Raw genomic sequence first — 123,161 nt, forward strand, 5'->3', positions numbered from 1 at the left:
GAGTATGTGGGACTGCGAACCAAAATATACTTGATTGTGGTTGAACCGCAGAGGTCTGGCAAAAGTATCAAAAAGTCAAAGGGGATTGTGCAGGAAGATCTTAAACACGAACTGTACCTGGAATGTATTCGGGACCGTCGTGAATTCACATACACCGCAAATATGGTCCGACCCAAGAACCATCACATAGGCGTATACCGATGCACTAAAATGAGTTTGTCATTGCTGGATACCATGCAATGGATACTACCAGATGGCATTAGCACTAACGCGTTTGGTCATTTTGCTATTGCAAGCTAACTTAGGATTAATATTTGAAGAAATAGCAAACTAGCTGGATGATCCTCATTTGGTTTTAGGACATCGAACCATCATTGTGAAATCATTTTTGGTACGGATATATAAATTTGCCACAGCGCTTGTTTGACCAACCATGTTCAAGCAATCCCATGAATTACCTGGGCGGAAGTGGCTAACTCTTCCACGGCAGGTTCACCTCTCCAGTATCCACGATGGGCTGTAGTATATTTTGGATAACGTCCGTTTTTTGCGTCCATTGTTTGTTTGTTTGCAATGAGTGCCACCAAGTGCAATCTTAGCTTTCGTACCTCCTTTAACGACCCATAATGCAATTTGTTCTCTCAGTGTTGGATTAGTCGCATTAAATCAGATCCATATCGGCACATTGACGTCCACGCTTATAAATGGATTCATTAAAATCATGGTCATGTCAACATGATTTACAGGTGATTCATCGTTCGGTACATATTCATGCTCTTCATCCACACTGTTCAGCCTCTAAACGCGAATTTGTAAGACTTCATCTAATTGGTTATTAAAATTAGTGAATATGGTAATAGCATATGCTACCAGAACATGACCCCTAAGCGGTCACTGTCAGATCTTCATGTATGACAGTGGATATCTGATTTTAATGAGATTGGCTCGTACGACAAACAATCGATCAATAAATAAATTCACGAAGAATTTCGGTGTTGTCAGGCAAAGACTCTAAAATTTCAGTTCGTGCTCATGAGCCCACACTCAGTTCTGTCATTGCCATATAATCTCAATCGTATGCTATCGACATTGCACTGTGGTATGTAAGATCAGGCTTAGGTTGATCTGGTAACATTTCAGATCATACATGATTTTACGTGTGAGATATCATATCCGCCTGACATTGTGATAATTACCAGAACGACCCAGGTTAATTTAACTTGTGACGCCATCAGTTGTTGTTTCGAATAGACATGATTAACTGTTCTGAGTTATATTCTGTTTGGGTTCTCGACAATCGTGGAGCGAGGTGATTTGATATCGATTACGCCCACAGTACCTTTGTATCTTCCATTCCATGATAATCGACTGACACATATTCTTTTATCCCTTGTTGTGATACATTGACGATACAACTTTACGTTAGAGATCGACCGGATATTTAATAATAAAAACAAAGACAGTCGTGCATGTCATTAACGCGAGAAATCTATGTACATGACATATTACATAACTGGGCTTGGTTATGTTATTCGTGGATTATTTGCGATTGCACCAAAAGCACTCACAGCCTTATCATTACGCGCTGCTCCAATCGCTAAACAAGTTACATGCGAGTCATGGATAGTGTTAAAAGTGCCGCTGTGGATCATTGGAAACATCTGGACTCTCGGGCAGCTCAGTCGTCTCGAAATCGAATACGGTGATTAATAACACGACCATCTTAAATGAAACCTCAGCTAGTAAAGTCTTTGACGAGGCCGCTCAGCAGGATTGCCAGATTCAGCAATTGCAAGTATGGCAATGGTGGATGGATTTGGATGGCAAAGTGTCACGCTCATTTCAAAGAGGCATTTGATCCGGCATTTGATATGGTAGCTGCCAGTGTTAGTGGATCGAAGCAAGAGAGATTTCCAGTATTGCTTATATCCAGCAAGGGATCCCAATCATTTAAGAATAGAACTGGAAGTGCAAACACATCTTCACTTTTTTTTATCTAGGTGAGGCACTTTTGGAAACGGAGGGAAAACGGGTGCAGAATGACGGTTCCGATATCCCGCCAATACCAAAGTGAGATTTGTTAACAATGACATCTTTGTGTTGTTTAACAGTGCAAATTGGTGGAGCCTCATTATGATTTTCGTGCGAATTTACCCTCAGTCACATATTTGGGTTTTGTAGAGATGTTCACAAGGTTAATTTTGGGGTCAAACATACAGTCACACTAACCATCAAAAATAACTCATACGAAGCAATTTGGCTTGGTACAACTGCTGCTGATGGTATAGTTGTATTTGACGCATTGTGGATGCCTGTATTACCTCCTTTACGTTTTACACGATTACGTTTGTTGCCATTTATGCTGTCGAGAACCACTGCAACGTTTTCATTTCTTGCGCCTACCATAGACGCACACCAATCAACTGCTATTGTGCGACAATTTACATGGCCCATAAGTACCCAGCATGGTCTTACCGCACCAAAATATGTGTTTCAACTTACAACTCTTGACAACGTCCAAACGCATAGCAAAATGATATTTGACGACTTAGAAGTGGCTGGGGTTTCTTTGCTTTTAAGCGGTCACCAAGAACCTTCTAAGGAAATTTGGCTTGACTTTACAACAGCAGCAGCTGTAGGTATTGGTGTGACTGGAATCACGTTCACAGCAACTATTGTTGGTACACCAATTGATATTATTATCGGAGCTATATCGATAGTAACCGGTGTTTCTGGAGGAGCCAGCTAATTATTCCCATGCGACTGCATTCTCGAAAACACGTATACTCCGAATTACTTGTGGCCACACAAAGCAGTCAGAATACGATAAGTAAACTATATTTGGTAGCAATCGATGATAAAACAATCATTGCGGATGAATTTCTAATTGTGCTAGCGGAAATGGAACAAATTACAGAGAACGAATAAGATACCGTGCGATTTGCCGATGTACAGACAACAAAAGTCGAGTTTAGAAATAAAAGAACAATCTTTATTCATTACTCTGAGGCTCGCATTGCGTATTTTGTATTGATCGCTACCATAGACTTGACTGTCTGAGTACAACACACTCTGCAAGTAGAGTAGCATGAATGCCTTTGGGGCACAGGCAGACGTATCTATCCTCTGCCCCCTCACATGACTAGCTACATGTGTGAGTTTTGTGGTTACTAAACATGCATGAGCCCCTGGGCTCGCATATGAGTAAAGTGAGTCATGGGGCAGAGGAAGAGGTAGAGGCAGAGACAGAGACGAATGGTAGATACCCTTTGGGGCCAGTGTGGTTAAAGGCCCAAATCCAAACAACTTGGTAGGTGATCACTAGTTGCTGATCTGTGTGAGAGAGGGAATGTGAGAGAGTTTATAAGTTTCTCTCTGGTAAAATGGATATGTTTGTAACAATGTAATAACGTAATATGCCTGGTTTGGCCGGATATGTACTCGTAAAAATTGGTCCATCGGTTGGATGCTTGTGTTTGTTTTTACATGGATGAATCTGTATGGTTCGAAATGGTAACAGCGGGTTCTGTTTTGGAGGGAAATGCGTGTTTGTCTTCACTCTTATTGTGATGAAAATAGGTTTAGCTTATATGGGGTTTCTCTGGCCTATACAACGAAATATATTACAGCATTAAATCATATTTCTTTTCATTCTTTGATATTGCTATTTATTGTGTATGGCTTCCTATAAAAATGTTTATCTGTCTATCTACATACATACATACATACGATTAAGAATTTTAAATTATATTAGTTCAACAAAGTTCTTGATCACATTAAATAATTGGCGACCAAATGAAGCGAACTTTGTATCAGTTAAATTAAGAGCAAAGACGCTTTGAATTTTACATTAAAACAACGCAGCAGGATTTCCTAGATTATAGCGGAGCAACGTCCGAAAACTTACAAGGTATTTAAATATTATATTTCCCTAAAAATGGTATCAGAGAATAAACGGTGTCCGAAAACATACGGTAAATACGGTAGCCTTCAGTAATTGTTTATAAACATAGTTATAGGGTATTTAATGAGAGTACAGAGATGAAAACTTTATGCTAGAACCTACTCAAGTACTCATTTTACTGTCAGAGAATGAAATACGGGTCAAGTGGATACAATATATTTTCCCCATGTATATTTACCTATGGATGTAAGAAAACAGCAAAGTTGAACACAAAATGCATTCGATTTTATTGCTCAGTTTGGTTAAGATATTGATTGATGTAGTGCGGCATTGTGGCCATTTGATGTTATGGGAATTCTAATGATTCATCATGCTTTATGCATTATTAATTACTAATAATATTTGTTAACTGACACTCTAAAGATTACATGAGAAATATTCAAACAGATTATTTGAACTTTGTACAACTGATCTTAACGTGGTTACATATTCCACATGAACAAATATCCATATAGTTTAGACTGTTTGGGATCAGAACATCATATACGGACAGACTGACATTGTACCTATAGTGAATCTGTAAGGCACATGCCTGGCTGTGTGCACTGAAGATATCTCAAAATGTTATTTTCATCATGTACATGTATATATCTATGTATGGTAACATTTTTCAGTTTAGTACATTAACAGAGTGAGGTGTTGTAGCATCAGCTGATCTCTGATTCCATTGAATCAATGAGCTTAATAATTGGTAACCAACACTCTTAAACATACATTATAAATGTTCGAACAGATCATTTGAATTATGTTTGCACTATTGATCTTAACAAGTACATTGTATATGTCCCACATATGCAAATTTCAATCCTTGTTAACAAGTTTTGGGGATCAGAATTTCACATTTAGTTGATGATGTAGATTTATTGGTACCTATAGTTGATCCGTGTGGTCACATTTGAACGTATTCACTTGCAATATCCAAAAGTGTTATTTCCCTCATGAATAAGATTGCTTATAGTAATATATTTGAATTTAGTACATTGTCGCTGGACGTTTCTGTATACTGGTATATACTAATGTTTGCACCAATCATCAAACCTCATCGCCCCAACATTGCCTTAAATTGTATGATACATAGTCTACCTGATTAGTTATTCAACCTGTAAATGGCTAAATATGCTTCTAGAAACCTAATATATTTTTACGATGAATTTCCAACCTTAATGTTATTTTGAAATCACCATATCTAACACATTTTAACATCATTTACCTATATCTTACTGTTTTCTAGAATTAAGTGAAACATGTTATTTCTTTTCAGGTCTAGCCTAGTATCTGGAACAAAGTCGTTAGAGTTGGATCATCTTGGAAGCTCTCCAGTAGTCCGGTGGTGATAGCAAGGTTTCATAATGGCATGTGCAGTGTACTGCCATAAGTGACCAAGATTAGTTCATATCACCACACTGATATATAGCACCTCAAAGACATGGCTTAGGTTTATATGAGAGAGATTAACACCATTGTTTAGTAAGGTAGAGCCTTCCCAGAAACTGTATTTTCCTGTCACATTGTCAACTTTTGTAATTAACGACACTGAATTGGAATGCATTTTTTTGCTATAAAACATGGTAGTGGTCCCATCAGAACTTTAAATTTGAGTGCGTTATTAGTTATACAAACAACTGCCTAAGTACCTGACACAATAAATATGGAATATAGCACCTGTCATTGTTTCTTTAGTGTATGCACTTATATGCATCTGGACAGGCATATTGTGGTTTGCTGCCAAAATCACTATGAGCTATGTTATTTCACCACCCCTGGGAAAAATGTTATCAGTTGTACAGTCCCGAACTATCATCTGTTTCAAATATCATTCTTTAGTCATTTTTAAGGTTTAAAATTTGTCAAACTGAATTTTAAAATTTGTATGAAAATTTACATTTTCAATAAAAATTTAGTTTTTAAAATTGAAATGTTTATTTAAATTTCCATTAAAATTTATTTATCAATATTTTTAAATTTCAAACATATTTGCAGACAGGCCTTATCTTGTGTTACAATTAGATTTTAACTGCGTTGAAAAATTCCTGTCATTAAGGAAGATATAGCAAATTTAGTTTGGGTTTCTTAAGAGCACGTGGACCAAAACTTGCACCCTGTGGAACACCAGCACTACACGCTTTCTGACAGGTTTCACATTTCTTGTTTGCAAGGAAATTCAAAAAGACTTCATGTATAAAGTTGAAATAGGTGTGGCATGCAAATATAAAAGTTATAAATAAAATTGTCCCAAAAAATTGGGCCTGAAAGGAATCAGGTCAAAATTAATAGTACCGGTTAATTACCCACACATGTAGTCCCAGTCTATTGGTGGTTATACAAGAGGTAGATTTAGACATTCTTGGTATGGATTTAAAGGCAACCGTTTATTCCTTAGAATATGAGCTTATTGTGTAGTTGTCTGTGTGTGTTTCGGTGACATTGTAGCGAGTTATAAGGTCTTGGTGATGATCCGAAAGTGAAATCTGTGTTCCATTGTATGCTGGTTTGTTTACAGTTCAGCCTTAAAAAATGCCGGTCAACCTCAAAGTGAAGCCATCTTTAAAAATATATTAGATTAAAATATGATTTGTATTGATTGTCACACAGCGGAAAGTTCAGTACTGAGAAACAAATGTAGAGAATATATAGTAAAATTTATTGTGTTCTATGTCCAAATCCTGATTTGACTGGCCTAAGGTGGCATAGTTAAAATAGTTCCCTGTATTCATAAACGGCGTATGGGGGCGGCAAGTGGGGAGACCGCCCCAGGCCTCGCTCTTGAGTGGGCCCCGCGCTTCAGGCCTAACGTCGTCCTTATGAGTTTGTCAAGCTATATTCTCCGGTAAATTGGAAACGCTGATACAGGCCGCACGTAATGCACGCAAAGTTGCGAAGTCAACTTAGTCACGCAACTAACAGGTGGCAGCACATATGCAGACAGATGCAGCTATCTTCTCAACGCCACTAGCTGGCAACGGCTCCGATAACTTGGATCTCAGTTTTTCAAATTTTGGCAGGGTTGCGCGGGAGCCGTTGGGCTAGGCGGGCGATGTTTCGTCTATCTCTAGTCTATGGTCATTCGCGAAAGTTGATCTAGTCTAGAAATAATCAGTGTTTGCAGTAGCATACCAATCGAGATACCGATAATCTGGCCCCGCGTACTCCTAACACCGCCTCTGCTTGTATTAGGTGGCAGAGTTATATAGTTCATGGAGGGAAATACTGGCGGTACGTTATGGAAATTTAATGAGAAACAATGCAGTTGCGAGGCTGACAGGCAATTGAGAAATTGTGAGATTTGTGGTCGTGTATTAGAGCAAGATTATTTATAGACTGGACGAGTTGGGCTTTCCAGTTTACAACAGTAGTTGTAAGGAAATCTTTGGAATCAGGGGAAACTTTTGAGTTCTAGCAGGATTCACGTTGGGTTTGAAATCGCCCTGTAAAGAAACCCCTTTGGTTTGTTACAATATGTATTGTACATACCATTGCTGTTATGTATATTTGTTTTAATTTTATCTGATTTAATTTATATTTCAATGTAATTTTGTGTCAGTTTAAAAAAAAAATTTCATTACATGACATTGTAATGTAAATTTATTCACTAGTTATGATACTTTTTTTTTTTAAAAGAAAATAGTTTTATCTTGAATGTTAGTTTATAAACACCAGGTGTTGATCTAAATCTTGACCTTGTTTCAGAATTTGTAGCAACCTTCGTAAACAAGTTCTATTTTCTTTTAAAATGATTGGTTGTTTCCAAGCTCATGATGGTACTTTGTCTTTAAGATATAAACAATTTTTTAAATTTTATTTCTTAGTGTAAAAATGATTGGTTTTCTTCAGGGTCACATTGGGTAAATGTGATCTTTAACAAATACTTGCTTCTATAAACTACCAGATGATCACGTTACCATTGTTTACGTTTTAGAAAGCCAACCCATGTTTTGGAGAATTAATCTCAGTATATGCTGGGTTGTTAAACTGTTGTATGTTGTGCTGTTCATTCAAATTACTTGGATTCAAAAGGATTAATTCTGTTATTTTTCTGGAAAATACGTGCTCATGTATAATTGTGGAACAAGAACAGTTTTTTTTTTTAAAATACAAATTTATTCAGCTATCAGAAACCGGAGTGCTAATTCTTATTTCTAAGAGGAAATGTAGACTTCAACACTACAGATTGTAGCATACGCCATTGTCTTCCATCTTGGATTCTTCGTCGAGGTTCGAACGTGAAATCAATAGAACATTTTGTTATTAGGACTACTAAAATTTTATTCTCTGATTATTTTTGGATTCGATTCTATAAAACTTAAGTCCATATTTTTTCATTTTTCCAGGGAAATAAAGTGTTGTATATTTTTCAAAGCTTGTTGTTTTCACTCTTTCTTGTGTTACTGTTTATTCGAACCTAAACAAGTGACATAAGAATTGCACTATTTCTTATCGTCATGGACAGAATCTCCAATTTCATAAAAAATACTATTCTTTGCATTACACATTAAGTCATCTCATAATACAGGCACTGTGTTAGGTTTTCTTTAACCTTCTCGCCAAGGAAGATGGAATGGAATATATTTTGCCCTTAGATTATTTTCTTTTGCTCGTCTGTATGTTCATTCGTTACATCCTTAAAATATTGAATCCATTTCTCCTACATTCATGAAAACTGGTATGAAAACAAACCTCCATGCATGCCATACCAAAACAAACTCAATGATTTACTTTTCACGCTTGAGTGATTATGGTCCTTCAGGCATTCGCTCGCAACTCTCTTAATTTCTTCGAGCCAATTTCACATGCTCTTAAAACTGAACGTGGATGCATATCGGAGAAGAGTGTGTTTCGAAGCTCATTTGCAATAATGTCTTATTCAAGGTTCAATGGCTCTATCCCTGCCCAGGCAAACTCTATGTGTGTCCTCGTCACTTAGATCCAATTCCTCCGAATGATGAAGTCATTAATGTGCTGAACATGCCGTTAAAAACAACCAATTTAAGAAAGAAACTTGGTCATACCAAAACTACGTTACTGTGACTAATTTTCATGCCTGGGTGACTTTTGTATTTTCACCCATTCTTTCTTTCCATCTTTATATCTTCGACCCTATTTATTCCGCACATATGAATATTTGTATGTGTATGCATCTGTTCGAGTGCAATTCGACCATAACGAGTAGGTAACTGTGACCTTATTATCACGCTTGAGAGTGACATTTATATCTTCAGCTACTCCTTCCTTACTTCCATATCTACTTCTTCATTTCACCTTAAGTTATCCTGAAAGCAGGTAGGCACATGCATCTCCGAGAGCGGCGCAACATAATCAAAACAAATGTAAATCATTGTAAAACTAATTTTCATGTTTGGTTGACCTTACATTTTCCGTTGTTCATTCCTATTTCAACTACACCCATAACGCCATTTTTCAGCACACGATAGGCTATGGTGGAGGAAGAACCCGGGAGTAGTGAAGTGGGGCACCCTACGGACAATGGAAATTCCACTCAAAACACCCCTGGGTCACTCTACGGACAATGGAAATTTAACATGGCGAAAAATCGTGGGTCAATCTACGGACAAGGGGAATTTAACATGGGAATAAATCGTGGGTCACTCTACGGACAAGGGGAATTTAACATGGGATTTTTTTTTTAAATTTTTAAAAAAAATTTTTTTAAAAAAAGGGGTAGGCAATGGAAAGGCTATCTCTTTTCGAGAAATATGGCTGGCCCTGAAAAGGGCCTTTGGGTTTTCTTCTTCTTCTAATTTCTTCTTTTCCTCCACCAAGTTCTTATTTTATCTCCTACACTCTTCTTCTCTTTCTTTTTTTTCTTCTCCTCTTCTTTCTTCTTCTCTTCCTCCTCTTCTTTCTTCCTCTTTTCATTTTCTTCTTCTTTTTCAATTTTTTCATTCCATTCTCTCATCCTTATCCTTTCCTCTTCATCCTCCTTTTCCTCCTTTATTTCTTTCAACAGATCACTAATGATTACCTTCATTTTTCGTAAATTGTTTATCTCCATCTTCACTCTATGGGGACTATATGAGTAGTGATCCTCGTTTAGGTTAACCAACATTTGCTCAAACATTCCTAAATTGTCCATGACGTTTTGCAATTTTTCCATTTTGTTAAGGTGGTTTGACGCCATCTTCTTTGTATTCTTTGCAGAATGGTTTGAACAACGAATACTGTGGGTTCTTATACGAAAAGCGCGAACGTGAAGGAAAACATCCCCCTAAAACATAAAATGGATCTTACCTAGATGATGACCCAACATCGCGCGTACGTGAAGGAAAACATCCCCTACTTTTTCATTTCATATAATATAACCCAAACTATACTCTCCACATTTGCTAATAAACAATAAAGAAACTCATAATCTACTATTCGCACAAACATACCTTTACTCTTACAAACACAAACACACCAACACATACCCTCACACATTAAAAAGAGTTAGTGTTTATATTCACACTACTCTACCTACACACATTGGCAAATCGATCGTTATTTCTTTTCTAGAGTATTGGGTAGCCCTGAAAAGGGCTGTTTTGTTTGGAACTTCATGGACACCTGGTTAATGGTGGCACCTTCCAGGCCTGGCACCACATACACATCTTATCCCCCAGTTACTTTTTACCTTTTGGGGGGAGAGAGCAGAGGCAGGATATGTTGCTTCAGAATCCCAATTTTCGCTCTCTGGGATTTTGAAATTTCTTCTCTCCTTTTCCTCCTCCTCTTCTTTGTTTCTTCTTTCCTCTTTATATCTTCTTTCTTCTTCTTCTTTATATCTTCTCTCCTCCTCTCTTATCCTTCCCTCCTCGACAATGGCTTCCGCGGCCAGTTCATTTAATATGCGCCTGGCATATTCCAGATGCACATGAAGCTCCAACAGTTTCTCCAGTCTCGTGTTCATTTTTGGTGTTGATCAATCAACAAGGGTAGCTGGACTGCCGAACGAGTTTCAATTTATACTGAAAGCGCGTACGTGAAGGAAAACATCCCCCTAAAAACATAAAATTCATCTTACCTAGATCATGACCAAAAAAAAAAAAAAAAAAAAACAACAACAACGCGCGGACCTAAAAGAAACACTCGCTCACTTTTTTATGCTACCCATCACTTCAATAGACTATCCACATACGCAAAGCAATCCAATCTAACCCCTAATATACACCTCAAACAACCCCAAAAACAAACATCATTTTAATCTACTATCCACACCAACCTACTTTATCACTTACAAACACAATCACACAAACTCATACGCTCACATTTTTAAAAGCTAGAGTTAGTGTTTATTTTCACACTACTCTACCTACATACATTGGCAAATCGATCGTTATTTCTTTTCTAGAGTATTGGGTAGCCCTGAAAAGGGCTGTTTTTTGTTTTGCTATGGCATTCTTTTTTAGTTTCTAAGAATGCGATGTCCTCTGAGGATAGACTTTCTGGCGATAGGTCTGCTTCTTCGGAAAGAGAAGAAGAATTCTTTGGTGTCGATACGACAATCCACAAAGCCTCTGTCAGCTTCAGGCTGTTGCTGCTGCTGTTGTTGTTGTTGCTGCTGCTGTTGTTGTTGTTGCTGCTGTCTCTGAAGTCTGTACTTCTCTGTCCATTCTTCTTTTTCCCTGTTCATTTCTTCTCTGAAGAGCTCTTCTATCAGGTCTTCAGTGATTTTTAACATTCTCACATTCTCTATTTCTTCTGGCTTCGGTATCAGACTGTGTCTGACCCTATGCAGATTCACGTAGGCTTCGTTGAGCTTAGCTAGTTTGGAGCACATCTTCTTAGGAGGATGAGTCGACAATGGATGGCTAGACTGGGAACAACCCGGTTCTTAAAGTGAAAGCGCGGACGTGAAGGAAAACATCCCCCACACGGTTTTCGAGCCGCAACGTTCATGAGAGGGATAGTAAGAAATGAAAGAGCATCAATCCAACATTCTTCTAGCTAAACAAACCACAAAGGCATTTTTTTCAAAACACAACATTTTTTATTCAAAAATCACTTAACACTAACTAACAACAACTCTAACAATAATCCAACATTATAACATCAAACAATTTTTTTTCAAATTACAAACATTTTTTTCTTCAAATACAATCTACTTTAAACAAGGCTGACAACGTTGTGAATGAAATTGTGATTTCCACTGTTGGAAATCATTAGGCCATTGATGGACACTACGTTTCCTAGCTTGAGACAAAAGATAAGCATAATGGTCACAAAACCATCGATCTACTTTCACATCGTTTCTAGCAGAAGAACGAGGATCAAAATGAGTCACTAAATGTTCTAAGGAATAGCCCAGGCTGCGATGATGCAGAAAATACACACAGTACTGTCCACACACCAAGGAATCTGTGCCTTGTAATTTCACGTTATTGAATCGGGTGGTTTGAGCATTTCTTCTCATAAAGTCGATGATATCGTCTTCCAAAGGGGGCAATCCGTACGAATCGAAATATTCCACACATCCTTCTTGAGGAAAGTAGACGGCTACCCAGTGGGTTCCTGGGAGATGACTTTCGTCTGTGTTGATCACGTAAGCTTGATGGTCTTTAGGTTTGCGATGAGGGAGTTCATCTTTAGCACAGACGACAGGATTCCAAGAAGCCGTATACGAACTATGGTTCAAAAGGTAATAAAGTTCCCAGGTATCCATTGATTTGTGTTTTTTTCTTCTTCACAGGTAATAATAAGTCGTCAATTCGATCCTGACTTTTTGCTTGAAAATGTCTGACGAATAAACGGTTATTCGTTCTGTTTCCTCACTCTGATTCAGGAGAGCTTCGATACGATGGATCTCTTGAGTGGTTAATGGTGGACAAGAATGTTCACGCAAGTCTTTATACCACTGGTGCAACACGTCTTTGTTTGAGATGAGACTCCAAGCTTCGTCCAGATACTCGTCCAATTTTTCTTCTTGACTCAACATCAGGCATTTATCGTGTTGAATTTGACTGGGATGATCGTTTTGACATCCATAACAATTTTTCTTGATCAATTCCGTCATTTTGTCGACCAAGTGTTTGGCAAAACAGGAGACTAAATGGGCTTCTTGTTCTGGCCATCTCGACTTCATCATGACAATTTCTTCGTCTTTGTCTTGGGATTCTCCTTCCACGGTCTCCTCACATTTCATGTCCAAAGTTTCTTCACTAGGTAAAGAGGGATAACAGTCTTCCATGGCTTCTAGTAATCTAGAATGACTTCTCTCAAACTGTTGATTTCTATCGTATTGTCAAATTCTGCATACAGGATCACGTTCAACGTTGGATCAGCAGGGTCTCGATTTGCAAACTGAATTTCCACACGAATCTGGCCAGATTTTATAGGGTGGAAATGTCCCTCGTCGCTGCCTTGGTCTGGAGTGAAATCGAAAGCCCACAAAGCGTAGCCTCCTGCATAATCTTCGTACGTAATACCGTGACTGGTATTGGTTCCTAACTGTCCGGTGGCTTCGTACAGGGACAAGTACGATCTCAAGTAATTGTTCTGGGCAAAGTTAGGCTCAAAGGGTCGTGTACACAAGGTCTTGCTGTCACGACTGACTTCGATTTTGGACACGCTAGAGTGTCGAAACTCAAAAGGATTTTCGTTGTGAAGTCCATTGAAAGCTGAATTCCTGACGATACCAACGATCAAACGCTTGGGTAACTGTCCTTGGAACAGATGATCTTCGATCATGGATCGCTGTCCAACAGGAATGGTGAACGTTTTCACTTCCACACGTCTTATGGGATACTTGGCGGTCGTTCTGCTCAACGTCTGACTGATGTCGTTTCCCACTTTAGGTAACACTTCCACACGGCGTACGTAAAGTCTGGCTTCTTGGATAACAGTTTTGTATTCGTTGGCATGGGCCATCAAATGGAAAGCGGCAGTGCTACGATTCAGTCTCAGGCGAATATCAACTCCGTTCAGTAAATACTTTTCTTGTAACCACATGTCCAAATGCAAACGATCCATCAGTTCTAAACTACGTCCTTGCAAAATTTTAGTTCTACGTGTGTTAAACCCCACATTGTGAGGATTGTCATCTTCTGTCAGGGCTGTGTCGCTAAACGTGCCTGCACCTGCCGTGTCAGGTTTCCATACCACGCAAGCATCCAGATGAGTATTCTTGGCTTCTTTTCCGTACGTCAAGAGATTTTCCAAGTAGGCACGATATGGGTAAGTATCCATGCTGCTGCTGACCAGTTTGTTATTCAAGTACAAGTCCACTTCGCTGAACAAGGAATGCATGAAATTGTTGACGGGCGCTACCCTATCATTGACTCCAGGATTGGTGTTTTCAGTTTTGATCACTTTGACTTTCAAATACAGGTAACTGCTATTCAGATCGATGTAATCTTCGGGTTGTCCTTTGATTTCGAACTCGATGGGAGCGGAATCCGTCAAAGAGGAGACGGGATGAAATTCCACCCACTGGGATTCTTGCATCGTCATCATCGTGGGGGGCATGGCAAACATATCCAGTTCCGTCTTGGAACAAGCACATGACTCTCGGTGCATCATTTTTTCTGTGTCTCAATAATCGAAAACGTCTAAGTCTCGAACGGTTCTTCTTTTCTTGGCTTTTCTAGCTTGAAGTCTGGTGAAAGGGTGTTTTCTTCGTCGTCTCTTTCTGCCTTGTCCTTGCTGAATGCCTGACTCGGTAGCGTGCAGGGCATTTATAGGTGTGTCTCGTCGGCCTAAAATGTCTTTACCCGTTTGCAGCAGGACATTTTTGCCTGCCCTCATGAAGGCTTCTTTAGGGTTTTGTTTGTCGATGATGACATTTTGGAGAAATTCTTTGCCTTGCGTCAGTGCCGCATCTTTCAAGGCGTGCAATCCGCGTGTCACCATCGGTTTCAACACCGGGGCCACCGAACGAAAGGCCGATTTTAACATGTCTCCTAAACCGTGTCCTCGCTGTCGTGCAACCCCTTGGTACACTGGATACATGACTTACTTACGAATCGTGAGAGAACCGTTTTCGAAAATGGAGTTTCACCGTGACTTTTCCTTTGGTAAATGGAATATTTTGTCCCAGATCTCCTTTTATAGTAATGTTGACCGTGTCCAAATACGACTTGCTGACTGGCAAATAGTGAGGATGGACAAATTCGCGGTGGACGTGGTAAGTGTTTCCACCTTCCTCGTCAGCGTTCGCGGCAGAATCCACTTTGAAAGGAATGACACGCAGTAACGGTACGGAGGTGTGTCCCACCACGTTATACTCCACCACATCGGAGTACACGAACATCAAATTCAGTCCTTGGTTCAGTTCTACTGGGGTACGAAATAACTTGCTAAAAGACTCGTTGTCGTAAACGATGGGTAATTCGTTGTTCTTGAGTATGCTCATTCTCAGGTTCATGTCTCCGCCCAACATGTCAAACAATTCAGGACAAAATAAAATGGACATGATTTTACTCCGCTCAAATTTCATCGAGAAGCGACGAGCTGTTTTGTGGTACTCCATGGTGACACTTTTGTTAACATGCTCCAAAGCTTTCCCAAACACGGCATTAAACCTGGAGGCTATGGTGCTGACCAAATGTTGACCACTAAAATAATAGCCTGGGGAAATGAAAAAGTGGTAGGTCCACTTTTGAGTTTTCTCATTATAGGTTTTATTGTCATATATGACTTTCTTATTCAACTCCTGTTGCAATGGCTCGTCATGAACTTCCACATGAAAAAAATTTTGATTGGGAAGGACATTGAGGACTTGGGTTGGGTGAATGATTTCCACTAAAGCCACTTCCCAATGGGCTTCGTGATCTAAGGGGATGGCCTGAGGTAATTTGGCCGTGTAACAGCACAACGTGTTGTGGGGAAACACCTCCATGGAACTGTCACTGGGTAAGGTTAAGTAAAATTGGTTTTGGTGACTCATAATTCCAGAGTTCTGTGGCTGTCCGAGGGGATATTACTGGACGTCAGAGGCGTGTCTCCGCCCAAAATGGGGTTCTGATTGTGATTGGAGTGGTGACTGACACTGGTACTGGACACGAGGTTCCCGTGGTTCCCGTTCGAGGAGAATTTCAGGGAGGGATTAGGAAGCAGGTAACCGATGCAGCTGCTCAATAAAATGGTCCACAATTGTTTGTCTCCTTGTTGCAAACTCAAATTGGCAATGGCTGCCCCGATGACACAATACACCACGAAGATTTGGCAGAAAAAGACGATTTGCGTTTTAGGCACACGTTCTCCACACCACACCCACAAGGGTTGTTTTTGTAAATCTTGCACAGAAGAACTAGGGGAAGAAGGAGTGGTCGACGTAGCTGCGTCTGCTGTGTGAAAGGGCATGATGGTCACTTCTTCTTTTTATAGTCGATGACTTGCGAAGCGTCGATCCAAGAATCAAAACTGGGTGGATATCCTTTCCAACGTACTTTGACTTCTTTGACACGTCGTTTGCCCACTTTACGGGTTCTGCGTTCGAGAATGCTTTCGATGTCGTACACGTCGTCTTCTTTTTTGGTGACACGTTGTAACTCGGGCAAATAAAACGTTCCTTTGAGTACTTCTCCGTTCATGTCTTCCAATTTATAGACGGTAGGATGACGGCCATGCACTCGTCCAGTGACGCGAAACAATTCGGTCGTCCAGTTAGGTAAGTAACCTTTGTCGAAAGTGCGTTTGGTTTTGCCAATGCGCACCCAATCTCCTACGGCCAACTCTCCACTTTTCTTGGGGACAGCCCTCGTCGGGGACGTACCAAACAGGCGCTCAAACACCAGCACTTCGTTGTCGGGAGTCACGTCTTGCGGGGCACGTCCGATGCTTCGATGGTAAGATTGGTTGTACGCTTGCACCAGGTGCGGTAAGATGTCGATGTACTTCAGAGTGTGGTGATGCGTAAAATATTTCCACATGCGTTCTTTCAAAGTGCGTTGAAAACGTTCCACGATGCTGGCTTTGGTTTCGGGATTCTCGGTGGTAAAAAAATGAATGTCACGTTTCTTTAATTCTTTTTGGAAAGCTTGGTTCAGAAATTCGGTGCCTTTGTCCGTTTGCCATCGAAGAGGGTGACGACCGCTTTGTTTCAGCACCCGTTGCAGGGCTCGCACTAACTCGCTGCTCGATTTGGAAGTCAAGGGCACGACCCAGGCAAATTTGGAAAAGACGTCGATGACACAAAACAAATATTTGTAGCCGCGATTGTAGCTGGCCAAATGAGAGACATCGGCTAAATCGGCTTGCCATTGATGATCGATGCCTTCCACTCGGGTGCGACTTCTGGCAAACTTACGTCGAATGGGTTTGTGTAAAGTGTAGGTAGCTTGTTCTTGTAACCATCGTTGCACTTGAGGTAAACGGAGACTTTTCAGTTGAGTTTTGGCAGCACGATACAATTTTTGAACTCCTGCGTAACCTGCAGGATGGGAGGGATCGTAGTAAATGCTGGCTAAGACTTTTTCCATTTTTTGTGTTGGTTGATGTGTTAATAAGGCACCCACTCTTGGAAGAGGCTACTCTTTTTCTCTTGGGGTATTTTCTCTTGGGGTATTTTCTTGGATTGCAAGGCTTTGCGTGTGCGACCGGCAATAGGTGTCGAAGAGGAGAAGGATGTCTGAGCGGGGGATATCGGTTCTTGTTTCACTTCTGTCTTCACTTCTCTCTTCACTTTCTTTTTCTCTTGTGAGGAAGAAGGGGTGGCCATCATCTTTTTAATCCATCCAATTCTGGAGGTAGGTGGTGTTGTTAACTTGCGTACTTTTTCTGGTGGAGTTTGAAACCCTTCCTCTTCTTCTCCTATTTCTGTCTTGGTCACGGGTACTGGTGGTACTGGTACTGGTACTGGTGATGGTGCTGGACTTTTCATCAAGGTCTTAAAATCTTTTAGAGTGGGTAAAGCTGTTTCGTCTAAAGCTTTCTGGTGAAAGAGTTGCAGTCGTTGCAAGAGTTGACCATACTTTTGCGATTTTTCTGTTTCGGACAAATCTTGGCGATCCATCAAGGATTGCAATTCGTGTTGTAACTGGGACATCTCGCTCAAATTGGGATTGGGAGGTAAATGCGGGGTGCGTTGTTCTTGCCACCGATGGTATTCCATCCATCGTTTGTAAGGCACTAAAGCTAGTTTTCGTCCTTCCATGGGGTTGTCAGGGATGAATTCTGAGATCTTGGGACTTCCGAAGGCCTTTTTATCTTGCTCCCATCAGTCCTCCCAACATGGTTCCCAAGACTCCTTTTAGTATGGGGCCTAACAAGAGAGGTAAAATGCCTCCACGTTGGACCAACATCTTCTTTTTTTGACGAATGGGAATTTTCTTTTGAACCATTTTCCGAAGAACGTGACGATGTTTGCCTAAGCATTGTTTCTGGTGTTTGGACAAAGGGATCGTGCCTTTCAAAACGTTCAAACAACATTCGCACACGGTATCGATGACCTCTTTGGAGGCCGTTTGAATGAGTTTTTTTCGTAGGGGTGGAGAAGCTTTGGACAGGACAGATAACAGGTCCCCATGTTTGGCTAAACGTGGTGGCAGTCCTTTCCTTTTTTTTCCTTGGGGTTTTCTGGAGGGTGACATTTTTGCTTGTGGGTTCCGGGACATTCACCGAACAGACACTAACGTCGATGACTTAACGCACACCCTTTTATCTTTTTTTCTGGGACTATCGCTTTGTCATAAAGGTGACAATGTTTTTCCGAAAATCGCCAAGGAATCCTCCCCTTTGTTGACGCCTCTTTTTCTTGGAACGACTGTGTCTTTTTTTAGGGTAACGTCGATGCTTGGCTAAGCGCTTTGTCGGATGACGCGTCTGCCTTTGTCTCTTTCTTTTGTGGCTTCTTGGAGGTGACATCTTTTACAAGTTCACTGATACCCCCGACTTGGTCACAGGTCTTTTTATACTGGAACTCGTCGCCACTGATTGTCTTTACGTTTTATCAGTTTGAGGACAGGCATGACACGTCGTGCAGGGGTACGTAACGGACTAAATCGAGCCAGTTCTTGCTTGGACAAATCCAGTAAACTTTGTAACATGCCCGATCTTTCATGGACTTTGATTTTGGGAGAAGGTACTTTGTGAGCAGCAGCCACTGCCGCTAAATTGGAAGGTCCTGCCACTGGGGAAGTTCTTTTGGGGGTCATCAACGGAGAAGTTCTTGGTGTGATCAACGTCTCCAAGTACTCTTCAGTTCCTGGTGACATCAACGGAGAAGTGGACAAACGTGAGGCTGCCGGAGACGCTGTGGCAGGTCGTGGCTTGCGAGTGTAAGGTTGCGTCCTGGCCGAAGTGCCTCTCTTCCGACTAGTTTTCTTCTTCTTCTGTGGACTTTTCTTTTTCTGGGGACTTTTTCTCTGTTTCTTTTTCTGGGGGCTTCTTTTCTTTTTCCGGGGTGATGGTGGTGGTGTCTGGTAAGAGGAGGGTCCTGCCACTGGAGAAGTTATTCTTCTTGGGGACCTGGTCTTTTTCTTTTTCTTCTTGGGGCTTCGTTGGACTTTTGTCTTGGGGATAACTTTGGGGGCATTAGGATCCCATCTTAAGAGTGAGCGAATGATGACCCCTCCTAGAGTACCGCTCCCTCCAGGTTTCAAAATGATTTGTTTTTTGGTTTGAGTGTCGATGCGGGGATCGGCCAGTTGGACCAAAGCGACTTTGTTTCGATCGAAAAAGCGTTGGGTTTGATGAGGAATCTGAATGATTCCTTGGAGTAATTGACGTGCCGTCACCGTGAACCATCGTAAGACTTCTTTGAGACTAGCTTCTAAGACACGAGCTCGTGTTTGTGGATCTTTTTCTCGACTGATGCCATACAAGGCACGAATCAATTTGACGGGAAGATGTGACTGAAGGGACGTCATGTTCACACTGTGTGAGACAGACGAAAAAGGGTCTGAGGTTTTTATAGATTTTTTTATGGGGAGTGAAATGAAGTCGAGGACGGAGACGTGTACAGGACAGGCCCTCCGTCTTGGCACCAGTGGTGAAACAAGTGGGTACGAAATCGCAAATCCTCGGGAGTCGTAGGTTTCAAATCGACGAGTAAATAGGCATGTGGCGTTTGAGTGGCATCGTCGTACGCCTGAGTCAGCCAAGGCGTTCCTAACTGTTTGGCTAAAACTTGCACTTGCGATTTATCTCGAGGGCTTTTAAACAAGACCACGTAATGCGCATTGAGACTGATGGTGCGATGGGCTTTACTTTGTTGAAACAAATTTTGGGTGATGTAAATGACACTGGCATTACGGTGATGCCCTTTGCGCGTGAACCACAGTTTAATTTCTTCTTCGTCTTCTCCTAACATGTCGTCGAAAATGACCAAATGGGTTAGACGGGAGTCAGAGACGATGCCATCGTCTTCTTTAGGAATGCCTTCCACAAACACGATGGAATCGCCTTGACTTTCTCGCAAGAGGTTGTACGCCGATTGCCACTCTTTGTAACACCACACGATCCGTTGAGGGGGTCGATCGATCAAATGATGTTTATGTTCGATCAAACGTTTGACGAATTCGGTTTTGCCTGAACCGCTAGGTCCAGCAATGAGCATGTTAAAGGGATGGCGAAGATACAAAGCCTCCCAACTGGCACGATCTAAGTGTTCGTCGATGACTTTGACAGTAGAGGAAGAGGGAGCAGAAACAGCAGAGGTAGCCATGGTATGAGAAATGTCACTTGTGACACGAAAAAACAAACAAGACAAGAGTTTATATACTTTTTCAGAACACGTTTATTGAATGTTTCAAATATGAACACGAAAGACAAAAATACATACAACCCAAATAGTGATGTACAGGAATATAAAACACAGCAAAGCGATCAAAGTGGAATATAAACAAGTGTCTGTACAACATGTTTTGGTTAACCAAGATGTCCTAGGGACAGTGTGTAATGTTCTTACAGTCTCTACATGAGGTATTGTCACACAAGTGTCCTCCCGGAATGACCTTTCAGGCATGTCCATGACAGTCCTGTCCTGAAGCGAGTGGTTGTTCTCGGTGACGGGTTCTTCTGGCACCGTCACTAACACGGGTTGAAAAGTAACTTTTTTCCTTGAACAACTCTTGTGCATACTGGGCCACTTCTTGGGTCCAAGCCTCAAAACCCCCCTTTTTCCAATCACGAACATCTGTCCAATGAGGGTGTAAGTCACAAGCTACACACACATCGTCATACACGTCTTGGGTTGCTAAAAGTTGACGAATCTTTTTTTCCTGTTGAGGTCGAGAAGTATCCAGATGAAAACGCAAGGCTTTGAACAAAAGGAGTTTTTCGTGACCATTTAAGGCCATGGAGGTGGTAAGTACTGATCGTAAAGAGTCCACAAAGAATCGGCTGGTAAACGAAATCCCAGAAAACAAGTCACTAAGACACACACCACTTGTCGTCCAAAATTGAATGGATATAGTTGTTGTAATAATTGATGGTAATGATCCACGGTTTGAATATGGTCATTGAGTTCCTTCCACGGAATCTGTTGGATGACATGTGACATAAACCGTGGCATGGCAGCCTGTTTTTATATTCTCTTTTTTTCGGATGCAATAGACGTACTTTCTAGCCAGAGATCTTCGTTCTCCAGTAGGGAATCTAAATCTTGCATACTGTAACCGAAACGTCAGAGTTCGTTTAGGTGTTTCCTCTTCCTCTAAGTAGATTCCACGTAAAATATGTTTGTAATCCTTTAACTTGTCTTCCTCAATGCGTTGCACTAGGTGAATCTCGAAGTAACCATAATTATGAACATGTCGATCATTAGCGACCTCAAAGTGTTGAACAATGTCTGACCATTGAAAGAATTTCTGACGAATCAGTTCTCTTATACCATTCAGGTACCAGTGGTTAAAGATCTGGTGACGTAACGGATGCAATTGTTCTTTACGTTTCACTTGTATTTTCACCAGCTCTCGGTAAATCCTTTCTCTCAACTCCTCAGGCAAAGCACGAATGTTCTCTAGCAAAGTATCCATGAATAGGTCATACTAAATCCTCTTTGGTCTGACACAAGAAATGTACTCTTTGCACAAACATGGTTTCACTTCAGTGTCGAATTTAAATCGTTGAGTCACTAATCTACACATTACAATTCGTTCAGAAGTTTCCTCTTTCACTAAGTTGACATTGTGTTTAAGATGTTGGTAATTCGTTAACTCTTCCTCTGGAATTCGATGCAGTACGTTTACAATGTAGTAGATAGAATCGTCAATACCAAACCATTCCTTTTTATAACCAGGAGGTCGTTGATCAATGTCTGTCCAATGGAACACTTTCAATTGAATCAGTCCTTGTATAGCCTTCAGGTACCAGTGGTTCAAACACCGGTGACGTATCGGATGCAATTGTTCTTTACGTTTCACTTGTATTTTGACCAGTTCTCGATAAATGCGTTCTCTCAACTCCACAGGCAAAGCACGAATGTTCTCTTGTAAAGTATCCATGAACAGATGATTATGGTAAAAAAAGTTACTTCAATGTCTCGGTCCCACTAAGGGTAAGTAATGACAATTCGGTGACCATCGAGCATGTTCTACGTAGGCCGAATCTTGCGGTTCCCAGTGGTGAAGTGACACACCGCAACTGAAACACTTGACTTTATCTCCTTCGCCCAAGTAGAAAAATCCGGCTCTGGCTAATTCTTCGGGGGTCGGTCCTCCCAGATACTTTGGCCATTTTCCTTTGAACGATTGAAGACGATTTTCAAAGTCGCAGTATTCCGACGAACGCACAGGAAACGAATATTCGTCTTTCACAGGTTCGTTTCGATGAGGGTTGAGTGACATAGGTAGGAGTTTGCTCAGGGCTGGATGACATCCGTAAGGGGGTAGACGTGAAGGTGGACATTCCCCTTTAAAACGAAACCCAGTAAAATGTCCAAGAGGACGAGCAGCATCACTTTCGCATCCCACAGGTCTGACACGCACAGCATCACTTTCCATGATAGGGGTAGGGGTACTAAAGTTCCCATGATGCTTTACGGCATCGCTCAGGTCACAAGGTACAGCATCGGTCCCATCGCAAGGCTCACAATCGCACTCGTCTGCAAACTCCGTTACGCAATTACAATGGTAACCACATGGACAATCGCAGTTTCCTTCCGGACATTTTCCGTCGCAATGCATGGGTCTTATCCATCCAATATTAGTCACACTAGAGGAAGATACAACTTTTTTACAATCCCCAAACTGAAACGATGTCTTTTTCAAAGTATTCATCTTGTTCGCTCGGTCTTGGTAGTCACAATGAACTATCGATCTTGACCATAGCCCCTTTTTTATACTAGTCGCAATGCAGTCTCCAGCTTGTACATCTTTCCTTTTTTACGTTTTTTATGTCCTGTTCTGGAAGGTACCGTCTCTAAGGTACCGTCAACATTGTACCGTAGTGTGATGGGTGGAAAGGCCATAGAAAGGTAAGGGCAGTGCGGAGACCATCGAGTATGTTCCAGAATAGCTGAATCTTTATAGATACATAGATCCATTCGTAACTTCAGTCCGCAAGCGAAACACTGTACCTCGTATCCCAATCCTGACTCAGGTCCCAAGTAGACAAATCCTGTTCTAGCTAAAACATGCGAAGAAGGTAATCCTTCCCTATCCGTAGACCATTTCTGAAACGTGTCCAATCGACGGGCACAATCACAATAGTCAGGTAAGAAGACTGGAAAATGGTAGGGTTTGAACTTGGAGTTCTCATCGGGTTTCTCACTCGATTCTTGCTGTGGCGAAGTCATCTTTCTGGTGGGGTAACTATCCTCTTACAACCAATGTTTTATACCAACGTGTCCATACGGTAAGGTGAAATGATTGGGAAGTCGAACTCGCTTCTGGTACACGATTTGATAGACTTTTTCCAAGGGCCGACTGACGATGTGGTGAGTGGGTAAACGTACAATCTTGTTCGGTTGAAAGGTGGTCACTTTAAAGTTTCCATCCTCTCCCGATTGCAAGGCTTCTTTCAATACCCCAAAGTTGACCACTCGACTGGTACGATAATTCAGAGTCAGTCCTTTCACTTTGTACGTCGTGTGCACTTCTCCTTGTTTGTCCCGGTATTCGTAGCCGTAATTTTTGGGACCGCCACTGACGAAACTTAGAATCTTGTCGTCGGGATGCTCGTCTGTCCAGGCTCCTAAACGGTCTCCTTCGATGTTAGGGTGATGTTGAATCGGGTGATGGATGTAAATGCAACTGTCCGTGTCAAAGTACAGGACGCGTTCTTCTAACAGTTCTAAAGCTTCGTACAATTTTAAGCGAGCATGGGCTGTCACGTAAGCCGCAATGATGACATTTCCAAAAGGGTCGTCTTGTACAAAGTCCAGATCTTCTTCGTAATTGACCAAGATCAAATTCTCTCGAACGACGTCCACGTGTTTCATGTATTTGGTTTTGTCGTGAATCATCTGGAAGTAGCGGGAAGGTTCTGTCAAATATTCCGTCTTGGGTAAACACGGTCGTTGTGCCATTTTACCCCACAAGCAATTTAACATCACTTTGGCAAACGATCGCCTGCCTTCGTTTTTCTCGATGTGGTCTAAAGTGATGCCTTCTTGTTCGTAGTATTTCTCTTTGAATTGTATTTGGTCTTCGGGAGTGTGACACCAGGAAGGATAGCCGCTGGCTTCTTGCTTCAGTTTCAAAAAGGCATCCACGTAGTCTGCGAAAATGCCTTTCTGCGTGGGGTCACCCTTGCGGTACTGTTGTGTCTTGGGAAAGTGGCAAATTTCGTACACTTCTAACAGTTGGTATCCCATATCCAGAGCTTTGAACAATTCCACGCTGACCCAGGTTCCCGTCAAGGTCCGTTCTTCCTGGCTGTGATGACAAGGTTGATCTTGGTTGCACGTTTCGGCACAAGTACGGCACAAGGGAAACATCAGTTTGCCTTGACAATGGTGAGGTAAGACGGGATGGTAGAGGTTCGTGGGAGGCAAAACTTTGCACTTGATCAAGCCTTCGTATTGTCGAATGTTTTTCAGGTCGATGTGTTCCGTCAGCAATTGCGGGTGCCCTACAGGAAAGCGACAATATTTGCACACGTAGGGATACAGCGAACACACGTCCAAGTATTTGATTTCTTCTCCTTTCTCTTCGTCGGCTTGGTACAGCAAACAGGTGGCATTGGTCCTTCCTCCGTACAAACTATCCCTCGGGTTCAGCGGGTCCATGAACTGGTAACTTTCCACGAGACGTTTAAACTCGGGATCGGTTTTCATACGGTGATCGTACTCGTGTTCCCACATTTCCACCACTTGGTATCCTTCCTGTTCTAACTTTAGGCGTCGCTGACAAGTGTCCTGGTACAAGTCTTCCATGGTTCGTTGCAAAAACTGATTTTTAGTACCACGGTCAGGGTAACAGACGGGACATCCGTGAAATAAGCAACCGTTAAACTCGTACACGATCTTGGGGTTTTCTAAGTCCCAGCCATCGACCGAATATGTTCCGATGGTCTTTTCACCCCCTCCGTTGCGGGCATGCTGAATCCACTTGTCTTCCTTGTCGCACAAGTAATGTAACCAACGTAGGGCTTTGACCGAGTATTGACGTTTGACAAAGTGGGTCGTTTGAGGACTGATGACAGCCACGGTGTTTTCAGGCATGAATCGTTGTCGATACACTAAGGAACACGCTTTGGCAATGGTGCAAGCTTCTTTCAAAGGATCGACCCCTCCGTGTTCCATGAACAGTTCTCGAAATTTTCCACAGCAACGCCGTAAAATGTCCACGTCGGAACGACAATACTTTAGCATTTCTTCCTGAAAGTCGAAAGGGTCCGAAGCGTGAGCCTGGTACCAAGCGTAGAAAGCTTCTCGTTGTTCGGTACGCATGTTGTCGGGGTCGTAATAGTGAGCCTCAGGCAAATGGGGTAGAACGGCGTGTTGATTGGCTTCCGTATTGAAAAAGTGTGGAAAGTACCCTTTAGCCATTTCTGTCATTCCAAACGTTTTAGGCATTCGACTCAAAGGCATGGCCAAATAGCTCATCGAATCTTTAAACTGTACTTGTCCCACTTGCATGAAAATGATTTTGGCTCCGTTCAAAGTCACTTTAGGACGCTCGGTGCCTTGTTCCGTATAGTACCTCAAAAGAAACTGTCCATCGTATCCGGAGAAATTGTGAGCCATCACCGTGGCATGACGATGACAATCTCCGTAACGTTCGATGTCCTCTTGGCTCCACGTCTTGTCGATGGGGTCTAAGACCCATTGTGCAAAATCGGCTAACGTGTTCGGTCCCCGAAAGATTTTTTCACGTCCTCCAGGAGTCTTGCTGCAGTGAGGGCAATGACTGAAGATAGGTTCTTGAATGCACTTCTCGCACGCTCGATGAGCCACGCAAAAATTAGGAATTTCTTCTTGTGACCGTCCTCTTTCTCTGGTGAGGGTTGGTATTTTTGCACGTAGCATTGGTGTTCCAAGTCCACGATGTGGTGACAAATGTGACATTTTTTCTTTCCTCGACATACGTGTGCCTTGGCATTATTGGTAAGTATGCCTTGTCCACACGTAGGGCACAATCTCAGCAGTTGACAAGCGCATTTCTTCTGTGAACCTTGCGTCTTCAAATGTTGTTGGTAACAGGTAGGGCTGACAAACGTGCGCAAACAAGTGGAACAAGGCACTGGTTCTTCGCTCAGACAGGGTGGAGAGGCCAAACATCCTGAGCATTTCCATCCACAATGTTTGTGTTGCTCTCGATTATTATAACCATAGTCACATTTCTCACAATAATAAACATATCCCAGGAATCCAGTGATACTGGTAATGGTATCGAAATGTTCATCGTGATGATAAAGGTGAATGTATTTTCCGTCCTTAAAGTCTTGGCCTCGAAACAATAGAGGCCCGCGCACTTCTTGAGGGTGCACTTTCAAGGTGTATCGTGGAGCTAGGGCATCTTGCAATTTTTGCATCTCAGGAATGCCACAGGGTGTGTCTTTGGACAGTCCAACTTGTTGTAACAGGAGTTCTGCTTCATTTCGTTGTTTGGCTCGGTCGGAACGTTGAATAGTGTCCCAGGTTCTTTTCCATTCTACCGTGTCGTTCTTGTTGGCATAGGTTCGTCCCACCACGATGGCACGGGCTAAACACATCTGGTCATGAGGGTTCTTAATTCGGACGAGACTTGTTTTGGTGTTGCGAAGGTCGTCCACCAATAACATCTTTTTGCGTCCAGTCCCTTGAGGAGGAGAGACGTGGGTCATGTCCAGTGTGGCTTTACCATCGGTGATGTCAAACTGATCATTAGATTGTTGTACGTGTTGAATCTTGTCCATGACTTTGGAAGCGGTCAATTCTGCAGGGGTGCTAAACTCGATCCAAACAGGGGATTTCAAACCGTCGTGTTGTATGGAAAGTCTCAAGCGGTCGTCTTCTTTGGGTTGACATTGTCGCTTGAGTGCAGTGAGCAGAGAATCCCACACTCCGGTGATGAACCCTTCTGCTTTCTCTAACGGTACTTCGGACTTGAAATCTTTAAACTTCACCGTGTATTTGTAAGCCGTGGTTCTAAATTTTCTAGAGGAGCGCTTTTCCGTCTCTCGAATGGAATAGTATTTTTCAGGGTTGACTAAGGGTGGTGAACTTGGTTTAGAGGTTTCAAATTCTGGTTCACTCATGTCCTCTTCAAAATCACTGGCATGAATTTGTGCCAAGATCTCAGCCCTGGTACGAGGCGATAGATCACGTTTCTGCCTCTTACTTTCTTCTTTCTTCTCGAATGAATGGGATCGTTTCATCTTGAAAGCAAAAAGTCAAATGACTCAAGTTCAAACACCATAAACTACTTTATAGTCATAGCAGACCAGCGTATATAAAAGGGTGTGTGTCTTGTCCTTTCACTATTCATTTCACTCTCGAACCGAGCACAACGATGGAAGAGACTGACCAGATGGAACGTTTCGTCAGAGCTTTGCGAGGGGTCATTAGAAAATTCTCTTCAGACCAGCCTACGGACTACTCTCCTTCCTTTAGAGATAAAAGTCAAGATACTTGCTATATCTGTCAGAAGAAAGGGCATTGGTCTTCAGAGTGTCCAGACCGTCAAAAAAGAAAAAAAGGGGTTAGAAGAGACAAAAGTCAAGATACCTGTTATCATTGTCAAGAAAAAGGACATTGGTCTCCAGATTGCCCCAAAAAGAAACAAGAGGAGTCAGAAGAAAAGAGGAATTCTTCAGAAGAAGAGAGGGATTCTTCAGAGGAAGAGAGGGATTCTTCTGAGGAAGAAAGAAGACAGGTGAAGAAAAAGAAACAGGAGAAAAAAAGAAGAAGGGAAGAAAGCGAGGAGGAAGAAGAGGAAAAGAGTGTGACGGTGAAGAAATTCAAAAAACAGAGAGACTAAAAAGGAGAAAAGAAGAAATTAATGAACTTTTCATTAAAGTGTTGTGTTATAAATTGTGAATTGGATTGTAAAAAATGGAGAAAAGAATAAATGAATGATATAAGGTAAGTGTCTTTGAGTTGTGATTTTAAAATAAGAAGCTACACTCACGCACTCATACACAGACACGTATTAAAAGGGTAACATGGGTGAGTTTTTTTTTTTGAGTTATTGGCAAATTGAAATTGTATTTCTTTTCGAGAAATGTGAGTGGCCCTGAAAAGGGCCTTTTTTCTTCATGGTGTAGGGGTGAGTTTAAGCAATCAATTTTAACTGCCTTAAGCCTTTGCCACGGCCAAGGCCTACTTCTGGACTGCGTAATGTTGATGATGATGATTGGGTTGAAATCACTAAGGGTGGTACGGTAGGCTTAGTCACAGGGTTGACATGTTTGGCTCGGGAAGGTCGTATTCTCTTCGGTCGTGATAAAGAAGTCTGATACATTTGTTTCAGACTTCTTAACTCCGCTAAAATGTCTAACAGTATCGTGACCGTTTGATTTTCACCCTCTTGTTTCTTTGCTGCTACTTCTTCTTGCTGTTGTTGCTGTTGTTTTTTTCTTACCTCTTCTTCTTGTTGCTGTTGCTGTAGGAGAAAAGTCTGTTCCGCTTCCTTTTGTCGTTGTATAAATTTCTCCAATTCTTCTTTCTGTCTCTGTCTAAAATTCTCCACTTGCGGTAATGAAGAAAGTAACGAAGGTTCCGGAACAAATTCTTGCGAGGAGAGAAAATCCACAAAATCCCAATTCACCTCTTCTGAAAGTAAGTCCGGGTTCCCTTGGGCAGTCTCCCCTGCTGGTGCACCCCACTGGATCGTTTTCTGAGTTTCCGTCATGTTGAATCACTGTCGCATAGATTGACTGCACACAAGCGCTAGCGAATCTATATTGACTACGTGACGTCACAGACTGCTCTCTTCGGATTGGATGCGAGCTGACTGAATTCTGTAACGCGTGTTCGGATTGGTAAATGAACTCAATCCGTTTCAATCCTTCCTCCGCCTATAAATAAGCGCCGTTCAATGCATTGATTCACCTGTTCTCGTCGCTTCAAGATGTGGACTACAGTTGAGTCATCCACCCTTGTGTCTTCCATGATGTTTCGGACAGACTTGCTCATGTATGTCCGATCGAAGTGGACCGTTGTCCACAGGACAAACACCAGCCTGTGGATACGTAGGATCTACGTCGAAAGACAAGGATGCCTGAAAAGAGTGCTGATGTACGGACCAACAGTAAGACGCAGCCTAAGGACAAGAAGAAGACCAATGCGGTGCCATTTATGTTAATGAATACATTAACATAAAACCCAAAGGCCCTTTTCAGGGCCAGCCATATTTCTCGAAAAGAGATAGCCTTTCCATTGCCTACCCCTTTTTTTAAAAAAATTTTTTTTAAAAATTTTAAAAAAAAATCCCATGTTAAATTCCCCTTGTCCGTAGAGTGACCCACGATTTATTCCCATGTTAAATTCCCCTTGTCCGTAGATTGACCCACGATTTTTCGCCATGTTAAATTTCCATTGTCCGTAGAGTGACCCAGGGGTGTTTTGAGTGGAATTTCCATTGTCCGTAGGGTGCCCCACTTCACTACTCCCGGGAAAACCCCGGGAATAACCACCGACCCACGAAAAGCTACTGGCAAGCTTTCTCACATACCCATATTGGTCGAATCCTAGACTCGAACCCACGCAGACAGAGGTGAGATGGCAGTGATCCGTAACGGAGAGCGCTTTAGACCACTCGGCCACTCGGGGCCCCGATTGACTGGTGTACTTCTGGCTGTTCTCTGCAATATCTTGGACCCCATTTTACGTAATGAAATCTGGTACATACATGCACTCAACCTTGCCCAAAGTAGGTCATTGTCCATGTCTGTATTTTCAACAAATTTGCCTATGCATCTTTAACAAGAGAGCAGAGAGCCTTAGTGTGAGCAGATAAACATAAATAAATAAATGAAACTTGATTTGCTGATACATTGTAACGAGTAGTATAATATGGCTTAGACATTAGCTTAGAATCTCAACAAGCGATTTAAAAACCTGTCCAGACCATCTGGATTCAGCTGTCATTGCATAAAATTGGCAAGGCTCTTAACATCAGCTGCCTTGTCATTAATCCTCCAAAACACTACAAAGACTAATGATGTTAGCTACGTGATTGCTGTTTATGAGTAAATGTTTCACTCTTGTGTTGACTTTTTTGACACAAGCAAATTTGCTTCTGCAACTTATAGATTCTGAATGTAACTGAAGTAGAATTGTGCAACTCTTCTGGAAAGCTGAATGCTTTAAAGTTTTAGTTTGCAATGTATGTGAATATTAATGAGTAGTAACACTAACTGAACAAGACATATTGTGTTCGTATTAACTTTAATGCTGTTAAATAAATTACCACTAAAACAATCATTCTATTTAATAAAAATTGAAGGAGACATATAAAGCAATTGATGGGGTTGTAATATACATCAAAACATTATTTTATCAGCCTGTCTGAATTGTGCATCTAGATTGTATCTCACTGACTAGCCAAGATATAGACAAGCCTGTAACAGCTAGTCACATGCAGCCAAGCTTATTTGTTGTAATCATTGTGGAAACACACACAAAAAACCCAACCAACTCATGAATTGGCTTAAATAAACATTACCAATATTAAATCTGCGCATATTCATTGTTTTTTAATTATCAGACCACAGTGACATACTTACTTCATGCAGCTGTAAGTATAGTATACATAAAGCTACAGGAAGAAATATAAATCAGTCAGTAAAAAAAAAAAATCTCATGTCATAGTCTAAACTTATAAAATGAATGTTAGTATTAAACAGTTTTTAAAAGAAGATGATTAATATTCAGTTATATCTGATTAACAAAAGATCCTCTATGGGATAGTCTAATGGCCCAAGAAGAATTTCCAGCAATCCACACTATGGCCACTTCTTTTTACCTGCTGATCTCGGATTTTTTTTCTGCAATAACAAAACTTTCAAGATGGCCAACATGGTGGCCATATTGTATGTAACATCATATTCATTTTTCATAAAGGACCAACTAGACATCATAAAGAGTTTTGGGGAAAAATAGATTTTAACATGACTATCCCTTTAGGGAGAGAGGAAACAAGGTTTTCAAGAAGGCTGCCATGGTGGCGAAATTGTATGTAAAATTGGCATCATTTTCACTTAAGACCAACTAAATACTGTAAGAAGTGTTTTTATCCCCTCTTTCAAAAACCCCATGTTATCATTCAGAAGTAGTGACAAGATTTTCAAGACAGTTGCTGTTAACCGATTTTTGAGTGGCACTATTCATTAGGGACCTACTAGGCCTTGAGTTTGAATGTGTGTGAAAATTTTCATGGCAAACCTTTAAAGAATTTATAAGCAGTAGTGATAACAAACTTCTGCTACTGGATGGAAAGATAAACAGCAAAAGGTGATCCGATATGACCAGTTGAGCTGAAATTTGTTTCTTCTTAATCAAATACATTTTCATTATGTAATTAATCTCTACTGATAACTGCATCAAAATAGGGTCTGTATGGACTGATTCACTAAGAATTATTGTCAAAGTAACACTCTTAAATTATTCAATGATGTTACTGGCTAGTTTATGATTGTCCAACATGTCAATTAGCTTTTCTTAAAATGGCAATTTCCTGTTTACTACCATATTTTCAAAGTGACAACAAAGCAATCAACAATGAAAACAATATATTAGGATAGATGAATCCACTTCACAGGATGTTTACTGTAAGTTTAAAAGGCGATAACTCCCAGCAAAAACATTACTGCTAAATACAAGATGGCTAGTTTTATGAAACAAAAAAATGATATACTTCTTTCAGTCTTAAAGACCTCTGCAATACTAACACGAGTAGTGATGCTGTGAAAGGCATATTACAAATCCACCCTGTTTAATAATCCTCTATGCAGATCACTAATTTTGTGTAGAAACCACTTTTCTTCTTTTATTCACAGTGAATTTGATCTTTGAAGCCCAAAATCGATATACATCTGTCTGACCCAAAGCATAAGCCATCCACAAAATTTGATACAGGTCTGTGACATGGAACTAGTGTTCTTGTACACGATCATTTTTCTTCTTTTCAGTCACAGTGAAGTTAGACTTTGACCTTTTGACCTCAAAATTCTAAGACTTCTTTCAAAGCCAATGTGCATACTATCCACAAAAGTTTGTCCAGGTTATTGCACGAAGAACTAATGTTATTCTACAGAAATCATCTTTCTTCTTTGAGTTAAAGTGACCATATTCTTGATCCCAAAATTGATAGGGTTCTTCCTTAGCCAAAGTGCAAACTGTCAAGAGTTTGGTAATTATAGACGCTAACTTGGGTTCTTTCAGTCAGTGAACCTGACCTATGACCTCTTTAATGATAGGCTTCTTCCATACACCAAGCGCAAGTCACCCACACAGTTTGGTAACTGTAAATGGTGGAGCATTCAAGTTATTTGTGGAAACTACTTTTCATTTTTCTAGTTAGAGACCGTGATCCCCAAATCATTAAGACTTATTCTTATCCCATGGCAACTATATATCGTGGACAACTCAAGTTATTGTGCAAAAATGAAACTGATAACAGAGATGGAGGGAAGACAACATTATACATAATAATCCACTGCCTCATGGCAGTTGTAAAAGAAAATTTAATATTTCTGCCTGGTAAGCATTACATAATGAACAAATGATGAATATATTCTGTATCCCAAATAAATAAGGAAACTGAGACAAAATTTAATAACGCCATGTCAAAACCTGGTATAACCAGTAGTTAAACCAAATTCAAATTGCACCATGAAAACAACATCATCACTAAATAACACAGTTACAGACATTTAGCATTCCAAAAGTGATCCATTAAACCATGAGTGTTAACCATTTTAATTCTTGATCATTTTAAATATGCAAATCCAATATTTAATCAATCTTTAAAGGAGATAAATTTGACAGTGAAGAATTATAGAGGCAATTAATGAAAAATTGTAATTTTGTATTATAATCTATCAATATATACTATCAATATATACATATAGGTCTACAAGTTCAAATACATACATATAATTGGAACACAAAAAAGATTTATCGCATGAACTCATTCAAATAAACTAATATATATTGTCTCTCTTCCTACTCATTGTGCATCCCACCACGGTACTCTGAATGGCATGTAGTAGTATAAATAAATGCAAGATTTCTTAACTGATCTATCACCAGCATGAAGTTAGCATCACTTACTTGTTAGCATTTTCTTTCAATCAGAATCAATATGATTGCATACAGATTACATCAAGATCTGTTGAAGTTATGATGATCTAAACTTGAATATACAGTAACACATCTTTGTGACTAAGCATCAGATCAAAAAGCTTGTGTTGTTGCAAGTACATAAGAACACATTATAAGTGTAGGACATTGATTGGGAGAGCAGTATTATCTCAAGTACTTACATGGTATCAGCAGATCTCACCTGATACAAAACATCTTAAGTAAATGTCATACTGTTCACGTAGATGCTTGGTACTGATTATTTCAGCAATGGCATAATTTTTATCACACATACATTTAAATAATATTATTCAGTTTATTTCATTCCTCATCAATAAACATTACTTGAAAGATCCTAAATGTGCTGAGAAATGCAAATGGCAAAAATCAATGTGAAAGTAAACATACATTTTTCAACATGGTCAAGCAAGAGCCATGCTCCAGTATAAACCAGATTGAATGTCATGTATTGTCATAATGAAATCACTGTTGTAAAACATTCATTGCATTGGTAATTGTTAGACCCAATGTCCTCTTATGTTGACCCAGTCAAGTACCTGACTGCCATTACTAAATTTCATAGCAGTCAATAATTTTCTTCCTGAAGTTCTGTGGTGACAACTAAGAGCAGAGCATTTCAACAATCAAGAATTAATTGATGTTGGTTAGTTTAATTATATTATTAAATTTTAGAATAATATTTATGATCTGTAAATGCACCTACATGAACAGTGAAATACACTACAGCATGATTCACTTATGTCAACATGAACAGAAAGGGACACCACTTTCCTGATCAATGTTTTATACTGATCATGCTTTTATTATATAAAGTTACAAAACTTTAAAATTGTTTTATAGTGCAAGATTTTTAATAGGTGAGTAGGCACTACATAACATGTGAAGACATAATGTCCTATATCTAGATAGACAACATGCATTATCCTGAATCTGTTTACATTGGAATTACTTATTGTCAGTAATCTGAATACTCCAGTTTCAAGAATTTATTATTTTACAAATGGTTGAAGATGATGTTGCAGCTTATCAATTTTGCACATCAAAGCATTGCATGAAATTTCACTCTTCAAACTGTTGTTGTAGGGTTTAACGCCATTTTTCAGCACATGATAGGCTATACATGGCGGCCAGTATTAATGGTGGAGGAAGAACCCGGGAAAACCCCGAAAAGAACCACCGACCCACGAGAAGCTACTGGTAAGCTTTCTCACATATCCACATTGGCTGAATCCGAGACTCGAACCCACCCAGACAGAGGTGAGATGGCAATGATCCGTAATGGAGAGCACTTTAGACCACTCGGGGCCCCCTCTTCAAACTGAATGAAGTGAATGTGAAACTCAACACTACTTTGCCATTTCCCATTAAAAATGGTTTCTAATACAGTGTACATACTTTGAATATAGATGAAATGACTGTTAGACTTGAGGTGTACAATGTTTTGATTCTGTAACTTGGTACATCAGCCCTCAGAGACCTTCTCTTCAAAGAGTTTTTAAAGGGCTTTCAAAAGTTTTCAAAAAGAATTTCGTTTTCTTAGTGAAAAATCTTTCATTATGTGTTTTTTTATCACTACATAAATAGGTACAACAATAGACTCTGTCTGCATGGGTTCGAGTCTAGGATTCAGCTAATGTGGGTATGTGAGAAAGCTTACCAGTAGCTTCTCGTGGGTCGATGGTTCTTCCTGGGGTTTTCCCAGGTTCTTCCTCCACTATTAATACTGGCCGCCATGCATAGTCTATTGTGTGCTGAAAAATGGTGTTAAACCCCACAACAACAACTACTACAACAGTAGAAGACCTCATCCAAAACTAATTATAACAAGACTAAAGCAAAGGTACACATACAAACTACCCATGTCATGTGTCAAGTGATCAACCCTTTTTAATCCCAATTTATTTATTCACTATTGTTGAAAATTATGTAAATAACAAAAGTGCTGAATTTAAAATGTGATATATTTTATTCAGGTTTAATGTCTGGTATTCCCTCTGAAAAATTAATGTTTGGGGCAAAATTCTAAGAATTTTTCAACAAATTCAAATCTCAAGTTTTTTTTAATTCAATGAGTATTCAAGGCAACTCCTCAAATTTATGGATTTTTCAAGGTTTCACAAACTATTACTAATGTTAACTCCAAAAGAAATATGGTTGGGCTCATTCATGTGATATCATAAGGTATTTCCAGCTTTAAAGAATGGTGATAAGGACTTAGAAAAAGTTAGTGGGTGATACAGCTGCCTTAAAGATTGTCAGAAAATGATTAGTTCCAGCTATGCATCAAGTACAGGTATACAACAATGACTGACATGTAGCAAATGATAATACTAGTCTGTGGTATATAAAAATTCGCTGTGTGTTAAAAACGGACACCATGGTAATTGGAGTCATTGGTTTGTCAATTATATCTCTCAACAACAAAAGTAGAGCCATGCATACTATTTGTTTTACAAATGTTGGTAACTACTTACTGGAGTTGATGAAGATGCAGCCTGGGAAGACACAACCAACAGAAAAACAATCCGTATTCTTTACATGCAATATTATACGTTAATTATACAAAGCAAATTTCGGAACCATTCATTAATATACATTTCCTGTCTTAGGGTGGGCATGTACATGGATATCATAAGTTGTAGAAACATAATATTTATAACGTACTGGATAAGGTGGTATACTATATAGCTCCCATGAATAGCCTTATAATGAGAAAGTGCTGTATTAGGAATTGTGATGACTTTGTACATTCTTTCCAAACAAAATCTGTGGGGTTGAGGTTGCGGACCATGTACTATTACTATATGAAGATAGAGTTGTTGTGAAAATGAGGTCTACTTTCATTTAGTATTCTATGTAACACATTGATATGTGGTAACAGACAAGGATATTGTCAGATTTAGGCCCATGGACATTTTTCTAATTTCAATATTGTGATTCATATTTTACTTATCTTTTACATGACAATAAACTGACTGCATTAAGCAGTTGGTATTTCTTTATACATTTCATCAATCAACTCAAAGTCAAAAAAGCTATACACATACCTTAATGCTCAAATGACTTATTTACTGAATCTTACATTTGTGGCAAGATAGCACATTTATTGTTGTAAAATGGTCATTGTCATTAAACTATCAATTTAATCTTCACACCTGTGATAAACCACCAGTAACAAACTCTGAAATCATTGCAAATAGTTGCAGGTAATCACAACTGATCGACCAATGAAACTGTGTGATTTGGATTTTCAATGTAGTTTAACAAATTTGTCAGCCATATCACTTTCATGTCTGCAGTGTGGCAGTTTATAGCAATATCTAGCACTGGGGCAGCAGGCCACAGACGTGAAGCAATATGCCACACCCAGTCACATTATCTTGACTTATGAGGTTAGTGTTAGGACTTTACATTGCAATAAACCCTGAAAAACAAAACATTACTGATCAAACATGCTTGAGTAAAATATATTTTGTAAATGAGACAAAAATTAGGATTGCTGAAATTGTCAGATGTGGTGAATTTGGATTCATAAAACCACATATCAACTATTTAAAGTAGACAGTCTGATTATTGTCAGATTCATGTTGCTTGGATATTTTGTTCTTGTTATTACTGTTTAACATTGCTAATTGTTTTCCAATAAAATTATATGCACTTTTTATTGAGCTCTAAAACAACTTCTCATATTGATTTATCTCTGTCTCTAATGACTGAATGTTAGCTTTCTTTGAACATGTTTAATTTCAAAGCCCTGACATTCTGTCATGTTGTTCGCAGTCTTTAAAGGAGACAAGCTGGAAGGAATCTAAAGCTCTTAATAATTTAAAAAAAAGATCTGCAAAATACGATCCAAGAATGCTTTACCACAACTAATTCTGCAAATTGGCTGAAACGCATGTGAGATCATGTCTTCACCACAGTTTGAGGATGCAGGGGCATTATTCATTAGAGGCCATCTAAGATATGAGGATTATGTTGATGATGTAACGAGAATGCATTATGGAGATCTTTTCTGTTTAATTGCATTATGATAAACATGACTGTTGGCATAATTCTAGCACATTTAGGATGCTAACATGTTGGGCAGATCAGTTTTAAAAAATCCAAGAATTTTGCCCCCATTATCTTGACTGATGTAAATTTTTGGCACATTTTGTTCTCCCTGTTACTTATCATCTTATGTGATTATCTCAGTTTACCTATAATATTGCCAGTGAATGGAGCATCAAGTGTTGAACAGAATAAAAACAACCCACAGGTAACTAAAATTTGACAATGGAAAAAGAAAAGTGTGAAAGAGTTCTGTATAACTAAATTTCCCAAAAATGTAAACAATTTCAAATTTCACCACTGACTGTTCTTAACTCATTTGGCCCTGGAGGTTTTTGGTGTTTTCGCATGAAATGTGAGTAGGAAAGACATTTTGGGGGCTATTTCTGAATACATCGTAATACATCGGCTTTCAACAGATTTTCCACGAGACTAATGCCTAGTTGTATTAGAAACATCGTTTTCCATTGGTTATTTTGCTCGCGCATGAGCAGAAGGGTAAAAGTTGGATTTTGTTGTTTTTTTGGCTTAATGGACCCATCATTTTCGTATGGAGACCACTCTTTATTCAAAATGCCCATCTTATCCTAGTTTTTTTCAAAGGTTTACCTGTCTGTGTGCAGTTCAGACCGGTCTGCCTTAGATCTGAGGCCAAAAGGTCTAAAATCCAGACACAAAACCGCAGAGCGAATTTGGGTGAAACAAAAACGGATCCAAAAAATTAGGTTTTTCCCTCTCTAATTTGTAGTGCAACTAGAACTTCCAGATTATTTGGTATCATTGTAGAGCTATGTCTGTCTGCTTTTTTGTAATACCACCCACTTTGGTGTATCTTAAATGACCTTGATGCTGCAGAGCTTGGAAATAGGGTACAGCCTCATCACATCTACAGGCAGGATTGGGGCTGAATGAGTTAAAGCTTGACCACACTGATTGTAAAACATACTGGACAGAATACCGGACTATGGCAAGTCAATCATGCAACATGCGCCATTCCTTTACAAACATTCTGCATTTCATGTAAAAGATGCAAATCAGTTGGACAGTGATATAATCACCCTAGACATTCTCAGGAAAGATAAAAGAAAGGATGTTGAAAGAATTCAAAGAAAAAAATTTTGATACAATTTTCCTGCCCATGGATGTTTCAGATATATAGTCAAAATTTTCCACCAATAATAGATATGAACTTAAATAGTTGTGAGAACATGTTTATAATTATTCATAGTTACTTTAACTGGTATTTACAGAAAGTTTTATCTCATTGATTCCATATTATGCATGCAAATTTTAATGCAAAAATTAATATATTTCAAAGTTAGTTACATCTATATTAATTTATATGTAATTATTTCTCAAATATGTGCTATTCCCCCTCAGAAAGGACTCATATAAGGACACTTTCCAGCTTTAAAAGAGATATTGGTCTTACAAGAGGGAAACTGTAACAACATTCCAAGGGTATATAATCTGTGGCTGATGCAAGTCTACTTCTCAATGTTAATTCAGAGTAACCCCATTTCGTCTCAAGTTGGAACAGACAACTATTTCTAAATGCGAACACAGTCCATCAAAATGGTCCTAACAAAGCTTCTGACGTCACACATATTTGCTTTGTATATATGTATATATGCATACATGAATATGAGTGTTAGAATAACAAGTAACATATTCAAGTAGTTGTTTCATACTTTTACTTGTACAGTGTAAGTGTATAGATGAATATTCATTTGAATGCATCAGTATACATGTACATAAATTTCAAAAACATCTAAACTGAATATGTATTTAATTGTACATTTATTTAAAAGAACGAGTGTACCGACTAATATTTAATGTTGATTACTTTTTTATAAAATCACTTTAAAGACAAGTCTTGTACTGCTGTGATGCTAACAATCAGGGATACATCATCTTAACTCCAACTGCAAAGACCCAGATATGCCATTGCATAATATTCTGGCAGATCTGGATCAGTGCAATTTGTTAGGACTAATAAAAAAAAACAAACAACATAGTCCCTGATCTTCTGACACATTATGCTACAGTAGAAAAGGATCTTTGTTGTTTGCAGTTCAACTCAACTTATAGGCAAACGCAGAGTTCAACTCACCAGTTAGGTAATGAATCAGAGGTTTATACACAACAAAAGTCAGAAGAAATAAAAACAGCTTAGTTATTCTACTTTTATATCCCATATCTTTCACATTTTATCGTAACTGATAAAACAACTATTTTCAAACCGCCTGAATTGTTATGCAGTCAATATGTAAACTGAAGTGCAACAAACAGGACCATATTGAAACTGAGCTCTACACCCCCACCCCCTACATGGACCAAATCTTTAAGACCAGTTTCTGCACAGAAAAAAACATTACTAATAGTGTATACATTAAGGAACAAATTAGTTCTAAGCCAAACCCATTCTTCATGAATTTTTTTAGGACTCACCAATGCATTAAGCAATTTTTTTCTCCAACAAATGACAAACCTTTCTTAAAGAAAAGAAATCTTCAAAATGCCATAACATAAAATTATATGAACACATATTTACAGCATGTAGCACAGGATTTACTGTATAAGCTTACACATCACTAATTTATCAGCCCTTTATTTTAAACAGTTCTGTGCATTCTATGTTCCATTTCTATAAAAATTGTACATGAAAACAGAAATAAAGTAATTTGATCAAAAGTACAGCAATACACAAATACTTAAAACATTTCAAAACACAGAATGAAACCTTCTACAAACAGCTGCTACAGTCCAACCAGCATTTAGAAAGTACTGCATGGAAAAAGACAAATCTGTCTCAACAGTATGATGGCTGCTAAATACAGGTTCCGATTCAATATTTCTAAATTACTGTTGCTTTACAAAATGGTTGGGCTGCTTAAAAGATATAATCTACATTTAACTGTGTGTGTGTCTATATATATATATATATATATATATATATATATATATATATATATATATATATATATATATATATATATATATATATATATATATATATAAAATGTAGAAAATATAAATGTTTGCATCACATACACATCAAAACCCTCTCTCCAGAGGCATTTTTATAACCTGTCTGTGTGTCTGTCTTGGGTAGTAAAACTTGACCTTTTACATTTACTGGGACCAGTGCAAGCTAAGTGAAAGCAGTGCACTGGCAAATGGAGCTGTTTTCAGAGGGGTGCCGAATTGGAGAAGAAATCGGGTGCACAAATCAGACAAGGGAGTTAAAATGAAATAAAATCTTTGTTTTTTCTTCATATGAAAATCTTTTTATTTGGTCAAATTACAGTTCTTTACATGTTCCCAAAGTCTGAATACAGAGTGGTAGGGAGGGAGCCAAATGTGTTTTGCACAGGGTGCCATATTGCCTTGCACTGGCCCTGATGTTTACAAAACCTTTACTCTTCAAAACTGATCTGTGAGGGTAACTAAAATTTAGACAACTTGTTTGGACTAAAATTAAATTTCCTCCATTCATACTGGAAAATTTTAAACTCGACACAAGTATCATGCCAAGATTGGACTGACAAACAAAAGAACTGAAAAATGTGACATGTTATCCAGTTCATCCTCAATACGATCCTTCTCTAGCAAATGAATAAATGTATACCACCCTCAATGTCAAAGTCATAATTTTTCTATTTATTTCCAAAGTTGCTTCATACTCTTCACAATCAGTTACCTATCTTGGGTAGGATAACACCACTGCCACATTGTTATAAAGCTGTGAAAACAGGTGAAGCAGGATCCACCAATGTCCTTAAGTGCTAACAGACAATGATGATGTACTAAAGTTTAGCTGACCTTGGGTCAAAATAGCCTTGCAGCAGTGATATATTCTGAAAGAGTATAAACTGTGAGAAATGTGAAGTCTCTTGGATTCCGAGCAGATGACTGGAACATCAAAAACTCATGTTAATGGTTGGTCTACTATCCTCCACAGCCTTTTACTAAAACTTTAAAAAGTACATATTGCTATTCAATTTTCACTAAACCTTCTGTGAAGAGTATATATCCATATTTTATTTTACAGATAAGGTGAATTTGGCAAATTATGAAAAGCATATTTGGTGCAGAAAAAAATGTTCAGGTACACAGAGTACAAAATAAAATAATGAGCTTATAACAAGGCCATTCAGAGGCAAAAGTCTAAAAATCTGAATGACTAACAACTGTTTGCAATTTATGAAATATTGTTAATTATTTCCTTAGATATAATTTTGCAATTAGATATTCTCTAATATTTAATGATCATTTTGTTTCACAATAAAAAGCAAAGATTCTGTAACATACCAAATTGCCATGTTCACTATCAAATCATTTCTTCTAATGAATCCTTCAAGATAAAGCACAGAAAATGTGTCACATAAAGTTACATGCAGTGAAAATATGGAGTAAGAGTATTCATATGACAAAATTAACTTGTGTTTGACATTAAAGTACAAGTACATTCCACTGGTCTTGCCATTCAATAAAACAAGGCATCTCCGTATTAATAATAAGAGTTTCCATAACATCACTGCCTTTTATAGCTCCAACCCACATAAAAGTGATCATATAAATTCTTTATTGCATTGTGGCTGGGCTAAATGAGAAATTCTCCAACAAGAAAACCCAAGATAAGTGCTATAAGCACGTATAGATAAACTGACATATTAGTGACAGGAAGGTCCAAGAGTGCTTTGTTTGGTGACGACTGGACTGGTGATGGGGTCGAAGACACAGTTTGTGACATTGCAACCTTTCGTAAGCGAGCACCTTCATTCTGCAAAACCAAAGAATGCACATTCAATTAATTTCAACATTTGCATATAACGGAAACACTAGAGTATAAACCAAAACAGCTGCAATCCTTTCTCTTTCAAAGTACAACAGAGAAAGTTTTCTTATATGTAAACAAGAATACCATGAAGAGATTATTATATGCCCATACCATGTTTAATAGTCCTTAATGTAGGCATTTAACAAATAAACTTCACATTCAGAAATCATTTTTGTTTTTATTACTAGACTTACAGTGATCATGAAATCCAGCCTTTAGACCGTAGCATCTGAAGGTTTCTTACCCTGAGTGCATATCTACAAAATTTAGTCACAGAAATTACTATAAAACAAAAGTTATTCTGCAAAAACTATTTTTCTTTGAGTCAAAGTAACCTTGATTTTGTCAGTTTGACCTGAAAATCAAAAGGCCCCTTCCATAACTTAAGAGTAAAATCCCTCAAGATACTTTGGTCAAGGTACCAAGTCTAAAAGAAGTTATTATGCAAAAACCAATGATTTGTTCAGATACAATGATCTTTAACTGTTTCCCCAAAATCAACAGACTGCATTCTTACTCAATGTTCAGGTCCGTTTCTCACTTTCATGACCAATAACTAACACTTCTGTTCTTCTTTTAAAGTGATTATTACCTAAGGCATGCAGAAATTTTGTAATTTTTTTTTTACTTACCCAGACAAAAGACCCACTTTTATTTTTGTAGTTAAAAATAATAGAAGACAGGACTATCAAAATATTTACTTTAAGCTGCACCATTTAAATACATTCCTTAAACCAAGAGCAAGCTATGCACACAGTTTAGTCCCTGTATCTAATACGGAACTTACAAAAATTTTCCAGAAACCATTCTTCATTCAGACATGGTGACCATGACCATGACCATGACCTTCTGATCCTAAACTGGAAGGCTTCTTTTTCACACCACAGTCTAGCCATCTACAAAGTTTGGTAGCTATGCAGAAACTGATTGTTGTTTAAAAAAAATAAGTTACCTTGACTTCAGGCCATTTGAATTCAGAATTGACAGGGTTCATCCTTACCTCAAGTGCAAGCAATCCACAATGTTTGGTAACTGTAGAACCGTAGATGGTGGAAAACTAGGAAGACAATGACCTTCTTTCTACCACAGTAGCCAAAACTTTACCTTTTGATCCCAAAATGGACAAGATTTTCCTTTCCCCAGGTGCAAGCCATTCATACAGTTTTATAACTGTTGATGCTGGACAACAAGAATCATTGTGTAGAAACTACTTTTCTTCATTCAGTCAGTGATCTTGACCTTTGGCATTTTTACCCAAAAAACAATAGGGTTCTCTTGTATCTTATAGTGAGAATAAAATTAAAAATCTTATTCCAGAAAGGATCTCATTGTTATCCCCAGACCAATAAACTGTACTGGTCCTCCTAAAGTTTCAAACCAACTCTTATAGGTTTGCCAATACAGCTTCATAGCTCCACTTACTGGGCACCAATACAACTGTCAAAACCTTAATTGATTTCCCAGAAATTCCACATTATCTACTATTTACACTGCCCTGTAACTACTGTGTACACAGTATGCCTGTGCCAGCTGTCTGTCATTACTGATACACATAGCTGCATTACTTGTCTGCCCAAGGCACGTGACTTCATGTTTAGATTCAAATATGACCATGGTTAAAACAGTTAAGTGGTATTTCTTGATCTACTTGCATATGTCCTAAACAGCATTATTTCCTTTCAAATTTCTCAAAATGCATGCATTTACTAAATCAACATGAAAAGAAACAATCAATACTTCTGTGTGTCTGGGGTCTATTTATCTTAGTTCCACCATGCATGTTCAGTCAATTACTTTCACATTCTCACATGACCAAAGAACAAGTAAGGTTTGGTTTGGTGTTTTACTGTACAGCAACACAAGCAGGTTATTTAGTGCCCATGCAATCTGAAATAAAGTGATTTGCCTTAGGTCATTCCACAGTCGCCAACCCTGGCTGATCAGATGTTATGATCTGAACATGTATAGGGTTCTTGTGTAGTTTCCAGTTTCCTAGAAGCAGGAAATTAAGATGGCCCAAGTAAAGTAGTAAAAAACCCTGGAGGGAACCAAGTCTGCAGCTGAGTTCAGAGTACTAAGTAGAGATAGTGTGTGTGTGTGATTAGGATTTTTAACATAGCTTTAACAAATTTTCAGTCATATCGCTACGATGTCTGCAGTGTGGCAGTTTATAGTGTTTAGCAATGGGGCATCATGGCGCAGACGTGTAGCATGATGTCCCACCCAGTCATATTATCCTGACACCAAGCCGACCAGTCCTAACACTAACCTCTTAATCCTGAGTGCCTAGCAAGGCAGCTGTTAGTACCATTTTTGAAGTCTTTCGTATGACTCAGTCGGGGTTTGAACCCATGACCTCCCACTTCCAAGGTGGGCGCTCTAACCAGTAGGCCACCGGAGAGGTAGTAGAGACAGTAAAGGCAAGCCAACAAGGTCATAGCCAGACATTGTTATGATGAGCAGACTTAAGTTGATTCTGTTTGGAGGAACAGGAACTCTCCCTAGACTGATGAGAAAATTCTTCTGTACATATACAAAGTCTTGAGAATGAACGAGATCAGATTCTCTATTGAGTTTGGGATAAAGTAAGACACAGGTCACCATCAACCAACAGAGGGATAAGTCATAGAGAAGAGAATCTCAGTAGATGTTGTACATCAACCAGCCATCAAAACAATGGAGAATGGGGATCCCTAAATGCCTCAAGTGAGCTGCAACTACCCCTATCACCCTGGCAAATGCTTTTGGGGTGGAGGCATGGCTCAAAATTAAAAAACTTCCTGGCTTAGATAAAACTGGAGGTATTTTCTGTGTATAAGGTAGATTGGAATGTAAAGGTATGAATCCTAAAAATTGATGGAGACCAGCTGCAGGGCCTAATGGCATTCCTAACCATGGTGGTAGTTTCCATGTTAAAAACTTCTTCCCGAGGTGGAAAGGTTGAATATGAGCTGAAACTTTCCATGTTTTCTGACATGAGAAAAATCCAGGAACAGATAGCCTCTGGTTGTTTCCACCATATTGACTGCTAATCTCAACATAAGCAGTTTGGACCGGTGGAAGATGATACAAGTCAGTGATAGGGGAGAATGTTCCTGGAAACCAAGCCTGTAGCCATCCTGTAAAGTGGTATGGACACACACATCATCACTGATGCTTGACCAAACCTTTTGTCTGAGGTCTTTCTCCCTGGGCATTTCTGATTGCCCTGTCCAATGAATGACAGGTGACAGACTTTGAACAACAGCTACTTGATAGACTGTTGAGGATGCATCTGCTTGAAGAACTTAGGAGACGGTTCCAAAGGGTTGTCAGGGTGGGTATACTTCTATCCCGTTTTGTTGGATTAAATACTAACACCTTCTGCTACCTGGTAAACTCATCCCCAGGCTGAAACTTCTGTTTAAGCTCCCAGACCATTAAAAGCAGATCTGGACATGATGCTGCCCATCTGAGAGTTTCTGGAGTCTGGAGATAATGTTTCTGTCATCAGCACCTGAAGGACACAAGCCTAGGGAAAGAAGATGGTAAACTTCATTCAGTCCCGTATCGAACATCCAAACTTCTTCCTCCTCCAACAACTTGACCTGTCAGAAGGGAAGGAGCTAAGGATCCTAAAAGAGGGAGAGGGACCATCACCATCAGTTCCTCTGAGAACTCAGTAGAATCCACCACGATGCAGATGACATAGTCCTGAACCCATTACAAATGCAAGATAGGACTACCCTCTTAGTAGATCTCTCTCTTTCTCTCTCTCTCGACATCAAAATAACGTTGCCCTCATCCAAATGTCACTCACTAGGGCGACTGGACTAACCCATGCCCCTCCTCCTTTCTTTGCCCAACCCAGATGGAACAGAGTAGGACAAGTGAAGGTGTGTCTATGGAACCAAGCACACCAAAATACTGATCCAAATTTGCAAAAGGCATTTTGTCTAAGTCTCAATGTGTTGTGATTTCGAGGTCGCATGTACTACTTATTTAGCTAAACTCAAAAACAAAATAAATAAGAAAGGTAAGTTGTTCATCTGATGTACCCTTATAACGATCAAATGTACATCTCTGGGTCTTTCTGCTCCTGAATTCAGTCATTGTAAATATCAGCAAATTTTCCAGTCAAAGTCTTTAAACTTGCCGCCCAGCTAATGCGTCATGTTCTTGTGATGTACTCTTATAATGACAACATGCACATCTTTTAGACACTGAATTCTGTCACTGAAATATCAGCATTTCTAGAATGATCAATTGATTAACACAATTTCCCATTCAGCAGGTGGCTGAAGCAGGACTAGCAAGCCTTTGAGTTTGTCGCCCAGCTATTGAGTGCATTTGAGGGACTCCTGAGTAAGTGATTTTCCTTGTCCAAGATAAAATTTGCATCCAAATACACATAATTAAGCATTTCCAAGACCTTTGAAAACTTTATCTTGATTAAGTTAGTTAGGTAACACACAGCTGCTGAAGCATCCAATAAGAAGTCTATTCAAAGATACTGTTCTAAATGTTGCCTCCTGAAAAACTGATAAGCCAGAAAAGGAAAATCCTGGAGAAATCAGTGTGAAAGAATTAGTATTAGTGCTCACCTAAAACAAAATTTATGAGTCTTGAAGAGCACTGGACTAAAAATTAGTCAATGTTTATCATAAACTTTCTCTGAAATGAGCAAAAAGTTAAGATTCTTATATTGCACATGACAAAAAATACTTATTCGATATATTAAATAAAATTGCACAATAAAGTAGTGAAATGAATGTAAGTCCACCTGGATGCCTTAGACACTGTCTCTACTTTGTATTAACCCTTAAAGTGCTAGTCACAACATTAGTCACGATGTCGGTCGATGTCTTTCAGTGCTTGTCGCGACTTAAGTCATTTTCCAGGTAAGCAATAATGTACGCATCCAATTACTTCAATCAGCTATGACTGCTTGTAAAACTATATTTTATTGGTTTACTTTACTATGCATTTCGTGAAGGAGTTTTACAAATACTTGCTTTTGAGCATGTGGTACCTGGAAAAAATATAAATGGCTGACTCTGAATATGATGGTGATTTCTTGCAACAAATAATGGCTTCTGATAGCGATGATAATGATTTTGAAGGATTTGCGGAGGATGAAATTATTGGAGTTGGCGAAGTGTTGATGGAAATGCCCATGAGTGATTTTGAGCCAGGAATTGATGTGGAACTGGAGTCTGATGTACATGCTGGCTGGACAAGAAAAGATGGCATGCCTGTCAACCCCGTATTCACTGGTAATTCAAAATTAAATGTCGAGATAGAGAATATGAACCTACTGACTATTTAAGACTCTTTTTTGATGATGAGTTATTGCATCTGATAGTAGATCAAACAAATCGTCATGCAGATCAGAGAGTTCATGGGGCAGACTTGAAGGAGAACAGTCGCATGAAAAAATGGCAGCCTGTCACATCTGAGCAGCTAAAACTCTTTCGCATTGATTATAGCAATGGGTTTGGTACATAAATCTGATCTCGCTTCCTACTGGGCTACTGATGATGTAATATCAACCCCATACTAAAGCAAAAGAAATGAGTATGGGATAGATTTCTAGCCATTCTAAGCAATTTACACCTGGCAGACAACGAGAACAATCAAAGTGACCCTTTACACAAGATCCGCCCAATGATTGAAAAAAATGAAGCATTTGCTGAGGTTTATTCACCAGATATGAACCTCAGTTTTGATATTAGAATAAATAACAAGTGAAAATATTTCATGAACATTTATTACTGACTGGGGGTCTAAACTTACCTCTGACATTCATAGAGTGGATTATAACAAAACTTTTACCCTTTTTTTTAAAATGTGATTTTCACAATTTAGATATAACAATGTGACAGACATTGTATGTACATGGATGAACTACTAAAGAATATAATAGTTCTTAGATATATTTGAAATTTTCCATTAAAAAACAAACAAAAATACAGATAAAATACAATCATAACTTGTCATTTTACCTGTATTTGCACCTGTACATGCAAATATGTTAAACTTACACATGTGCTTTGATGCTAATCTTAAAGTTTAGACATCCACCATCATTTTTCATTTGGGGTTTGTGTATCTATTGTGTATATTTATTGAAATACATGCAATTTAAAAACTGTGCAGTTTTCTTCTTTTTTTTCTATCAAACAATTCAGTGCTCAGGGATTTTATACTGCAAAACAATATAGCACTTTAAGGGATAAGTCATTTGTGATATCAAGGATAATACTGTGTCATGCAACATCGATTTGGTTTGGTCTGGTGCTTTATGTCACACCTACACAGGTATCGTATGTACTTGCGTATAAGCCCAAAAAATTAGGAAAAATTAAAGACCTGGAAGACACAGGGTTGGCTTGTTTACAGGCCAGTGTCTAAACTTGACAGTTTTTTAAAGTCATTTTGTTGACTACTGTAAAGGCTGTAATTCTCAGGATTTGAAAAAGTAATTTTTTTCTGTGTCCTAAGACAGATGCATCTAACAAAATCTTTATCAGTGACCTGACACTTATTGAACTGTTATCAAGTAATATGACTGATTTTGTTATTATTTTGCATGTGCATATTCTGTGAAATCTCCAACATGAAATTAAATAAAGGTAAATACAGACTTAAAAATTCTTGGGCTGGTTGAGTTTACCAGGCTGAACTCTAATGTACAGTACTTACACAGTGCAAAGCATGCATAGTGTCACTTAAATCCATCCCAAACATTCTATATGTAGAGTTTGCTTTAATCATGTTTTAATCAAACTGAAGTCTTCCAGATAACATTTCAGCAAGTCCTTAATAGCTGTTTCATTTATGTTGAATCACGTGCTCACAAGTTACTCATTTTCAATGATATAAGCGATCCTACAAACTCAGGTAATATTTATGAAATGGTATGCACGTTTAATTGTACAAGGCAAATAACCAGCATAACTTACATGTTCACAAGAGTGGTAATAATAAAGGCTAAAATTCTCATATAGATCAACTAAGATCATCATCAGTCTATGTTAGTTTTGTGTTTTGGCTGAACAACATCAAACTTTGTTGATAATTAGTGGATTTGTCGTTTGTTTTCCGACAGCAATACAGCCCAGTTAATCATTAAAACCCCGAAATTGGCTTGTGTTAAGAGGGAATTCTGACCAGCAGCTACACCAGTACACTGATGTGTAACTGCCTAAAATCGGGAGGTTTATCGTGGAAATTTTAAAGCCTTGTTTTCACTAAATGTTGATCCATCTTCCGAATCTAATATGGGCAAAATTCACACAGTTTCTCCTGGTGATGCGCCTTTTTTCCCCCAAGGATGTGCCCTATTTTCATATTCTGGTCAGCTGTGGCCATATTGCACAACAGCTAAAGCCAGCTCTACTAATTAAAAGTTAATTCATATTGATGCAACTATTTTGTGAAAATGACTGGCCCTCTGTAACGATTCAAAGAAATCATGTTCTACACTACTGTGTGTTACACAAACACCAACAAATGATTGGCAAATAAAGGATTACAAATTTTGTTGAACTAAAGGTACCTAAATAGGCAGCCTCATGGTAACATACATGTGGCAACTATTTTCCCCCTCATTGTATATCCAACCATATTCCCGTATTGTCAACTTGTAAGCCATTTAGTATTGTCTACTATAAAATATACGCATTTTGAATTAATTTTTTGAGCATACATATGCTGCATGGTATGTATTTTCAATCCTTCTTTTAATTTAACGATGGTAATTAACTTTTGTATATATGGTATAAAAATGCCAGGTGCTCATTCGTGTAAGTTTCATTGGTGGGAATGGAGCTACAGCATATGGAGCTACAGCATTCATGGTGATCATTCTTGGGATTGAAATTGATTGCAGACAATTTTACTGTTGTGGTTTATTTGTTGTTCTGGTTTATTTTCTGATTTTTGCATTGTTGTAGATGGAAAAAAAAAATCATAAATTTATGTGAATAATGTTTAAACCTAACATCCTATTTAGTGAAGAAGCGAATTCTTTCTAGAAAAGTAATTATTTTGTCACGATAATATTGACAGTAGTCCTACATGTAAGACCTTGATGCTGATATTTATGTTTTGGGCATCAGGGTCATGCACTAAAACATAAATAACATGTGATACATCTTACATGTAGGACTATATTCACAGGTGATACAAGAGAACATACCTTCCATGGACTGATTACGATATATCTATTTATGTAGGACTTTCCTTTTTTAGAAGAAATTAAAGTCGAAGACATAATGTAATAATCGGGAGTTCTCTGTAAAATTCAAGAGATATTATGAAATTGGGAGGTAGACATGGAGTGACAACAAAATTCAAGTTTTTTTCCTCTCCCAGCCTGAGAGTTGACAAGTCGCTTACATCAAAGCAAACTAAAACTCAGCTTTAACGGTATTATTTCTGAAACTTCATTATTGTATTTTGGAGATATCACTAAAGTTTAGTGCAGCAATGCCCATGATTCAGCTCTAAGGATGTACTTCATTCTGTGGTATGTACTCCATTCAGTGCATGTTCAAACCTATGCGGTGGCGCCATTATGTAAATACGTTCCGTAGCCTAATTGCGAGCATGGAATCAAACCGTATTGTTGTTCATTGTGTTGTCATACTTGGATAAAATTTTAATGAGTTAGGTATTTACAATTTCAAGGAAAAATAAAAACGTAATTACTGGTACATTGATATAAATTGTCCATTGCAATGATGCATAAACAAACAATAACTGAGTCAAAAGGGAAAGGTAGTGTTACAGCAACTCACGGTTGTTTAATTCTTGTCATCGTTCAATCAAATTATACACAAATCTAAATTAGGCAGAACCAATGAGAAAACTGAAAATTAAATAAATCACTTCTCAAACAAGTTTATATCATTTCTTTTTAATAATCATACATGCCGTGCCTGAGAAATAAGTATACATGTACTTTTTGTTAATATAAGTTTGCCTTAATAAATGCATTTCGAATTTACCGCGTGCATCTTGTGATGTCTTGGAGTTGTGGGTTGGCTTTTAAGCAGGTCATGTACTTTTTAGTGCTTATACCTGTTCAGTTGGGGTTGGGGATTGGCTTATATGCGAATGAGCTTATATGCGAGTATATACAGTAGGTTATTTAGTGCCGAGGCAATTAGAGTAAAGTGCCCTGCCCAAGGACACACTATGCTAGCTGACCCATGCTTGCCCAATGGCAGGCTTTGAACCTGCATCCTTTCGATCATCAGTCCAGCATGCTAACCACGAAGAATTGGTGCAAAATGGAAAAAAACACACATGCATACATTAACCTAAACAACAGTAGTCATCTGATGAATATTAGGACAACACTGGAAGGAAATGTGTAATGGACATTGTAATAATGGATATATACTGAATGATGTGATATTGTCATTAGCAGAGTATAGTATTACAATTCGTGGAGCCTCTTAAAAAATGTCTTGCACAACTCAACAGGGTCAAACAAATCCTGTACCCATAGCATAGTGGCTTCAAGAATGCAATATGAATTAAGGTAGCCCAGTGAGCTACTGCAGAATCTAGTGTCTCCACATTTTGTTAAGATCATATAAATATTTCAGTGAGGTGACTGGTTATTTCAGGACTCATAAAATGGGAAGTCTTCAAGCTTAGTTTCATACTCAAATCCATTTGTCTGGTATAAAGAAAGCTTTAACTCTGCTACCAGCTCTTTCTGATGGTATCCCTAATGGCCCCATGGCTACCATCTGATTTTAAAATTTATGAGAACATAACAGTATCTTTTTATACCTATTTCCTCTGAAGATCAAATTTAAACTGAAATATTGTTTGTGCTTTTTGGAGTCACTATCTACTACATTAAATAATATCAATAATAAAAAAAACGAGTTCATGGAACATGGATGTTCCACTACAGTATCCGAAACTGAACCAAATGAAAAACCTAAGCAAGATGTGATGGGCAAATGGAGTGATGAGCATAAAGACAAGTACACTATATGCCCCACCACGTCATAGTGGGGCACTTAAAAAGAAAGCTTACTCTCAATTCAATTATTTCCTTTTTAAGGGACTCATTTTCTTCCTTTATCCGCTTCATTTCTTCTATCAGTTTTTTGGAATCAGTCTCTGGTGTGGTATTTACTCCAACCTGAAAGATCAATCAAATTTTAATATCTCAATAACAGTTTAAGAATCCTATTCTAGCAGTTAATTTCTGACCAATCCAGAGGAAGTTTCTGAAATCTGCATCACAGACACTAAATATACTCCTGTGATATGCAAACAGAATGATGAATAGATGTAAAATGAATGGAAAACAAACAGAAAATGAATGAATGCAAATATATATTAAGTGTTATGTATAAAATATTGCAGAGTGAAAATTTAAATGCTAAATGGTTAACCATAAACGCTAAACTATGACCATCAATGATAAATGATCAACTATAAACTTAACATGATGAACCTAAATTCATAAATAATGAAATACCAGCAAGAGGGCATATCACATTTATAATGACAAAAAAAGACACCAAATTAAAACAGAAAACTGAAACAGGAATTTCACTTGAAAAGACTTCTTTTATTGGTATTTATGTCTCAAAGTGCTGCCACCAGTGGATATTACCAACATTTTTATTGATCAATAAATAGTTCATTTTATATAATGTATATATATGACTGCCTATTAAAAGTGCTGAATTTCATGATGTCGATTCCAGATATCCAGGCATATTTTTGGTGACAAAATAATCATTATATCAAGGTTTCTTACACCAATTTCAGGTGCAAATTTTTTCTTGTTCAGCAAACAGGAGCTGATTTTGGGAGATTCCAGCAGCCATCATAATGTTGGTCATGTTTGGTCTGATTTAAGATTGGCATAATTTGCTGACAAAACAGACATTACAAGAAGTATTTTGGTGAAAATATGATATGACCATTATTTCTGGAGGAGCGGTAAGAACAAGATTTTCATATTGGACGTCAGATCAGCATCACTTTCATTCAGACCAACTAAACACCATAAGAAGTCTTCTGATGAAAGCCTCGTGTTGTCAAAACTTTCCATTTAGGCGTAGCATAAGCCTGGCCCGATCAATGCCATTTTAGGACAAACTTGATAGTATAATCAGATGTCTGGTGAAAACCGCATGGCGAAATAACTTTTCGGAGGAATAGTAATAACAAGATTTAGAAAATGGCTGACTACCTTGGCAGTCATACTGGACTGGATTGGCACAATATTCATAAATGACCACCTAGGCACAAAAATAAGTCTCATGAAAACTCAGGTGGAGCAGAAAAAAGATTATCAAGATGGCTACCATGGTGGCCATATTGAATGTCATCTCAGCGCAATTTTCATTCTGGACCAACCAGACATTATAAAAAGTATTTTAGAGAAAACTCCATGTTGATATTATCAATCATTCAGAAGCAGTGACAAGATTTTCAAGATTGCTGCTACTGTGGCTATATTGGATGTCTTTCAGTGAAAACCCCATTTTGATATGTTCACCATTCAGACAGAGTAGTGATAACAAGATTTTCAAGATGGCTGGTGTACTGCCCATATTGTATGTCTGAGCAGCATGATTTTCATTCAGGATCAACTAGACCCTGGAATGAATGTGTGTAAAGTTTCATGGAAATCCTTCTAGTCATTTAGGAGGAACAGCAATAACATACTTGTGCTAATGGACAGACAGACAGACAGAGGACAAACAGGCCATTATACAAGCAATTTTGGTCAATGGCTAATAGAGTTCAAAACCAGAGATGATTATTTTTTTAAAATTTAAAATCATTGTTCTTAAAATCCTTTTTAGAATCTAGTATAATTGTCAATCCCTGTAAGCCAATATGACCAAGATCAGAAGAATAGTTCAAACATTCTTATCTACTTGTATTAGCTGATGCATCGCGTGAATTGCATGCAGTCCACTATTTAATTCCTAAATTCATTCACATGTATAAGTGGTTAACCTGTTGAGGATAACCTATTGCAGTATACAATGTATAGTAATTAATATAATGGGAGAAAGTGACGCAGATTTCACCTTTTCTCAAGTCATATTTTCCCCTCTCCCTTCTTGGAAATTTAATGGTGTTGAGTACAATATCATCTCTTGCGTCTTTATATGCTTCAAGAACAGTACACACAGTCTAAAGATAGTATTTTGATGCTTTTTGGTCTAATTTTCTTTCAATTTAATGATTAAATCTACAACTATATTTCAATCTACGAGATTCATGCCCAAAATTCAAACATGATGCCCAAAGTGAGTGAAATTTAATGCATCTGTAGCCCAGTCCCATACAAATTAATACTCTGCAGAGGTTAACGGAGTCAATGCTGGTAATGATTATTATATTCAATTTATATCTCATCCTGGAAAAGCAAGAACATGACTGTCAAGATGGTCACCATTGAACAGCACCATTTTAATTTATAACCAACTAGATGTCAATAGTTGAAATCACATGTATGTGGGATAACTTCATCAAAAGTTGCCATAACAAGATGTTCAGTAGTGGTACCATGATGGCCACAATGAATGTATGAATATCACTATTTTCATTCTGAACAAATACAAATACAAGTACAAATCACAAGAATTCTTTCAGTGCAAAGCCCAAGTCACCACGACTATCAATTCTGAAGTATTAGTGATAACAAGGTCATTAAGGTGGCCCACTTGACCATGAAACTGGAAACCTGATCAGCACCGTTTTCATTTATAACCAACTAGGCACTGTAGTAAGTCATACTGGCTGTCCAAACAAAAATATTTTAATTAGGACAAACCAGCCATCACACAAAAGTCTTGATGGAAAACCCATGCTGACATGATGGACCTATTAGAAGTAGTTTTAAAGTTTTTAAGATGCTAACTGTGATGGCCATATTTGATGTTAAATAGGCACCATCTAAATTTAGGACTAATTTAACATCATAACTGAAAACATTATCTTTCTATTACCAACTGTTCAGAAGGAGCACCAAAGAGAAGATTTTCTAACAGCCACCATGGTGGCCATACTTTCTAGAAACATACATTCATTTAGAACTAACTTGAAATCACAATTAGTCTTTCAATCAAAAATGTACATGAATATGACCATTAATACAGGTGGAGTAGCTTTACGAGTTTTAGGTTCACTGTTATAGTGGCCATATTTGATGCCCAAGCAAAACCATTCTCATTAAGCATTATAGCTTCTTTCAGCAAAACCACTATGCTGAAATCACAGACCTACCAACCCTCCAGACTCGCAATTAGTGAAAAGAGGGGTAAAAATTAGTGAATTTTGAACACAATTAGTGACAAATTATACTTTGACACTAGCTCCATCAACTTTGATAGCTAGTACTGCATTATATGAAAATCACAAAATAAAAGCACAACATTATTTGCACTGATTACATGTACAATTTGCAGCCAAATTTACTGATATACATAAACTTCATGCTATTTGTCATAATGTGATGCTGTGGCAGACTTCCTCAAGTGGTCTATGATAAATTTGCTTTCAAAACAGTTCAGGCTTGTTGCCTGTTGTTTAATCTTGGTGACTAAAATTGTTGCAAATATTCAGCACCTAAAGAGGCACCAAAGTCTGTCTTATTTTTCCAAACAAAAGGAAATACTGTCACTCTTACTGTGGCTGAACTCCACCTGAGAAAGGCAGGTTATGTTCAGCAAGAAAACTCACAAGCAATGCTTCAGCATTGGTAACTTACAGGACTTGAGTAGGTGGCTTAAAGTACTCCAGAACTTGTTGTTGTTGTATGGTTTAACGCCATTTTTCAGCACAAGATAGGCTATACATGGCGGCCAGTATAATTGGTGGAGGAAGAACCCTGGAAAACCCCGGGAAGAACCACTGACCCACGAGAAGCTACTGGCAGGCTTTCTCACGTACCCACGTCAGCCGAGCCTGAGACTCGAACTCACACAGACAGAGGTGAGATGGCAGTGATCCGTAACGGTGAGCGCTTTAGACCACTCGGCCACTCGGGGCCCCTACTCCAGAACTAAAATCTGCTGTGGGTGTTCTTAATTTTCCCAATATCTATAAGCTTTTTGCTAGCAGTGTGCTTTTCACATTGTTCTGCCACATGCCACACACATATATTATTATATAGTACATGTATGACAGGCAAATTGTAAGCAACGATATGAGCCCCTGTGTAAATTCCCAATTCTAAAATTTGCAGCAGACTACTGTGTGAAAAGCATGATGCCCATCGTTGTTTCATGGCTGAATGCAAGGCCAATTTTTGGTGTACTCCAATCTATATTTCACTTTTCATAGAATACATGTATTTTGCCTTGAAGGTGAAAACATTTTGACTAGTGTAGCTTAATTATGAAATGGTATTAATTCAGAAGATGAAACGCTGAACGATTAACAATTATAGTGCAAGTCACATGGGTCATGTATGCACATTTACTCATTTTAAATTAAATATAAACTGTTCTTTTAAAATTTAACATTAATTTTCTTTAACCAAAGTTCATTCAATCCTGATTATTGAATGCTCTGCACTTTAACTGTCACTAAGAAACTTTCAGACAAAAATTATCTATTGCTATGGCTTTTACAATGGTGGCCATGTACTCCACTTGGTTCAAAATAAGTGCACCTCTAGTGGAGTCATCATAATTGAGGGTAGTACAAATTTAATTATCAATACGCGTTGCTTTCATTGTGACATCACAGTGTGAGACATTCAATCCAGATTGTACTGGATCACACCTTTAGGTTCATTTCGTCCAAAAATATTTATGTACTTTAACATTGATTTTGCAGTATGCACCTCTCTGAGCATCTAAATATGGACCTTCCAAAGGAATATGGATGTATATGAATCCAAATTAAGTGAATACACCCATTACTGAAATAGCGTTGAATACCTACATGACCCATGTGACTTGTAATATAGTGGTGTTAATGCATGCATGGCAAAATATGAACTCAAAGCAAATTATGATATATGTTAATCTTTCAATATCTTTAGATTATACCACTTGAAAAAGCTGTCTTCATCTAGTGTTTGTTTTAAAAATTTTTTTACAGTGTCTACAAGTATGTATATGTGCCATTTTTATAAAAAAAATCAGTTTGGCCCTGTTTCTTTTCATGAGCATTTGTAAAAATGTCTGTTCTAAATACTGACTAAATATTTTACAATTCTTGCCACAGGGCAAACTGTAACAACTGGATATAGATTATTAACATCGTGACTAGCAATACAGGGCTGTTAATAGGATAAAGTCATTTTATTCCTGATTTAAGCTGATTGAGAATTTGTGATGTTTTTGCATGTGGCATGAATCCGTGAATCACTACCGAGAGTCGTGAAATTCATGCTAAAATCGTGATGGTTGGCAGGTCTGAAATCACCAACCATTAAGGAATAGTAATGTTAACAAAAATTCAAGATGGCCACCACAATGGTCATACTGGATGTCAAATCAGTACCATTATCATTTAAAATGAAATAAATATACAAAGTCTTTTAGTGAAAACTCCATGTCAGTTAGACCATGCTAATAGCAAGAGTAGTTATAATAAGATTTTCAAGATGCTGCCATGGTTAGTGAAAAGATGTTCAACAATGCGGTAGTCATATTCAATGTCGATCCAACACATTTACAACCAACAAGACAGTATAACAAGAAATTTTAGTGATAACCCCATTCAGGTAGGGTAATAGTAAGAAGATAAAATTGCTGCCATATTCAGTATCCAACCAGCATTATTTTCGTTTAGCACCAACCAGATCTTGGGATGAATGTATGTATGTTTCATGGCAATCTTTCAAATAGTTATAAAAGAGTGATAGCAGATGTGTGCTAATGGATGTACAGATGACAGACCATAGCAATGACTAGTCGAGCTTAAATCAATAAAAGTTAAATATGCGTTTTTTGATAAACTGACTGAGTATGCAAAAGCAAAGTTTGACAACTTACTCTGGGAGGAGTTGGGGGTTCTTTATTCTGTGTTTTGACCCTTTCTTCCTTAATCTTCTCCTGGACAACAAGGTGCTCCTGCAAGAAAAGCAAAACCTGATATAAAAACAATTCATTTTCTTCCATTTTCTTCATTCTCTTATTTGAATTATGCTCTCTATTTTCCATATGCATATGTGCATTTAACATTGGTTTTAAGCAATACTTTATTTTCAAGTAGAAACTTTTCTGTGTTCTATCTATATTATAAACACATTTGGTGTGTGTTTAAAAAATATATTCATATGCAGTGTATACTGGCAATATTACTTAAAAAGAGAACAACAGAAGCTATACATTATAATGAATTTTAACTGAGTAACTAGATTACAGTATTTAAATGCAAGTTAGTACAAATGCTTAATCAAATACCCTTGAAAATATTTCTAAATTTGTTTGAAACAGCCTTTGTACCACATACATAAGAGCAAATGCACACGTCTTTCAGATCATAGTGTTCATCCTCATTTCTTTGCTGCCAATAAAATTATACTGTAAACTGTTCACAGACAACACAATGAAAAAAGAAAATGTGAATGAACTAAACCCTCTTTTCAAACTAACTGATACGCCAACATGTAAGTGCATCTATTTTTAGAAAGAGTGGTTTTCTTAAAGTAACTATGAATCTTATAGCTTCGTTCCAAAAGTCCATTATTAAGATTGCAAATGTAAGGTTTTATTATTTGTCTATGTAAATGAGGTAACATTAGGCATTTGTTAAATAGTATTTGCTTCACAATTTTTCTTTTCATTTTATTTTCACAAAAATGAGTGAACTCAGAATACAACCTTGACCGTACAGTGTCCCTTGAATTCCATAACAAAGCATTGTCCCATAAATTTTTATCATCAAAGGATAACTTGAGAAAATCAGGTAGTGACTGTTACTAACTTACTCGTTTAAGGGTTAATGGTCAATCAGCTATCAAAAACCATGCCTGTGAATGTGCAAGTTGTTTGTAGCTGCAGCTGATATCAACACCAGCTATTTGATGGCTTGAAGCCAACATTTTGCCTTGAGCTAAACACTGGCACTAACCTGGTTAAGTGAGGGAGCATCTTAAAAAAACTATGTTGATTCAATGTTCCTCTAAAAAATCACAGGCAAAGTCGTTGTCCTAGCAGAAGAAAGTGAAGTTTAAATTTTTTAGGCGACTTAGTTGCCTACTTCATCTGTTAGCATAACCACTGAAGCTGTTGTTGTGGGTTTAACATTATTTTTCAGCACAAGGTATGTTATGCATGACAGCCAATATAACTGGTGGAGAGAAAACCCCAGTAAGAACCACCAATCCATAGGAAGCTACTGGCAAGCTTTCTCATATACCCACACTGGCCAATTGAGTGACACGAACACATGTGGACTTAGGTGAGATGGCTGTCATCGGTAAAGGAGAGTGTTTTAGACAACTCTGCCACATGCAGCCTGTATTTGATAAGAATACTAGTAACCTGGCATCACATGCTGACATAATAAAAAAAAGAGGTATACATGATATTCCAGAAAATGTTCTTCAGAAGCTTTATCCATAGACTTAAAAAATGAAATGAATTACTTGCGAGTTTGACAATTTGTAAATACATGTCAGAGGCAGTTTGTGTCATCAACAAAGTGGTTCACATTAAGGAAAAACTACTCTATTCATTTCTTTTTACGTCAATATATCAACAAGCACCAGCTGAGGAGCAACAATTTTACTGTCAAGTCAACCATTATGCATCTTAATGCTCAGTCAGGATGGTGTCGAGCTTCAATGGTAATTTTAGCACTAATGTTTCAAAAGACATTAACTTCTGTCAGAAAATATTTATTCTCATGACAAAAAACAAACATTATAAAACTGATTGGATATTAGACTGTGAAAAATGAATTTTGTAAATATGGACTGAGAAACATACTAATGCAATAAGGTGCAATATTTTGTGTGCAACTGGTTGTGAGCAGTGTATAAAGCAATCATATAAAAGATGTTCCCATAAATCGTTTGGTGCAGTGTATAGAATAGAAGTCTAACACAGAAGCACACAGCTTTGATATGTTTAACTAAAACTATCATAAACTACAGGCTTTCTCTTTTTCCCATTATATAGATACCTAGAATAGAGAGAATCCTATACCAGTCTGATTACCACTTCATTGTCTCATGCAGAATTCTCTTGCTTTCTGACACAGACAAAGCCTGGACCATCAAAGCAGGGTAGGAAAAGGGAATCTTATCAGAGTGACAGGTAAGTATTATCAATGAAACTTTTCTTACAATCATAAACAGTAAACCACACCCACTTTATCAATGCTACATCCAACCCATGGCAATTGTCAGATGCAGCTCTACAAGAAAGCATTGTGTGCCAATTTGTTTTCCTTGAGATGTGAAAATTCCATCAAAACATGCAGGGAGATGGTGGAGGGGACTTTTCTTAACCTTTTCCATCCCCTTGCACAGAGAAATGAAAAATCTTGTGAGCTATAATTGTGTGTATTGTGGTTTTTCAGTATATCGTGATTTCACTGATTCAGCTTTCATTTATAGAGATTCATGTATCTTTTGGATCCAGTTATACATATGAAATTGAAAATGATATAATTGTTTACATAAACATCTTGGATTTCTTTAAAAATAATCTGTGATTGAAGCATAAAGTAAATGCAAAACTGGCTGCACAGATTTAGTGGTGTTTGTTTTCCTTTGTGATTTTATACATGCTTGGAGGTTCAGAGTTAGTGGTTCAAAGTAACTTAAATGAGAAAATGTTATTTTGTCACATACTCTCATTTCCACAGGCTATCTGGTACATGTAGGATTGTAGGTGACTTCTGACAATGTTGATGTATCAATTTAAAGATCTAAATTTAATTGCACACATTTAGGGTATTATTGTGATCATGACTTAACAGGTGTTACAAAAATATCTTATGATATCACACTTCCAATATCTGTCACTGACAGGTGTTATATAAAGTAAAAGTTTTCTGTACCTTCACTTAAAGATGAGCATCTTATAATAACTCACTTCTGAGAGCTGTCACAGGCAGATGTTATATTGTCTATTTTTCTTACAATCAAGTTACACACAGACATCTTGTTTTATCCCATGTTGGACAGAAGTCAATAACAGGTGTTACTGTTTCCAATTTTACTTACTACCATGTCATGCATCTTATGATATCCCACTCAGACAGCCGTCACTGACAGGTGTTACAATATCCCAACTGACTAAGTGTCAAGTTATTAGCATATATCTTGTAATATTCAACTTCTGATAGCTGTCATTGACAGGAGTCACATAAAAATCTCCCATTTAAGTATCTTGTAATATTCAACCTCTTGCAGATGTCACTGCATACAGTCTTCAATTTCGCTCACCATCAAGTTACTGAATTGCATCTTACGATATTCCACTTCTGACAACTGTTACCAACAGGTACAGTGCAGCTCTTGATGATTTTTGGAACCCCATGCATCATGGTGGGGGACTTAATCCCCTCCACTTTTGCTCCATGGTGGAGCAATAAACTACCTACAAATCATAAGTGTGCCTCAGCTATCATGCCAATGTCATCTCCACAATAGAGTGACTGATTGGCATTACTGATTTACATTTCTACAGCAAACCAATGAAGACCACCCATGGAGAGACCTAGCCGACATAAGTCATTTACAATCAAACACTATTTCAGCAATCAGTGATCTTTATTTTGATCATATATATGAACAGAAATTAATTTTAAAAGACCTGAAAAGTAACCCTCTGAGGAATGGACAATTACATTCCAGATAACAGCAGCTTCTGTTTAAAAACAAAAACAAAATAGAAAAAACTTAACTTACACCTACATGTTAACATGTTTAGTCCTTATGCAATAAAGGCCCAGCTACACAAAGAACTAGTTCAATTCTAAATGCAGATGTACTGTAAAGAATTGCCATGTAATTTTATGGGGCTAAATTAGGATTTCCTACTGTGGTATTTTCTATTCTTTCATTCATCACATAGCAAGTTTCATGTAAAGCAATGAGTGGCATAGTGGCCTTTTTAATATTACATTCAGAATAAGACAACAGTTTTCAAGCATTTACCCATTTTAGAAACATAAATGGTCTCTCCCTAATAATGACTTGACTTCAGCAGATGTTAAGCAGAAAGCAAGGCAGTGACTTATAAACACTGCTATAAAATGTTAGCATCAGACTATGTCAATTTTGGCTTGGGAAAGGTGGGTTTCGATCACAAAATGACTTGATGCAGTGCACTTAATACATGTATCATGCGTTGCACTTAATACATGCAGCACTAAAACAACGCAAGTTTTACTGATTGACATCTCAACAGCCAATGAGTGAAAAACACACATGGAAAGACAGAAATTTTATGCATAATTTACAATCAGGTACCATTTCAAGAATCAAGTGTCCTTAATTTCAATTAAATATATTGGGACAATACAAATATGAAATAGGAAAATCTTGTATATTCTATATATTTAGAGAAGGTTGACTTATTTCTTTTGCAATATATTGAACAAACTTAAGCACTGACTTGATGAGAGGCACACTGTATTAATCTTCTCTTGAACAGTATAAATGTATCTTGCTGTTAAAACATGAAAAGATGAAAAGTAATCTTCCATGGTTGGACAATTAAATTCCAGTTGACAGCCACTTATGTTTTAACCCCACCCCAAACAAAAACAAGAGCAAATTTTGAATTCCAGAACCACATAATGACCCACTCACAAGGCTGAATATACAAACTTGTTCAATTTGAACTACATGTGTACTGCAAGGGACTGACCCTTACAGTATAAATGCAGTCAGAATTAAGTAAAGTTTCAAAGCTGTGTATATTTATGTTCAGTTTCATGACTGGGGCATCGCTTTAAGGACAACACACTTGGTTCTCATTCAAGTATAAATTCAGTGTATTCTGGAGTGTTTTCTTGAACATAAGTTGCTGTCATTGGGAATTTAATTGTGCATACATCAGAAGATTGCTTTTCATGTTTAAACAGTAGGGTAACTACACTGTTCAAGATAAGCTCAGCAAGGTTTCATCAAGTCAGTTATTTAAGTTTGCACAGATTTCTCTGAATAAAGTAAAAGTGTAAACTGAATGCAAAAGGTGTTCATCAACCTTTTCTAAATTTACAAAACTACACTAGCCTTAGCACAGTTTTTAAGGCACTGTGACTAAGTTAATATTATCAAAATTTTGATTTGGTATTATATCTATTATCTTCGTTAGAACTAGGAAATGTGTATAATGATTTGATAATGATGTAGATAAACTGGCGCCTCTCTCTCCCTCCAATAATCTGTAAAAAGCACGCCTACAGGGATCACACTCAGTAAACTACACCCAACTCACAGTGGTGTAGAGCAATTCTCCTTGAGCTGCCGTGGCAACTTAGGATGTGAGGAGCATTGGTGGAGCTTTTTTTTCTCTCTTTATCCTCTCCCCTTCCACTATGATGCATGTGGTTCCAAAAAATACATTTAAGCTGTATTGTATTACATACAGTCTTCTATTTCGCTTACCATTTAGTTATTAAATGTAACCTTAAGAAATTCTAGTTCTGACAGCTGTCATTAGTTTGCTTTCTTTCTGTTTTGTCTAACTTTAATATATTGTTAATAGATATGTACATTAATGGCAAAAGGAAGAAAAGAAAACCTAAGGATCATTTTACTGTTTTTAAGGCTACTTACACCTGGTTGGGATGAATCAGGAAGTTCAAAAACACACTTCAGCTTGGAGTCCATCACATTTTCTGGTGCAACATCTTTCCACTAAAAAAGTACATAGAAACAAAAATGAAAAAATATACCTTTTTTTGCCTTAAAGAAACATAATCTTTAATATATCGTCTGTCAAGTATCTGATTAACAGCAATTTACCAACTGCATCAAAATAAAATGAGTTTCCTAGGTTGCATTAAAAAAAGGCCAGCATAATGCATGGTTAGCATGATGTGCATCTACTGAACATGCATAGGAATTTTTAACATGGTGGTCATTTTCATATCATTTGGGAACTGCATTTTAATTTCCCATTTTTGAATCATCCTTATCAGAGTTTAACAACTAAATATTTGGTGCACTTAGCATCAACAAAATTCATCAAAATATAATTAAGACTTAAGCACTGGCATTTAAAGTGAAATAACTACATATCTATGTTCTCAAAACTTCTGTAAATCTTAGGTGACAAGCTCTTCTGTGAGTGCAACAAAATTTGCTTCCACTGCTAATGGCAAGCTACATCTCTTTACTGTTAGCTTTTGCCACCTAGCACCATTCACTGGCAGCCAATAGAATAATATTCTTAGCCAAGCACTAAAGACTAACAATGCAAGCCTGCCAAGATTGACTTAAAGTGAGTGTAGCCTCAACAAAATTCCCTATCAATAATAATACCATAGTACTTTCAAGTCTGAAATGTCAACCTTAACAAAAGCCCAGTTATTTTCTGCAGGGAAATGAATTTCAAGTTTCTTTAGATGAAAGTACCAAAGCTGGAACAACATTATACTTTTAATGGTTTGCAAGTTATATCAATGAAACTTTGTCCAAATTAAAACCTACTCCCAGTCACATCCATAATACCCTGCAGAAAATTTACTTAAAATGACTTGTAAAACTGAGATTTTTACCAAAGTTTTCACTGCATTGGCCATTGTCTGCTAAGAATTATACTTCTAATTCAAACTGAAATTCATCTACCTGCTCAAAATAAACAATGATCTCATGTGACAGTTTGGAGTTATCACCTTTAATTGTATGAACTTTTTCTGAAAACTTCAAAGGTATATCGAGAGAGTGCTGAAATAGACTTTAATGTCATACCTTTTTTATACACTGATAACTTATGTGTTTGAAGAAGCTACAATTTTCACATTATAGTTAATTCACAATTTTTCACTGATTATTGGTGCTCATGGATTTCATAGTTACTACTATCTATGCATTTATGTACCCAGCAAACATTGAAAAAAAAACAGGTCCTCTTCCTATACTCCACAAAAGCACACTGCTATATCACAAGTATACTGGTACAGCTTTCTCTGTTATAATGAGCTTTGCTATTACTGCAATTCAAGATATAACACAGTACTACTATGGACCCCATTGCCAAAACCTATCAAAATGAAAATAAAATTCAAATATAATTTTCACCAGAACGTGTTTTTACAAGTCTCCCACTGATTATCTGACCACTATTCTGTTCAATCAATGTCAGATATTGTATTTCTAACAGGCTATTGCACACCCGAAATTACTCACATATCTAATAAGATGCAACTGTAATTGGTCCATGTCAACTACTGTAGAGTCAAACCTGTCTACAGTGGCCACCTAAGTGAAAAGGCCAAAGTGGCCTTTGTAGACAGATAACTTCTGAAGGCAAGTTCACCTCTCAAATTTGGTTCAAGAAAAATGCAGTTTTGAAAATTCAGACACTGAGGAGGAGGATGCTAGTTGGGACTGAAGTGATGCATAATAAATTGACCTTTTCTAGCCTACTGACTGCAGCATGTATTATTTAGTTCATGACAATATGTAAGATGGATTTTTAAAAGCTGCAGTATCATATTTATTAACAGTTATTTATTTATTAGCTTAACAATAAGTAATATAACTTTTATTTTGGTGCTATATAAATTCACAAATTCTAATTCATTTTTTTAATATTACTGACAGTGATAGGAGTCAAGCTAGACTTGAATTTTAGGGAGAAGTGACCTCACCTTTTGGACACAACGGAGTGGGAGCAAAGCAAGACAAGTTTATATACACACACACACATAATATAATATAATATATATATATATATATATATATATATATATATATATATATATATATATACACACACACACACACACATATGTGTGTGTTGTTTTCATTCTCTTCTTTGAATTATGCCCTCTATTTCCCAGTATGAATATTTGTATTTAACATTGCTTTTAAGCAATACTTAATTTTCAAGCAGAAAATTTCAGAGTTTTATCTTTATTATAAATACATCTGGTGCATGGTTAAAAATGATCATATTCATATGCAGTGTATTTTGGCAATATGATTTAAAAAGAGAACAACAGAAGCTATACATTGTAATGAATTTTAACTGATTAACTAGATTACAGTATTGTAATTGCACATTATTGTAATTGCAAGTTCGTACAAATGCTTAATCAACTACCCTTGATCAAGAATTTTTTTCCTTTTTTACTTTCTGAAAGTTTACTATAAAATGGCAGCTGAAAAGATTTCTAAATTTGTTTGAAACAGCCTTTGCACCATGCACATGAGAGCAAATGCACACATCGTTCAGATCATAGTGTTTATCCTAATTTCTCTGTTGCTGATAAAACTAGACCATAACTGTTCAGTCAACACAATGAAGAATTAAAGTCATTATATGAATGACCCAAATCCTTTTTTCAACTGAATCGACACAGCCAACATGCAAATGCATCTATTTTTAGAAAAAGGGGTTTTCTTAATGAAACTACCCACTTTACAGCTTCATTAAAAAGTCCTTTGATAGGATTATAAATGTAAGGTTTTATTATTTGTCTACACAAATGTAGTAACATTAGGCATTAGTTAAATAGTATTTGTCTTGCTGCTTTCTTTTCATCCTATTTTCACAAAAATGAGTGAACTCAGAATACAACCTTGACCATACAGCCTCTCTTGAATTCCATAAAACAGCATTGTCCCATATGTTTCTGACCTACATAATTGCATTTTAAAGCTAAATCTTCAATAATATAATATTTATACTCTGCTTTCTATGAACTGTATATTTTCCAGAATATATTTTGCCCAACTGTTTACAAAAAGAGGCAATGTAATAAAGTGGAACTTCCATGACACAGCAATGTCCACTATCTTTTTTACTGGTTCATGTATGGTTCCAAACAGATTTTTATGAAGATAATATTGTACATGCAGCTGTTAAAATATTCATGTTACCAATCATATTCTTAAAACACAAATTGCTATTTACATAAGGAAATCAGACAGTTGTAGTTGCTAACTTACCCAGAAAAGGGTTAATGGTCAATCAGCTATCAAAATACATGCCTGTGAATGTGCAAGAGTTTGTTTGTCAGCGCAATTGATTTCAACACCAACTATTTGATGGCTTGAAGCCTATACTTCACTGTGAGCTTAACATAACAGTGTAACTAACCTGGCTAAGGTTAGGGAGCATCTCAAACAGGACAGTCATTCAATGTTCCTTTAAAAAATCACAGGGCAAAGTCATTTTTGCTATTCTAACAGAAGAAGGCGTAGTTTAAATGTTGTAGGCAACTTGGTCACCCACTTCGTCTGGAAGTTGATTGATATACTGCATTATAGAAGTTAATATTCTAAATTTATATCTATGGCAGTTTAAGATTTTAGTAAACACAGCAACATTGCTGCTCTTCATAAATTATTAAGTTATTATATTGATGATGTTGATTTTATTATGTTGATCTTGTCTTCTTGTTTTATCCAGTGTAATAGGCCATTTAATGGTGGCTCCATTTAACTCCCTTAGTTTTGTACAACATGAGTGATTTGAAACATCTTATTACCAATTTTTCATCTAAGTTACACGTGGAAGACATCATGCTGTTATCTTCAAAACAGAAGAAATAATGCAATTTCCTCATGCAAAGAAAATCTCATCTAGAACAAATTTGGGAATGGGAATAAGGTTGAACACCAACAAAATCTATCACATTTTACTTTCTGCAGAGGCAAAAGACTGTTGTAGCCACAGGTACTTGTTTTTGTTGGTGAAGAAGGAAAACTACACCCAGCCTTAGTCTACAATTTTTTTAACTTAAACAAAGTGATAAGCCTGAGCAGTTTGAAATCTGCCCCTTAGATCATTATATGCTCATTTCAATTATTCCATCAACAGGTTCATTCGCTGGCTAAAGTTCCATATTTGTTCCTCATGTACAAGTTAAGGAGAGATGATGACAGGATTTTTTCTTAAGGGAGACCTCCCTCTTTATCAAAGATATGAGGAGGAGAAAGAAACCAGGCAATATTTATCTAAACTTCTATATATGTCTCTTTTTTTCCTGTTCCACTTTTATTAGAGCTCTACTAAAATCAACATATTTGACAGATGTCACCTCCAGCTGTATAAGCATTAATCTGTTAATTATTTCTGAGCATACTCTATTCCTTCCTTTATCAATATTGTTCTGTGCTTCCTTCTGAAGAGGCATATACATAGCTAGCTTTGTCAGCTTGAATATGTTGGGAAACTGATCTTTGTGACTGTTATGTACAATTTTCCAGAGCTCAGAGATACTATCTTTTGAATATGTCTTTTCCAAAATAAGATTTTTCACTAACTTCCTTGTTAAAACAGTAGTTTACTTACTACTATGCCAAATTTCTGTTCTGTTCCATAATGCTGTATAAGGGTATTTAGTCCATCAATGCTTGTGCAAGCAGATTTATTAAAATATATATCGTTACTTCTTAATTTAATTTTTTATCTTTATTTTATTCAATTTATCTTGACCTTGATTTGATACATGTATATGGTTTTGTAGCATATGATCCACAGGGCGAAACTGATTAATTAAAAAAAAAAATTAAACTTGCATTATACTTTTAAATTGTCTGTATTTTAATTAGGCTCAGTATTATGCACTTGGTACATGTGTGTGTGTGTGTGTGTGTGTGTGTGTGTGTGTGATTTGGAATTTTAATGTAGCTTTAACAATTTTTCAGTCATATCGCTACGATGTCTACAGTGTGAGTTTATAGTGATGTCTAGTACTGGGCCATCATGCTGCAGACATGTAGCATGATGTCCCACCCAAACACATTATCCTGACACCAGGCTGACCAGTCCTAACATTAACCTCTTCATGCTGAGCACCAAGTGAGGCAGCTGTTAGTACTATTTTTATAAATCTTTGGTATGACACGGCCAGAAATCGAACCCACGTCGTCCCACATCCGAGGCAGACACTCTAACCACTAGGCCACCAGAGCAGTCCCTTTGTACAAGTAATTTCCAAATACCACTGAAAGGGTCATGCCGTCTATTTTTTGTCCATCCAGCATGTACATGTGACATGTTGTTGTAGGGTTTAATGCCATTTTTCAGCACACGATAGGCAAACCCCTGAAAAAAACACAGACCGATGAGAAGCTACTGGCAAGCTTTCTCACATACCCACACTGGCCGAATCCGAGACTTGAACCCACACAGACAGAAGTAAGATGGCAGTTATGCATAATAGAAAGCGCTTTAGACCACTCAGCCACTCAGGGCCCCAATATGACTTGTATTTAACACCATTTCGGGCTCAAAATCACTAACTGTTATCTCCATTAACACTTTCCCAGCTCCAATAATCTGATAAGCTTCAAAACTTTAAAAATTATTGTCATCATCAGCAAGCATATGCCAAAGAAAATTGTAATGAATCACAATGGGAAGCAGACATTTTGGGTTTACTAGGTAGCCCGTATTTTAAGCACGTTGTTGTAAAACTTTATTCATGTATGGTTTCAAATTATGCTTAATCCTGGGCATGTTGTGCTAATCAAACTGAGTTTCACAACCATTGATGTTGTGCTGGAAGAATCCAGATGTGGAACAGCTGCTATCCAAAAAACAGTTATCACAATAATAATGTTAAATAAAAATTCTATGCTTTGCCAGTCATGTTTTCATATGTGGGACTTTCAACGAATTTGCAGGAGTTCTTGCATTTCACTTTTCTCCAAGTGCGTGAATTCGTAAAAATTTGCACGATTTGCACAATAGCACACCCTGACAGCATCTCCTTGTAAGTACTTGATGTATCTAATGACTTTCTCGCGAAGACTCTCTTGCTCTGCCAATACTTCATGTTTGTCACAGAGAGAATAACACAATAATTTCGGATTGGTGGTTATCGTTTAACCTGGATTGGAACAAGCAATAACCACAAAAGAGAATTCAATGTAACATATTTCACTGTACAAGAAACCAGTAGCACAGCGTTCAAATTTACCAAAGGAGTCGAGATAAAATTCAAAGTTGTGTGAAGGTGGTTATTAAATTGATGAGTAAAAATACTTCATTATACACGTGGGTGTTCCACGTTGTTTGGAATGCAGAACATACCTTTCATTTAAGATAATTATCATGGAATGGTTGTTGTTGCTGTAGGGTTTAACGCCATTTTTCAGCACATGATAGGCTATACATGGCGGCCAGTATTAATGGTGGAGGAAGAACCCGGAAAAACCCGGAAAGAACCACCGACCCACGAGAAGCTACCGGCAAGCTTTCTCACATATCCACATTAGCCGAATCCGAGACTCGAACTCACGCAGACAGAGATGAGATGGCAGTAATCCGTAACGGAGAGCGCTTTAGACCACTCGGCCACTCGGGACCCCAGCATGGAATGGGGGAGGGCATCTTCACTAGCCAAGGTTCCGACAACCCTATTTACACCTTGGCTGACTAACAGACATGATTTTGGTAAAAGCTGAAAATTTGAAAGGGGTGTTTGGGGGACCTCCCCCAACAAGGTCTTGAGGGGCAGCACCCCTGATCCAGGGGTCCAGATGGCCAAAGACACCCCCCCACCGCTAAAAATGCATTTTACAATCACAAAAACTGCTTCTCGTGCAACTTATGATTGTAATATATAACAAAACAATCATTTGAAAAACTAACAAACTGACCAAATATTTTCAACTTGACTTGAATAATTTCATAATATTTATTGTCACATGAATTTGTTTTCCAATACTATTGGTGCTTAAGTTATTTCATGTACATCTCAGTGTTCACATCATAATTAAGTCAAAATAAATTCTCAGTTTTTGCAGCAAATATATTATACTTCTCTCTTTTCATAACAAACCTGTAAAATAAACACTCGAGTACATGAACTATATACAAATAATCCCATACATTCACTTGTCTTTTTCTCCAATGGACACAACCCAGTGCTTCCCTTTACCCTCATTTGCGCTTCAGAGATCCCCAATTTTTAGTTTGACTCCCAGTTTTTATACCAAAGTTTGTTTTTTACTCAGTCGGACCCCCAGTTTTGACTCCAAGGAGATTTTTGACTCACAGTCTTGCACCCATAGGGGATACACTGACAACCTGCTGATATTATAGTCGAGCTCTTTTTGTGGCTTTGGCAAAGATTTGTTTAGCCTTCCTATTTGACTCAATGTGCAACGTTTCTTTTCATTCTCAATGAGAGCCTTTTTTCCTTTCAAGCTGGTGCTTGTATTGGCGACATGCAGTGCACATTTTCTGACAGAGAGCTACATCTGTTCTCTGATGCAAGAAATCTTTCTTCTTATTGTAATTATTTGCACTTTTTTCTGATGCCTTCTGAGCTTCACTACTTTCGTATGCAGATTCTTTTGTAGGTGCCAATCCAAAATATTCCAACCGCAACTGATGTAGAGCAGAGGTCACAAAATTCAGTCCTCTAGGGTTCAGTTTTCTTATAAACTGACCAATTAAATTTCCATCTAAACTTCTTGTGTCATGGCCTCTCAACAACTCGGGATGCCATTTCTTGTGCTGCAAGCACACTTCTTTTCATCGTCATCAGTTTTCATTACACGAAGATTCAATGGATGAATTTAAACTTTTGACCAATCAGAATACTCTTTACAAGAGTCATGGGCTAACTAATATATATGAACGAATACGTTACAAGGGTCATTGTGGAATGGGACCGAACAGACCGTTTTTAAAAAAAACGGATCAGAGATGATAAAAAAATGGACTATATCAAGATAAATCAGATTCAAGTCATGAGTAGAATTCTGCTTTAAAATGAAGAAAAATCATGTATGTGAACAGCTATATTGTTGCTTTGTCCTAGCGACATCTACTGGATTTCATGTGTTGCCTCCCTTAGTATATAATGCCAACTAACCAACAGCATGGTGCATTGTACATCCGCCAAAAACGGTGGTGGCAATTGACTTATAAAGGATACTTTGTAAATTTAACATCGAAAGGATGACTATGTACAAGTGGGAAGCCATTATGTATCTGAGTGAAAGGTATTTGTGCAAACACAGACCGACACTTGAAAACTGCTTATATATTAGTCCATTCAAGTTGTGTGCTCCCCCTTGCCTCGATCATATAAATATAAGAACAGTATTAGAATTAAAACAACATAATTTTGATTAGATGCAGTGGCTTGCTGCTGCATTCAATGAAATTCTCAGACCTGTAGCTCAGAAATATCTGCTCGATATGCCAAGGTGTAAATAGGGTTATGAAAACCATGGCTAACGAAGATGGGGGCAGGGCGGGGGGGAGTGGGGCCAGATTACAAACCATGTCATTTTGTAGAAGGCAAATGGGTATTCTTAAATAGCCTTTTTCATTTTTACTAACATAAATGAATGCTTGTCACTGCAAATGCTCTGGCTCAAGAAATCGTAAAATATTACCACTCCCGATGAACTTTTCTTTTGCTGTTGTGACAACATATGTATTTATTGTACAGTTAATTACACCAAAGCTTTTACTATTCCATTCCCAATCAGATTTTGACTTCGATTTTTTTCCTCAGTGAGATGTATACTGTATAATAATGTTATTAATATTTAAGCCATATTCAAAAGTGGATAAAATTCTCCACTCATGAAAATTTTAACGGTTGCTATTACTTGGGTTCAGAATATTTCTGCTGAGTGATAGGGTTTGATTCTCAGGGACTATATTTATAGGTCAATAAAAACACTTAAAAAAAAGACATTACTCTGAAATGCATTTTTATAGAAAGAAGTTTGGTGCTCATGAATGACATTTTTGATACATAACCGAAAATGAATGTGGAATTGCCTATGTACTAAGACTGCAATGTTTACATGTGTAAACAGCTTAGTCTACATTTCTGCCTCACATTGGTAAACATGTAAATGAACAAGTATGTGGCTGTCAGTGATGCAGAAACTACTCATTCCAATTAGAGGATACATTTCCACCTATTTACTTATGATATTTATTTCTTTACTTAAAGTAAGGATGATTTTCAAATTAGCTAGAAACAGAATCTTTTATGGGTATCTTACAAAAGCATCCTATGTACATGTCAAAGCATTATTTCTGGTTGCATTATCAATTTATCCATCATATACATATACAGCAGTATGGAACAATATCACAACGATCCATGATTCAGATTTCTATCAGTTTCAAGAAATTGAAATAACCACTTGGAAAATGTCAATGCCAACCTTGGATGAATTTTGGTATATATTTACAGAGAAAAATTTCTGATTTATTGGCATAGGGATATATTCAGTGTACGAGATATCATCAATGTTCATGCTGTAATCTAATGATTCCTGATTCTCTTTAAAGACCAGTCTAATAAAAGGAAAAAAGTAGTAGTTAGTGTATACATTAATTTAAGAATGCTAGAAAGATTGAATGATTGTGTCAACTCAAATGACTCACCAATAACTCTTGGCTCTCTATCTTTCCTTCTGGAGCAAACATGGTCTGCACCATAAACTTGTGCTTGTTTTTCTCTTGTGGGTCATACTCAAAAGGCTGAAGCATAACTGAAAATTTAATAAGAGTACATTTTTAACATTCCTCTATTCAAGGCACATGAAGGGCATGGCTGAATCTGGTGATTATCAACCAACAGGTCTCAGTGACCTGGACCTTTAATTCAAGGTGTGTGGTCATGGACTAAACTTACTGTGCAGAAAGCATTGTTTTCTTATTAAACTTGCCATGACCATGACATCTGACCTTTTCAGCCCATATTATAATTTCTTCATTATCTCTTCTTTCAATGAAAATGACCTTCACCTCTAGCCACAAAGCCCATAGTTTTGATCCATTTAATCAACAGACAAATACTTGGTGTTAGAATTTCCATGTGATAGGGAAGACAATTATTAATAAGGTTTCAGCCTTCCATTTATTGCAATGCTTTGAGTTATATTTTGTTGGTGAACACTGTCATTGTTACAATACTTAAACCCACCAAGTTTCAGGATGAGAAGTCCTGGATATTTCACTCACAGAACTCAAGTATTTCAGAGTCTCTGGCATAAACTCGTGAGTCACTCACTTTAAAAAGGACTGCTCCGGTGGCCTAGTGGTTAGAGCATCCGCCTCGGATGCGGGAGGTCGTAGGTTCGATCCCCGGCAGAGTCATACCAGAGACTTAAAAAATGGTACTAACAGCTGCCTCGCTTGGCGTTCAGCATTGAGAGGTTAGTGTTTGGACTGGTCGGCCTGGTGTCAGGATAATGTGACTGGGTGGGACATCATGCTACATGTCTGCGGCATGATGCCCCAGTGCTAGACATCACTATAAACTGCCACATTGCAAACATCGTAGCGATATGACTCAAAAATTGTTAAAGCTACGTTAAAAATCAAAATCACATCACATCACTTTAAAAAGGACAGAAAGGAAAACAAATATTATCATTATTTTATTTTTATCTGATTAAATTCTCAACCTCACAAGATCACATCAGGGAGAAACTTTTTTTAGTTTCAGTAACTTCTCAAAACACTTTATATCATACTGCACTTTATCAGCTGCAAATTAAGAACTGTACTCCTTTGCAGAAATTATTTTTCAAAATAAATGTTTCTCAACAGATTATGGGATTGTCTGTCTTTTTTGCACATCAATAAAAATTAAATGATTTGGGTTAAGTTTGTGATGACTAAAGGCAGATAGAGGAAGTTAGTATTTCCATTCTGAGTGAAAGGATTCTACCTTTCAGCAGTCTTAAACCACACATAAATTGCTCTGTAGCATCCAAGTTTGCTTTTTTCAATCATGAGATCTGCTTCTCCCACTCAGGTCTCAAGCTGTCATAGCTGTAGCTCTGACACCAATTTTTTACCAGCGTCCATCACTCTAGTTGAGATGGGTGTCAGCATTAACTATACAGTCCAAATCTTACTTCCTTTAGTTATCTTCATTTGTATGCTCCCCATCATTTTCCTTTTATCAGCACTGGTGTCCTTTTCATTGCTTGTTTATTTTCGAAGGAAAAGAAAGAAACAGAAAACAGATCTTGCAACTCATTTTTAAGAGTTAATTTACTTTTGGCAGGGTTCCTGTGACTTTAAAAAATGTAATTCCATGACTTTTCCAACACCTTTTCACCAATTTTAAGAATACCTATTATGTAAATGTATGACCTCTAATACTTACCTAACATGTAAATTTAACACAAAAACATTTTACAGCTTGATTTTGGCATACTTCATCCTTTCAGATAGGTCATTCTCTTTTGAGTGCCTTGAATACAATGATTCTGAATTTCTGAATGTCGTAAGATCCCTGTATGTAGTCTAACTATGAAGTTTTAGGGGAACCTACTCTAACAAATAAATTATCGAAGTTAAGTGGGTTGGTAAAACTTGTGTGTCGGCAAATGAAAATGCGACTGATAATACAACCAAAAAAAAAATCAATATCCATGACTTTTGCAAAACTCTGAATGACTTATGAAATTTTCTAAACTTTTCAAGGCCCCTGAAATGTTTTTCTGTAATTTAAACTTTTCCAGGATTTCCATGACTGCAAGGAACCCTGTCTTTGTCACTCCTTTATGTCTGCTGACACTGTACACTAGTGTAAATTACACATACTGAAATTGTTGTTGTTATGGGGTTTAATATTATTCTTCAGCACATGATAGGCTATACATGGTGGCCAGTATTGCTGGCTGAGGAAGAACCCGGGAAATCCTGGGAAAGAACCACTGCCCCACATGAAGCTACTGGCATGCTTTCTCACATACCCACATTGGCCATGCGCAAGAGTCAAACCCACACTGACAGAGATGTAACTGTAACCTGTAACAGTGAACACTCCTGACCACTCAGGGCCGCACCTACTGAAGTAGCTTTGTTATTACTATTGATGATTGGATAGAAGTTTCAAACTCAAACTCTTAGAAAACTCTGACTATGCTCAAGATTTATACATGTTTTGTCACCTAAATACTGTCAAAACAACACTGGGCATTGGATTTTATTTTGCAGAACAGTCAGAGGTACTTACATAATACATTCAATAGAACACTAATTTCTCTAAGTCATCAAATCAGAGAAGAATAACTATTAATTCATCACAACGGCTTCTAGCCTGTTTACCCAAGACTAGTCCTTAAACTATTTCACAAATTGGCCATGGCTGACCAAAGATATAAAATGGGGATCATCACAGGGAAATATGAGGCACATCTTCGCAATCCAAGGTTCTGATATCTTAACTTTTATATGCATTGGCAAATCAATCCAGTATTTATGTGCCTTAGGTCTGTGAATTTTACTGGATGCAGTGGCAAGCTGCTTCATTCTATCAAAATTAAATTGTTCAAATATGAACATGGTTCCTTCTTGATCAAATGAAGGCAAGCGCACACAATCGGAATGGACTCGTAAATAAATGATTTTTCTCTGCTGTTCCATATTTGCAAATGCAACTTTTTGTCAAATACACCTGTACAGGTTTTCTTTTCAATGTTAAACTTACAAAGTATCCTTCTAATGTTAATAGTCTCCACCATTTTTGGATGATGCACACTGCACCACTGTTACATGCTAATGGTTAGCTGGTATAACATAATAAGGAACGAAACTCACGGAATCAAATATATATCACTAATGCAATGTACTAAAATACCAGATTGACCCACCAAGGTGTACATGGGTTAACATATCAGAACCTTGGATAGCGAAGATGGGGGATGCAGTATACTGAAAAGCTGTGTCCTCTGAGAATTTATAGTGTACTGGACACAGAAGCTTCAGTCATAGAGAGCCCTGCAATGGGCTTCATTTTTATAATGGAATGCTCATGCATACAAAACATCACAATTATACAGCATCTAATAATGAGATTATGACTATCCCTTTGTCAATTGTTGCTAAGAGCATTTGACTTGCTTATGATAATGGAGACTATAACATTATGATGAGCTTTAAGATTACCTGAAGGGAAATACATGCATTACTGTATATATTTGACAATACCTCATTCATATATGGCTCTTTATGAAAGCTGTTAACTTAGATGTTTGAAAAGATCACAATTTTTAAAGTGATTTCAGCTAAAAATATATTTTATCTAAAATAATTTGCATCTTTCTTTCACAATGGCCTTAACACGTTAACCCCTGTAGGTTTTTGTCTTTTTCATCTGAAGTTCGAGTTGGAAACATGATTTGAAAGCTATTTCTGAATACATCCTAAAACACAAACTTCCAGGTGATCTTCCAATAACATACGGCCTAGTTGTGTTAGAAACATCATTTTTCATTGGCTATTTGGCTCGCTCATGAGCAGAAGGGTAAAAGTTGGAGTTCTTTTTTTTTGTTGCTTAACGGACCCATTATTTTCGTATCGAGACCACTCTTTATTCCAAATGCCCATATTATCCTACTTTGTGCAGTTCATACTGGTCTGCCTTAGATCTGAGATCAAAAAGTCTAAAATCCGGACACAAAATCGGATTCCGACCACCGGCAAATTTTGGATAGAAAAAAAAAAACGGGTAAAAAAAATGAGATTTTTCCCTCTGTATTTTTTAACGCAACTAGAAATTCCAGATTTTTGGTATCACTGTAGAGATACATCTGTCTACCTTTCTATAATACCACCCACTTTAGTGTATCATACTTGACCTTGATGCTACAGAGCTCGGCAGTAGGCTACTACCTCTTGCCACTTAAACTCATCACCAGGGGTTAATGTGTTAAGATATATTAAAAATTTCAGACATTAAACAAGTATAAAACACATTCGTGAACATTACCTATACTTCTGTAATTTTTCAAAATTATACTGTTATTCACTTTTTAAGACTCAAGAATGTAGATTATCCAATTTGAAGAGGTGCCTCGATAACAAATTATAACTTTTCAATAATAAAACATTCTTTCCTGTATGACAAATAAACACACAAAAATAATCATAATGTTGATCAACTGTGTGTGAAACAATAAAAGGTATAAAAGAAGAAAAAACTGGTTACTTACCAGCCACACTAACTGTGGCACCTGGCTCTATAATACCACTGTTAGGACGCACACAGTATCTCCGAGGTGCCGTAGTTTTTACTTTGAAACATACTCTTTTCCCGGCTGGATTTGTGAGCTTCAGGTCTGCAGTCACAACATCAGTGAAGGGTCCTAGATTTTAAAAGAGAAAATTCAGAGATGGTCCTGGCTTTTAAAAAGCTGTCGCCAAAAAAATCGCCAACCTCAATATTTTGTCGCCAATTTTCAAAAAGTGTCGCCAAAAAAAGTAGTGTACATTTTTCCAAGTGTTAATTTAGTCTATTAATGTAACAGGCAGTGAAAATTACAAAAGATGGATTAGTTAATACTTTAATTACAACAAGCATTAACAAAATGTTACAAAGTGTTACATGAAGATCCGTCACGATTTTAGGGCTGCCCACTTGTTGAATGCAGTTTCTAAGTCTAATTTTTCACATCTGTACATGCTGATTCTCATTAAATTCTCGAGGGATGAGATGCAGAGCTTATTTCTGATGTCAGTTTTTATGAGGTTCATCTTACTGAATCCACGTTCACAGTCCTCAGTGCTGACAGGTGACACTGTCACCAGGAGTCTCTCAGCAGCCCCCCCCCCTTTTATGGCTAGCTTCACAAAGCTTGTAGCGAACTGCTTCCTAAATCCCAAGAATGATCACTGAATGCTGTATAAATTTTCTCGACAAGAAAAATAGGATCTCCATTCCCACGAATGAAACTTACACGAGTCAACACCTGGCAATATTGGACCGTATATATAAGCGTAAATTCACGCCCAATTTAGGGATTCTTTCACTCCTGTATTTTGAGAAATAAATAATTATTATTAATTATGCAAAACTGGGGTTTTTTTTGCTATTTCTTGTTGCGGAGTTTAAGTCTCTGCAGCTGTAACACGGGACTGATGGCAAAAGGAAAAGATCAATGAGTAAAATGCTGCACTGGCGACAGATGTAATTGTGATTGAGATTTTTTCCATTTGCATTGTATTTATACACAGTAGTCGGTACTTCAAAGGTTATCAGTTTTCTATGAAGGTTCAGCAAAACTACTGTATTGATATATGTATAAAAAAAACAGAAGGATTAGCCATACAATTAATTGTATCTGTTCTATTCGCGTCTTCAGAAGTCGGTCAGTTGTAGGTATAGTGTGGTAGCATGATCGACTGTATCGCAGCATACAGTACTCAGCCCAGATGTCAGCATAAGCAGATTATGATGTAACAATGCACTGTAAAGATAGGGTTGTCAATAAGAACAAAGGATCGTTTGTGTAACAGATTGATTCCAATGCATTGCTTAGTCAAGTTTGTGGCTTCCTTTCGTTCTGGCTTTAAATTTATTCAGTCCAAATCCATGATTGTATGTACAAATTAAATAACCAAAAGGTATGTCGCCAACAAGATCGCCAGATGGGATATTTTTGTCGCCAATAAGGAAAAAAAATCGCAATTTGCGACATTGGCGAAGCCCAGGACGATCCCTGGAAAATTTGTATTAAATTTTGAGTGATTATAAATAGTACCTTTTCATCCAAGTAAGGTGCCTTTATCTGTATGCATTTTAAAGTCATAAGAAGGGATTAACATTCTAGTGACTTAAAAAATGTCCAGGAATCCACAATAAATCACTATTTTCTGTTGTCCAGAAATCCACAATAAATCACTGTCTTCTGTTGTCCAGGAATCCGCAGTAAAGCACTATCTTCTATACTTGTATTCTTGATAATGGCTGAATGGTTTAGTAACATAAAGAATAATGGATAAGTCAGACTTGCCATGTTTACAAGGTACTTGTTCAATGTTAGTCTTTGACCTTGAACCTTTTATCATGGATAGAAGATGACTGAACTTGATTCAATGTACATGTATACCACCATGCTAAATTCAGTCAAATCTATAATTAATATTTTCTCGAATAAACCATGTCATTGAAATGGCATCATTTAAAGTAATCTTCACATATATCCATAAATGGATATGACACAAATCCATATTTACTTGCATAAATATGTTCACAGACATGAAAGAATACCAGGATTTGTGTTGAGACCACAGCTAGTGCATTCTTGTCAAATTGTGTGACCTTGACCATAGGAAAAAATTTGAGCATGTCACACAATGATTTGTCTTAACCTCATAGTAATTCATGTGATTTTAAACCCATGATCAAACGGGCAAGGGGGCATGTCACAGAATGAACTGTCTTGGCTTTCTGGGGAGCATGAATATCTTAGCTGGTGAGATACATTTTATCAAAAAACCCATGTCAATACAACCATCCATGGAAGCTGAGTAGTGAGAACACAATTTTCATGATGGCCACCATAGGCCATCAGCCTGGAGGCTTGAACAGTACCATTTATTTCAGGACCAAAAGTATTTTGTGAACAAATTCCATGTCTGTAAGACCATCTGTTCACAAGAAGTAGTTGAAACAAGATTTTCAAGATGGCTATGATGGCAGCCATATTGTAGTTCATTTAGAATCAACTAGATATTGTAAGTCTTTTAGCAAAAATCTCTCATCTTACAATGACTATCCACTGAGAGAAGTAACTAAAACACACCCCATATGACCAGCTGAATAGAAGAAATAAACAAATATGAAGATTTTCCAGATGGCTAGGTGACTATACTGGAGGTCAGCTCAGCACTATTTTTCATTTAGTAAAAACTACATATCATCATAAGTCTCTTAGTGGAAGCACCATGTCATTATGATTATCTGTTTATGAGAAGTAGTAATGGCAAGATTTTCAAGATGGCCACCACCTTGGAAAGCTGATCAAATCCATTTTCATTAACGATTAAGTACATATCATAAGAAATGGCCTTACAGCAGCAGGCATGCTGGATGCCAGATCAGAACCATTTAAGTTTAGGGAAAAAAAGACATTACAGTAAAACCTGTCTTGAGAGACCACTGCTATGAGAGACCGCCTGTCTTGAGAGACCAGGTTCTCCATGTACAGATTTAGAGATTATATAGTGTTATAACCTGTTATGAGAGACCACCTGTCATGAGAGACCATTATGTTTTGGCCGAAGGGGTGGTCTTTCAAGACAGGTTCCACTGTATAAGAAGTCTTTCCTGAAAATCCCACATGGCTATGGCCATCTGTTAGAACAGTTTAAAGACCAGCACCTGTATGTCCTTGGGGTGCTACTTTTATTAAGGATTAACTGGACAAGATATGGGTATCCATTTAGTTAAATAGCAATAGCAAGATTTACAGGCCATGCTGGACATCCTGTGGGTGCCATTTCATTTACTTTTAACTCGATATCATCTACTAGAAGATGTCGATAAAGCCATCTGTTCAAGATAAGTAGCAATAACAATATTCAAAATCTGGCTTGGTTGGATGTTACATTGGCACAATGTTCATTTATGACCTTTCAAAAATTGTAAAGTGCTATCACTATAAATACCAACCTGATAGATCATCCATTCAAGAATAGTTGCGAACACAAGATTTTCAAGATGGCTACTGTGATGGCCACGTTAGAAGTTCTACTGATGTCATTTTAATTTTAGGACCAAATGGACATTATAAGCCCTTCAGTGAAAACTTGATGTTGATACGATTATTTGCCACTATCATCCAGAATGTCTGAGCAGCACTATTTTTATTTAGGACCAATTAGGCATTGCAATGAATGTGCGAAAAGTTTCAAAGCAATCCTCACATTAGTTCACAAGGACAAGTGATAATAAACTTTCACCAATGGATGGATGATGTACACCAAACAACGGACAACAGGATAATGAATAAGAGCTTCTGGATGGTGACCAGCAGGGTTAAAACTGTATGCAGATTATCTCAAATCTGAGTCTTAATAGCAAGTTAATTTTTTTTAGAGTATACAAATTTATTTTCTGCATATTGTTGATTAAAAAGAAACTTATACATTTTGTCTGCAGCTCTCTGTGTTAGTAAGGGAAATAACTCTTGTGAATAAAATTCATTAGGAAAAGAGAAACTTCTCACACGAACAATCTTCTAAAGTTCTTGCACTAATATTGTTCAAAAGCAACAGTACTTATGAAAAATCACTATTAAATTTATTGGGGAGGGTAAACTAATTCTAATTATTTAATACTTCCATGCTACTATTGTAATGCTTTTTATGGGACTTGTAGTCCCCCCATCTGAGCTAAACTATTCCCTCCTCCCATTAATATTGGAGAGACATAACTAAACTGAACCTGTCACAGCCAACATACAAAATATTGTCCTCCTCTGATTTGGAAAGGACACTGGAGCAGAAAGGGATGAGGTAACAGCAGCAGTTAGGTATTAAAATTATTATATTAGTTTTACCTTTAATAAAAGTATTATCTACTACAAATGCACTGATGAATTTACCAGTTCATTGGGAGGCAGACTGCCTCAACAACCCAGATATCAAGCAATTGTACATGCCCCTACAGTAGGGGTGTTCACTTCTGTAACATGGTAGAAGACTGTAACTTCAGACGACACTTTGTTGTTAGCCCAGTTATTGCTTTAGTTTTAAATAATTAATATTGTTACTACATGAAGAAAGACCCAGTTAACAGTTTAATGACAAAATGCGCAGGTTGTAAATATTATTTCCATAAAAAACTGACAGATTCATTTAAAGATTACACGTACAGAATTGCTGTGTAATAGTGAATTAAACATAGCAAATGGTATTGTGATGGAAATAAAGAAAAACCCTATTATTAATATATAAAATAAATAAAATATATGTCCCTACCCTATTATTTACATCATCCTTTTGCACACAAAAATTGGCAATGTAAAAATATATTTAATGTTTACTTCACGTAGTCTTTGTTTACATATAGTTCAAAATGCCCATTCAGCACTTCTTCGAAAAATCTTGTTCCCAATGCAATTTAAAAAGAATGAAGATAGATAGAAATTATTGGAAAACGTTTTTAAAATATCGGGATCCATATAATTCCAGGAAATTCTGTAATATAATAATGAAGGAAATAATATTACACACTCGAGGAATGCGGATCTAACTGCTCACATGTAGTGATACATTGGCAGTTACAGTGAAACAGGGAAAACAATGACAATGATACATAGCAAAATTCAAGAATTTTTAAATTTTTATTGATTAGTGCAAACGTGAACACAAAAGTCAATATGAGAACCTAAACAATTTAATAAAAAATAACTGATCAGTGTAAATACCTTGTCTGATCAAGCCTGCACTTATACCTTATTTCTAGTTTAAATTTCTCAAATGTAGCATTTTCTCTTCAATTTCCCATACCAGACCATGTTCAAAAGTCATGTTTAGGTATGAAAAAGAAATTTATATGCATATTTCATACAGAATAGGGTGATTTATACATCAAATAATACAATGAGACACAGAGTTGTGATATTTACAAGAATTTTTTCCCCCATAAAAATAGGGGCAGAAAATGGGCCTTATTCAATATAGTCCTTTATGTTTATTTATTTGTCTATGTCCTCTTAGTAATTTTAGGCAATGGTTAAATAGTTTCTATTTGCTGTTTTCCCGCCATATTTTCGCAAATGTGTGTCAAGTCGGAAAACAGCAAAAGATGGACATGCTCAGATCCATTTCCAGTTTCTGGACAAGTCCATTTTCAGCAATGGGGTGTATCACAACTACAGATGTACATATATAAGTCGTCTGCTTCCGATATTTACAATGTCAAATTCAGCAAAGGAAAATGACAACTACACTTTTCATGTGGATTTAACAAGCGGTTTAATTTCTATGTTCATGTATGCAGAAGGATATAATTCCAAACTCTCATTTGCCTAACAGGATGAACTACGTCATTATGTAGTCTGAAGGAAATAAACTAGCCTATAGTGTACGCAACATGGCGCCATGTTATTATGGAAAGTCTGTTAAGCATGAAATGGTGCAGGATATGGCAGCATTAATGCCATTCTGGTCACAGTCAGGTTAGAAATTATAAATCAATGATTCAATTGACTTAGTTCTGTGCACTTTTTGTCACATTAAACTTTTTCGTTTTTTAAAATGGTATGGGTGTACAAACAAACGGGGATGTAGAATCAAACTATAGTAAAGATTTGGCAGTTCTAGTAAATTTCTCAATATACTAGTCCTTCTGGCTACAAAGACATTTGTGTTAAATTCGAGCTCTGAACTGTATATTAACCAACACCAAAAGTATCAGTCTACATATGCAACATGTCAACAACAAAAATCTTGTCAATTTTGTATGAATACAGTTATTAACTGGATAAAAACACAATCTGAAGCACAATATGTACAGGCTCAATTTGTATGTCATGGTCCTAAAACTACTGTAAAATTAAGGAACTTCATTTCATCAAGATATTAATGCAACTGTCAATTTATTACCAAATTTATTTAGATATTTTCCCATTCTTATATTTGCCATTTATTAAATAATGTGTCCAGTCCATTAAGAATTGTATATTTTTTTTGTCATTTTTCATCTTCAATAACAGTGGAGACAAATTATATATATATATATATATATATATATATATACACACACACACACACACACACATACATATATATTGACATGCATATATATTTCGACTAGAATTTAGTACATGTCAGTCGAGTGCATTTGAATATTTTTTTAGTATATTTTAATAAAAAATATGCGCCTCCCACCCCAGCAACTAACACCCTTGAAACAATCAATGGCAGCGATTATTACGGTTATTAGAAACACCGAAATACGCTCACAAACCGAAATACACATTTATAAAATAATACTCGGCTTTCTTTATATTTCACGTTAGAAAGAAACAAACAGAAGAAACAAAATTAAAGATCCCTTAAAACCTACCGTCTATACAGACAACACACAATGACGTATATGGACGCCGTGAATATACAATCTACGTCAATACACAACCGCCATGTAAAGAAACTTGGAAATAAACGACCGTCGTGCGTATATCCTTGGCCAAATTACATCAGGTGTATGTCTTGTCTTAAAGTGATTATTAGGCTTTATCATTAAATGCAAATGAACACGACGAAAAGTAACATAGTGAAACTAAACGTCCGGAAGGACTAAGGCAGTTACCTTCCCAACCCAACCTCCCCACCCCAACTTATACCATGCAACTGTGTGAGGTACGGTTTGAACATTACCTCTGAATCTTAACTCATTTGGAGGTTCGAGTATAAGTACTTGATCTGTTTTAGACATTTGTGATTATCTGTAACTTATAAATAAGTTAGATATTTCAATTTTAGTCTGCACTTCGTAGGGATAAGATATATCGTGGTTTTGCGCATGCGTATGACTAACCGCACCAGTCGACTTCCCCCTTTCCACTCAGAAGTTGTGAGTTATAGATTGTCAAGATTGACTGGGAACCAGCCAAATTAATCGACTGGTTTAATGTTTATTAGTGTACAAAGACAGAGATAATCATAGAATAATGATCCAAAAGGATCGAACAAAAGAAAGCTATGCAATAAATTTCTTAGTGACGAGATCTTAAAGTCTTATAAATGGCAGACGATATTGATGATTTACTTGACGAAGTGGAGACAAAATTTTGTACTAAAGAAAGAGTGGGTAGAGGATCAAAGTCGAGGCCTGCAAGGTGCTTGCTGTTCGTCTCCTTAGCTGATCAAGCACTATCAAAAGAGAGTGGGGTGGGTGGGGTGTTTACCTGGTTTGTCTCTTTACTTGTTAAATTTAACTTTATTTTAAAAATAGGATTAGTAGTCGGTAACTTCAACCGGACTTGAATAAAAGTTCACTAAAGCTCACAAAATCAGAATTGAGTATCCAATGTAATTCTGAAGGGACTCGAAGATGGGCCCAACTGCAACCTGCTCTAAGCCAGATATACCATTGAATAATGCACCAGCAGATCTGGGTCTGTGCAGTTTATCTGAAGTATTCAGTAGAACAGACATCAAAGAACCAGATCTGCAGGTGCATTATGCTATGACAGATCGGGATCTTTAGTGTTTGCAGTTTGATATGACAGTTGAGAGTACATAGCTGTTGGGCATTTCTGCGCATCTAAGGTTTTCGTTTCCAATAATGAAGCAAAACGCATACCGAATTCGAGCAATTGACACAAATAAAATACAGCAATGCTTACCATTTGAAAAGATGCAATTGTCACCAGAATATTCTGTTCAAAATAATATTCATTTTCGACACAGGGGATACCCCCTCCCCCGTTTTTCCTGACTCGCAATATGTCGGCCTATTCTGTGCATAGCTTTGGAAAGATGTAACGTTCATCCATCTTGCTATAGAAATGAAATATATTACTTTGGACTATTTCTGTCAGCAGTTCAGTTGAGTAATTAGGTCAGGTTTATAACTAGTTTTACAAAATTCAACGAGGGCCCCAAGTGGTCTAAAGCGCTCACCGTTACGGATCACTGCCATCTCACCTCTGTCTGCGTGGGTTCGAGTCGCGGGTTCGGCCTATGTTGGTATGTGAGAAAGCTTGCCAGTAGCTACTCGTGGGTCAGTGGTTCTTTCTGGGGGTTTCCCGGGTTCTTCCTCCACCATTAATACTGGCCGCCATGTATAGCCTATCTTGTGCTGACAAATGGCAAAGTGACAAAGTACAGCGCGTTATAAATAGAACACCTGTTATCTAGTCGACAGCATGCGCATAGATCTGCCTGTGAACTGTTAAGCAGTGTAGTGTATGTTACGTTTAACAGCAGTTTTAACCATTTTACATTTTAGGTACACATCTATTATATGTGGAAAAATTTAAGAGTAAAGTCCGATTGTTATAGCTGTGAAATTATTTTTCACGGAAGAATTTTTTATGTGCTTTAAAATCGAGAGAGAGAACTCGTTCACCGTCATGTCAGTGAGGCCGCGTGACCAACCGTAGCTGCTATTTCCCATACTCGAAATTTACATGTTTTTTGTCTGCGTCTACATCACTAAGTCATCTGAATTTGATAATCAATAAAAACTAATTGCTGCCTACATAAATATCAGAGCCTTTACCTAAGTTATTTAATCTTTCATAGTTGTGATTCTAATCGTGAAAACTTTGTAAGTACTGAATGAAATCCTGCCTGTGAACTGTTAAGCAATGTAGTGTATGTTACGTTTAACAGCAGTTTTAACCATTTTACATTTTTGGTACACATCTGTTATATGTGGAAAAATTTAAGAGTAAAGCCCGATTGTTATAGCTGTGTAATTATTTTTCATGGAAGAATTTTTTTATGTGCTTTAAAATCAAGAGAGAACTCGTTCACCGTCATGTCAGTGAGGCCGCGTGACCAACCATACCTGCCATTTCCGATACTCGAAATTTACAAGGTTTTCGTCTGCGTCTACATCACTAAGTCATCTGAATTTGATAATTTATAAAAACTAATTGCTGCCTACATCAATATCAGAGCCTTTACCTAAGTTATTGAATCTTTCATAGTTGTTATTCTAATCTTGAAAACTTCGTACGTACTGAATGAAATTGGCGACCGCCATTTTGGAGAGTGGAGATTACGACCCAGTTACTTTAAATAGCAGATATTAACCAGTGCATACATAGCGACCACGTGATCTGAAGTAATTGTCATTCGCAGAAATGAATGTGGTATCTAATAGGGGGGTTTTCCCCGAAGGTGGCACTACGAAAACCAGCTCAAAGTGGCTGATGTTTACAGCAGGTGTCAAAAGGCGCTTCCATGCGAATGGAGTAAAGGCATCCAAAGATGCTTGCATGAGGTAATGGGTTAAACCCTACAACAACAACAACAAAATTCAATGTAAAAATGCCAATAAATGGCAAGAGATATTAAGCAAACTAAACCGATCTTGTAAAAAATTTAGGAAAGTTCAACATTTTATGAAAAATAAAACTATTACATTGAAGAGAAATAGCAGTGAATAGGATGTAATGTGTTTGCAATGTCTTGTTGATGGGGAAAAATTACTACAGAATTTAGAAACAGACTATACGCAGGGTAATTTGTTGAGAATTTATGTTTTAATGGCAAGTAGACACACTGGGTAGCAGACGATTTTGTACGTATGGGACAACTTGTAAAATTGGAAACTTGGATTAAAATAGCTTTGTTTTAAGGTACACATTTCCATCTTTTATACAATGCATTTATTTGTCTGATTCTAAAAGATGCATAGTAAATAGAATTTTTTGGGTTACCAGTTCAAGAAGGTCATGGAGTGGGTCTTCACGTTGCCATTTAGAAATCACATTTTTATGTGCATTTTGAGTCTAAATTTGGGATATTTTTGTACACTTTATGAATGTCACTTTTCTTAATGTATGATTCTTCTTTCTGGATACAAAATGGATTTTTGACCCAAAATAGCACATGATCAAAAGTTTACAGAAATGATGTATCGTTGCGCAGAATTACCCGATGCAAGAATAGGCCGACATGGCGGTATATGACAGTAATTTCTTTTTAAAATTTATAAACATATTTGCTTGCTGCAATTTTGATGATTAAATTTTTAAAATTTATTGCTGTTAAGGAAAATATGGGTTGTTTTCACAGACGTGTCGATTGTGTAGGCAAATACCCACAACGCAGTGCACATGCACCTTGCACCACCATTTGGAGTCCCTGTCAAACCATTTTCAACGTCATTCATCACGTATATTCACAATACAAATTTGATTTAAATGTCAATAAGGATATTTACTTCATATAAATGATACAGAAATTATATACGCAATTATGAGCCCCTATATCACAAAAGATAAAATAAAGCTAGAAATACCCTGGCTTATATCGAAAGACGGAATATTGAAGTTTAACTGTTATTACGCATATTACAAGCAAACAGAAATGACAGATAATAATGTGATTTGGTTTTCCTTTTCTTAAATTATCTTGCATAATGTCTCAAATATTGTCATCTTGAACGAGTAGTTCCGGACACAAATCTTTGGGATACAATATCAGTTACGGAACATAATGGCCCATGTATTATGCCAGAACTTGGATGAACAAATACTTGTCACAAAGCAAGTGCTTGTGCCAAAGACAGCTGACAAACGAATTTTAATTAATACGATCAGTTATTGTATTTGTAGTGGAAATCATGAACAGAGGATGATAATGAATGAAAGCGAGTGAGAACTGTTCAGAGATATTTCATCTTAAGTGTATTAAAATGAAACATGTGTCAAGCGGAAATAATTTTGCATCCAATGTCACAATCGAGTATTCTTTAAATGCTTAATGAAATATGAAATTATATAGTAATGTGTGTACTTGTTTGTGAATCCATTTGTTTATGTGTCTGTTTATTGATGGATCTATTTATTTATGAAAGAATAACAAAGCTGATTGAAATGTTAGTATTTAATTTAAGAAAATAGGGGCAAAGTCAAGAATTCTGTCTCATCCGGTTGATATACACAGCAGATTGTGGTGTATTAGGATATCTTCATGCACAAAATGATATGCGCCTTCATATGTGGTTGGAACAATGTTTTAGGTCTCGGTGTGCGTCAATAGGGAATCAACATGGCAGATATGGAAGTGCACACATAAAGTATATTGTCAGAAATATACATCAGTCTCCCCAAAATTTTGTTTGTCATTATTTTTACAGCTAGATCGGAATTATCAAGTTTCCTTTTCATTTAGGATACAGTATATGTCTTGTTAAGTATTGGAATTTTTGTTTTTGCACTGATCAACATGTAGAAGAATGGTTTGGTTTTACAAATTGTTGATGAATTAAATCATTTTTATCCACTAGTCATGATGTTGCACTTGTACTAAGTTAGATTTCTAATAGGATACAAAGTGACCTATGATATTCTAATATATATAGACATATAACATGATACATGACCTAGGATAAAAACTAAAGCAAATTTTAAAACATCTCCACAGTTTACAATAGCCAAACAATCCCATTTAATCAAAGGGATTTGAAACTCTGCCTTTTCCACATGAAAGTGACACCTCACTGAATGTAGTCTTTGATCAAAGAAACAGCAAAACGGGGTGCATTACTTCAAAATAAATTAACACGTGATAAATAAACAAACAGAAAAATCCATCAGAACCTAAAAGACACAGCTATAGGTTTTATTCCGTAGCATACATTTTTTTAGTTTGTGCATTGACTCTTGTTTTGAAAGTTGACTTTTGATGTATATGCAGTTCATTGTATTATAATTGTCACTAGGATGGTATACAGTAGTCAGTTACTGTGGTGTTACAGCTGAATGTATTTGTCAAATCTGATATTCCAATACGAATTTTATAATAAGTTATTTCATCTTTTTTAGGAGAAAAGCAGAAGAAGATGACCTAGATCAAGTAGTTAATGACATATGTGGTGATATTGAATACATTGTAAGTATGTGGTGATATTGAATACATTGTAAGTATGTGGTGATATTGAATACATTGTAAGTATGTGGTGATATTGAATACATTGTATGTATGTGGTGATATTGAATACATTGTAAGTATGTGGTGATATTGAATACATTGTAAGTATGTGGTGATATTGAATACATTGTAAGTATGTGGTGATATTGAATACATTGTAAGTATGTGGTGATATTGAATACATTGTAAGTATGTGGTGATATTGAATACATTGTAAGTATGTGGTGATATTGAATACATTGTAAGTATGTGGTGATATTGAATACATTGTAAGTATGTGGTGATATTGAATACATTGTAAGTATGCTGTCAGTTCCAGTGCTGTAGATGAGATTTTACTTCCAGGTTTCAAAGTAGTTTTTTAAAAATTTACAAAGGTAATTTTTGTGAACCCAGTACAAGACAGGCTTATAATAACTTTAAACTTTTAATGAACAAAATGTGCATCTTGCCTTTGACCATGTGCCAGTTGGGTTATGACCAAGACCTATGTTAAGCTGTATTAATACCAAGACCAATGCTCAGTGTGTTAAATTGTCTTATGACCAAGACCTGTGCTCAGTGTGCTAACTTATCTTATGACCAAGACCTGTGCTCAGTGTGCTAAATTGTCTTATGACCACGACCAATGTTCATTGTACAAAATTGTCTTATGAAAAAGTTCTGTGCTCAGTGTGTTAATTTGTCTTACGACCAAGACCTGTGCTCAGTGTGCTAAATTGTCTTAATACCAAGACCTGTGCTAAATTGTCTTATGACCAAGACCTGTGCTCTGTGTGCTAAATTTTCTTAATACCAAGACCTGTGCTCAGTGTGCTAAATTGTCTTATGACCAAGACCTGTGCTAAATTGTCTTATGACCAAGACCTGTGCTCAGTGTGCTAAATTGTCTTATGACCAAAACCAAGGCTCAGTTTGCTAAATTGTCTTATGACCAAGACCTGTGCTCGGTGTGCTAAATTGTCTTATGACCAAGACCTGTGCTCAGTGTGCTAAATTGTCTTATGACCAAGACCTCTGCGCATATTGCTAAATTGACTTAATACCAAGACCTGTACTCAGTGTGCTAAATTGTCTGATGACCAAGACCTGTGTTTAGTGTGCTAAATTGTCTTATGACCAAGACCTGTTTTTAGTGTGCTAAATTGTCTTATGACCAGAACCTGTGCTCAGTGTGCTAAATTGTCGTATGACCAAAACCAGTGCTTAGTGTGTTAAATTGTCAGATGACCAAGACATGTGCTCAGTGTGCAAAATTGTCCTAATACCAAGACCTGTACTGAGTGTGCTAAATTGTCTTATGACCTAGACCAGTGCTCAGTGTGCTAAATTGTCTTAATACCATGACCAGTGCTCAGTTCTTAATTGTCATAGTACCAAGACCTGTGCTCAGTGTGCTAAATTGTCTTATGACCAAGACCTGTGTTTAGTGTGCTAAACTGTCTTAATACCAAGACCTGTGCTCAGTGTGCTAAATTGTCTTAATACCAAGACCAGTGCTCAGTGTGCTAAATTGTCATATGACCAAGACCAAAGCACAGTTTGACGATTTTGAAGGTTCAGAATACACCATGGGTTTGTTACCTGGAAAAAAATCAAGTAGTTAACTTTTGTTACAAATAATTTTGACAACAAAGAATTTCATTGACACAACACTTTAATTATTCTGATCTGAAAGAGTATTTCCAACACCTTTCTACTGATATGAGGATGTTTACAGTGAAATGAACATCATTTGATGGTAACTTCTGGCATTGTCTATCGGGCACTTTCACAAAGATAATGAAGATGAGCATGAATTACTGAAAACGTTATTGTTGGAAAAGCATCCACATAATATAGATCAGTTGAACGCAAGCATGATTCTATGCTAACTTGTGTTCTGTCAAAAATGTTACCACTTGGTAACCCATTTTAGTAGTAAATGATTAAAAGATAGGAAACCAAACAAATGTGCTACTTGTTTCTTTGGTTTGAAATTTGGATTTCATTGTGTTTGAATCCTTAGATTTTAGACATGGATGCAGGGATCATATAGAACTTGCCTTAATCTTAACAAATCATGATAAATATTGACTATCCTAACCTTAGGAAAATCTATTGACACATTTTAAAACTGCTTAAATTTAAACTTTATTATATGTTGGCTCATGCAATTGCCAAAACTGTGATTGGAAATTGCACTGTTCAGGTGGTAATTTCTTTCTCTTTTAAAGATAATTTATTTGGAGGTTACAAATTAGACTACTTGTGCTGTTGTTGGCAGATTTTTGCTTTGAAGTTGCTGTCATCTGGTAGTCAAACATATTTTTCCAAGGTTTATAATGTAAAGTACTAAATTTAAAAGATGAACATGCACAGATTTATGATTTATCAATAAATCAAACTTTTATTGTTTGAAATGGGGAATAATGAAAGAAAATACAGTTACCGTATATACTCGCGTATAAGCCGAAAAATTTAGGAAAAAAATAAGGCCTGGAAGAAGGGGGGTCGACTTATCTGCGGGCCAGAGTCCAAGTCTGAAATTGTTAACGCTTTTTTCCCTCGATTTCCAGCATGTATTGTTTCTGTCGATCGCTGAAGATGAGATGACATGCCTAATGATGCCACATGGCTCTTAAGATTTGTGCTGTCGTGAAGTGAAACAAATATTTTTTTTAAAACTTAAGTGGAAGGATAATGAATGAAAAACATGTTTTAAAGTACTTGATGCCTATTTGACAGCTGTCCATCCACCAGAAAACGCAGCCATACGTGTTATTTGAGCCAAGGTGGTACGTGTATTTTCCAAAAGAACCGCCATATTAGTAATCTCCAGTCAAGTATTTAACCCTCAGCTAATCAGTAATCATTAAACTCTACGGTATCGTATGAATGCACGCTAGCTTATTTCGGTGTAAATATGAAAAGAATCTACGTAAAAAAATAAAGAATTACGATACTGAAGGTATATACGACAAACATTTTGATCGAGAGTAGAAATACATGTACGATAGTCTTAAAGGCACAATAGCGAGAGGCTCCATAGGGGTTTGTTGTGCACACGCTTAGGAAGGGTACATAACAGGGCAATATACGAGTCAGCATGAATAATTGTAAAACAATATAATTTGTGGGGTTTCTTTGACAGGTGTTTTGGAAGTAATGGGCAGCCGCAGTTTATATACTACTGTTGTTTAGTTGTTTGTAAAGCAAAGTGGTTTGTTAGCGGGTGAGTGTACAATAGCTACCATATGCTTAATCAGTGGTAAATGCCTCGGGGATAATAGGTTTGTTTTGTTTCACAATGCCAATGACTTTACTAATACATGCCGACTCTCAGATGTATTGTTTAATGAGATATGGTAGTGGACATGGTTTCTGCTCAAAGTTATAAACTGTCACAATACTTGAATAATGTCCACGCTGAAACCAATCACATTTTGATCAACTGAATCACACTACCGGTAGTTTAAAAAAACAACACAAATAAACAACAATGATAAATAATTATCAAATACAAATTGATAACCAACCACACATGGAAATAATTACAGGATAAGGTATATAAATAGTATACTACCACTATAAGAAATTATTTCAGTTAAATCTCTCTAGAAGTTTATATTCAATTAAATCAGATAAAATGAATAGTGTTGGAAGTAAAAGAAAGCGTTCTGCTTATGATGCAGCATTCAAACTAAAAGTTATTGAATATGCAGAAGCAAATAACAACTGTGCTGCAGCATGCAATTTTTTGGTGAACGAGAAGCAAGTACGGGAATGGCAGAAAAGCAAAGCAACATTAGAAAAAATGCCAAAATCCAAGAAGGCTCGCCAGACTGGGATTGCCTCTTTCCCTGAATTGGAGAAAGAACTCAGTGATTTTGTAAGTGAACATCAACAAAATGGATACATTGTCACACGAACTGCAATTCGTCTACGTGCTATGCAGATGGCGAAAAATGATAAATATCAGTTGGCAGATTCAAAATTTGTTGCATCAGCCAGCTGGTGTTCTCATTTTATGAACCGGAATGGTTTCTGCCTCAGGCAGCGAACGAAGATAGCACAAAAGCAACCAAAAGACTTGGAAGAAAAAATTGAATCATTTCAGCAGTTCATCATTAAACGCAGAAAGCAGTGCTCATTTGAACTATCACAAAATGGAAATATGGATAAGATGCCTATGACCTTTGACTTACCAAGCAATAAAACAGTCAATGCTGTTGGTGAGAAAACTATTCTGATAAAAACGACCGGCCATGAAAAAACGCATTTTACGGTTGTATTGGCCTGTTTGGCTGATGGATCAAAGCTGCCTCCTGTCATCATTTTTAAAAGGAAGATGCTGCTGCTGGTGTTATCGTTCGTGCACAGCAAAAGGGATGGATTGACGAAAGTGGAACAATTGAATGGTTGGAGAAAGTATGGAACAAGAGACCAGGTGCAATTCTTCGGAAACCTTCAATGCTTGTATGGGATATGTTTCGTGCACACAAGATCGATGAAGTAAAAAAGGCCGCAAAGAAAATGAAAACAACACTGGCTGTGATACCAGGAGGTTTAATGTCAGTGTTACAGCCTCTTGATGTCTGCCTTAACAAACCTTTTAAGGACAAGTTACGAAAGATGTGGGCAGAATGGGTTTGTTCAGGGGCTGTGAAGATGACAAAAGGCGGGAATTTAATGAGGCCTGACATCGATTTGGTCGCCAAGTGGGTAAAAGAAGCGTGGGACTCAGTTCCATCGGAAATGATTGCAAAATCATTCAGGAAGTGCTGTATCAGCAATGCTATGGATGGAACAGAGGATGATGCTATATTTCAATCCGACAATGACGAGGAGAGCGATAAGGAGAACGACACACTATTGGATGACAATGACGACGGATATGATGAAAGCATGCCCGTAACAGAAGCCGAGTTTCGTGAACTGTTTGGCGAGTCTGATACAGAGCCAGATTTTGAAGGATTCTAAAAGTGATAGAACTTTTATAATTCATGATTTTAGAATGAGGATTAATTAAATTTCCATTACGACTTACCACTTTCGAACTGTTTTTATTTCAACATATAAATTAGCTTTCTTACTTTCATTTTCTTTAATAATATGATTTACCTAAATAAACGTATTCAGAACTCACTTTGTGCATCATGTGATGTACCAGTGATGTACCAGTAGTCTAGAAATTATGGGTCAGCTTATACGCGGGTCATGCACTTTATCACAGTTTTATCCATTTCAGGTTGGGGGGTCGGCTTATACGCGAACGGGCTTATACGCGAGTAGATATGGTAGTAACAAGTACTTACCAAAGTTGAATTGGAACCAGATCCAAAATAGAATTACATATTGCAGCCCCAGAACAAATGATATGCCAGTATTTGTAAGATCAATATTTGGCAGCTATTTGGGAAAATCTATCACCAATCAAGTGTTATAATTACTTTGAACATTTTTAATCTAGTAATATTTACCTTTAAGTTCATGGATGCTTGTCTAGAGCTATTGTAAAAGAGTGCTGTTATGCTTACATGTGTAAATAACATCATTTTGTGTTTGTCACCTAAACATTTACAAAATTGTTATTTCATTTAAACAAATGAAAGTGACATATGATGTGAAAAAGTATGGAATGACAGTTACATGAAAATTGCTTACAAAAACAAAGTGAGTAGTCTGCAGTTTGGAATTACTCTACACAGGTAGAAATAGTGGAAAATTAAAGGTGAATAAAAAGTGAAATGCAACCTATGGGCAACAGTCGAACTACTCTGGTGATGGTACCAGCATGATGTTAAATCATGTAAAGCATGCTGTAATTTGTTTAAATTATATCCTACCTCAACCACCAGTTTCAGCTTTAAGAACTCCTTCACTGTCAAAAGTAAGATGTCAAAAGAGCACTGAAAAATAATCATAATGTGTGCACCTGATGCAAGACCCTGTAGCATAGTGGATCGGGAATGTTTTTAAAACGTGCATTGAATTCAGCTCCTCATTCATATTCTGAACGTTTTTGTTGATATCCGTTCAATTGCAATATGTTTTTTATAGGTGAATGTTGAATTTGCAAGCCATAGATCACAAGAACTTAGGGGATGTTTTTGTCATTTAGCACAAGCTTGTTATCACTACACTGTTAAACTGCTTGTAGAATTACCTTGAAACTACAGATCCATTCACCCCACATTCTAGTTTTTACTATTTAGTATAAATCAGAAATATTCACAGTGATACAGTTTCCTAGGGATATAAATATGGGGTCAACTGTTTACCATAACACCCAAAATACATTGCTGTTTTGCATGGTGGATTTAATTTTGTGGATATTTGTTACCCATCCACCCTAAGAAACAAACTTCATGCATTTCTCATTTTACAGGAAATTTTTTTTATAGATGTTTTGTTTTATGTTTGCATTGTTCTGAGTGGAAGACATTGACATGGGTTGTAGGGTTTGCTGTTTGTAAGAGTAGGAAATGTATTCAACAGGAAACCACAGGACATGGGATGATAACCAGATGCCATATGAATCTCTCATATCCCATTAGAATTTGTATTTTATCAGTTTATTAATAAAATAAAACATGCTTCTATCCTGCTGCAAACAAAATTGAAGATTGAACAGGTATTGTTAGATTAAAGAGGGGAGAATTTCAGATGCTTTAAAAATAGTGGACTTTTTTCAGCTCCTAGGGAGAGATTTGCTGAGCATTAGGCACTTTACTATATTTGCAGGGAACATTTTCAGAATAGGCAGCTAATCATAAAAAGCTGGAGGCTATGCAGGCAAGAAAATGAGTTGCTATGGGGGGGGGGGCCTAGAGTATTCTCCCTGAAAATTTTAAAATCAGAGATGCAAAATGATACATTTTCAGTTGTTCATGGGAATTTTTCTGGAAAAATACCTTCTTGATATAAAACAACTTTGGGCAGATGACAAAATAAGCAGCAAAAATTCACCATCTATCAGCTGTTGGCGAAATCCTTATAAAAGATAGAGCAAAAAGGTCATTGATGCAGATTCAGTGGACAAAATCTTTCCTTTATGGAAATGTGTTCTTTATACAGAGTTTGAAGCAGAATAATTAAATAAAAGTTATTAAGTTCTACAGTAAAACCTGTCTTGATAGACCAAATTCTTAATACGTGGACTTATTGTGTTATGTCACAAGACATTGAGAGACTGCCTGTCCTGAGAGACTAGTTTTTTAAAATCTTTATGACAGTTTCTACTGTACTGTCATTTTTGAACAAGAGTTATTTATATCGAGGTGTACGATTGGACAGGTTTTACTAGAGATAAACAAAATAGCAGTTGTTATTATATATTGAATGCTTTTTTCTAGGATACTGTCCCAGATAAATCTACTTCAAAAGTGCGCTCCAGTCGTGAGGAGAAAATAATTAAGCCTAAGTAAGTAGAATCATGTTACAATTTGTATATGCAGTGTTCTTGTCTATGCATACAGGTGTCTTTCTATGCATGCGTGTGTTTGTGAATGTATGTATGTATGCATGTATGTATGTATGTTGGCATGTACACATGTATGTGTGTGTATATGTATGTTAAAACACAGACTGATTTGTACGAGTTCATTTTGTTTTCTTGTAAGTCAAAACACTGTGATTGATGGGATCAGATATAAACATTAACTTAAAATTGTTCTACATTTAATGTCTTGTGTGCACATTTTCAGTTTTCATTGCAAAGTATGTTAAATATTTATGTGTGCAGCTTTGGGGCTTGTTCTCGTGCATATATATAGTTTGACCATTTTGAATTTTGCAAAAATAAATCAATGTATTTGTAATATTCCCACATTTGCAAGGAAAAAAATAAACATTTCAAATCAGATATAATAAATATTATATGTTGTTTAAACCTAATAATTGTTACGTAGGGTTTCTGGTAACTGTTTAACAGTAACAGTAAAACAGCTGTTTTTAATCCAAAATCAAAAAACAGTAAACAGCTGTTTTTTTTTCTAACTGTTTTACTGTTTCTAACGGACATTGAGACATTGGATTTTGACGCTCTCAAAACTCTTCTGAAGGCAATGGAACCTGTGAAACTTGCTGTTGAGAATCTAAGTCGAGAAGATGCGACATTGATGAGTGCTGACACAATTTTAGAATTCATGTTCAACAAGCTCTCTAACCTGAATAATGACATTAGTACCAAGCTCATGGAAAATTTGAAGTGTCACGTTGAAGAGCGATTGAACAATGATGTCATGAACCTCCTGTGCAGTCTCAAAGATCCATCTGTCGCCCCGTCAAAAACTACGCTAAATTTCGCAGGAAATCTAGCGTCTCGTCTATTTGAAGTCAACGATGTAGAAGATGTCGTCGCACAGTCGTCAAATGATGCTGAAAGTGTGAACTTTTCTCTTCAAGATGAATTGAATTTGTTGCTTCAAAAAGATGGATCATCAATTGCAGTCGGAGGGCAAGACAGTTTCAAATGGCTCAAGTCCGAATTCACGCTCTTCAGGAACTCTGGCCAGCACACTGAAAATCTCCAGAAATTGTACAATGCAATTCTATCCATTAAACTGACATCAACGGATGTTGAAAGAGTTTTTTCGGTCTGTACGAATTTCTGTACAAAATTAAGATCGCGTCTCTCAGACAAGTCGCTTAATGCACTTGTATTCTTGAAATATTATTATAAGAAGTAAAAATGTATTGATTTAGAACTTATCACAAAAGATATATAATAAAACGGTGTTCATCACAAAAATAAGTTATCGACTGTAAAATTAGTGAAAATATGGAAAAAACAGTAAAAACAGCTGTTAACAGCTGTTTTTTGAAAATTGAAAACAGTAAACAGCTGTTTTTTAAAAATGACTGTTTTTGAGAAACCCTATTGTTACGGCCATATTGGTCTTCGTGCACATGTTCACATTTCTATAAATCTATTCATATCCATGATTGATGTCAGTGTAAAAGTTTTATATCTGGTCAGTTTCTCAAGTAGAGTTGGCCACCAAGTCATTTTACTTCATTTATGGGTAGATCTTGACATGTACATCTCCAGTTTACCCAAAAACATGCAGATGGCTTAACATCAGGTCATGACCAGCTTCATGTATAATTACTAAAGAGTTGTCTTTTTAAAATGTGGTGAAAAGATTGTCATTTTTTGCAGATGTTTTCCAGTGTATATTGGGGGAAGTTCATGTCCTCAGGGGGTTGGCAATAGTTTTACCAAAAGGTAAGTTATGTTATGTTCATACTCTTTTATATCTGCACCATGTCTGACGGGGGGAGAGCTGGTCAGGGGAATTATAGTTAGCCATGTCCTACAAACTTGTTACTCCCAAAATAGCTGGAAAAATCTTAAATGTTTCTGTGGAATCAGCATTTTTGTGAACTTGAACAAATTCTAGCTATTTATTTGGCCATGGAAACATGTTTGGTATTAAAGCTTCTCCTAAGCTACTTAGAGGATTGCCTTGAAACTTTACGCACTCCTTCATCTATCGTATAGTTGTTTGTAAATGAAAATGTGCTGCTTAGTCATTTCATATGGCCACTACTCTGGTCATATTGAAAAACTTATTATTGCTGCTTCTCTTTAATTAATTGTCATACCTACAAGACCAGAAGACTTGTGATGTCTGATTGGTTCATACCTACAAGACCAGAAGACTTGTGATGTCTGATTGTTCATACCTACAAGACCAGCAGACCTGTGATGTCCGATTGGTTCATACCTACAAGACCAGAAGACTTGTGATGTCTGATTGGTTCATACCTACAAGACCAGAAGACCTGTGATGTCTGATTGGTTCATACCTACAAGACCAGAAGACTTGTGATGTCTGATTGGTTCATACCTACAAGACCAGAAGACCTGTGATGTCTGATTGGTTCATACCTACAAGACCAGAAGACTTGTGATATCTGATTGGTTCATACCTACAAGACCAAAAGACTTGTGATTTCTGGTTGGTTCATACCTACAAGACCAGATGACATGTTATGTATGATTAGTTTAAACCTACAAGACCAGAAGATTTATGATGTCTGATTGGTTCATACCTTCAAGACCAGAAGACTTGTGATGTTTGGTTGGTTCATACCTACAAGACCAGAAAACCTGTGATGTCTGATTGGTTCATACCTACAAGACCAGAAGACTTGTGATGTCTGATTGGTTCATACCTACAAGACCAGAAGACCTGTGATGTCTGATTGGTTCATACCTACAAGACCAGAAGACTTGTGATGTCTGATTGGTTCATACCTACAGGACCAGAAGACCTGTGATGTCTGATTGGTTCATACCTACAAGACCAGAAGACTTGTGATATCTGATTGGTTCATACCTACAAGACCAAAAGACTTGTGATTTCTGGTTGGTTCATACCTACAAGACCAGATGACATGTTATGTATGATTAGTTTAAACCTACAAGACCAGAAGATTTATGATGTCTGATTGGTTCATACCTTCAAGACCAGAAGACTTGTGATGTTTGGTTGGTTCATACCTACAAGACCAGAAAACCTGTGATGTCTGATTGGTTCATACCTACAAGACCAGAAGACTTGTGATGTCTGATTGGTTCATACCTACAAGACCAGAAGACCTGTGATGTCTGATTGGTTCATACCTACAAGACCAGAAGACTTGTGATGTCTGATTGGTTCATACCTACAGGACCAGAAGACCTGTGATGTCTGATTGGTTCATACCTACAAGACCAGAAGACTTGTGATATCTGATTGGTTCATACCTACAAGACCAAAAGACTTGTGATTTCTAGTTGGTTCATACCTACAAGACCAGATAACATGTTATGTATGATTAGTTTAAACCTACAAGACCAGAAGATTTATGATGTCTGATTGGTTCATACCTACAAGACCAGAAGGCTTGTGATATCTGATTGGTTCATACCTACAAGACCAAAAGACTTGTGATTTCTGGTTGGTTCATACCTACAAGACCAGATGACATGTTATGTATGATTAGTTTAAACCTACAAGACCAGAAGATTTATGATGTCTGATTGGTTCATACCTTCAAGACCAGAAGACTTGTGATGTTTGGTTGGTTCATACCTACAAGACCAGAAAACCTGTGATGTCTGATTGGTTCATACCTACAAGACCAGAAGACTTGTGATGTCTGATTGGTTCATACCTACAAGACCAGAAGACCTGTGATGTCTGATTGGTTCATACCTACAAGACCAGAAGACTTGTAATGTCTGATTGGTTCATACCTACAGGACCAGAAGACCTGTGATGTCTGATTGGTTCATACCTACAAGACCAGAAGACTTGTGATATCTGATTGGTTCATACCTACAAGACCAAAAGACTTGTGATTTCTGGTTGGTTCATACCTACAAGACCAGATGACATGTTATGTATGATTAGTTTAAACCTACAAGACCAGAAGATTTATGATGTCTGATTGGTTCATACCTACAAGACCAGAAGACTTGTGATATCTGATTGGTTCATACCTACAAGACCAAAAGACTTGTGATTTCTGGTTGGTTCATACCTACAAGACCAGATGACATGTTATGTATGATTAGTTTAAACCTACAAGACCAGAAGATTTATGATGTCTGATTGGTTCATACCTTTAAGACCAGAAGACTTTTGATGTCTGATTTGTTCTTGGACATGAAATATAGCTCATACATCAGCCATCATTAAATCTTGTTAATGCTACTCCTCGTGAATGGATGATCATATGAACATGTGGTTTACATTAAAAGACTTATGGTGACTTGTTGGACCTTATTGAAAGATGTGTCAGTCTCATGTAAAATAAGACTGCCTTGGCAACCACTTTGAAAATTTTGTTATGACTGCACCTTTGGAATGGAAAGTCATGCCAACAGACTTATGATGTCTTGGTGGTCATTAAAAATGGTGCCAATCTGACCTATCTTGCTTCCTAGGTGGCAGTCTTGAAAATCTTGTTATCACTGCTCATCCTAAATGGATGGTCATATTGACATGGGGTTTTCATAAAAAGACTTCTTGTGATATATAGTAGGTCCAAAATGAAAATGATGCTGATCTGTTGTACAATATGGCCATCATGGCTACCATTTTGAAAATCCAATTATTGCTTCTCCTTTTCAATGGATTGTGATAACAACTTGGGGTTTCCACCAGAACTTGTGATATCTAGTTGCTTGTAAGTTAAAATGGTGCAGATCTGGCTGCCATGACTGCTGTCTTGAAAATCATCTTATTGCTACTCAGTAGAAAGTTATATTGATATGGGATTTGCTCCAGATTAATTACTATATCTATCTGACCTCTAATGTGGACACCATGGTGGTCATTTTGAAAATCTTGATATTGCTACTTCTACTAGATGGATGGTCATATTGACATATAGCTTTCACCAAAAGACTTCTTATGATATTTAGTTGGTCCTAAATGAAATGGTGCTGATCTGACATCCAAGATGGCCAACATGGCATTATCTTGAAAATCTTATTTTTGATGCTCCTCAGCAATGGATGGTCATATTCAGTTTGGGATTTTCACCAAATGATGTCTAAGTGGTCCAAGATGAAAATAGGTCCCATTTTACATCCAATATGGCTGCCACTGCAACTAATTTAAAATTATGTTATTGCTCAAAAATAAGAGCAGCAGTAGTCAGAAAGAAGAAATGGTCATATCTTGGATTCCTGGAAATTATTTTTGGCCATTAGAACATCAACCTCTTTAAGGGGCTTTTGTATTCTGTATATTCCACTAGTGCTCAGTACCTTTAGAAGCATTCATGATTTGTAATGAAATATGTATACAGTTTTACGTGAAGAAGATCTAGTTCAGATTTAATTTTCACCATTTTCTTTCTAAATTTAATTTGGTTATGACCCTTGTTTGACTTTGCCCTCACATTTCATCACTATATTGGGGATCTGTGTCATATGTGCACAGCTAATCTTGTTATAGAATGATAGCACCACTTATTTAACTATTCTCATTGTATGTAGACATAAACATGTACATTTTCAAGACTTTCTTTTATTCTCTAATGGTTGAATGTTGATGTTTTATATGGCCAACTATCATTGCTTTGCCTTCATTACCAGAAAATCAAGTTAAATATTACACGTAAAAAAAAGTTTTCTCCCTAAAGTCCTATCTTTAACTAAAGAGACAAAACATGTACATATCTTTATGTATTCTGGTAATTATGATTTCTATGTCAGCCCTATGCCTTTTGTAACCCTGCCAGAATGGGGGTGGGGGTGGGGGAGGGATGGGCATAAGTGTTACCATTGCCTGTCTGTCCCTTCCCATCCTGTCCTACCTCAAATATTGTTCCCCCATTTTGAACAACTTAATGGATTGAAACCTTGTATATGTGTGTGGCTTTACATTAAGAAGAGCTGGATAAAGTTCACTGTCATCATTTTCCAGAATATTTTTAATTGTTATGCTGCGTCTTTTGTTTGTCATTCAGTTTTGGCTCAGAAACATTCAAAGGAATTGATGGATTGAAGTTTAACATTAAGAAGACCCAAGTTAACTTTGGTTTCCACCACTTTCCAGGAAATTTGTATAGAGTTAGAGCCCAAGTTAGACATAGAATTTTGCCATTTAGTTTCTGCAAAATAATATTTGAAGAACTCTATTGATGGAAACCAAATTTCATATGAAACTGCATGATGAGAAACCTACAACAAGTATTTCATTGTTTTCTTGTATGGAGATATTATACCTGTTCCAAATTTGGTATTAAGCTTTATATTTAGAAACCTAGGAGATGTTTGATTTTCAACGTTTTGATGCAATATTTAATGAAGTTATGGTCCCTGTTTGATTTTACACTTTTATTTAAATTTCCATGTAATTTGGGCATACGTCTCTTGCATCGATTCATTTTTCATTTCTTTTTGGCATAAATTTACATGCGTTGTGTTTTGTTGTGTTATTTCCCTGCCTTCATAGAGGTTGAGATATAATGTAATCCTTATGTCAGTTGTGAAACTTTGTAAATATTATGGTCATTGTCTTCATGTGTTTATTTCATCACATCAAATTTCCTCATGCAGTTTTTATCAAATTATTGCCATTAATGAGCTGAATTAGTCCAGGATGCAATCACATAGCACAGCAAGCCCTACAGGTTTTTGTGTATTGCCATTTTTGAGTTGAAGTAGTGTAGGATGCAATCACATAGCACAGCAAGCCCTACAGGTTTTTGTGTATTGCCATTTTTGAGTGGAAGTAGTGTAGGATGCAATCACATAGCACAACAAGCCCTACAGGTTTTTGTGTATTGCCATTTTTGAGTTGAAGTAGTGTAGGATGCAATCACATAGCACAGCAAGCCCTACAGGTTTTTGTGCATTGCCATTTTTGAGTTAAGTAGTGTAGGATGCAATCACATAGCACAGCAAGCCCTACAGGTTTTTGTGTATTACCATTTTTGAGTTGAAGTAGTGTAGGATGCAATCATATAGCACAACAAGCCCTATAGGTTTTTGGCACAGCAAGCCCTACAGGTTTTTGTGTATTGCCATTTTTGAGTTGAAGTAGTGTAGGATGCAGTCACATAGCACAACAAGCCCTACAGGTTTTTGTGCATTGCCATGAAACTTAGTACATATTATTATCATCAGATCACCATATTTCCTAATCTTTATGAGTTATTGCCTCTACTTGCAGCTGAATGTGTAACTCAGCTTCTCCACCAATTAAAGTTACCAAACTTTTGGGGTGGCTTGCACTAGGGATTAGGAGGAACCCTATTGATTTTGCATCAAAGGTTACCATCAAGGTCACTCTGACTAAAAGCAGGAAAACAAATCCAGACAGTTACTTGAGTTCTCCATAATACACAGTTACCAAACTTTGTGGATGACTAATACACAGTTACCAAACTTTGTGGATGACTTGAATTTGGATTAAAAAAAACCTTATTGATTTGGGGTGGTCAGAGGTTATCTTAGCTGTGACTAAAAGAAGAATGGTTTCCAGAAAATAGTATTAGTTCTGTATTTCATACTTGGACCAGGCTTTGTGAACGGCTTTCACTTGAGGCAAAAAGGAAGCCTGTACAGTTTGGGACAGAGGCAAAGGTCAGTTTGATTGAAAAAAGAACAAATGGTTTCTGCACAATAACATTAGTTCTACATCACAGATATGGACCAAACTTTGTGGATGGCTTACACTTGGCCTAAGGAAGAAGTCTATGAATTTTGCCACCATGAAATTTTGTACATGTTATGGTCTTTGTTTGGAGACGTGCATATAAACAAATCACTTTGGTCATTTTTTTCTGAGTTATTGCCCTTGCATCTGAATGAAGACAGAACCATGTGAGCACAACTTTGTCCTGCATTTTGTTTTACAGATCCCTGTAAAATCTGGTACATATTATAGTCATGATTTAAAAATGCAGAAACTGACAAATATTTATTTCTCCTGGATTTTTTAAAATAAGAGTTAAGGCCCTAATTTGACTTGCAGCTGGATGCATTATATGGCAGTTTTGTCAATCAGCTTTTTGGCTGTTTGTAAAGCGGTCAAATTAAGTTCATATTATACTCTTCATTACAATCTATTTGTGTTGACAAGCCGTTTTAATAAATTTTGTTTTCACAACATTCATAGAAAGAAGTAGAAAATAAATTATATAATGTGCATTTGGTGATATCTACATATAGTGTGGAGTCATTGTTTTTGTGAAAGCAATTCACAGGATTATAATGTTGGTCAGAAAAATGTATCCCTCTGAGATACCAGTGCCATGCTATCTACTGACAGTATTAATTTGAAAGATAGATTAATGTTTTATTAACAACAAAATAAAACAGCAGCTATGAACTCATTTTCCAAAACCCCTTCATTTAAGGTTTTTGCATTTATTAGTGTAAAATTGCTGCAAATCTAGATGATATCATGCAAATATGTCTTTCTTTTTTAGAGCCTGAAAGAGTATTTTGAACTCGCACACAATGCAATGATGACTTGACCATCACTTGTTTGGTGTATTGTTTGTGGCAGAAAATACATTTTCAGACCTGTGGATTTGAAAACTTTTAACCAAACAGGTGTTTAATGGCATAGAGTTGGTTTCTCCAGGATCAATGGCAACTTTCAACATGCCATCCACCCTGGCCATTTCTTGCATTATTGATATTTAAAGCTCTTACTGTCCTATATTCTCACTTTAATCTTTGATGTAAAGCTTGCCATTTTTGACCTTTCTTACTGCAGACACCATTTTTAGATGTTACTAACTTTACATCTTGGATCTTACTGCCTTTTTCTAATGGAGCACCATATTTTTGTCCTTTCTTAATGTCCATCATTTGCTTCATTATTTTTTGACCAATTGGTCAGTAACCTACTCAGGAGTTGGGTACTTTTAATATTTAATATATGACTGGCCAAACCTGTAATTAAGTTTTGGTACCCAGAATTTTGCATTTATCCATCTGACAAAAGTGTCTCTGTTTCAGATAATTTTACTCAATGTGTGAACTTCTTATTTTTTAGATTTGTCTTGAGCCCGTAAACAGTATGTTCATGTCATTTTCTGATATATAGTCTCCACTGAACTTGAAGTACGTAGATTGAAATTATACACACCAAACACATTAGAATGCTAGCAGACTAGCTGTCACACTTGCATCTGTAAAATAGCAACTGAATGATTGTAAAAAGACCTCATTTGCAATAAAATAAGATAAAAATACTCCAGTTCAAAGTATTAAGTAGGTAAATGAAGCTTTACATGACCCAAGGCAAGCTTTGATCGCCAAGTGTATTTCCATGAAAGATATAAAAAATCCACATTTAATGAATATTCTCTTCATCCTTAATGACCATTTATAGTATATATTATCATTTTCCAGCACATGTGACAAGCTACGATGTACAGACTGTGATTTTCGAGTTGTTTCCTTTGATAATTATGCATGGCATCCCAATGTTGATTACCTCTTCCTGAGAAATCATGTGCCAGACTTCCAGAAGCTACAGGCAAAGCTTGTCAAGAAAAATGGTATACAAAAATTAATTTCATTTTAATCTTGCTCAAGTTTCTGGAAAGCAGAACATGTTTATATATTTTTCAACAGCAGCTCTGTTATTGTGTGATAAAATCTTTTGAAAGTCATCAATTATACATGATGGCTCTATTCACTGCCAAACTATTGTTTCTTCCTACCAAATTCATTAGGATTTTTCAACTTTTGTGCCAGACAAAATATCATGTTTATGGTATTAGAAATGGGATGTTACTCATTAAATGTAATTATAAAATTAGATGCTTAATTTATATTACAGTTAGCTTTAACTATAAATGATAAACTACTCAAAGGTTGTTTTATTTTAATAAAGATGGGAGTATTTTTAAAAATTTGTGACAGGTATACATGTACACATCTAATCCATTACATTTTTTGAATGATTCAATAATATTTTTGGATTTAGGAGTCTCTGAATTATGTTCAGTGTTCATTTTTGAAGTGGAAAATGGGAGGTTCAGTGATCTCTACCAGGTTAAAAAGTGTGTTTATTTTTATATAAGAAAGAGATCACCATGGCAACCATCTTGAAAATCTTATTGCTAACTCCTCCTGAATGGTAAACCATAGTGACATGAGTTTTTTTAAAACCACAACACTACTTATGATATCTAGCTGGTATAAATGAAACTGATTACATTTTGACACAGGGGCCATCTTGAACATCTTATTGCTACATCTGATGAATGGATGGTTGTATCAACATGGGGTTTTAACTTAACTCATTAAACTCTAGCTCCACATTTACGTGGCAGGAGGTAGTAGCCTACTGCCAAGCTTTATAGCGTCAAGGTCATGTATGATACACAAAAGTGGGTGGTATTATAGAAAGATAGACAGATATAGCTCTACAATGATACCAAATAATCTGGACGAATAACCCTTTCATCACTATGGACCGGTTTTCTGGTCAAGGGGAAGTAAGTCTGTAAACACTATGGACCGCTTTACCGGTCTGGGGCAGTGTTTTGTAATATTATAGTACCCGACTATATAAATTTTGGGGTACCTCTAATAACTTCCTACTTGTAATGTAGATATTATATTTGGATTATCTCGTGAGTTTAGCTTGTATACAACTGGAAATATCGAACAAAGTAGGCACTTTTAATTAGTTTTCCGAATGGTGAAATTTGTATCCAAAATGGTGGAGTTCGAAGAAAGATCAGATGAGAGTGAAGTGTCAGATTTTGAATTATCAGGATTTTACCAATTTTGACCTAGTAAAGTTGGATGAAAATGAGAGAAGGCGTCTGGAGAGCCAATGGAATGCGCTTGTGGGTGACAGTGATGACAATGAAGAGGACTTTGAAGGTTTTGAACCAGAGGAAGTGTATGCTCCACATAATTTTGTTTGGATGAAGTTGGAAAACCAAAGAGATTTGTTTCAGTTTTCTGAGAGAGTTGGACCCACCTGAGTGTTGGATGGCTTTAGGAAAGATTTGGAATATTTTCAAATATTCTATTCAGATGAAGATTTTGGAAATATTGTCCGTCTTAACAAATTTGAATGCGATGATCAAACGTGCCAGAGGCAATATAGGTGTGTGGACAGATCTCACCTTGGATGAAATCAAGGCATTTTATGGAATTTTAATTTCTATCTGTCATACCTGAAAGAAAGACTTGTCTTGCTACTGGAATTATTCACGAGTACATCTAGGGTCAATTGAACAAGTTTTGGGAACTTTCTTAGTTTTCTAAGAGGTAAATAGATAATTACTTGTATTTTACCTGTTGTTTTACCTGTTTGCACCTGTATTTTAACAGTTTTAATAGATATGCACATTTTAGTCAATTAGTCATAAAATTTGATTTTTAACCTTGATCTTGACACCTAATCCAGCCAGATATCTTTAAAATTGGCAAAGTTATGTTATTTCAAAATCCACAAGTCATTTTGCATTACAACTCCAAAGTTACTTAGTGCTGAGGACTCTATGCCCCCAAAGTTACTTAGCGATGAAAGGGTTAAGTTGCACTACAAAATATAGAGGGAAAAATAGAATTTTTTGGACCTGATTTTTTTGTCCAGATTTTATACTTTTTGGCCTCAGATCTAAGGCAGACCTGTCTGAACTGCACACTGACAGGTTAACCTTTACAAAAAGTAGGAAAATGTGGGCATTTGGAATCAAGAGTGGTCTCGATAAGAAAATGATAGGTCCATTAAGCAAAGAAAAAAGAACTCCAACTTTTACCCTTCTGCTCATGTGCGAGCAAAATAACCAATGGAAAATGATGTTTCTAGCACAACTAGGCATTATGCTAATGGAAAATCTGTTGGAAATCGATGTATTAGGATGTATTCAGAAATAGCCCCCAAAATGTGTTTCCTACTCACATTTCAGGCGAAAATGACAAAAACCTCCAGGGGTTAATGAGTTAAAGATGACTTTTTATGATATCTGATTGGTCCTGAACGAAAATGGTGTCAGTCTGACATCCACTGTGGGTGTGATTGCAGCTATTTTTGGAAATCTTGTTATTGTTACTCCTTCTGAACAGAAAGTAATATCAGCATGGGGTTTTCACCAGAAGACTCCTTATAATAGTCAGTTGGTCATAAATGGTGCTGCCTCATCATCCAAGATGGACACAATATCTGCCATCTTGAAATTTTTGCTAATGCTACTCCACCTGTATGGATGGTCATATCAGCGTTAGGTTTTTCATTGAAGGACTTCTTATTATGTCTAGTTGGTCCTAAATGAAAATGGTGCTAGTATGGCATTCATTATGGCCACCACCAATCTTGTTATTGGTACTTTTTCTGAATGGAAAATCATACCTGAATGGACGTTTCACCCACAAAACTTTCTATGGTGTCTTAGTTGGTCATAAATCTGTTTTGTGCTGGTCACCACAGTGGCCATATGTTGTTGTTGTTGTTGTTGTTGTGGGGTTAACGCCATCCTTCAGCACGATAGGCTATACATGGCGGCCAGTATTAATGGTGGAGGAAGAACCCGGAAAACCCCGGAAAGAACCACCGACCCACGAGAAGCTACTGGCAAGCTTTCTCACATGCCCACATTGGCTGAATCTTAGACTCGAACCGCCGCAGACAGAGGTGAGATGGCAGTGATCCGTAACGAAGAGCGCTTTAGACCACTCGGCCACTCGGGGCCCCCAGTGGCCATATAGAAACTGTTATTGTTACATTGCTTTGAAGGAAAGTTGTATTAATATTGGGTTTTCAGCAGAACACTACTAATAATTGTTCTATCTAGTTGAACCTGAATGAAAATGGTGCCAATCTGACCTCAACTTGGACTGCCACAATGAAAATTTTAAGTCTTGTCACAAAATCAATATCAGCATTCAGTTCATAGAGTCTTCTAATAGCGTCTAGTTTGTCCTAAATGAAAATCATGCTGATCTTACATTCAAAAATGCTGCCATGGTGGCTGATTTGAAAATCTTGTCACTCTAGATTTTTTTCTTCAAATATGTTACCAGATCATAACACCTTAGGCGAACTACCACTACCTTGCAAATCCAGCCCTCCCAGATGATATCCCCTTGATAGAGAGATTGGCACCAAATCCCAGAGCACATTATAGCTACTTCTGCTCATGCCAAATAGTACACTGTCTCCTGGTGAGAGCCTTCACACACCATTTTAAAAAAAAATCATCTTCAGAGCAAGCTGGAGAAGTTTCTTTTCTCAGGGGAGTATATGCTGTTTTTGGCTTTCTTGCTACTTTTTTTCCAGATATTTCTGTTTGCTGTAGAATTACAACTGTGTCATAAATATACATGTATGTGCCCCTTGGATCATACCTGTATGGGTCACTAGCATGTCCTCTCATCTTGGGATATTGGCAATATTCTCAATGGCTCTATTTTGTTGTGCAGGTAATTTTTATGCTGTAGAAAATATTCAGGGTTACAGTGCTTATGTAGTTGATGTTGCACGAGTATCACTATGATTTCCACTTTGGTCAGATACAGGTACGTTTTTTATTCATACTTTATAGTCGTGGTGTCCACTTCTTTGTTGTTAATAGTGATGCTCTGATGATTTTACCTGTATAGGCAGTATATTGCACCTTTCTTACAAGTAAGTTTACATTAGGTAATTTATTTGTAGCTTCCCCTCCAAGTTATTATAAGTGATACTTCACCATTTGATCTGTATAGGCAGTCATGTGGGCCCTTTTTTTACTGATAATTTTCCATGATATGGTGCAGTAGCCCAAATAACATCCAATCTTGAAGTTCATCAAGCAGAATGTCTGGCAGGGTACACCTTGAAAACATTGTCTGCTCAATCTGTCAGAGTCCTTAGCAATTCTGATTGTGCATCCAATACTAAGGACCAGTTCTGTGGATAAATAATCCCATAACCTGGTCCATCATAAAGAACTGGATATCATGAAAGATAGATTGGCACTGTTTCAATATGAATAGACTCGGCCATACATATCAGATTGCACAGGTCAGCACCACAGTTGATCTTATCCCATGGAGTCAAAGGAGGGAATGTCTTTGTCCAGCATGACTATCCGATACCAGAACACATGGATCAGCACACCCAGTAAAGTGTGACAGGACAGTAACTGCACCCTATGCCCAGTTCACTGCCCAGTACCCACATAATATGGAATCAACCCATTCACCAGCTTGTGCTACTCAAAGGGCAGACTTGCTTAGTGATCATCTAATAGTTACCTGATCCCAATTTGATGATCTACTAGTATAGTTAGTTTAAACTTTACACCATCTTCACCAGATACATCTCATATTGTACATGAGACATCGGCTTCACCACATTCATCTAGAGATAACAAAGTATGTTCACAATCTCAGTGATTAGCATGTCAGACCAAAAGGGTGTGGGTTCAAAGCCTGCCAGTGGACAAGCCTGGGTCAGCTAATATAGTTGAGCAAGGTACTTTACTCCAATTTCCTTGGCACTAAATAACCTACTTGTGTTGCTGTGCCACAAAGCACCAAACCAAACCAATCCATTATCTTTGCTAGCCTTACAATGAGAAGAAAAGACTCCACATAGACTAAAGAAGTCTTTTCCATGCTAGTGATAAAGTTTTGTCTCCCTCCTCCTTCTCCATCAGCAGCTTGGTTCAAAGTTCTAACACAGTTCACTTGCTAATCAAGAGAGATGAACTGGCATTCAGATGTCTCCACAGTCTGGTCATGGGTCTGGCCTACTGGGTTGCTTTACAGACAATTACAAGACTCTAGCCTCTTGGACTGGGTCATCATAGCAATGCCTACCATGAGACCTAATTAGAAGATTCTATAAAACACACACACAAGTACTTCACATAGTCACACAAACAGTAGACTAAGGGTAACATGATACACCTGTCTCACATCAATACAATTCACAATGCACAGCTTATGATGCGATACATTATTGATACACATCAACTTGAGTCTTTCAGTTTGCATAGGTATGTCACTGGTAAGGTGGTGTTATTTTATATGTGTTGATATCTTAGTTGTATTTTCACGATGCAGATTGCAGACAGACATAAATTTATCATCAGTTCATTTGCCATTCTCATCCATGACAAGATAATTAAAAAAATACTCCTAAACAGACTTCTTAGTTGTCAGTGATTTTCCTTCAGCCTTTTAGACTGTTTCATTAGAACAGATGTAGGACTCATCTTGGTCACTACACCCTTTGTTTTGTGTGCTTTCAAAAAAACAATGCCAATTTCATGTCTTCTCATAAATTTGTAAGGCATTTTGGTGTTAACATAAAAACAGGAACAACAGTTCAATTTCCTCATGAAAGGAAAATCTAATTTTGAACAAGTCTGAATGTGGGAGCGGTGATGACAAACACCCAAACCCATCACATTGTACTTAATGCAGATGCATAACAACTGTCATGGCCACATGCACTCAGTGATACTGAACCATCACATTGGTTCTTTAAGTAGTTAAGGTTAACTGACAACAAGTTTCTCTAAATTCTCCAAGCATTTTGGATTTTTTTTACTAGATACATCTATCTCCACAAAAAGACCAAAGAAAGAAGAAAAACAAGAATGCAATTAGCATGTACATAGCCTGCAAGTTTTATTTTTATATACATGTAGTCACAGACATGCATATCCCTTCATCACAGACTAGCATATCCATGTAATTAAAGCATGTTCTTCTTAACATTTTCTTTCAATGGCAAATGGCATGAATTCCCACTCAAGATATTCAAATTAAAGATCATAATGTTTTCTACTTGTCTGTAAATGCCCAGTAGTTATATTGCATATGGTTAAATAAATGCTAAATAAAATAAATGAATTCTCCAGTTTCTCCTTTTTCAACAGTTTCCAAGAAATGTTCTCAAAGAATCCCAAGAAGAAAAAAAGTTCAACCATTTTTGTGTATCTTCACCAACCACATGTCTAGTCTGCACAGTTTCAATAAAATCCTCCAAGCATTGTGGGAGAAGTGATGATGAATTGTTCTTATAAAACAATTATAACCATTTTGGCCAAATTTTTAAGACATGTCCCCCAAAATGGTCAGAACAAAAAATGTTAAACTTCATCGCACACAATACAACCATTTATCAAGCCTTTAACATCTCTGTATAATTTTGCATGTATTGTGGAAGAAGAAGCAATGGGAGCATTGGTGGCCATATTGGATACCAGATTGGCACCATTTGCGTTTAGGACCAAGTGGATGCTATAAGAACTCTTTAACAGTTTAAGTGAAAACCCCATAATGAAATGACTATCCATACAGAGTAGTTGTAATGAAAATAAGATTTTTCAGGATGGTTGTCGTAGGGGCCATATTGTATGTCCATGTGGAACCATTTGCATTTTGGACCAGCTAGAGATCATAAGAGTTCTTCTGGCAAAAACCCTATCTCAGTATGGCTTTCTGTTCAGAAGTAGTAATATGATATTCAAGATGTCTGCAGTGGTGGCATATTCTATTTCAGACTTACCATTTTCATTTGGGACAAACTGGTCATCATAAGAAGTACTTAATGAAAATCCAGTGTTGATAATAACAATCCAATCCGAAAGAGTAGTGATAAAAAGATTTATAAATGGCCAGTGTGATGACTGTATTCACTAGCACGATTTTATTTTTTTAAAAGACCAACTTGACCTATGGATGAATTTGTGTGTCAAGATTCTCAAAGTAGTTTATCACAGAGGAACAGTGATAATAAACTTTTGCTAATGAATTAACAGACAATGGACAAGAGCCATCCCATAAGCTTTTCTGGTCTGTGACCAGTAGAGCTAAAAATACTTATTTTTCTCAGTTCATATTCAAAGATATAGCCTTATCAGCTTTGAATTTCTCCCAGACATTTGTAAATATCAATTGTTTACATAGTTTGATTGCTAATTGGTATTAAATAAGAATGAAAGATAATTGATTGGTGGTGAAAGGCAGCTTTTTTGTTGTTATGTTTAATTTCCTACACATAGTTTAATACTTAGATGCATTACCACCATCCAGTCTCCAGTTCTGACAGCTCTGATCTGGATTGAGGAGTGTGATGCAGGTCTGCTGGTTTGACATTGTTGGAGTCATTAACCAACCTATTTTTCAAAGCAAACATTTGGAGAAATCTAGTTGTTCTCAGGTTTGTTGACTTGTGATCTGTTGCTAACATTACAACCCTTACAATATATACTTGCTCTAGGTTCAGTCCAACTGCAAAGAACATGGACTTGGACCTACTAATGTTGCATATTGTTTGTTCTACTGATTACACGTAATGAACTGCACAGATCCAAATCTGCTGGTGCTTTATGCAGCTTGCTTTTGGACTCAGTTTATGAGTATAGACATTAATTATACACCAGTAGAGATGAACAGCTGCTGTGCTAGGCACTCAACATTGAGAGATTAGTGTTAGGATTGGTTGGCCTTGTGTCACCATAATGTGACTGGGCAGGACATCATACTACATGTCTGTGGCATGATGCCCAAGTGAATAAACTGAAAACTCTCCTCAAAGACATGGTGAAATTGTTAGCAAAATCTATCATTAGCACAACAATTAAATGATTCCCATTACTACATAACATATTTATAGGTCACAGGATTCAACCTCATGTATATTGTCACACTGTAATTTAAAATGGAATGGCTTGAATAACCCATTTCTGTGTGGAATGGCATCTTGTTCTTGTAGAGCTTGAAATAAATTTGTATGTCTGATTAAATTAACTTTATGGTCAGTTTGATGCTTTGTATTTTGGCTTTACGGCTGGAGGGTATAGTTTGATCAACCAAAGAGATTTGTTTGAGAAATTTTCCAAGAAAATAGAAGCTTGTATATGATGTAAATAAAAAATTACAGCACACTTCATTTGCACATCCTATATATGATACAATTATCATTTTTGAAAGTAATCATTCTAACCCATTATTAGAGACAGGTAAAATCCTACTACTTCTTCCAAAGAGAATGCTTAAATAGTTTGATATACTGTCAAGAGAATTTCTTTGAATAATGGAAACAAGAGACACTCCCCATACTTTTTATTGATGGACAAACTGTAAATATGCTGGGTGAGCTTAATAATTTGGTTTAGTTCACTGTTTTATAGCACAGCAACACAAATAGGTAATTATTTTTAGAGCTGAGGCAATTGTGATACAGTGTCTTGCTGAAGGTAGCCAACCTGGGCTGATCTGATGGTATGAATAGGATTCAAATAGCACCCTTTTGCTTGAAGTCTTGCACTCTTGCCACAAGGTCACAGTGGCACCAGCCCCCATTAGTAGTTTCTTATGATGATGAAAACATCTTAACCATTCAAATTAGAATTTAAAACAAATACAAATATATATATTTTGCAGGTCTGTACTTTCCAAGCTTGATGTAAAATTATATAAACCCTAAACATTATTGATTTCAGGATAATAAAATGTTTGCTTCAGCTTTGCTTGATAAAAGGTGAATCATACCAATTTATAATTTTAGATGTTTGAGAAATATTTTTTTAATCAAGTTATAAGTTGACAGTTCAACTAGAATAACATCATGCAGCTGCATGTCCTGGCATGGGTTTTCATAAACGCTAATCTCTTAGAATGTAGCCATCCCCACATCTTTAAATTACATTTTATGTTTCATAACTGTAATTGTTTTTATGTAAAATCATGCATTACCCCCATATAGGTATTTTTCTTCATAAACTTGGCAATACTTAATTCTCAACAGAACCTTCATATGACAATAAAATCAGATAAATGTGACATAAATATGTGCATTGAATTTTATCATTTATCCTCAAAATATAATTGTAGGATTTCTTAATTTTCTAATAGGTTCCAAGTACCCGTATGTAAGAACTGACAAAAATTATTCTTTGAGATGAGAGTAAAAATTTAGTGAGATTATTTTTCCCCTTCATTCATGAGCATTGAAGATAAAATGCATGCAAAGCATCATTTGGGTTCATTTCTGTCAGACATTAATAATAATGACAAAAATCCATAAATAAATTTGGTTTACTGTAACTTTGGGTTCTTACTTACAAAATCAATCAATTTAACATTAATACCAATCAATCTTGCCTGTAAACATTGTGAGTAAAAGAATAAGACTGTAAGAGGGTCCAAAGTTCTGAGAGATTTTTCTTCCCATTTTGCATTGTATTGTATAGTCCTTTAAATAGATTGTCACATCCATTGTTCAGTGTTTGTATACGTGTCATATGCATGTTATATTTTTGCAGTTCTCTTTAACCCATTATACTTATTTTTTCTCAGGGTCTAGAGCTTACTGTTGCCAGTGTCGTTCAACATCAGTAACAGAGCTAATAGAACTGAAAGATCCCACACTCAAGTGGGTGTGTGGTAAGCACTGAGCTTCTGTGTGCAATAATGGTGCATGGTTGTGAAAATCTGGTGTTCATATACAGCTTCCTTACCTTCACAACAAATAGCCAAGGTGATCATACACAAGCATGTGAAGTCTTTTTAATTTTATGGGATTTTAGTTATCTCACTTAAGTTAGTCTTTTGTGGTTATACATAATTCAACAAGATATCAGTGATACCGTGTATATTTTTTTGTAGATTTATGCCTATGTACAACTATCTACAAATGGTTTTAATGTTAATAAAATCCTATTCAAGATTTGTCCATATCTGAAATCCCTCCTCATTGTGGCTAACCATAATTGGAAAGTACATTCTTTGATGAAACAGCCCCAGAGGCTAGAGTTAGAAAGATTTGCAAATTAGAAAATTGACTGATGCAATATTTAAGTATTGTTATGTTACAGCTATTCCATTTAAGCATACATGGTACCCAGGGAAGGCAGTTTTTTTAAACTATCTGCCAGGGTACATTGATTTCAAAGAGTTCATATTAAAACGATAAGAAAATTTCTAAACTACATCTATGGATAAGTACACCAAATTAAAAATGCCTGCCTGGGTCCTAAGTATGTTTCGCTGGAACAGCCCTTATGTAACCCTGAAGATAGCTCCAATTAGTATTTTAAAGATTGTATTTAAAAGGCATAGTTGAAAACAATTTAAATCTTATTACATTTAATAAAATTGCAATATAAACTGATGTTATAGAATTGTATGTCATTGTAACTGCTGTTATAGGTTTGACTGTGATAGTAATGCTCAAAATGTAAATTGGCTATTGCTGAAAAACATTTTTAAAACATCATGCTCATAATGTGATAAAGTCATTTCATGTATCCATTCAAGTGCGTATTCTGTCTCATACTGGTGACCTAATGTTCACAGGGTTGTTCTACCTATTAAGAGACCAATCATAGAATGGATTCATAGTTAGAATAATCTTCACTGCACTTAACAGAGGTACAGGTATCTATCACCTTAAAATTATATTACATTAATTTTTTTGTGAAGACCAAAAAAAAATGAAATTATTTGTCTAAAACAGCACACAAAAATGAATGACACTCAAATTAGCTGAATTACATAACTTTCAATGACAATTAAAGGCAGTGAAGTTATGAAATTCAGAGTTATGCAACCACTTGTGGGAATGCAACTATTGCACAAGTCAATGGTTAGCTGTATAAAGCATTCACTTTAAACAGCATTACTTACTTTTCTGATCTATTTAGCAATAAGAAATGAACAAGACAGGCTGGTATAATTCTTTACTTAATTAGAATTCAAAAGTCGGATATAAATTTATTATTACATTACAATGGACTAAATTTGTTATTGCAGTTTGTAATTTAAGATATGCCACATAACTAGCTTACAGTAACTAACCTTTCAGGCTTGGTTTTACATTAAAAAAATTATGTCCAGCAAAATAGTTTTAACTTTGTAGCACAATCTAACATCATTTTAAATAAGTTTGAAAATTGAACTTATGATAGCTACCATGTTAGTTTTTCAATAGCACATTTGTATACAGTGAACATTAATCCACAGTATCAAGTGCCATACTGTAGGTACTTACTTATAAGTCAAGTCCAGTTGCAATTTGCACAGACCCACATCTGCATATTATATGCTGGCAGATCTGGGTCTATGCAGTTTGACTCAACTTGTAAGCTTGTATATAACCAGAGTAGAATGTGGTCCTTTGAAAAACTAAATGTGTCAAAGTTGTGTCTTGAGAATAAGGATGCAATGTTTGAATAATTTCTCAACATGTACACAGTATGCAGTAACTGAAACAGTGCTGTTTAATTTAACCTTTCTCCTGATCTGAATATTGACAGCTCACGTTTATTCATGTCATTCACAGTATGCAATTCTTTCATTAGCTGTGCATTTCTTGTATAAAAAGATTCAGTTTGTAAGACATGTCTTTGTTCTCAACTTGTGATATTTTGTCATACTGCTATATCTATGTACATGATTAAGATAAACATACTGGCTAGACATTGGCCAACATAAAATATACCACTTGCATATTTGTTGATACAATTATCAGACTCTGTAAATATTTATGGGCAGTAAATTCAACTAACCATTTCCATGTATAAACATTCCTGCCTTACCTGAGAAAAGGTGTTTATCTGACAAATATTTACCTTCCCTTTTTATTCATCATTCCGTGATTTTTTTGTACACCTGCTCTGTATATTAATAGTATAAATCTTATTTTAGTGTTTCATTCTATACATAAAGCTCTAGAAAAGAGTTGATTTGCATATTTTATGCATACAGTTGTATATAAAAAAATTTGTAATGCATTCATATTGTGCAAAACAGTTTTAATTTAAACATTTAGTCCAAAGCTGCCAGTTTATTGATACTCCTGTATGCAGCACATTCAGTGTTGTAAGATGACATTTTTGATCAATATCAATTGTGGTCTCTGTTCATGTATTGTTTGTTTTGTGGGTTTAATGCCATTTTCATCACATGATATATGGCAGCCAGTACATTTGGTAGAGGAAGAACCACCAACCCATGGAGGCCACTGTTAGCATCCTGGGAATCGAACCCACAAGGTTAGAGGTGAGATATGTGAGTTATAATCTGTAAAGGTGAGCACCATAGACCACTCAGGGCCCCAGGTCTTGCATGCATGTTTGAAATGACTGTACTTGGTCACTGTGTTAAGCATTCACTTCAATACAGCCATATAAGTAAATGCTTTAAGTATTAATAGTAATTCTGAACTTCACTCTGGAGCTGTCACATTGTGTAGTGGTTTTATTCTTTAAAACTAAACTTTTGTCTTAAAGAAGATAATTGGCCAAGTAGTAGTGTAATATAGCTTAAAAGGCCCCATTTTTACCATATTTCTCAAATTTCTACTGAATCTATTGAAAATTTGTCATCTTGATCATTATATTTTGAAAATATTGACTTTCATCAAATGGAAATTTATTTGTGACAGAAAAAAGAAGGGTAACACTTTAAATTTGAGAAAATAATCCTAATTACTCAGATGTAAAACTAGACTCTTCGTGGGAGAATTAAAAGATACTTGATGATTTTGATCCTTGATTCTAGCTGAATATTCTGTGAAAAATTGATGGCTTTCAGTGGAACAATAACAAAAGACAAGGAATGTGTTAATAGTATCTGAAACTGACCAAGATGGCAACCCAGACAGACAGATGTATGGACAAGTGTAACACGATATGCCCTACTACTGTTTTGGTGGAGCATTCTATTCAGAAATGTCAATTTAAGCAAAAACATTGAGATATTTAGTGAAATTTGGGCTAGACTTCACAACTTAACCAAGAACATGGAGATGTTTAGTGAAAATTGTATCAGAATAGCACACTGTGGATCCATATATTGGCCAAAATCAGAAATATGTCAAATATTAGTGATTTGTGTAATTTTTTAAAAATGTCACTTGTTACCTGAAGAAATATTTTAAAAATTTTTTGTGTTGAATTCATAATTTTAAATGTTTCAGTTTGTAAGTATGGATGTGAAAAATATTGTTGGAGTGGGATAAAATATATATATGTTGTCAATAAAGTGTTTGAAAGTTCATATATGCAAATGTCTTCTTACTCTTTCAAATATTCATCTGGTAGTTTTCACAATTTCTGTGACTTGAATCCATTTCATTCTCTCTTTTCTCCATTAGTTTCCAAAGGTCCACCTATCTTTCACCAATAGTTATTTGGTTTTCCTTTATTCAAAAGTATGTTTGATAGTTGACCTGCATCAACCTTCGAACACGGTGTGTGTATCTTGACTGATAATGCAATATGACATGGAGACCTGTTTCAATAAATACTCAAAATATCCCACTTACTATGAAAAATGTTGTATTGTACTTAAATTTCCAATGACTACTCATGCTTTGTATTCTCATTTTTCTAACAATCAACCTTGCTGATTGGGTGATATAATATTGTTCTGCTCCCCAATTTCAAAGCCAGTGAAAGAAACACTAGCTACTTCACTAGCTCATGTTTTCCAGTCAGTCTGTCCCAGCAAGTGCAGCCATTGGACTTTATTTTTAACCCCGATTTTTCTCAACATTCCATAATTCATGGGCATTTGCAAGGGCTGGGTAGGGGACATTTGCCCCCTCCCCTCATTTTAAAACAATCAGTTGAGTACAGTATTTGCCAGCCTATAATACGACACCTTTTGACCAGAAAATCTTAGCTTCGTCTTATATTCCAAATCGACTTATAATATGGATTATGTCATCCAAATTGCTTTATTGTATTTTTTGTATGGAAAATAATTCTCCAAGAGTATGAAAAATAATGTGTAAATAATATTTAATTTTGGGGAAGAGATCGTGTATGAAAAAATATAGGATCCCACACTGAGTATTTTAAACAATTACATGATCATCAGTATTAAAAATTAACATAAATCAGATGAAATTGCACTAAAGCAGCATGCACCATTAATGTACACTGTTTAAATTTGATTACATATATGTGCATCAGAATTTACAAGTTAGAAGATGGATAACCATGACAAAGACATATTCCATTGCAATTTTGTTCTTGCACCAAATGATCAAATAAAATGTATGCCCCATGGGGGGGGGGGGTGAGAGAGAATGAGAGACAAACAGATGTCTTCACAACTGTAAATCTGTATTCACTTACCTGATGACTGATCTTACTCGTGTACGAGTGCAGTACCATATTCCATTATCAATGAATACCACTAGGTAAGTGATTCCTTCAAGTTTATGTTCCCACTTCCAGTTTTAAAAGAATCATGGCTTTGTACTGTATTAGCATGCTAATACATGCTAATAAAATATGCTGCAGCTGTATTCAGTCATTCCAAGCTAACACCTGTTTGAGGTCAAGATTCGACAGACCACATCAGATTAGCGAGGCTACCAATAGGGAAATGAGGCTAGTCATGGGTATCATGAATACTGTACCATATAATGAAAGGAAATGCCAGGTGGTTACTAGTGTAAATTTCTCAGCCTGTGACATTTCTGAACTCGCCGATGGGATGGAACCAACAGCAATTTAAAGTACATCTAGCATGAGCAAAGATCAAAAATAATTGCCACCTAAGTACAAAAAGAGTACATGCACTTTAAACAAAATCTTATTTGTTGGGAATGGAGAGGTTATATTTGTAAAGAAAATTAGCATGCAAAATGGTCATTCTTGGGATTTAACCTAATGGAGACAACATGGATATAACTAATGTAAATACTTAAACCCTGAAGGAGTATGATATGTATTTTCATAGTTTAGATTTTAAAAAACCATTAA

The 123,161-nt window shown here is 36.8% G+C and overlaps 2 protein-coding genes across 2 annotated transcripts; one reads left to right on the top strand and one right to left on the bottom strand.

The window, feature by feature from the left end:
• Positions 1-30,636: 30,636 nt before the first annotated feature.
• Positions 30,637-85,903, bottom strand: LOC149782542 (vesicle-associated membrane protein/synaptobrevin-binding protein-like). The gene is made up of 7 exons (XM_089933976.1): positions 85,737-85,903; positions 78,563-78,715; positions 73,995-74,101; positions 64,226-64,306; positions 58,476-58,553; positions 52,529-52,636; positions 30,637-42,429 (listed from the first exon to the last, which is right to left on the bottom strand). The coding sequence occupies exons 1-7, from the start codon at positions 85,792-85,794 to the stop codon at positions 42,250-42,252; spliced, it is 765 nt and encodes a 254-aa protein (XP_089790102.1). The 5' UTR covers positions 85,795-85,903; the 3' UTR covers positions 30,637-42,249.
• A 100-nt stretch (positions 85,904-86,003) lies between these two features.
• LOC149782543 (cilia- and flagella-associated protein 418-like) lies at positions 86,004-121,443 on the top strand. The gene is made up of 6 exons (XM_089933977.1): positions 86,004-86,197; positions 90,866-90,932; positions 98,309-98,376; positions 100,117-100,182; positions 107,830-107,978; positions 117,742-121,443. The coding sequence occupies exons 1-6, from the start codon at positions 86,103-86,105 to the stop codon at positions 117,837-117,839; spliced, it is 543 nt and encodes a 180-aa protein (XP_089790103.1). The 5' UTR covers positions 86,004-86,102; the 3' UTR covers positions 117,840-121,443.
• Positions 121,444-123,161: the final 1,718 nt, after the last annotated feature.

This window comes from Sinohyriopsis cumingii, chromosome 15 (genome assembly GCF_028554795.1).
Source record: "Sinohyriopsis cumingii isolate HCF-2022 chromosome 15, ASM2855479v2, whole genome shotgun sequence".
In the NCBI taxonomy this organism is placed as follows: Eukaryota; Metazoa; Mollusca; class Bivalvia; order Unionida; family Unionidae; genus Sinohyriopsis; species Sinohyriopsis cumingii.

Excerpts from the sequence above, each read along its gene's own strand:
- LOC149782542 (XM_089933976.1), bottom strand. The coding sequence starts at position 85,794 with ATGTCTAAAACAGATCAAGTACTTATACTCGAACCTCCAAATGAGTTA. Across the intron at positions 74,102-78,562 it reads TGCCACAGTTAGTGTGGCTG|TTATGCTTCAGCCTTTTGAG; the intron begins GTAAGTAACCAG and ends TTAAATTTTCAG. Across the intron at positions 42,430-52,528 it reads AGGAAATAATTGAATTGAGA|AATGAAGGTGCTCGCTTACG; the intron begins GTAAGCTTTCTT and ends TTGGTTTTGCAG.
- LOC149782543 (XM_089933977.1), top strand. The coding sequence starts at position 86,103 with ATGGCAGACGATATTGATGATTTACTTGACGAAGTGGAGACAAAATTT. Across the intron at positions 98,377-100,116 it reads GAGAAAATAATTAAGCCTAA|ATGTTTTCCAGTGTATATTG; the intron begins GTAAGTAGAATC and ends CATTTTTTGCAG. Across the intron at positions 100,183-107,829 it reads GGCAATAGTTTTACCAAAAG|CACATGTGACAAGCTACGAT; the intron begins GTAAGTTATGTT and ends ATCATTTTCCAG.